This window comes from Mus caroli, unplaced genomic scaffold (assembly GCF_978045245.1).
Source record: "Mus caroli unplaced genomic scaffold, Mus_caroli_1 scaffold_18, whole genome shotgun sequence".
NCBI classification, from domain to species: Eukaryota; Metazoa; Chordata; class Mammalia; order Rodentia; family Muridae; genus Mus; species Mus caroli.
Genome location: NW_028227273.1, coordinates 86,594,172 through 86,737,299, shown reverse-complemented (window position 1 = coordinate 86,737,299; position 143,128 = coordinate 86,594,172). Strand labels below are relative to the sequence as shown.

At 47.0% G+C, this 143,128-nt stretch overlaps 1 protein-coding gene across 1 annotated transcript; it reads left to right on the top strand.

Moving 5' to 3' along the window:
* Positions 1-43,598: 43,598 nt before the first annotated feature.
* Igf2r (insulin like growth factor 2 receptor) lies at positions 43,599-133,107 on the top strand. Its single transcript, XM_085833096.1, has 48 exons — positions 43,599-43,897; positions 66,174-66,313; positions 74,100-74,224; positions 75,111-75,209; positions 78,488-78,620; positions 80,669-80,798; positions 83,356-83,461; positions 88,646-88,808; positions 89,129-89,294; positions 90,084-90,187; positions 93,248-93,412; positions 95,662-95,799; positions 96,848-96,991; positions 98,202-98,339; positions 98,863-99,010; positions 99,516-99,690; positions 100,069-100,184; positions 100,518-100,686; positions 101,426-101,605; positions 103,474-103,575; positions 104,849-104,953; positions 106,249-106,444; positions 109,929-110,093; positions 110,692-110,835; positions 110,928-111,103; positions 111,381-111,468; positions 112,166-112,381; positions 113,401-113,531; positions 113,698-113,795; positions 114,352-114,488; positions 115,273-115,463; positions 116,489-116,615; positions 117,156-117,275; positions 117,458-117,714; positions 118,078-118,296; positions 120,071-120,220; positions 121,122-121,283; positions 122,128-122,335; positions 122,627-122,773; positions 123,300-123,534; positions 124,126-124,262; positions 125,154-125,268; positions 126,218-126,364; positions 126,836-127,023; positions 128,319-128,505; positions 129,364-129,507; positions 130,296-130,365; positions 131,418-133,107. Exons 1-48 carry the CDS (start codon positions 43,764-43,766, stop codon positions 131,832-131,834), a joined length of 7,452 nt encoding a protein of 2,483 aa, XP_085689222.1. The 5' UTR covers positions 43,599-43,763; the 3' UTR covers positions 131,835-133,107.
* Positions 133,108-143,128: the final 10,021 nt, after the last annotated feature.

Sequence of the window (143,128 nt, the reverse complement as noted above, 5' to 3'; positions counted from 1 at the left end):
GCATAGGCAGAACTTAATAAGCCAATAAATTATTCTTCAGCTCTCTGCTGCAAGCTGTAAATAGCCTTCGACAGGTTCTGCCTGTCATCTTATGAAGAACATTAACCATCTCTCTAACATCTTTTTCTGAAGAAAAAGCATTTCCAAATATACATATTAATTATAAAATAATAAGACAAATGAAAGATTACAAAGGCAGTTGCATTTTTTCTTTTTCCGGAATCAAAAAGAATTGTTTAAAATATTTTTAAAGTACATTTTTTTAAACTTTTTATTAATTTACATTATGTTTTGGCAACAGGCAAGTTCGGCTTCTTACCAAATAGTGACTGGAGGGGGAATGTCACTGTTTAAATTTAGAGATCTTAATCATTTAGTTGGGAAGCAACTTTGCCTCTCTCTCTCTCTCTCTCTCTCTCTCTCTCTCTCTCTCTCTGAAAGCGTTGCTGAAACCAGAGCTTTATAGTCTTGCTTAAAAGGAAACAATAATAAATATAATCGAGGGCTTTCCATAACACGTAATTGCAATCACGGGGCCTGCTGGAGAAAAAAGTATATCCTCCACATGATGTGGTCAGTCTAATATTATTTACCATACCTATTTAAATTAGCTCAAACCTTCATCAAGCATGTTCTATATGCCATGCACTGTGCTAAACATGAACACTGCAATATTGGCTAAGAGTCTAATTTTTATAGCAGGCTTATATACTTTGTGCTAAGCACGCCAACAAGCCAGGGCCCTGAGGCCCAACAAAACAAAACACAACTTGAACATATTTATTTCCAAGTTTAAAAATCCTATGTGTTTGTGCATGTGTGGGCGTGTGTGTGTGTGTGTGTGTGTATGGGTGCTTGAGGTATGGGTGTCAGGTCACCTGGAACTGGGATTATAGGCAGCTCTGATCTGCCCTGCTTCAATGCTGAGACCAGAGGGTGGCCCTCTGACAGCAGTACAAGCTCTTAACTGCTGAGTCGCCTTTCTAGCTCCCTAGTCCAAATCTTTTTAAAGATGTGGTTATTGTCAAAGAGAGTGCAGTGGATTTTGCATTCAGAAGAATGCAGACATTGTTTTTACCTCCTCTCTTCCCCCTTCCACCCATAGTTGACCCACAATACCTTGGACATGGATAGAAATCCAAGGGGCTTGGGAACGGACTTGGTGCAGAAGAGAGGGTGATATGAGGGTGATCGGCTTCTTCCCAAGCACGTGGCTGGAACAAGAAGGGTGAAAAGCAATCTTCTGGCTTTGGACTATCCTGGGTCGTGGTTCAAGATTTGGTGGCTGAAGAAGTGCTTGGTGACAGGAGCCTGGTATAGCTGTCCCCTGAGAGGCTCTGCTCGTGCCTGACCAATACAGATGGGGATGCTCGAAGCCAACCATCAGACTGAGCATGGGTTGTGGGGGCAATGGAGGAGTTAGGGGAAGTGACTTTAAGGAGCTGAAGGAGAATGCAAACTCATAGAAAGAACAACAATATCAACAAACCAGACACCCCCCCCCCAAGATCTCTCAGGGACTAAACCACCAACCAAAGAGTACACTCCAGCTTCATATGTAGTGGAGGCATCAATGGGAGGGGAGGCCCTTGGTCCTGTGGAGGTTTGGCGACCCAGTGTAGGGGGATGCTTAGGCGGTGAGGCAGGAGTGGGTGGTTGAGTTGGAAAGGGGGATGGAATGGGGGGTTGTGGAGGGGAAACTGGGAAGAGGAACAACATTTGAAATGTAAATAACCAATAAAAAAAATTTTTTTTCGTGGCTGATGCAGGGAGAGGTTATACCACAAGGGGGCACTATTGCTGCATACGTTTCAAGGCGGTGCTGTGGCAGGGCTGGCTATAGATCTGCTCCTAACAAAGGACATCCAGAGACTGTAGTCAGGAAGGCTACCCCGAGAGGACAAGCCAACTCCTCCGCAGAAGAAGAATAGGAGACTAAGTTTGTCGTGGGAAGGCTCTAGACTAGAGCATTTCAAAGGATCAGGGCACGTGGGAACCTGTGGAGACTGACTTGACAAATCCACTGGACTGACTTAGGCAGCTCAAGCATTTAGCTAAAAATTAATCTGTACCATTTGAGGAGATTGCTGGGTGAAATCACGAGTCTGCAGGCTGAGCCAGGCAATATGTTATCTCTGAGGTAGTCAGGCCCCATTCAGTCTGCTGCGGGCCCCAATAAGAAAGACTTAAAGAGAGAACTCGCGGTCTGCCTGACTCTTTGAGCTGGGACAGTGGCCTTCTGCTGCAGGGCTTTGCTGGTCTCCAGCTTCCTGTGCACCAAGTGCACATCTTGGGAATTCTCAGCCTCCATAACTATGCCATGCAGTTAATATGTATGCATGCATGCATGTATATATGATTGTATCTATTGTATACACATGCTATATGCTTTATTAGTGTATATACACTATATTAGTACACACAAATGTCTGTACGTCTATAATATGTACACATGTTTATATATTCTTTTGGATTTATTTCTCTGGAGAAGCCAGACTATACAGTATCTTTTACAGAACAGTGTTTGTCTTATATACATAGGGTTAGGAGATGTTAGGCATAGTTTGTGAGCTTTGTAAAGTAGGCCGGCTCTAAATGGCTAAAAACATATTTGGCCTGGCAGACAGGCATAAACAACAGGGGAGATGTGGAGGACCATCACACAGGGCTCATTACAAAACAACCATACAAGGGAAAGAGGAGGACCCTAAATTAGGAAAAGTCTCAACACTAACGGTTACCAATGCAATGAGCCGAGGGCCTTACATTCCAGATGGACTCCCTGTCACCCTTGCTGTCCAGGTACAACAAGGGCTCAGCTAGCAATAGCAATAGGAACGAATAGAGTCACTGTGAAAAGCATCCTGGAAGGTCCCCCCAAAATTAAATCTAGGGTACCATGGGATCCAGTCATTTTTCTAGTCCCATTCCCTAACAGACCACCAGACTCAAAGAGACCCTCATGTGTCCACGTTGTGAGCTAGCATCCTCATTTCAAGAACAGGTGCCTGTCAGAGAGGGACAGATGAGCAAGACATGGTCCATATGTGTATCAGGGAATGCAAGCCGCAACTTCTAATATCCATACAGAGTCAGCCTTTGAGGAGACGAGAGTCCTGACCCATGCTTGACCAGCAGTGACCTCTGAAGCAATCCTGGATGGAATGAGGGGGTTGTAAAAGGACAAACATCATATGATTCTATTTACCTGAATTCCCCTAGTAGCTAGACTCAGGAGTCAGAGGGTGGAATGGTGGCGGCAAACCTGGAATCCCAGCACCGGGAAGGCTCTGAGCATTTCTGCTCTATGAATTTTAAGTCTTGCTATTGTGGGATGCTATGAGATGTTTGGGAGGACAATCCTGCCTGCTGCCTCTGGATTTCACATGGGCTGCTGAGCCTATGATCCTGACTGTGACCATCTCCCCCACCCCTCCCCAGGCCAGGCATCTTCATGCTGGTGGCTGCATTCCCTCTACAGTAGCAGCCAGTGCCAGTTGCCAGTGGCACCTTATGGATTCATGTTTCTGCTCTGTTTCCTTAGCCTACACTGCAAACACAGACAAGCAGAGACTACCCAAGTCAGGTGTGGTGGCAATCCTAGCCACTTGGAAGGTAGAGGTAAGATGATCAGGAATTTGAGACTAGCCTTGACTTGAGAGAGAGAGAGAGAGAGAGAGAGAGAGAGAGAGAGAGTACATGCTCACGAGAAGGCTTTAGGTAGGCCCTACTATTGGGAATGGGGGTGGTGTTGGTGATGCATTAAGGGTTTATCCTAGACAGCTTACCAAGAGCCTTATGTAGCTGGAGGTGTGTGTGTGTGTACACCAGTCACATCACATTTACACTAAATGAAGGGTCAATTCCAGCCTTGTCCCTTTGGCACCAATTACAGTAATTCCTCAACTCATCCACCAGGGGGGAGGGCTTCCCTTTTGACCTTTGTGATGAGAGTTGAGCAAGGTTTGTGATAGCTAAAATCCAGCACAAGCTGTTTCAAATAGCCCTAGGGGATGCTGCATCTTTTTTTTTTTTTTTGATTTTTAATATTTTTATTACATATTTTCCTCAATTACATTTCCAATGCTATCCCAAAAGTCCCCCATAGCGCCCCCCACTTCCCTACCCACCCATTCCCATTCTTTTGGCCCTGGCATTCCCCTATATTGGGGCATATAAAGTTTGCAAGTCCAATGGGCCTCTCTTTCCATTGATGGCCGACTAGGCCATCTTTCGATACATATGCAGCTAGAGACAAGAGCTCCGGGGTTCTGGTTAGTACATCATGTTGTTCCAACAATAGGGTTGCAGAGGGGATGCTGCATCTTTAAGGTAGCCAGGAAGGCAAGGGAAAGCCCAACGTGAGTCAAATTGCCCATCTCCAGCATAGGAGGGTGTGGGGGCTCCCCATCCCCAGCATAGGAGGGTGTGGGGGCTCATACCTATAAATGTAACACTTGGGAGGCAGAGACAAGAAGATTGGCAAAGTTTATGAAGCTAGCCTGGGCTACAAAGTAATTTCTAGGCCAGCCTGGGCTATGGTGTGATACTTTGTCTCAAAACAAAACAAAGTACCTTTAATTGTAGCACTTGAGAGACAGGAACAGGCAGATATCTGAGTTTGAGGCCAGCTTAGTCTACTTAGTGAGTTCCAGGAGAGTCTGGAAGTATGTAGGGAGGCGTCTCAAAAACAAAGAAACAAGCAACAAATATTGGGGTTGGAGAGATGGTTCAGCACTTAAGAGCACTGGACTGCTCTTGCATAGGACTTAGGTTGGGTCCCACATGGCAGCCCAGAACTATTTGTAACTCCAGAGCCTGACCAATGCCCTCAGGCTCTCTGTGAACACCAAGCATCAGTGTGGCACACATACATATAGACAAATATTCATACACATTCTAAAAAGCAACAAACAAACAAACAAATAAAAACAACAACACAGGGCTGGAGAGATGGCTCAGCAGCTAAGAGCACTAACTGCTCTTCCGAAGGTCCTGAGTTCAATTCCCAGCAACCACATGATGGATCACAATCATCCGTAATGAGATCTGATGCCCTCTTCTGGTGCTGTCTGAAGAGAGCTACAGTGTACTTATGTATAATAATAAATAAATCTTTGGGCATGAGCAAGCAGAGTTGACTGGAGCGAGCAGAGGTCCTAAAAATTCAATTCCCAACAACCACATGAAGACTCACAACCATCTTGTACAGCTACAGTGTACTCACATACATAAAATAAATATAATAGATCTTTAAAACAACAACAACAACAACAACAAAAATAGGCCATGTGTGGTATCGCATGACTTTAATCCCAGCATTTGGGAGGCAGGGGCAGGTAGATCTCTGTGAGTTCGAGGCTAGGCCTGGTGTACAAATTGAGTTCCTAAACAGAGAAACCTACAGAAAAATCCTGTCTCAAAAACAAAAACAAAACAAACAAACAAACAAACAAAACAAAACAAAACAAAACAAACAAACAAACAAAAAATCCTTAAAGCTGGGTGTGGTGGCACACGCCTTTAATCCCAGCACTCGGGTGGCAGAGGCAGGCGGATTTCTGAGTTCCAGGCCAGCCTGGTCTACAAAATGAGTTCCAGGACAGCCAGGACTACACAGAGAAACCCTGTCTTGAAAAAACAAAACAAAAACAAAAAACAAAAAACAAAAAAACAAAACAAAAACAAAAAACCCTTAAAAAAATTCCAAACATCAGCAGGGAGAACAAAGCCATCTTACTAACATTGTTAGCAGTTTTGACAGATTTTTAACAGTGCTTCAGTGATGCTTAGTGCCTTCCAAGAGCCCAGAAAGATGTGGGTCCCCTGTTTTAACTTCATGGGCACTAGGGTCCACAGGTAACGGTGTCCTGACCTCAGGACACTGTTTTCTTGGCTGCTGCTGTCCCCAGAAGCATCCACTGTCCCTAAGGTGCAGGTCACATGAAGAAGGAAGGAAGCCTGACCAGAGATGCTTCAGCTGTCCAGAGCATGGCCCAGCATGAAGCTGGTGCCTGTGATTGCTCAATTATTTCGTTATACAGTCTCCAAGTGTTCTTCCCACGACCACCCCCCTTTATGAAGACCATTGATGGTGTAAACATATAGGGAAGTATGTTATATATAGTGGTGTTGTTTGCTGAGCCATTGCTCCCACACCATTTTCTTCTTTAACATGTCCCTCTTCCCTCTTCCTTATTCTGTTATTCTTGTTTGTGGGTATATGATGGAATTCAGCCTCAACTCTACAAAAGCCAGTTGAAAACATTTGAAAAGGACAGTCGAGGAGCTGCTTCTCTTTCTGGTAGCTTGCTCATGTGAGGAAGATGGAGGCGGCCTCTCAGCCCTGCCGTGGCTGTGCAACTCTTGAAAGGCATCACCCTCTCAGAGCCAATTGTTCTGTCAAAGTTAAATGGGTTGGCTCGCAGGCAGGATCTTCAGCGGAAAGTCATTATTTGGTTATTGTTTGGAAGGTTTTACTTTATTTATTTATTAAAGATTTATTTATCATTAAATTCACTGTAGCTGACTTCAGATATACCAGAAGAGGGTGTCAGATCTCATTATGGGTGGTTGTGAGCCACCATGTGGTTGCTGGGAATTGAACTCAGGACCTTCGGAAGAGCAGTCAGTGCCCTTACCCGCTGAGCCATCTCTCCAGCCTCACTTTATTTTTAATTATGGTTTGAAGACCACACACTTTCTTTGAGGAACTGCTCGGTCTTTGTACTTATTTATAACTGATTCCCTGAGGACCTTCAGATTTCTTTCTCTCCCTTCCCTTCCCTTCCCTTCCCTTCCCTTCCCTTCCCTTCCCTTCCCTTCCCTTCCCTTCCCTTCCCTTCCCTTCCCTTCCCTTCCCTTCCCTTCCCTTCCCTTCCCTTCCCTTCCCTTCCCTTCCCTTCCCTTCCCTTCCCTTCCCTTCCCTTCCCTTCCCTTCCCTTCCCTTCCCTTCCCTTCCCTTCCCTTCCTTTCTGTCTCTCTTTCTTTCTGTCTCTCTTTCTTTCTGTCTCTCTTTCTTTCTGTCTCTCTTTCTTTCTGTCTCTCTTTCTTTCTGTCTCTCTTTCTTTCTTTCTTTCTTTCTTTCTTTCTTTCTTTCTTTCTTTCTTTCTTTCTTTCTTTCTTTCTTTCTTTCTTTCTTCCTTCCTTCCTTCCTTCCTTCCTTCCTTCCTTCCTTCCTTCCTTTCTTTCTTTCTTTCTTTCTTTCTTTCTTTCTTTCTTTCTTTCTGTGTGGGGGCAGTAAGGTTGAGACCAGATTTCTGTCTAGTCTTGGCTGTCCTGGAACTCACTTTGTAGATCAGGCTTGCCTCAAACTCAGAGACCCACCTGTGTCTGTCTTTTGGGCCACCACCTTCCCGTGGGATCTTCTGATTCCTGATTCTGCTCTGTAACTATAGGGGCAGGAAAGGATGCTCCTTCGAGTGTGTAAGAATTAATGGGAGAAAAACAGTAGCAGGAAGTGACTGCACACACTTGCAGTCTTAGCACTCGGAAGGCAGAGGCAGGAGGATCACAGTGCTTGAGGCCATTCTGGTCTACATAAGAAGGTGGAATGGCTGGGTGACATAGGAGAATCTTCTGTAAGCCTGTGTCTGACTCAGCTGGGTTCTAGGCTCTGGCCTTGACACAGGCTGCTATTCATCTGAGGCTCAATGGTGGAGATCTGTTCCTGGGATCCAGCAGGTCATGGGATCCAGCAGGTCGTGGGCAGAACACACTCATTTTTAGCATCAAGCCACAGCTTTGGTTGCTGATGGGAAGCTGCTCAAAGTTACTGGAATTTGCCCGTGGCTCCTTGCCGTGGTCAGTAGGTAGGCCTTCTCTGTTGTGGCCACTTCAGAGCAGCTTCCTCAAGTCCTGCCTGTCTGTTCACAAGATGAAGTCTTATTTATGTGGACATTTAATCATGGAAAGATACTTTGTCACTTCTAGAATAATCTGTTGTTACAGTATGAGTCACAGATCCAATTTCAGCAAAGGCACAAACTCCTGAGGTGGGTGTCCTGGGGGGGACTCTCAGCAACCCCCCCCCCAGCACATTCTCCCCTGGACCTCTGTCATAGATGAGTGAATCTGGCACATGACTGAATATTTGGTTTCTTCTAGGAATCACCTCCAAGGCTTGGGATGGCTCTGTGCTTGTCTGACACACTCTGAATGGATCTTGTGGTTTTGCTGTGGTCACAAGCCCAGAGCTGAGGTTCAGGGCAGACTAAACCATCATGGGTTCCACTCAGCTAGAAGAAGCCTCACTGGGCTCATGGTTGTCTGCCCTGTCATTTTAACACTGTGTATCTTTTTTTTCCCCATTTATTTATTTATTTATTTATTTATTTATTTATTTATTTATTTTTATTAGATATTTTCTTTATATACATTTCAAATGCTATCCCGAAAGTTCCCTATACCTTCCCCGCACCCTGCTCCCCTAACCACCCACTCCTGCTTCTTGGCCCTGGCATTCCCCTGTACTGGGGCATATAAAGTTTGCAATACCAAGGGGCCTCTCTTCCCAGTGATGGCGACTAGGCCATCTTCTGCTACATATGCAGCTAGAGACACGAGCTCTGGGGGTACTGGTTAGTTCATATTGTTGTTCCACCTATAGGGTTGTTCAGCTCCTTGGGTGCTTTCTCTAGCTTCTCCATTGGGGGCCCTGTGTTCCATTTTATAGATGACTGTGAGCATCCACTTCTGTATTTGCCAGGCACTGGCATAGCTTCATACGAGACAGCTATAACAGGGTCCCTTCAGCAAAATCTTGCTGGCATATGCAATAGTGTCTGGGTTTGGTGGCTGATTATGGGATGGATCCCTGGGTGGGGTAGTCTCTGGATAGTCCATCCTTTCATCTTAGCTCCAAACTTTGACTCTGTGACTCCTTTCATGGGTATTTTGTTCCCTATTCTAAGGAGGAACGAGGTATCCACTCATTGGTCTTCCCTCTTTTTGATTTTCTTGTGTTTTGCAAATTGTATCTTGGGTGTTCTATGTTTCTGGGCTAATATCCACTTATCAGTGAGTGCATATCTAATGACTTCTTTTGTGATTGGGTTACCTCACTAAGGATGATATCCTCCAGATACATCCATTTGTCCAAGAATTTCATAAATCCATTGTTTTAATAGCTGAGTAGTACTCCATTGTGTAAATGTACCACATTTTCTGTATCCATTCTTCTGTTGAGGGACATCTGGGTTCTTTCCAGCTTCTGGCTATTATAAATAAGGCTGCTATGAACATAGTGGAGCATATGTTCTTATTACCAGTTGGAACTTCTTCTGGGTATATACCCAGGAGAGGTATTGCTGGATCTTCCAGTAGTATTATGTCCAATTTTCTGAAGAACCTCCAGACTGACTTCCAGAGTGGTTGTACAAGCTTGCAATCCCACCACCAATGGAGGAGTGTTCCTCTTTCTCCACATCCTCGCCAGCATCTGCTGTCACCTGAATTTTTGATCTTAGCCATTCTGACTGGTGTGAGGTAGAATCTCAAGGTTGTTTGATTTGCATTTCCCTGATGATTAAGGATGTTGAACATTTTTTCAGGTGCTTCTCAGCCATTCGGTATACCTCAGTTGAGAATTCTTTGTTTAGCTCTGAACCCCATTTTTAATGGGGTTATTTGAATTTCTGGAGTCCAGCTTCTTGAGCTCTTTGTATATATTGGATATTAGTCCCCTATCAGATTTAGGATTGGTAAAAATCCCTTCCCAATCTGTTGGTGGCCTTTTTGTCTTATTGACAGTGTCTTTTGCCTTAAAGAAGCTTTGCAATTTTATGTGGTCCCATTTGTCAATTCTTGATCTTACAGCACAAGCCATTGCTGTTCTGTTTAGGAGTTTTTCCCCTATGTCCATATCTTCGAGGGTTTTCCCTGCTTTCTCCTCTATTAATTTCAGTGTTTCTGGTCTTATGTGAAGTTCCTTGATCCACTTAGACTTGACCTTAGTACAAGGAGATAAGAATGGATTAATTTGCGTTCTTCTACATGTTAACAACCAGTTGTGCCAGCACCATTTGTTGAAAATGCTGTCTTTTTTCCACTGGATGGTTTTAGCTCCCTTGTCAAAGATCAAGTGACCATAGGTGTGTGGATTCATTTCTGGGTCTTCAATTCTATTCCATTGATTAACTGTCTGTCATTGTACCAGTACCATGCAGTTTTTATTACAATCGCTCTGTAGTACAGCTTAGTGTCAGGCATAGTGATTCTGCCAGAGGTTCTTTTATTGTTGAAACACTGTGTATCTTGTGAGACCTTCTTCCTGGGCAAAGCTATACCAGGAATCTAGAAACTCAACTGGTATCCACATGGGGCAAAGTCCTGTGCTCTTTTGAGTTCTTGCTTTGGAGGCTCATCCCTGGTATGTGATAGGCGTTTTCAGAATGCCTTTGTCAGCAGGGTTCCAATTCTCAGTTTCTGGGTGAATGGGCACACATGTTCCACTTGTACACAAAGCACAGTGATTCCTGGTAGTGACCTTAGAGTATAATCTCTTTCTCTGTGCTTTACAACGTGCCACAAACATTAAGCGTTTCTGGCCTTCTCGGAAGGGACGTTCTGTATCTCTGACACACGAGTGAGAGTAATGCGGTCAAAGTCAGTTGGGAAGAGAAACATCTGGGAGAGTGAGGGCGCCGAGAGGGGCTGGGGGCGGGGGTGATTAAAACCCTTCTGCTTTGTGGAGCCCCCTGAGAACCATTTTACAGCTTGAAGAAATAAACACACATTTACAGCCAGACAGGAGCATCTGGAAGGTTGGAAGCCAATGGCCGTGTTGCAGTTGGGAAGATATAGGGATGACTATTTTTTAGAACCCAGTGTTTCACAGCAATTGTAATAAACTTTCCCTGGCTGTTCTTCTAAATGACTACTTTGATATATTCTTTTTTAAAAAAAGATTCTCATTTCAGACTAGTTTTATGCTTATTGGCAGATTGCAAAGATCATTCAGGAGGCCCTAGAAACCCCACTTCCTTACATTTTGTCTAATGATTTCCAGTTGCATCTGAACCTGGGTCCTCTGCAAGATCAGCAAATGCTCTTGACTGCTGAACAATTTTCTCTAGCCCTGAGAAGCGTTTTTTTTTTTTTTTTAAATCTATCCAATTTTATAATGGGCAGAGATTTGAGCAAATACTTTAGCATAGAAAGTAAACAGACGGCAGATAGCTAGGCTTCGTAGTCTCTGCCTGTTACCCTAGCACTTGAGAAGCCTAGGGAGGAAGATTAGCATAAATTAGGCTAGTCTACATAGTAAAACACCACCTTGGCTGGGCGTGGTGGCGCACACCTTTAATCCCAGCACTCAGGAGGCAGAGGCAGGCCTGGTCTACAGAGTGAGTTCCAGGACAGCCAAGGCTACACAGAGAAACCCTGTCTTGAAAAACCAAAAAAAAACCCCAAACACCTCAAATTACTGTCCCCAAAAGATATATAGACTACAAATAAGACAAAGCAGAATATCCAAGATTAGATGTAATTAATTCAAATACCGACTAAAACCAATGAGATACCACTTACCCTCATTAAGATAGATTAAATACTAACAATGAAGCGATGGAAGAACTCTGTTCCGTGGGAATGAAAGAATCATGCAAACATTTTTAAAAAGGTCTAATTGTTTAGCAGAGACTTAAGCATGGCCACCATATGCTCAATCTACCCAATGCCAGGTAGTTGTTCCAAAGAAAAGACAGTACTGATCCAAAGACAGGCAGAGGGATCAACCCTGGAACATCCCCACATGGAAAATTACTTAGTAACACAGACGAATGAGCTAGCGGGCCCCATGCAACAATGTATAACTATGCTGAGTGGGAGGATTCGGACAAAGGACTACATAGTGTTGTAGGATTCCATTTCTGCTCTAGAAAATGTTGGAAACACCAATGTCTGCTTGGTGGACACTGGAATGGACTACACTGGAGAGACAGAGGGACATTCTGGGGGATAGACACATAAGCTATCTCGATTGTGCTGATGGTCTCAGGGGCCTTTGTATGCTTCAAAAAATGGCAAATTTTCTGCTATAGGCAATCTGTGTCAACAAGTTATGGCTTACTAATGATACTTTAATAATCTTCTGTTTGCGTGTTTGTTTTGTTTGCAGAGACAAGATGTCATGTACCCAGACCTCAAGATGTCTGCATAGCAGAGGATGGCCCTAAACTTCTGATTCCTCCCCCCCCCCGCCTATGTCTTTCTTAGTGCTGGGATTACAGGTATGCACTGCCATACTCGGTTTATGTGTGGTTGGGAATCAATATAGTACCGTGTGTGTGTGCTAAGCAAGCAATCTACTGAGTTATATGCCCAGCTGTGAAGTATGTGTGTGTGCGTGTGCACGCTTGTGCATGTGAGCACACCTTCGCTGTCTCTTTTATCATAATCCTTAGTTTTTTGAGGCATGGTCTCTTTTAGAGCTCTGATAATGTGATTGACAATCTTGTGCTACTTATATGACATGGTCTCTCACTGAACCTGGACCTCACTTTTCTACTAGGCTAGTGATTAGCAAGCTCCAAGTATCTTCCTGTCTCTGCCTCTCCAGCATCCATGTGGACCATGCCTGGCTCTTTTTAATGTGGGTGCTGGAGATGCATCCTTATCTGTCCCCAGCAAGCCCATATCCATCCACCGAGCCGTTTCCATAGCCCTCCAAAGCTCTTTTTTTTTTTTTTTTTTTACTTTTAATGATTGAATTTGTTTTTGTCTATGTATATGTAGCTATATGTATGAATGCACATATGAGTATAGATGACCATAGAGGCCAGAAGAGGATTTCATGGAGCTGAAATTACAGCTGGAATTCTGTGAGTCACCCAGTGTGGTTGTGGGAATCAAATGCCTGCCCTCTGGAAGATTACCACTTAGCTATCTCTCCGGGTCCACCCCTCAAAGCTTTTAAAATGATAATATGAAAATTCTTCACTGAACCACTGCCAAGAAATTTTATTGCAAAATTCCTTTTTATCAAAGTAAGATAAGACGGTGCCAAAAGCTGCAAACCAAAGGGAGCCAGCTGCTCCAGGGAGGAGGGCTTTCTGTCTATGAGCCTTCTGCAGAGGGATGGGCTCAGCTGGATGGAGAGTGTGCAGCACTCGGCAGAGCACACAGGTACCATCCATCTCTTAGCTGTGCTGCCCTGTTCTCCCAGGGCTTCCTAGGAGCCTGATGTCCTATTTTACAGTGTGCTCTGAGTTCTGCAGTATCACCACTAGGGATAGCGTGTGCTTAGCAGTCGAAAGCCCTCGGCCTCTATGTGCTTGGGCTTGATATGTGGAACTTAGCAACCCTGAAATCTGCATCTGCAGGGCAGGTCCACATAACATTAACCTCTCTCTGCATGTGTGTATCTCTGTGTATGTGTGTGTGTTTTGTATTGTATTGTATTGTTTTGTTTTGTGATGAGGGTCTTGAAATCAATCCTGGCTTGTCTAGAAGTCACTATGTAGCCCAGACTGGCCTTGAATCTGTCAGTCTTCTTCTACTCCTCAGCTTCCCAAATGTTAGAATTCATTCTCTAGGTACTTTTAGTCCACCAAGTCAGATATACAATATACAAGCAAATGCTTTTTTCTTTCCGTGTGTGTGTGTGTGTGTGTGTGTGTGTGTGTGTGTGTGTGTGTACTTGTGGAGGTCAGAGGACAGCCTTAAGGGCCATTCTTCCTCAAGTGCTGTCTAGCTTGTTTTTTACAACAGTCTCTGCTTGGCCTGGGGTATGCCAAGAAGACTGGGCTGAAAGGCTGGGGAATCTCAGCCAGCTTCCTGCCTCACCTTCCCAGTGCTGGAATTACAAGCACAGGATCCTACGCCGTGCTTTGCTTTATATGTGGGTCTTGGGGAACTGAACTCAAGTCCTTGTGTCTGGACAACCTATTGGAGAGTAGAAGTCCACCACTCTTCTTGGCACCTTCTTCAGGGTAACTTCTAAGCTGAGGAGGCTTTATGCAGAACCTTGTGTGTGTGTGTGTGTGTGTGTGTGTGTGCAAATAATGGGAATTAAAAAATTCTCTTAGCCAGGGCTACATGAAGATCTTGGGGCTAGCCTGGTCTACAAAGACGGGCCCTGTCTCAAACAAATAATAAGTTGCTTAACTCAAAGCATTGTTGTAAAGATTAAATGTGTAGGTTCTTAGAGTAAGAGCCCAGTGAGTCTCTACTGAGTGATATTATCGTGTGGAGTTGGGACAGTGCTTGTCCACTGTCCCAAGGAAAGAGGCCACTTGCCTCTCTGATCATTTCTCTTCAAGGGAAGAGCTGGAGAGGACTGGCCTGAAGGTCCATCAGGGAATCTCCTTCTTGCAGGCTCTATCAGTGATAGGAGCACATGTAAAGGCATCAAGTTTAGCCCCTCGCAGGACATATTCTTCTAAAAAGCACCCCCTCTAGCAATGGTGGCAGATGTCATTAACCCCATGGCTGAAGTTCAAGGCCACACTGGGCTATGCAGTGAGACTACACCCCAAATCACAACAAAGTACTTTGACCAGGCACTCAAAACCTAAAGCCAACCTTTGTGGTTTCCGGGGATGCTATCTGCTTGTTAAGTCCCAGACATGGGCACCCCAAGAAACACTGTGGGACCTGCAGGTTGCAGAGAAACATGGGCTCATCCATGTAATGATCCCCAAAGCTAACTTCCTCTGGTTCACCAGGAGCCATGTAAGGCACTGGGTGCCCACAGTGCTGACCCTGAGACAGGACTGTGTTCTTTTATGCTTCTGTTTTCAGATAGCTTCGCTCTGTGTTCTCTAGACTGGTCTTGCTCCAGCACGTGATTCTCCCAGGACAGCTGTATTCTGCTGCTCTGCAAGAGATCCAGCCTGCTGAGTCTGAGTCCCCCATCACATGCTCAGGAGGTAGGTGTTCCCTGTTGTCCAACACCTTTTACAAAGAACAGCAAGACATAGAGCAGATAATCTGTAGGTCACACCAGCTCCTGTCAAAATTTCTTTGTGGGCACTTTCTATTCTTAGAGGGATGTCTAGTGATACCTATGATGTCTGGGAAAGGGTTGCAAGAATGTTGGACTGCAATGTTATTCTGCCATCTTGTGGTAATCACATTGTCAGGATCTATCTATCTATCTATCTATCTATCTATCTATCTATCTATCTATCATCTATCTATCTATCATCTCTCATCTATCGATCTACCTATTCTGCCTGCCTATCTATCATTTTTCTATCTATTTATTTATTGTGGACTGGAACCTGGAAGTTATCCAGGATATTTCCTTTTCTTTTTTCTTTTTTTCTTTTTTTTTTTGGTTTTTCGAGACAGGGTTTCTCTGTGTAGCCCTGGCTGTCTTGGAACTCACTCTGTAGACCAGGCTGGCCTCGAACTCAGAAATCCGCCTGCCTCTGCCTCCCAAGTGCTGGGATTAAAGGCATGTGCAACCACCACCCGGCGATATTTCCTTTTCTGAAAAGAAAAAATGTTCAGCCTTCCAGGATTCTTTATTAATAACCATTACACTCTATGAAGAATATGTTATCCAAACAGCAAATTATAGCAGAACGTGGTAGCACACACCCATAATCCCATCTCAGGAGGCAGAGGCATGTTTGAGGTCAGCTAGTCTCTATAAGTGAGATCCTGTCTCAAAAAAAAAAAAAAATCAAGTTATATTAAGATCAATTTTTAAAACATACTTCTTAAATTTTATTCGTATGGGTGTTTTGCCTACATTTTATGCCTGTGCACCATGTGTATGCCTGGTGTGAGTGGGAGTCAGAAGAGAGTGTCAGATGCCCTGGAACTGGAGTTACAGACAGGTATGAGCTGCCATGTGGATGCTGGGTATTGAACTCAGGTCCTCTAGAAAAGCAGCCAGTGCTCTCAGCTACCAAGCCATCTCTCCAGCCCCTTAGAGTAATTTTAAAGTTGAGAATGGGGGTGCACATCCATTATAACCCCAGCATGTAGGAGGTGGAGGCAAGAGGACCATGGGTCAAGGCTGTCCTGGTCTCAAAAACAAACACAACTATCGGTCTCGGTTCTTGTGTGCGATAACCTCAAATGTTCGTTCAGTGGATGTCTGTTTGCTGTGTGGAGCAATGTTAGGCTTCCAGAGATAATGAGATATGATCTCTGCTTTCAGGGAGCTCCAAAAATGCTGAAAACGGGCAACTTATATACACGTCTAAACCAGGAATGGTGGCATGGCACTCTCCTGCAACCCAAGTCACAGGAAGACAGAAGCAGGAGGCTCACTAGTTTGAGGCCAGCCTTGACTAGACAGAGCCACTTGTCTTTAAAAAAACAAAAAAGTTCAAATCGAAATTACAAGGCCCAAAGCATGCATTTGTTATAGTAAGAGATACAAAGGAATGGGGTTGAGACACTCTGGAAATCAGGTAAAATCTACTGAGGAAGGTGGCACTAGAGTCCCTCCAGGGAGTCACTATATCTTCTTGGGAAGACAGGGCATGGTGGGCCTGCCTGAAACTTCAGCACATGAGGGATAGACACAGGCGAATCAGGAGTTGGAGGCCTGTCTAGCGCACATGAGACCCTGTCATAAAGACAAACCAAAGGAGACATATAGGAGGGTTCTAGGTAGAAACCTGTGGGTTAGTACAAAATTTTTGGATCAGGTACCACTATCCCAGTCATAGTACATAATTTTTTTTCAGCTCTTTGAGGCAGAGTTTCTCTGTGTAGCTCTGACTGTCCTAGAAACTTGCTTTGTAGACCAGGCTGGCTTAGAACTTACAGATCTGCCTGCCTCTGCCTTCCAAGTGCTGGGATTAGAGACATGAACTAGTCCCATTGCCCAGCCTAGTCAAAGTATTGTATTTGTAAAATAGTTGTGCATAATTTAATGCACAAGTGGAAAGGAAGCTATTATGATTGGCTCTTGTGTTTTTTTCCTGCATCCCACAGAATTGTCAGGTCTGTTTACACACACACACACACATACACACAGATAACCATACCCACCCACACACTAACACTCACTCACCCACCCACACCCACGGCTTTAATAAGAACGGTTATTTAAGATTATTCTAATGTGTTTTGTTTTAATATTCAGTGTTCAGCAGGTAAAGGCCCTCACCACCAAACCCGACGACGTGGGAGGAGAGAACCACTTCCTGTGAGCTAACCTCTGGCCTCCACTTGAAAGCTCCAGGTGGGCACATTCCCCTCCCCCAGCAAGATAAATAAATGTATGAGTGGTAAAACATTGATTGACTGAAAGTGAATAAGGGAGACAGGAGGGCGTCTGGGAAAGAGAGTGGGTCTGTTCTGCCTAAACCAGGCGCTAATCCACAGCAGGGTATTGTTTATCTGTCTTCAGGAATCTGGAAATTTAACTAGAAACTTCAGAAAAACCTCTCAGTAGAGCAGAGTCGACTGAGAGGTTGACATCAAACTGGGGATCTGTGATGGTGTTCAGGAGGCACAAGGGAAAGAGAAACACAGAGGCAAGGACAGACCTCAAAGGGTGCAGATGCCCCTGGAACACTGTAGCTTGAGGTGAACCTGAGATGAGGGTTTTCATCTGGAAGTGTCCTGACAGGGACAGACTATTTGAGGACACCTTAGCAGTTTTACCCAGTTATGGTGGCACACACACAGGATCTCAGGAGATAGAGGAAGGGAGATCAGGATTTCAACACTGTTCCCAGCTCCATAGGGAGTTTCCAGGCAGTCTATGTACCTCATGGCCAGGGCTGAGGCTCGAACCCTGGTCTCTATGAGCACTAGGAAGTCTACCACCTACCTTTTTTTTTTCTTTATTTTTAAAGACTTATTTACTTATTATATGTAGGTACACTGTAGCTGTTTTCAGACACACCAGAAGAGTGTCAGATCTCGTTATGGATGGCTGTGAGCCACCATGTGGTTACTGGGATTTGAACTCAGGACCTTATGAAGAGCAGTCAGTGCTCTTAACTTCTGAGCTATCTCTCCAGCCCTACACCTCCAGCTCTAAGTGGGTCAGACCTCCCGAGGCATCTCCAGTGGCTGGGGGAGGCCTGGTCTGGAGGCAAAGCCCATCGAGCAGCTATCCTGAGGGTGGGCTCGGAGATGGAAAAGAATAGACCGCTGATATTTTTCCTTGCCCGTGTGAACCCCGCAATGCCACATCATATATCCCTACATCCATTGCTTCTGGGCCCCATTGAGACCAGTTCCGCCCGTTTGTACAAGCGATTATTAACTCCACGCCAGCCTCAGGAGTCTTTTCAATATTTTGTGGTCTTGCTTCTGTTTTTCTTCTGCCAAGGACTGCTCACTCCATGGAAATCTTGGTTAACCATAAGATCTTGCCAGAGAAAGTGAATGCCTTCGGGCGAACACACCCAGGAAAGCTGGTCTCCTACGTGGCGAGGAGCGTCCAGGAAGAGGGTTCCCTTGTTGTGATTGAATAGCATCGAAGCTGTTTTGTGTCTAGCTGTTAACATGTGTCTGCTTGCTTTCACCTAACATTGCAGTGCTGAGAGAGGCCCAAGTCCCATCAGTCTTGGCAGAATCTGTTCAAGATGCTTTTCTCATTTAGTAGTGAGAAAGGGTTGGGTGGAGGCCAAGGTCACTGGGACACTCTCCCCTGGTGCTTGAGAGAGCTTCCTGCCAAGATTTCCTATCCCCTTTGGTGGCAGATTTGCTGTGGGAACAACCTCACCATCTGCACGGAGCCTGCAGATAGAAAACACACAGGACATGTGGGCCTCCCTGCCCCAGGCCTGCACGAGCTGTAATCGACACCCCTGTTGCCTGCTCTTGGGAAACAGGAAGTCTGAAGGAGTGCTTGTGGTTCCACTGGGCATTTCAGCAGCCCCGGGACAGAACTGCTTAACAGTCAAATGCAGCTCCCAGGTGCAGAGCAAAGTTGGCAATAGCTGCTTGCAGGAATCATTTTGTACATAGCTATTTCAAAAAAAAAAAAAAAAAAATCTTGGGGATGGAGAGATGGCTCAGCAGCTGCGAACACTTGCTGCCTTTGTAGAGGGTGCACATTAGCTTCCCAGGACCTATGCAGTGCCTCTCAGTGGCTTGCAACTCCATTTCCAGGAGCTCTGAAACCCCCTTCTGGCTTCTATGGTCACTGTGCAAATGTGGTTGGTGCTCATAACCCCCCCAGAGGCTCACACACATAAGTGTACATAGTCAATGAATAGTTATTAAAAAAAAAAACAATAGAACATTGTCTTTTTTTTCCCCCCCATGAAAGTGTCTATAGGTCTGTCGTGGTGGAACTATTCCACCCTTGCTTGTTTAGGAAATCATTTTTAAGAGGAACAAAGACAGGCCGAACTCATGTAGAGCCAACCAGAAGAATGTGCTATAAGGATTATGGGTGGATAACCATTGGAAGAGTGCGACCGGGCTTGCGTGTACCACATAAACCAGGAATGGCGGTACATGCCTATAATGTCAGCACTTGGGAAGTGGAAACAGGAGGTTAGAGGTTCGAGGTACCTCTTACTACATAGCAAGTTTGAGGCCAGTTCAGGTTACTTGAGACTCTATCAAAAAAAAAAAAAAAAAAAAAAATCCCAAAGGCAAGATGGTGAACAATATGGAAAAGAAGAGAATTTTCTGTCTGCAGCGATGAACAAAGTCCACGGACTCTCAGAATAGCAAGTTATGCCATTCAGGGTTTGTTGTTGTTGTTGTTTGTTTTTTACTTCAGAAAAATACCAGGATTAAATCAATCCAATGGGGGAAAAGTTTATTTTTGCATCCTGCTTAGGCCTGTTCTTCCAAGCTCTTGCTGGGTATCAGGATGACTTATCTGAGCTTCTACACTGTTGTGTAGCAAGCCTGAGACACAGATGATGGAGATAAGAACTATAAACGTGTCAAAATGGAGGAAGGGATGAGTGAGCTGGTGGGAAGGAAGAAAAGTGGGTCAGAAAGAGGATTCCTCTGAGCCACCCCCTCCCCCATTCTGTTGTTAATCAGACATGGGTGAACCTAGGCTAGCATCGCCCCCTCTGTGGGGGACCAAGGCTAGTGACACAGGTCCTATGCTCTGATCCTGGCTCTCATCCTGCAGTCTCACAGGCTGGATGCCTTGTCACTTTGCCTGTTCAAGGTTTAGCACGTGCCTCTCTAGATTGCCACACCCTGCCCAACCCTTGAACTGTGTTCCAGAGCCAACAGAACTGTGTAAACAAGAGCAGCTGGCAGGCTCCTGCTTCTCATGGTTTCTGCTCTGAGATGAGTTTTCTAAAACGCCTCTGGAGTCCCATAGTCCTGGATCTGACTCCAGACTCCTCTGCTTCCTTATTCTACGTTTTAGGCAAGTGGCTCAAACTTCTTGGAATTGTCGGTGCTAATTGTTGGTCCCTGAAAGGTTTCATCTACTGTCAACCCACCCCCAGGCTACAGGTTGCTGATACCATGTAGATTTGGACAAACTGAATTGGAGTTGTGATTTGTAATTCATCCCTGGTTATAGGATGGTTACAAGCGATACAAGTTATGAAATATTATACTGATTTACTTCCTTTTCAAAATTTCCATCACTGTGTATCTAGGTCATCATGGGAAGAGTAAAACAAAAAAAAAAAAGAAAAGAAAAGAAATAGAAAAAAAATACTGCTTATTTTTTCTGCTAAACCTCTTTGGTGGGGCTATGTATTTTGACTTTATACTTAGCATGTATTATTATTATTACTATTATGAGTTATAGCTTCAGCTAGCCTGGTTCTTGCTATATAGTTCTGGCTTTAGACTTGTAGCCATTCTCCTGTCTCAGCCTTGCGAGGGCTCTGGTGATAGTGACCTGGCATACTGGCCTATCTAACTGTTTTAGCTTAATAAACCACCTCAGTCTCTTAGAGTTTGGATTCCATTTGTTCCTTAAGCATTCACATGTTGAGGGTTTAGTCCTTAACATGGTGACTTTAAGATGTGATGGTATCTACAGGAGGTAGAACCTGGCCTCGGGGGTTGGGGGATGTAGCACTCAGGAAGGAAGGAATGGATGTGGGGCCCGTGATACCCTGGTTGGGCTCTTGAGAGAATGTTTTTATAAAGGTACATGCCTGGGCCTGTCTCTCAGGCTTCCTGTCTGGTTAGCTCCTACACACTCTTTCCATGATGTCATCCACAATGGGATAGAGGGAAAAGAATCTTTGAAAGAGCCAACATTATGCTGGAAGAAATTTGATAGTCAAACTTGGACGTAGTGGCTCAGGCCTGTAATCCCAGCACCCAGGAGGCTGAGGTAAGAGACCAGTGAGCTAGAGGCCAGTGTGTGTGAGAGGAAATGAAAGAGGGAGGGGAAAAAGAAAAGAAGAGGCCGGAGAGAGAGACTTGTGGTTTTCTCACAGTTTTCTTCCTTTTCTTTCCACTAAGTTATTTCTTATGTAGCTTGGGAATTTCAAGCAAACTGAACCAAGAATTTACAGCTGAAAAAAAAATACTATGGAAGAGAGATGAAAGGCTTGCATTTCCCTGGAATACATGTGCCAGGGGCATGTGCCTGCTGATTATTTCAGTGGCAAGCCTTTTAATTAGCAGGCGACGGTCACATGCTTTCCTAGCGGATCTCATAACAGCTCTTCCAACGAGGTTTCCACCAGGGATCCCGTTAGCTGAAGTAACAGATGACCCAATTCCAAGTTAATAAAGAGGAGATGGAAGATTTCCTAGCTCACGTTAAAAAAAAAAAAAAAAAAAGTCCAGTGAGATTCTTCTCTCCCAGCCTTGTGATCAAAGTGCCCCAAGGCTGATAGCAGTGTCAGCCCCTACTAATCCTGTCAGCTTCCTGCCCATGCCTGTTGTTAGAGAGAGGTCAACTTCCCATGGCAGCATGAATGCTATCTTCCCAGGAGTTCTGGTAATCATCTCCTTACATCTTTCACACACAGGCTTAAGTGTACCCGGGGGATGGACATGTTTGTTTGGCTTACACTATCAGCTGGAGTGTGACAGACACTGAACAGTCAACCGTAAAGTCCTCCACATTCTTCCATTTGCAGGGGGCTGGGGAGGGGGGCGTCATCTGATCAGGGGCTGGCAAGCTATAGACATGGAACCATATCTGGCTATTTTCAAAAGTGAAGCTTTCTTGGCTCACTGCCACGTACATAGGCTCACACGTTGCCTGAGGCCGTTCTCATGCCACAGGGGCAGAGCTGAGTAGCTGTGCCGGAAAGCCATAGGATCCATACAGCTTAAACAGTTTACGGCCTGACCCTTTGATGAGTTTGCTGACCTCTGCTCTGGATGAAGAAAGTGGAACGGAGATTAAACAACCAGTCCAAAGTCAAAGGGTGGACAGGAAGCAGGGATGGGAGCCCATATACTCACTGTCCCCAGGTCTGCCAGGGGAGTTTCTGTGCCTGAGCTGGCATTTCTGCCATGCCAAAATAGAATGAGGCTGACCTAAGCTTGCATGAGTCAACCTCTGTGACAACTGGTCCATTCTTAGAAACAAGTGTTTCAGGGGCTAGAGCTTGCTCAGTGGTCAAGAGTGCTTGGGTGCTGCTCCTTGGGAGGGCCTGAGTTTGATTCCCAGTACCCACATGGCAGCTCACAACTGTCTGTAGCTCCAATTCCGGGGGCATCTTCTGGCCTCTTCCAGTCCCGGGCACACTTACATGCAGGCAAAACATCCATACCACCCAAAGGGGAAAAAAAAATCATGTGAATATGAGAAGGGGCTCAGTGACTGCCTGCGAGTAGCTGTTGCTTTTGCAGAGGATGTAGGTTTAGTTCCTACAACCCACAAGGTGGTTCACAACATCCAGTTTCAGGGCATCTGATGCCTTCGCCTGACTTTCTCAGACACCAGGCATGTGCATGCTACGCGGGTAAAGCATGCAAACCCATAAAGTAAATAAGTCTGGAAAGGGGGGAGGCTGAAAGCAGGGCTGGAGAAAATGAAAACCATGTCTATGATGACCCAGAAACCTCTAGTAACGTTCTATCTCATTTTACACACAGGCTTACATGAGCCTGGTTCTAAAGAGTATGGCTAGAGGAAGGCCATCACTGCTCAGAATAATTGTTTGGGGCGTGGTAGATTCAGATACCCAGTTTCTGAAAGACACCAGCACCAATGGGCATATTAGAATATTTCAATAACCAGTGGGATAAAATGAAAGACGTAACAAATAACTTTGCCTTGGTATGGTGGCACATACCTGTATCCTGGTCCTTGGAAGACACAAGTAGGAGGGCAACTCCAAGTTTGAGGCCAGCTTGGTCTACAGACAGTTCTAGACAAGTTTATGGCTACTACATAGTAAGACTCTGACTTGCATATATAACATGTTCATGAAGACAAAATGTCTATTCATATTTAATTTGATGATATTAAAACAATATATATTTGGTATTGACCACATTTCAAAATAATTCTTTTAAGATGAGCTCTCAGCAGCGCAGGCTGGGTTTGAACTCACTGAATCCCACCTGCTTCTGCTTCCTAAGTGTTGAGATTAGGTGTGACTTCTATTTTGGTTGTAGGCAGATGTGGTTGTGTTGGGCTTTTACACGAGTGCTGGGGATTTGAACTGGGTTCTATATTGTCCACAACTGTAAATGTTAACGTTTATTTACCAGAGGTAATTGTCTCACAGGCTTATTGCTGAGTAAGCTTACTCTTTCTAGCTCTTTCTGAACTCTGGCTTGCTGGTCTAACTCAGCAGTTCTGCTTCAAACTCCTCTTCAAGCTGACTGATTCAATCTGGTTTCTCTTGGGTTCTCCCTGAATTGTTCTGCTTGACCTCAAACTAACTCTAGTAATTTGTTGTACTCTTTGACTTCTTATTTTCTGGCTTCAGCTGCCTCTGCTGACCTGCACTGAAATGCATGATCTCACAAATGAACTCAACTCCACTGCACATGGACTCCCAACTGACTCTCTCCCTACTGCACATGGACTCCCAGCTGACTCTCTCCCTACACTGTTCTTAAAAGGCTTCTTTCCTGTACTGTTCTCATGAGAACTGGACATATCCTTTCTCTGACTCACTGTCAAATCTTTTCTGATTCGTCACTTTGTCTGCCAATTAGATGTCATTTTCAAACATGGCTGCTTCCCTCTACAAACTAAGTTTAGTTCATTGTTAGGGATTAAAGGTGTGTAATGAGGGTGTGTCTGTATATTCCAGCTGGATCACACAGACCTAGAAGGTCTTTGATAGTGATCCTTTGCCAGAGCAGGCATGTTGCTGGATTAAAATTCCTCTACACATGTCAAGCACTCTTACGCACTGAGCCGTCTCCCCAGCCTCTGTGTGGTAGTTTGAATATGTTTGGCTCACAGGAAGTGGCACTATTAGGATATGTGGGCTTGTTGGAGTAGGTGTGGCCTTATAAGAGGTGTGTCATTGTTGGGGTGGGCTTGGAGGTCTCATCCTATGCCAAGGCTCTGCCCAGTATGGAAGAGACCCTCCTCCTATCTGACTGAGGAAGACAGTCTCCTGCTGTTGCCTTTGGATCAGGATGTAGAACTCTTGGCTCTTCCAGCACCATGCCTGCCTGGATGCTGCCATGCTTCCACCTTGATGATAGTGGACTGAACCTCTGAAACTGTGAGCCAGCTCCAGTTAAATATTTTCTCTTACAAGAGTTACCTTGTTCATGTTGTCCCTTCACAGCAATGAAAACCCTAACTAAGACCGAAGTTGATACCAGGAATTGGATATTGCTGGGATAGGCCTGATCATGTTTTTGTTTGGAGGAATGTGGATTTTGGGACTTTGGATTTGGAAAGCAATGGAATGCTTTAGTTGAGACCGTCTTAGTAGGAATATAGAAGACATTGGTTCTGGGGGTGATTTGAACTCTTGGGGCCTGACTCAAAAGGTTTCAGAGGAGAAGAATGTTAATATGTGGCCTACAGACTGTTTTTGTGATGTTTTAGTGAAGAATATGTCTGCTTTTTGCCTTTGTCCTGAGGCTAAAGTGAAAAGATTTAGATTAATTGTGTTAGCAAAGGAAATCACAAAACAGTCTAGTATAAATTTTGTTGTGTGGTTACTAAAGTTCACTCTTATGAAAAGCATTTTGGTGAAAAGGAAGAAGCTGAGAAAGGAAAAATACAAAATATATGGTTAAACTATTAAAGGAGTGCCATGAAGTGGAATGAAGCTGAATCCTCCTTTTAAGTTGATAAGCAGATTAAGGGGCTGGCCATATCAGGGCAAGATCCTGTCCAGCTGAGCTTATTGTTTGTGTTTGCAGTTGAACAAATGATATTTATAACTAGGCATCATTATGACCTGGTTATTGTCTTCATTTGGACATAAGGAGATATGATTGTCTGTCCAATTGACAAGGAATGGATTGTGATGACTATTCTTGATTGTCAATTTGACTATATCTGGAATGAACTACAATCCAGAAACCTGTGATCTAGATCTTGAGGCATAATGGCATGCTTATAAAGATCTTGTGCAAAGGTATAGAAAGGCTTAGGTCCAGGCATGGTGGTACATGCCTTTAACCCCAGCATTTGAGACAGAGGCAAGCAGATCTCTGAGTTCAAGTCTGGTCTACAGAGCAAGTTCCAGGACAGCCAAACTTAGGCAGTAAAGGAGTTGGAAAACAGAAAGCTGATAATGATGTAATAGAACAAAGGGATCATGTTCCAGCCCCAGCAAGTAGCAGAAATCAGCAGCTTTGGCCACATAGCTCTGGCTATAGAGTTAAAAATAGAAGATATTACTGGGACAATTGATGCTAGCTAGTTGGAGCTAAGAAATTAGTGGTGATTAAGAAGAGACCAGCATCCCTGAGGTGACATCTTCTGGGAAGTGTTTTCTGAGAGCACAAAGAAGTTATGTTCTAGATACAGTCAAGGTTGTATCTTGTGTTGCAACTGGACTTGGTAATGTGTAAGAGTCACCCAGGTGGTACTGGTTTTTGAAGGCATGAAGGGGTCATGGAAAGCAACTGAAGTTTGGCACTGTGAGAGGCCGGAAACAGTCATTGAATGTGAAGGTGCAGCCTCAGTTGTAGTTGATGGCCCAGGACTGAAGGGGTCATGCAAAGAAATTGAGGCTTGGCACCAAGAAGGGAGCCTATGAGAGGGTATTTATTGGTGAAGCCTACCATATTGCATATTGCATACTGTAGCGGAAGACCTAGCATATTGGAGATGTCAATACCATGGGATGACTACCACTAACAGCAGTAGCAGTGGAATGGAGTCAACCAGAGCCTAGAGTGCTACAGAGGGCACAGCTAGAGAAGTGACCCATGCCCTTTGGAGGAGCCCAGAAGATCATGTGTGGATCCCAGACACTGAAATAAGAAGCTGTGAAGTGGGGGCTGGAGAGATGGCTCAGCCGTTAAGAGCACTGACTGCTCTTCCGAAGGTCCTGAGTTCAAATTCCAGCAACCACATGGTGGCTCACAACCATCTATAATGAGATCTGACGCCCTCTTCTGGTGTGTCTGAATAGCAGTGTACTACTGGTAGTATACTGTAGTAGTCTAAGTATACTGTAGTAGTCTAAGTATACTGTAGCAGTCTGAGTATACTGTAGCAGTCTGAGTATACTGTAGCAGTCTGAGTATACTGTAGCAGTCTGAGTATATTGTAGCAGTCTGAGTATACTGTAGCAGTCTAAGTATACTGTAGTAGTCTGAGTATACTGTAGTATACGGTGCTAGAAGTGTACTTAGATATAATAATAAATAAATCTTTAGGCCGGAGCAAGCAGAGGTCCTGAATTCAAATTCCCAGCAACCACATGATGGCTCACAGTACAGCTACAGTGTACTCATATACATTAAATAAATAAATAATAAATAAACAAATCTTAAAAAAAAAAAAGAGCCTGTGAGGTTGAAGTTGTCTTGGAGGGCTGGAGAGATGGCTCAGCAGATAAGAGCACCCGACTGCTCTTCAGAAGGTCCTGAGTTCAAATCCCAGCAACCACATGGTGGCTCACAACCATCCGTAACGAGATCTGACTCCCTCTTCTGGTGTGTCTGAAGATAGCAATAATGTACTTACATATAATAAATAAATAAATCTTAAAAAAAAAAAAGAAGTTGTCTTGGAGACCCTAAGATATTAACAATGCCAGAGCCTTGGGATACTTGCTGAGGAAAGCCGCTAACAGGGAGTAGAACCAGTTCAGGAGAAAGCAGTTTGTTGCAGTTAGAGAAGGAGTTGGAGACCCGAGGAGTGCTTTGACGTCTGATGTGGAGATGCAGAGCTTGGAGTTTGCCCCACTGGTTTTATCTTGCTTTGGCCCAGTGTTTCTTCACTATGCTATTCTGGAAGGATAATGTATATCTTTTTTGTTTGTTTGTTTGTTTGTTTTTGAGACAGAGTTTCTCTGTATATCCCTGGCTGTCCTGGAACTCACTCTGTAGACCAGGCTGGCCTCGAACTCAGAAATCTGCCTGCCTCTGCCTCCCGAGTGCTGGGATTAAAAGCGTGCACCACCACTGCCCGGCTGATAATGTGTATCTCATGATGTAAGAAATATGTGGTCTTTTTTACTTTATAGGGGATTACAGTTAAGAGATTGCATGGATCTTAGAAGAGGCTTTGAACTTTTAAACATTTTCAAGATGTGATAGACTATGGGGACTTTTGAAGTTGGACTAAATGTATTTCGCGTTATGCTATGGTTGTGTTTGAACCAGCCTATGGGAGAACAGGGAATGGAATGTGGTGGTTTGAATATACATGGCCCATGGGAAGTGGCATGATTTGCAGTGTGGCCTTGTTGGAGGAAGCATGTTACTGTGGGGGTGGCCTTGGACGTCTCCTCCTATGCTCTGGCTCTGCCCAATGCAGAAGAGGCCCTCCTCCTGGATGCCTGCGGAGACAGTTTCTTGCTGGTGGCTTTGGATCAGGATACAGAACTCAGGATATAGAACTCTCAGCTCCTCCAGCGCTATCTGCCTGCACACTGCCATGCTTCCCACCATGATGATAATGGACTGAACCTCTGAAATTGTAAGCCAGCCCAATTAAATGTTTTTTATAAGAGTTACCTTGGTGATACTTCCCTTCAAGCAATGGAAACCCTAACTAAGATACCCTGTGTTTTTAAAGACAGGATCTACATAGCACAGGCTGGTCCCAAATTTAAGATCTTCCTGCCCCAGCCTCCTGAGTGCTGGATTTACCAATATGGGCTGCTAAGCTAAGCCCAGCCAGACTTTGAACTGAGTTTGGATGTTTTCTTATGCCAGTAAATGTTTCCAAATAAAGTCACTGTGCTGGTTAATTAAAAAAAAATATTATTATTATTATTATCATTATTATTAATTATTATTATTGTATTCAACTTAACATAAGCTAAAATCATCTGGTAAGATGGAGCCTCAGTTAAGATGTCTCCATCAGACTGTCCTGTAACCAAGTCTGTGAGGCATTTTCTTTATTATTGATTAAAGTGTGAGGGCCCAGTCCATTGTAGGTGGTATTATCCCTGGGCAAGTAGTCCTGAGGTTTTGTTTTTGTTTTTGTTTTTGAAAAATCAAACAAACAAACAAAAGACAAAAACCAATGAAACAAAGGAAGGAGCTAGAGAGATGGCTCAGTGGTTAAGAGCACTGTCTGCTCTTCCAGAGGTCCTGAGTTCAATTCCCAGCAACCACATGGTAGCTCACAACCATCTGTAATGGGATCTGAAGTCCTCTTCTGGCATGCAGGGATACATGCAGACAGAGCACTCAAACATTAACAAAATCCCCACACATAAAGACAAAAATAAAACCCTAATGAGCGTGGGGAGCAAGCCAATAAGAAGTGTTTCTTCATGACCTTTTCTTCAGTTCCTGCTTGCAGGTTCCTGCCCTGTTGGAGTTCCTGCCACCTTCCCTCAGTGATGGAATGCATTCTGAAAGTGTGAGCTTTATTTCAATAAGCCCCTCTCCTACTGAGTTGCTTTTGGTCAGGATACGTTACACAGCTACAGAAAGCAAATAGAATCACATTCTGATATGAGGCTTGGGACCTCAGTATCACTTGAGGGTCAGCTGAACTTATATGACATTTGAGTTAGGGTGCAGTACTCTAGGGGGAAAAAAAGCACCTGAGAATGGAAGGGAGCTGGAAGGCTGGGGAAAGAGCCCACAAAGCCACCGTGATCTACTTATGCTGATAATTGTGTGATGTGGTGACTGCACTCAAAGCCATCTGGGTTTCACTTCCTTTATCGAAACTCCGAGTTTCTAAATACTTCACCCTGCCCCCGCTCTTGTCTGTGTTTAGCCACAGCAGATCTAGTGTACTTCCTAGGTCTGTCACAGGCCAGTCTAAGGCAGGCTGTTCCCCACCTTGGTGAATCTATACCCGTGAGTGTATGTTGTTCACACCACAGCATGCATGTGGAAGGCAGGCAACAGTCCCTCACGTCGGTCTTTGCTTCCCGCCTCATTTGAGACAGTCTCTCGTTAGCCACATACGTAAGGCTAGTTGGCCCATAGGCTTCTAGGGATATGCCTGTCTCCACCCCCATATCCAAGTAGGAGCACTGGGATCGCAGATGTGTGCTACTCTGGCCAACTTTATGTCGTTTACAGAGACTCTCGCTCAGTTCGTCATCCCAGGGGTGGGGGTGGGAGGAGTGTTCTATCGACTGAGTCATCAGTGCAGCTCCGTGAACTTTAGAAAATTTATTACACTTATTTGTATGTCATGCATATGTGCATAAACGCAGGTGCTCTCTCCCACGCATGTGACACCTCCATGGGTCAGGCTTGGTGGCATGTGTGTTTACCTACTAAGCCATCTCCGTATCCCCCATTTACAAAAATTTAAAAATTAAGTTTCCTGCCGTCCTCCTCCAGATCAAAACACCTCTTTTGGGAATCTCTCTGCTTCTTGCAAACAGTTAGAATTCTAGGTGGCTGACTGCTGGCTTCCTAGCAGGTATTAAAGCTATCTGCCCGGTGTACTGTCAATCTTGTTTCAAACCTGTGGGTTTCTCAGTGGGGTGTGCCTTTGCTTTGCCGGTAACAACACAGACTTAGGTCTTCAGCTTGTCCTTGCTCAGTGAATGTCACTATCTTTCTCTAAACAGTTCTCTGGTGCCGTGTCAATGCAGGAGAAAGGGACTTGTTAAGCATGGAGGTCTAATACGCTACCTAACTTTTGCTAAGTTGGGGAGGGAAGAGTCTTAGCAGGTGATTCTCATACACATCTGCCCTTGGGAGTTTCTGGATCCCACTAATAGGGAGTTTTACAAAATGAGGAATCACAAAAACACAAAACAAACAAAGACATGCCCAGTACCTATGCAGATATAAACCACTGGATCTATCGAGGATATAAACCACTGGATCTATCATACACAGTTCCTCAGGATAAGTGTCAGAATGGCTACTCTGAAAAATGGGTTTTTCTAGAAACTTTAGCAGTCAGCTTTGGAAAAAGATCTCCCAACTTATCATGTTCATTTGGTATTGTACTGTAATTTTATTGGCCAGAGGTTAATTTATTTTCCCACTTGTATGGGGATAACACAGTGTATTAGATATGTAAGTTCTTAATTTATGTGCATTTGATTATAGAAATTAATAATGTATTGCCTAAATAGTAAAAACCCTCAGAGTTGCAAATTAATTTTCTTTTGTTTTTCAAGACAGGGTACATAGTCCTGGTTGTCCTAGCACTTATGAGCTGGCCTCCTGTCCTGGAATTCAGAGATCTACCTGCCTCTGCCTCCCAATTGCTTGGATTAAAGGCACACACCACCATAACCTGTAGATTTGCAATTTCTTTTGTGGGGAGTGGTTTGAGACTGGAACTCAGGTACCTCAGGCTAGCCTTAAACAGGTTATATAACCGAGGAGGGCCTTAAACTTCTGACCTTTCTGCCTCTACCTCTGGAGTGCTAGGGTTTTGGTTTGAGCCACAATAAATGGTCTAAGTTAAAAACAAAAACAAAAATACAACATTAATTTCAGAAGTGGGGATACAAGCCTGTAATCCTAGCCTGAGGCCAGACCAGGGGGATAATGGGCTTGAGGCTTGGTTGAGCTACATCTAAGTTCCAGCATAGCTTTAGCTGCACAAAGGTGCTCTTTCAAAAATAAGTAAATAGGAATGTATGTACATGACTCTTAGCTTTCCCCAGTCAATGAACTCTTATGTGCCTACAAAAGCTTGCACATGTACGTTCGTGGAGCTTCATTTGTGAGGGCAAGGCAGAAGTCAGGAAACAAACCACAGAATGGCCATGTCACCAAATACCCACCCAGCAGTAAGAGTTAAGCATTCTGAGCTGCTTGGGGAGGGGATTTGCTCCTTCCCATTCTGGCTCTGTGAGGCATGCTTTGCGGGCAGTAGTCCCCATACAGAACTCACAGGGCCCCTCAACTGCAGGCCCGCCCTCCTTGGGAGCTGCCAGAGGTCTGGGCTCTGCTTTCTTCCTAAAGATTTAACCCTTTCGCCTACATCTTCTGACTCCTTTTTTGCAGAGCACAGCGAGTCGGCTGCAGACCTTGACTGTAAATCAGCTACATCTAGAAACCCAATGGATAGAGGGTTTGCTGGTAGGCTGGACATCTGAGTATCTAAATGTTGCATCAGTAAAGCTAAACTACCACCTTAAAATTCTTCTGAGTGGGCAAAGCAAGTCTGAAAAGGTATATTGAAAAGGCTATGATTCTATTGGTATGTATATATTTCTACAGAATCTCACTATACTGCTCAGGCTAGTCTCAAATTTGTGGGAGTGAGTGATCCTCTTGTGTGCCACTCCTGAGTACCTGGGACTCCATGTATACACTATTTGCCCTGCGTAGTGGTTTAATAAACAAACCCAGCCTTAGCTATGGAAAGCAGATTAGTGGGTAGCAGAGGTTACAGATGTGGCAGGACACTGAGAAGGAAGTGGTTATAAAAGGAATCCCTCAAAGGCTTGAACTGTTTTGCTTCGTTTGGGACGGGGTCTCAGGGATCCCAGGCTGGCCTCAAATTCACTATATAGTTGTTGAGGATGGCCTTGAACTCTTGATTCTCTTGCCTAAGTCTCCCAAGTGCTGGAGTCCAAGAGTCTATCAGAAACACACACACACACACACACACACACACACACACACACACACACGCATAAACAAAACTGGGAGGGGGCTTGGAGAAGATTTGTGGGTGTTATTACTACCCATACTTCATATTGTGGTTATGATATAGTTTCATTTTTGTGAGTTGGTACTGTTGGGGGAAGCTAGGTAAAGGGTGTATGAGAATTTCCTGAGGAAAGTTTAATAAGGAATTATGAACTCTTTACATACTACATTCTCAGCTATGACAAAAGATACAAACTGTGTCCTTAAACTCAGAGCTCAAGTGAGCACTCTCTACCATACAACCTAACTGAAACCAGAGTAGAACACTGAATTAAAGTCAGTGTTTTATGGGGCCAGGGAGCCGTGGGACCAGAGGAGCTGGTCTGGAGGAAATCTCCTCCTGAGAGGCCAGGGGTAGGATCACTTCCCCGCCTCCCTGGAGCCTGTATATCCCGGCCCCCGCAGCCCTGCACCCTCGTCCTTGCCCCTCGGAAGAGGTCACGTAGCCTGGCAGCCAGGGTGGGCTTCCTCTCCTTATAAGGCTATGTCCAGGAATATCTGACATTCCTCTCTATGTATGTGAAGCATCCTTGGCTCCCTGGCCCCAGCCAATGATATATACTCTCCCTGAAGACCCCTACCCACTCCCTAATGATTAAAAATAGCTTTTGTTCTCCCAATTAGATGAGCTGTCTCACTGAAGCCTGGGTTTCATTTCAAATTTTAAATCCCCAAAGATAGCATTATTAACTAACAGGAAAGGGGCTGGAAAGATGGCTCAGCAGTTAAGAGGAGCACTGCTTGCTCTTCCAAAAGAGCAAGGGTTCAATTCCCAGAACTCACATGGCAGCTTACAACTGTCTGTAACTCCAGTTTGAAGGGAATCCAACACTCTCACACAGACATACATGTAGGCAAAACACCAATGCATATAAAACAAAAATAAATCATTAAAATATGAACTAACAGGAGAGTTATGCATGAAGATACAAAGAAACTTTATGTGGGTCTCTGATTCTGCTCAGAGAGGTGGCTCGGGAACAGACAGCTTGGAAGGGACTCAGATCTCACAGGAAATGTGGTTCAGCCCAACATGGAACAGAAGCGCCTTGCATGAGCTCTGCTGGCGCTGGTCTGTGGTTGCAGTAAATATGGTTGTTAGCTATTTCCTTCTATTGACACACTCCCTCCTGGAGGAAGGATGGGGCCTCATAAGATCCAGGAAGCTCAGGTCCTTGCAAGGTTCATCATAAGGTTCCACCCCAAGATCCTCTGAGCAGTAAACAGACTCAGGGAGAGGCTTGCCAGAGGGGTTACCTGTATGTTGCACAGTGAGATCCAAGGATGCAGCTTTCATGGTGGAGTGGCTTGATGATAACAGCTGTCCTGAGTCACCCATGGTCCTGTAGGTCACCCTTCTATAAAGTCACTGGCTCCAAGCTGTACTTAGGTGGGATGACTTATTTGGTTTGTCCTCGGGACACTATCCGGATGAGCAAGTCTTTGTTCACATCTCTTCAAGAAATGTCCTACAATAGCCACTTTGTAGCATCAAGTTTGGAACAGATGACCAGCACACACTGGTATGGACGAATGTGCCCAGTCCTCCAGGAAACCCTCTTCTGCAGAGCCCTTAGGAAGCTAGAAAGCTATAGCATTATGCTCATTTAACAGGCAAACTAAAGGCAAGTGTGCTGTCTGTCACAAAGCATACTACAGCACAGGATGAAGGGCATCCTTAAAGCTGATTACTGGCACATGGGGTCTTGGCAATCGTACTGATTCTCCTGCAAGGTGACAATCACACACTGGTCTGTATTTCCGAGGTTTGAGGGGAGTGGCCAGTAGTGGGGTCCCGGACCTTGGCCTTTTCCATTTTGTTCCCACAGTGTTGGCTGCTGTTCTAGCTCTGGTTTTGTTGCTATGATAAGCACTACAGCCAAGGAGAAAAAGTTTGTCTTACACTTCCAGGTCACAGGCAACCATTGAGGGAAATCAGGGCAGGAACTGAAGGCCAGGACTTGAAGCCAAGACCACAGAGGAACATTGCTTCCTGGCTTGCCCTTCGGTCTTGTATAGCAGGCCAATCATCTTAGGGATCTTACTACCTACAGTGGGCTGGGCCTTCCTATATCAACCAGCAACCAAGAAAGTGCCTTCATGGACACAGGCCAATCTGATCAAGTTTTATCTTATTGGAGAGAAGAGCATTTGACAGCAGGCCCCAGGTTATTGCCTACCAAGTTCTACTGTCAGGATGGGGTTGAAAGGTATTGACTCTGGTTGTAAGCATAGTAAAGCCAAGGACCTCACGCTCTCAGTCTAGAGATATCCTTTGCTGGCCAGAAGGGAATCAGGAGCCTACAGGAAGACAGCAAGCTCCACCTGCCCATTCCCCTCTCTGCTCCATGCTATAGGCCAGGATTCTAGTCCTAAGCAGATTTTTACCAACTAGAAAATATGCTGTTGAGGAGAAAAGGCTGTTGGCTTTCTCTTTTCCCGCATTTCCCCCTTTGAGAAAGGCTCTCACTTTGTGTTCTTCGTTGGCCTAGAACTATGAAGTTCAGGTTAGCTTGGGAACATGATGCAACCATCTCAGCTTCCCAAAAGTTGGGGTTACAAGTGTGGGACACCACAGCTGGTGACTTAGTTACAATTTCCATTGCTCCAGTGAAACAACACCATGACCAAAAGGCAAGCCAGGAGGAAAGGGTTAACTTGGATTACACCTTCACATCACTGTTCATCACCAAAGGCAATCAGGACAGGAACTCAGACAGGGCAGGAACCTGGAAACAGGAGCTGATGCAGAGGCCATGGAAGGGTGCTGCTTACTGGCTTGCTCCACATGAATTGTTCAGCCTGCTTTCTTATAGAACCACCCCAAATGAGCTGGGCCCTTACCCATCAATCACTCATTAAGACAATGCCTTTTTTTTTCCTTCAGTTGAGGTTCCTTCTTTCAGATATTCTAGCTTGTGTCAAGTTGTCAGAAAACTATCCAGTGTACACGCCCTCATATTAATTCTTGTTGACTTGCTTCTTGGGCTACTTTATTGGGTTCTAGTATCTACCATCCTTCCAACCCTTATTCTATCCCAATCCCGTCCAACTCCCCAACACTAGGTAGGGGAGAAAGAAGACCAGAGGAGAAAGTGTAGACTCTCCTGGTGTAGGCCTCTTTAGACTACTTCCTGCTGACTAGCAGCCTTGGGTTTCTTGGGGCAAGACCAATCTCCATCACCAGGATATCTCCAACCAGCAATCTAGCAAAATAGCTAACATAGCAGGGGAGCAGCAACTACCATAGGCCCTCTTGGGGCTCAGACATTTATGCCTTCTCAAGAGTCATCAGAATTCCAAACACACTATCTCCAGCTGGCAAAATCACACCCTCCTAGGGTACTCCAGCATCTGTGGACAGCCTGAGTCAGCCCCAAGACCTAGCACACCTGGGATTAAAACAAAAACATTCACATAACTGGGTTTTTAATGAAATCAAAATTCTTACTACAGATTCTGGGGGTTTGGGGCTGACAGAATGCATAAGCCAATAAAAGCTTTATAACTTGATGTGAGGAATCCACAGTGGATGGAGAGAACTGACTGCTGAAACTGTTCTCTGGCCTCCATTAAGTATACCATGCATCCATGGCACGCACACCCAAAGAATCACACTTTGAGACAGTTCCTCACTGTGATCCCACTCTCTGTGTAGTCCAGGTTAGATGCAAACTCAAGAGATCTGTCTGCCTCTGGCTCCTATGTGCTGGGATTAAAGGTGTGTGCCACCATGTCCAGTTTCTCTCTTGCTGTTCAAAGCTGGAGGTCTCACATAGTCCAGGCTGGCTTCTGATTCACTGTGTATCAAAGGATAACCTTGAACTTCTGAGCCTCCTGCTTCCATCTTCATTCTGGGATTAGAGGCATAGGTCACCACACTTATTTATTGTTTTGAGACAGGGTTTCACACCTTAGCCTAGTCGGGTCTGGAACTCACTGTAAGCAAAAAATGACCTTGAACTCAGGGCAGTTCTCCTGCCTTCACCTTGGGAGTTCAGGGACTCAGATTATAGGAGTGCCTACAACACCCGGCTGCCTCGGGACCTTTGAATGAGGCAGCTTTCATAAATCCTGCAACAAGATGGGTCTGTATCCCAGTGACCATTTCTCTCTTGCTCTGAGTCTCTCTCAACTTTCTTTAGGCACAAATGTTTGGCAACCTACTTTTAATAAGGGCTCAACCTCTCCTCTAGCCCACCACCCAGCAGAGGCAGTGGGAGAGAAAAGTTATTTAGATATGGGGGGAGGTGAACATGTTCCACAAGAGTTCTCTGGGGGCGAGCTCAATCTTCTCGGGCAGCAGTTTAGTCTCTTAGTAAACACCAAATACGACTCAGCAGCTGCAGACCAGTCCTCTAGGCAGGCAGACACCACACACGAACCAGCAGCTACAGTGCAGTCCTTTCAGCAAGCAGACACCCGGCAGCTGTAATTTAATCCTGAAGAAACCGCCAGGCTCTCCAACCAGCCTGAGGAGAGGCCGCTGAAGGGCAAGCTGCTGCAGGAACCTCATGAGCAGTTCTTAGTCCAGCTTCTCACAATGCTGGTGTTATCACAAATTGAGATCAACAACGCTATGTAAAGTGAACAAATACATGTGTGTCTTTAGCGAAGAATAGCGAGGGGGAGCAAACCAAACCAAACTGAGTGCTCGTCTCCCACTGTCTGTGGGGTCATATTTCTACTCCATCATCATGCGTTCTTTCATCCTGTTTGCTATATCAAACATACTTTCATCTGTGTCTGCCTCAGGAAAACATTCTTTCACGTGTTTGCTTTAGCAAGGCATCCTTTCACCTGTGAGCCCTAGCAAAACATCATTTGACACAACTTTCCAAAGAACCTAGAAGTTTTTACTTCAACTTCCTCCTCCTCCTCCTTCTTCTTCTTCTTTTTCTGCCAGGGTATGACTTCGTTGCCCTGGTAAGCCTGAATCTTGATACGTAGACCAGGCTAGCCTTGAACTCTCAAGAGATCTGAATGCCTCTGCCTTTGGAGTTCTAGGATTAAAGGTGTGTGTGTGTGTGTGTGTGTGTGTGTGTGTAGATCCAGCTAAAGAACTTCAGGGTCTCTCTGAGAAGGGGCAACAGGTGAACTGCAGAGAACTGTTTTCTGATTGTGCTTCTTCAAGTCTGAGTTGCTCATGCTTCATAAATGACGAGAACAAAATGACCCAGGCCAAGGGGCTAGAGCAGGGATGGTATCAATGTGGCTTTGACTCAGAGTGAGCCTCAGTGTGAACTGCTGTCATCTGCCAGCATTTCTACTTTATGGCTAATTAAATGCACTTTTCTTAAAGAACTAGAGCCTCTAAGAATGGCTAGAAGACACCCCCCACACCCACATTTATACTAAATGAACTATCATCTGAACCTGATCGGCTTGACGAAAGGATTATGCTTTATAAGCTTGGGATTTAGCACCATTTTCAGCCAAAAATAGTTTCTATTCCCACGTGACTTCTCTCAAGCTAAAGGCCTTGCATAAAAGACAGGTCTTTCATGACTTGTTTTGCCTGTGACTTTCAATCGCCTTCAATGTCCTTTTTCTGTATTTTCAACCTGCTCTCCTGGGCTATCTGAAATTTTTATTTCATTCTTGTTCTCAACTTCTCTTTTTGAAAAAAATAAAGTCAAAGCTTCAGGTAAGGTCACCCCACAGTCCAAGGTCACCGTAACAGTTTCACCTACGATGAGCTCTTAAGCATTTTTCAGATCTGCTTTCTGTCTGTTTCCCAAAGCATTTGAAAGTTGCTAACAAGTTGGGCGGTGGCGGCGCACGCCTTTAATCCCAGCACTTGGGAGGCAGAGACAGGCAGATTTCTGTGTTCGAGGCCAGCCTGGTCTACAAAGTGAGCTCCAAGACAGCCAGGGCTACACAGAGAAACCCTGTCTCGAAAAACCAAAACCAAAACCAAAACAAAAAAAGTTGCTAACATTGAGAACTCTCATACTCCTAAGAACACAGTCATTTTTCTGCATAGCTAAATACCAATATCTTACCTCAGACACTAACATTAATGAAATATTATCTACTACATAATTTTTTTTCAAAGCTGGGCATTGAACCCAGAGTCTTACACACGCTAGGCAAGTATTGAACCATGAGCGACGCCATCACACCTCCAGTTGAGTTTTGAAAAAACAGTTCATCTATCACTGAAGGCAAGGGACAATTAAAGGAATGGAAAAATACTTCCAGAATCTCCATACAATCAGGTTCTTCCTGTGTGTTCTGGGAAGTGTCTGGAATTTTCTTTAAGCCTCTATCTGAGATTCACAAGGTACTCTGGACACTGTCAGTTTGACAGCTTGGGGCTTTAGTGTTCCACAAAGGCAAGGGTTAGCTTTGCCTGCCCTACTACTGCACCCCACAGGAAACAGGGGTGATCTACCACTTGAGCTGTGGTTCTAGCATCAGGACAAGACAGCAGGGACAAAAAAAAAAAAAAAAAAAAAAGAAAAAGAAAAAAAAGAGCCAGCATAATGATACAGTGGTTGAACCAGCTGGATTCTGAGCCTATTTTGCCCTACAGCAGTGATAGAGCAAAGTGGCGCTGAGGGAAGGGAGGTCACTAAGTATTTCCTCTGGGCGTTGGAGGCCAGAAGTCCAAAATGAAGGTGATGGCAGGCTCTGGCTCTCACTTAGCTTAGGGAGATGTTAACCCTAGGCCCATTCTCTGAGTTTCTTGTGTTACCAGTGATCTGAGGCAGTCCTTTGGCTTGTAGAGGCATCACCGCTCCCCTTGAGTGACATCCTCGGTTGTTCTCATCGTGTCTGTCTCTTTCCTACTTCCGACAAAACACTGGCATATTGACTGAGGAGCCTGTTCTGGTAAATCTTCTTGGCTAATCCAACCCCAACCCTGCTTTCAAACACACACACATTCTGCAGAAGGCTTAGGGCTCTTACAGAGCTACAAGGGGACATAGTTTAAGCCCTCAAAGAGAGTCTTGTGTACATCTTCTACACTTCTGAGAGATAGCGTTTCTTTTATTTCTTTTTCTTTGGTTTTCAGATAGGGTTTCTCTTTGTAGTCCAGTCTGTCCTGTCCTGGAATTCATTCTGTCTGTCAGCCCAGCCTCAAGCTCAGATCTGCCAGCCTGCGCCTCCCAAGTGTCGTGATTAGAGTGATGGACCATGTGTGATGTTTCTGATATATATATTTTTAAACATTTTAACTTTAAATATCAGGTCTCATATAGTGCAGGCTGGCCTGGAAAGTACTCGTAGCTAAAGATGACTTTGAATGTCTGATCGTCCTACTTGTTCCAGAGCTGGAATTACTATGCCCAACAAATTAAACTGTTATAGCTTGTATTAAAACTGAGAGTTCTAATAGGCTGGTGGATGAGACCCAAACTGCTGGTTTAAAGACAACACTCTTGGGAACTGGTTCTAGGCTCCAAGTGAGGACCCTGCACTGTCTTTTATTGTCTCATCTCTTTAATATCCTTTAATTTCCAATAGTCATTTTAAAATTTTCCTGTATGCAAGTTTCCTGGAGCCAGGTATGATTGTCACCTGTATTCCTAGCACTTGGAATATGAACTGAGGATACAGTACTCAGGGCCAAAGCCATGCTTACTACCCAGTGAGTTCATGGTGAATCTGGCAACAAGAGTCAATGGGAGTTTGCTTACTCAGTATATACTAGGCCTTGGGTTCAGTCTCTAGCCCTGAATAATTTCTGGACTCATCTCCAGAGTTTAGACAGGGTCTGGCTACGAATCCCATACTGGCTTTGACCTTTTGATCCTGCTGCCCAGAGAGTGCTGGAATTACAAGTACATGCTTAAATTCGTGCTTTCTTTTTAAAGGAAATATGTAAGTTTTGGGCTAGGTGTGGTGGTATACACTTTTAAACCCAGCATGTGGGAAGCTGAGTTCAAAATCAGCCTGCACTACATAGTGGGTTACAGGCCAGTTAGAGCTTAATGGTGTAAGTCTGTTTCCAAAAAATAAATAAAAAGAAAAATTATGTGAGTGTTTATGTGTCTGTGCATATGTGAGCGAAGCTGTCAGCAGTCTGAAAGTGGGCGCCATCCCATGGAGCTGGAGTTATAGGAGGTTGCAAGCCACTCAACCAGAGTGCTGGGAACCCAACTCAGGTCCTCTGTAAAAGGACAACATGAAGCACAACTTTGATATCTCTCTAGTCCTCTTGAACTGAGAGCTCTAATAGGTTGGCAGATGATACCCAAACTGCTGGTTTAAAGACAGCACTCCTGGGAACTGGTAACCTAAAAGAGGTGTTGGGTGAGTTTTCTTGGTGAGGGTCATGGTTAAATGTAGATACTTTAGGCTCTTCAGGCCATGGTTTCTATTATCTCTGCGCTTGTGGGTAAAATCAGCCAGTCCAACACATAAGCAATGGGGATGGCTGTATCCCAGTAAAAGTATTTACAAAATAGCTGTGTGACCTGATTGGACCCATGGGCTATAGCATGATCCAGTGCTCTAGGGCAGTGTCTCACGGTAAGGGAGAGTGCTGGAGGTCTGCAGATCGTTTGGAATCCTTCTGTGCAGTTTTTGTCAATCATGCTTTACTCTGCGGATTTGTTCAAGAAGTTAAGATGAACTTCTTGGTAAGGATGCCAATATAAGTCATAGCATGCCTTGTCTAGAACATTGTGAAAGACAGATATAGATCAAAATATTTCTGGCTAGGGCCGGGGATAAAGTTAGTTTTTAGTACAGCTCTTACCTTAAGAGCCAAGGCCCTGGGTTCCATCTTTAGCACCACACACACAAATGTGTCTGTGTGTGTGTGTCTGTGTGTGTATAAGCTTCAATGAAAAGCTAGGTATTGCTTAATAAATCCTTTTAGATTTTCAAGTCTCCCTTATTTCCAGGGTCTATATTCCCAAACCCTAGAGCTAGCCTGAAACAACTCTGTGTGTGTGTGTGTGCTGTGCAGGTGTTTATATGTGTGTTTTCTACCAACACATACTTATGAAAGTTTATAAAGACTTTTAAAAAAATTTACTTTTATGTGTATGAGTGTTTATGTATACCATGTGTGCCTGGTGCCCACAGAGGCCAGAAGAGGGCATTAGATACCCTGAACCTGGAGTTACAGGTGATCGTGAGCCACCTGCTGTGGGTACTGGGAACCGAACCTGGGTCCTCTGCAAGCGTAGGTGCTTTTCAACCACTGGCTCTCTCTCCAGCCCCCAAGTTTATTTTATAAAGCAGGGACAATAAAAGCACAACACACCCATACAGTAGAACAATGATAATAATATGCTAATGGGTTATTGAGACCTCATGACTTATTAAATCTGGAACCTTACGTTTAATATGTTGAATATGCCCTGGTCTATGGTGAGAAAAGGGGACCAACGTTTAATCTATGGCATCCGTGCTTTTCATTGTCATGAGGTACTTTACAACTCTGTAAGTTGTAGAATACTGTTAGTAAAATATTCAATTGTTTGACTTGAGAAATTAAAGCTGTGTCTGAGTCAGATAAGTATTTGATTTTTAACCAACCCTTTATCTATTGGCTAATTTCTCTTCTGCATTCCCAACTTTCCGTTGTCTGTATTAGGGTTTGTTTGTTTGTATTTTTAAATTCCCTTTGAGTCTGTTTTAACATGTTCTCAGTTCTTACTTGAATAATGTAAGGGATATTTTTTGACACATCAATTCTGTACCTGTGAGGTGGCTCTGTGCTTTAGAACTCCGCTTCACTGAAATTTTTATGGCATCACTTCAAGAAGAGATAATGAAGTTTTTTCCCCCCTCCCCAAATTTGTGATACCAGCTGCCATGGAACAATCTGAGCAGCAGCAGCTTGGGGAGGAAAGGGTTACAATGGCTTACATGACACGTCACAGTCCATCACTGAGAAAACTCAGGACAGAACTCAGGGCAGGACTGAGACAGGAACTGAAACAGAGACCACTGAAGAATGCTGCTTACCAGCTTGCTCTTCCTAGCTTTTGCCCAGCTTGCTTGCTTACACAGTCCAAGATTCCCTGTTTAGGGGATGGTACTGCTCACAGTGGGCTGTACCCTTGTCCCTCAATTTTTGATCAAGAAAATGCTCCACAGACACGCCCATGGGACCATCAACATGGAGACAACCTCAGACAGCTCTGGGCTGTGTCACATTGAGAGCTGAGGCTAACTAGGAGATGCCATCAGATCATGAATCAATGAATGGATTACTTCATTGATTAGGTCAGTCTTCGTGATACAACTACCTCTTAATAATGCCATCACCTGGGGACACAAGACTTCACCAAAGGCTTGGTTTATGGGGTGCTCCATTTCCAAAGCCATCCAAAGAAAATGTATTTTGAGGATGATACTTTGAGTGGAAGTTTACATTTTGGTCCACAGCTAACTCTTCATTTAGTTTTCTCAATCACAACTCTTGCTTGCATTAGTTCTAACACTAGAGAAGGCAAACATGAACTCCAGCTTCTATCAAGGGACTACTCCTGTACCCCTGACCCTCAATTGGTCCTTCTTCATCAGGAACAGGCCATCCTCTTCCATCCAGCAGGCAGCTCCTGGAAGGATGCACGTGGAGTGAAGGAATGGAATATCTGCCTAGCTAGTAAGATCAGTTGACCAATCCTGGTGTCACAGCCAGATTGTCTTCCTGCCCAGTGACCTCTTCTTGATTTCTTGGTAATAATAGCGGACCTGGCCACATTCAGCCAGCCTGGCTGGCTAGCAAACATCGGAGATGACCCCGTCTCTGCCTCCCCACGAAGGTTCCAGGGGTTGGGTGCTGGGGCTTGAGCTCAGGCCCGCAGGCACATTGCAGTCTGAGCCATTTCCTAAGGCTCGTATTTACTGTACTTTCACTAGGTTACCGCCTTATGTAATATGGATGCTGCATATTATCTTTACAGAATAATAAAAGTTTGTTAACAGAGGTGGTGGTACATGCTTCTAAACCCAGAACTCGGTAGGCTTAAGTAGAGGGATCTGAACTCCAGTACAGCCTGAGCTACATAGTAAGCAATCTCACGCTAAAAGTTTTTTTTTTTTTTTGTTTGTCATTTGCTTGTTACATTTTGGTTTCTCTGCACACTGCATATTAGTCCACCAGTCACCTAACTTGCTGTAGAAAGCCCTGCTTGGGAAATCACATTTCCACAGAGCTGCTGTGAGGCCCTCCGGGGAATGAGTCGGAAACTCCCACGCGGGATTCTAGAAAGACTGACCTCTTAACCCTGCATCCACTTGCAACACTAAGCATCAACCTGGACTTTTCCACCTAACTCCATCTCGGCCACCGTACTGGTCTTGGTTGAAGAAGAGAGAGTTAGGAAGAGCTCAAGCGCAGACGCAACCAGGGTGCTGGGACGGGGAAACTGAGGTCTGGCTCTAAGGCGTCACCCCTCGCCGCGCGTGAGCAAACCCTGGGGTTGTCAGGCCTCGAGTAGGTACCTGGCGCTCGTGCCCGGCCCGCAACACTTCCTGTCCCGCGCGCGTGCGATGCTCATGTGACCCGGGACTGGGCGGAGAGCACCTGAACGAGGACGTCACGTGAGCAGGAGGCGGGGCGGGGGCGGGCCGACTCCGGTCACGTGATGCTCCGGGGACGGCCACGGAGCGCCTCCTCGTCGCACTCCCCCCTGGCTCCAGCTCTCTCTCCTCTTTCTCCCTCCAGCTCCCGTTGCAGCTTCGACTCCGCTGTGGCGGCGCGACCGTGTCCCAGGCGCGGCTCCAAACGGCCAGCCGCCGTGAGCCCCACGCCACACGCGATGCGGGCCGTTCTGCCGGGACCCGTGCCCTCCGGGCCGCGCGTCGCGCTCCTGCCGCCGCTCCTGCTGCTGCTGCTCCTGGCGGCCGCGGGCTCCGCGCAGGCCCAGGCCGTCGACTTGGACGCCCTGTGCAGGTGGGTGTCCTGCGTGGCGGGCGCGGAGCCCCGAGGACACGCAGACCTCCGCCCCGCCCCGCCCCCGCGGGAAAGTTGCCCGCGTGGTGGCCGCGGCGGCGCAGGAGGACGCGCCGCCGTGGCACTGGCCCCCGGAGCCCCCCGTGCCCGGCCACTTGTGGCTGTCATAAGTCGGGCGGCTTTGTGCGACTCCCGGGGCCCGGTGTGACCGTCGGAAGTTGCAGGGGGCAGAGCTAAGGCTGGGCTTTTGTCCCGCTGCACGTTTTCATTGAAGTTCCAGCCGTGGAGCTTCGGAGGCGTCCCCTCTAGTGTGCAGAGTCTCCAGGGAGTGCGAACCCAAGCGATGCTCTTGGAGTTGGGTAGTGGTGGTTTCAACTGCAGATTGACTCCTTCTGTGGCAACTCTCAGTTTTCCTTATTTAAAGTAGCCATTTGTCAGTGGTTGAAGCTTTTTTCTTCTTTTGACAAGGGTTGAGAGGTGGTCATCTTTGTAGGCTTTCAAGACTTTACCTTTCACGTCTCCCAGTTAGCTTCCTGTGTGGTTGCTCACATGATGTCATTGTCTCCAGAGTAGATTATTCTAGTGGAGTCTTCTGCTCTGGGATCCAAGCTTGTATAATTTCCAGTCCTGTCGAAGCTTGTTGGTGTTGGACACAGACTCGTGGGCCTAGGGAACTTCCAATACCATTAGTTTGGAGACAGGCCTCCTCTGGGCTCTTTAGGGTGAAGGGAAATCAAATCTTTTCTGTTTTAAAAACTTTGATAAGAAGGAAGCGGGAAGAGAATCTTGAAGCCAGCTTTACCCTTGACTTTCATAAGTGACTCAGAATGAGACGGGGCTGAGCCTACCTTCTGAGCCAAACTTGATGTTTCTAATGGTAGTTCCAGACTCTTTAGTCCTTTGTATCAGAGAGTTTTTCTCTCACCTGGAGTTAATCATTTGTAGGACTTGTTAGTGTAAGAATGAGCTGACCAGAATTCTATTTCCCATTTTGGAGAGTATTTGGAGGGAGACACTGCTGCACTGCGGCTTATAGACCAATTAGCTGCCCAAAGATAGATTGCTGCCCCAGTAACTTCATGATATGGAGGGAAGGGTGCCCCTTAAACAATAGTAGGCCCAGGGGGGAACATTTAGAACAGAAAATTTTGTATTTAGGGCTGCTGTGACCAAGAATTAACACAGCTGGTCTAGTACTGTGGAAGACACGGTCTTGCTAGATAACTGGAATTTGTTTCTTTTGAAGGCCTTGGTACAGGGGATCCAACCTAGGGCCCAGGCATGCTAGGCAAGTACTCTACTACAGACCTGCGGCCTTTGCCTTAGGATTCACTTTTTTTACACCATTATTTTTAAAGTGGTGTGTGTGCACATGCGTGCCCATTGTGTCTGCCATGCAGAGGCCAGAAAAGGGTCTCAGATTCCTTGGAGCTGGAGTTACAGGTTGTGAGCAGCCAGCGTGGCTTCTAAGAATTGAACCCCTCCCCCCTCCAAAGGCCATCTCTCTAGCTATAGTAGAGTTAATTTCTTTGAAAAAATTAAGAGAATATTTTTTATTCTATGTTTGCATTTATGGCTGTTTACCACATACCTTACGGTGTCCTTGAAGAAGGCACCAGATTCCCTGAAAGTGAAGTTACAGACGGCTGTGAGGCTCCACGGGGATGCTGGGCATTGAACAAGGGTCCTGTGCAAAAGCAGCAAGCACTCCTACTGCTGAGCTGTTAACTGTCTAGTCTCCTAGAGTTAAGTGTTTTTTTTTTTTTTTTTTTTTGTGAGGGGAAGGAGGGGAGATAGGGTTGCTCTGTGTCACCCTGGCTATTCTTGAACTCACTCTGTAGACCAGACTAGCCTTGAACCTAGAAATCTGTCTGCCCGTGTGCTCCCAAGTGCCAGGATTAAAGGTGGCACTTTAATCCCACTCAGTTTAGAGCTTATATTTTAGTAGAGGAAAATTTGTCAAGGAGAACTGAGAGACAAGGAGTCTCAGAGCTGCTCACTTGTGCATGGCCATCTCATTGTCTTGAACTTGTGGTCTTTCACCTCATCTCCAGTGGAGATACTGGTCCTTACTTTGTGGAATGAATGGCCTTTGTACTAGTCTACTGGGGTCACTGTCTCACATGGTGTGACTTTGCCAGTGCTAGAGAGGGTCTAAGGTTGTGTTAGGGTTTCCTTCACAGCTTCTGACGTCTCTAAGGTTCTTGTTCCCAGTCCTTCTCACCTATCCCCTGCCTGTAGTTATGCTCTTTCTTAGAAACAGTTTGAGTGTCTTAGTGCCTGCAGAGTGTAGTTTGTCTTGTATGGTCCTGTTTAGTTTTTTTGTTCTGGGAGCTTAAACCCAGGAGCTCAAAGTCAGGGGCAAGCTAGGCAGCTGTTTTCTTTCAGAGCTCGACTCACAGCCCTTTAAGAGTCTCTGCCACAGGCTTTTAGCCTCTTCTTTGGGAATGTGGGCAGTTACTGCTAGATAACGTCACCTTCAAGTTCCTTAGGGTTAGCGCACACACAAGGAGGTTAGCGATTCTTTCTAAATCCAGTATAATGCCCATAACGCGTATCAAGGGAGTATGGCGTGTTTGGCTGCCTTGACGCCTACAGACTCCATGGCTGAGATGTAAATAGCCCCCTGGGGTCTCCTGAGTGAACAGTAGACTCCTGTAGTTGGTGCCCTTGTGTTTGTTTTTGGCACATGGTCACATGGAGGCAGCTCCTTATGTGGCCAGGACTGTATTCCAGGGGTTGGTAAACCAACTGAAACAGGCGCTACATTTTCCCTGTTGAAAAAAACCCAGATGGATGTGGTGTGGTTTGGTGCCCAGAGCACTACCGGAAATTATTTCTGTAAAGGTATTGGCCTGCCCAGGCATCATGGGACGCTCCTGAGCCTGGGCAGTTGGTTCTTGGACTTGTGGGAGAACAGCCTCTTTCAAGAGAGGATACTTTTCAGAGAGCAGGAGGGGAGTCCTGACCCATTTCTGGGGTGTCTGGTTGGTGTGGAGCTTTGAGATGAGCTAGGGCTCTGACCACTGGGATGGGGTGCAGTTTCTACGGAATCTGGCTTTGGGGAGGGGTCAAGGAACCCAAGTGGAGGGACCATTTCAGCAGCAGGTCTCAGGATGTTTGCACAGTGGACAGCCTGCCCTGTGAAATGTGTGTACAGTAGACACAGCAGAGGGTGGTCTAGGTCACTGGAACAGCACGGTGCATAACTTGCTTACTCTTGGAAGAGCCTGGAGAGATGTACATGCACACAGATGCAGTCACACAGACAGATACTGGGCACCAACTGACCCTGGGTCCTCATGCATGGGAGGGAAGTGCCATCCCTTCTTTTATCTTTTGTTCTGAGACAAAGGCTTGCCAAGCCCAGACTGGTCTTGAACTTGCCATTGACCTGCCTCAGTCTCTGTTGTAGCCAGATTTCAGGAACTGCTAGACCTGGCTCTGATCATAAATATTTGTCAAATGTCTGGAGGGAAGTGTGCTGTAGAAGAAGTTACTTGGGTCTCTCAAGATGTGGGGTGCTGGTGTAAAGAAAAGGTCACTAGGCTGATGAGCCTGCTGGTGGTGGCACTGGCCTGGATAAGGTCTGGGGGTAGGGAACATGTGAAGGTCAGTGGGGCAGGATAAGTCAGAACACCACGGGGAGGGGCAGAGGCCAGGTAACGCAGGACCCTCAGAGTGCACTAATGCTCTTGGCTGGTTGTTCAGTGGTTCAGCTTACTACTTTAAACTTTGCAGGATGCCGTGTTAAGTATGTAAAAGGCTTCCCACCCTTGATTTAGGTGTTCACAGTGTTTTTTGGGGAGGCTTAACAGTTGGAACTGATTATAAAGTGCTTGGTCTGGTGGTTAACTACTTTGAAATTTATACCGGACAAGTTTTCTCCAAATTGTTTGGGTATGAATACTGGGGAGTTTTTATTATATTGAGGACAAGAGAATAATGAAGCCAGCTGGGAGTTGCAGTAGGTTTAGTTGCTATCTCTAGAGATTTTTTTTCCCCTTCTCTTGTAACTCTTCCCAAAGAATAATGCTTATGTGCCTAATTTGGGCCACATGTTAGCCTGATCACCTCCGTTTGTGTGCATGCATTTCCCTTAACCATAAAAGTGTGTGTTAGCCTAGTATTGTTAATTATGGTTCCAATATGGTTTTTGTTTTCTTTTTTGACAGGATCTCACAATGCCCTCACTACGACCTTGAACTCCTGGTCCTCTCGCCTTTACCTTCTCTCAGTTCTTAAAACAGCATCTTAGCCAGGCGGTGGTAGTACATGCCCTTAATCCCAGCAGAGGCAGTTTGAGGCCAGCCTGGTCTACAGAGTGAGTCAAAACCAAAACCAAACCAAAGCAACCAACCAAACCTAGCATTTTAATAAACTCCCAGGAAATGAATAGCTCCTTAGGCTTCTTTTATCAGTGTTTCACGTATAGAAAGAGTTTTAGAAGCTGGAGTGGTAACTCACGCCTTTAATCCCAGCACCTGGGAGGCAGAGGCAGGTGGATTTCTGAGTTCAAGGCCAGCCTGGTCTACAAAGTGAGTTCCAGGACAGCCAAGGCTACACAGAGAAACCCTGTCTTGAAAAAAAAGAGTTTTAGAAAATGGAATTCCAAAAATAATCAGGATGTCTATTCTTTTAAAAGTTTTGGGGTTGCTGGGTGTGTGATGTGGTCTTGCGTGAGTGCTAGGCAAGCAGTCTGCCACAGAGTCTATCCCCAGACCCATCTCCTCTTCTCTGAGCTTGGCACACAGCATATTGTGCTGTGCAGAGATTTCAGCAATGTCCAGAGCAATGTGCAGGGGCCCCCAGTGGCCCACCACTTAGTGGATTACTGACATTACTTTGTTATTGACATCATTCTCTGGGCTTGTTCCAGTGAATGGGACCTTTCTGTAATGCTGCACCTGGTGGTTTTGGATGGCAGAAGAGGAGCCGCCTCACTGTATGTGAACTGCCAATCTGGAGCCCAAGTTGGCTGGACCTTTCTGCACCCCCACCCACTGCATGCAAGAATTCTAGCTGTTCCACATTCTTGTCAACATTTGGTCTTAGCAGTTTTGAGTCAGTGGGTTTGAAAGGCATCTATCTCACCATGTTTTTGAGTCTCTTTTCTTCACTCTCCACTCCCCCTTTTTCGGTCTCCTCTCTCCGCCCTTTAAAGGTCTTGCTAGAGTAGGCTTGGCTAGCCGAGTCCTCTTCCTGCTTCAGCCTCCTAAGTGCTGGTGTTACAGGTGTGAGCCCTCACAGGCTCATGGTGTAAGCAGAACTGCCCCTGTCTTTATTGCTCTACTTAATGACAGACTTGTTTATTAGAAGGACTAGGTAGGGCTTTTTTTTTTTTTTTTGTAAATAATAATTTGACTTTTGACCCCTTGGCAGTTTGTTTTTATCATGTATTTATGGAAACTCAGGAGTTTCTCAGGTGTTGAGGGTCAAGATCTTAGATATGTTTCCTTCCCTGTCTCCCTTCCCTCTCTGTTGCTGTGCTGAAACACCATGGCCAAGACCATCGATAGTGTTTTGGCTGGGTCATTGTGGCAGCAAGTGGCAGCTTTACCTGAAGCAAAGTCTGCCATACATCCTCTACCAAAGCCACATCCTCTAAGCCTCCCCAGATGTCACAATCAACTGGGGACCAAGTGTTTAAATATGGGAGCCTCTGGGTGCTATCCTCATTCAAGCCACAGACCCTAAGAAATCATAGCTGTGGCAGAATTCCATCCCTGGAGGAGCCTTCCTGTGCATTGTTGGGTGTTAGGCAATGTTCCTGGCCCATACCCAGCAGGTGCAGGGCTCTTCACCACATGCCCTTACCTTGGTGACACAAAGGAAAATGTCCCCAGACATTTCAGATGAAACTCCAACCAGACAAAATCTCTCCTCTTTGGGAATCACTGGGCACCCCAAGGACACAGATTTCCTTATTGTTTACCTCTCGGATCTGTGAGGGGACAGAGAAGCTTCATCTCCCCCCAGCTCTCATCTTATTCACCATCCTGGATGCTGAGGTGGCTTTTTGTTTTTTGTTTTTTTTAAATTTATTTTTATCTTCTGTGTTTTGCCTGCATATATATCTGAGGGTGGAGTTACGGACAGTTGTGAGCTGCCATGTGCATGCTAGGAATTTAGCTGGGGTCCTGTAGAAGAGTGGCCAGTGCTCTTAACTGCTGAGCCATTTCTCCAGCCCTGCCAGCTGAGTTTTAAAGTGGTATCATGCTGTAATTTTTTTTTTCTGACTGTGTTACCATGAATATGACAGTTTTGTGGAATCAGCCAACCTTTTTTTTTTAATGCATTGGGATCAATTTTTGTATGAACTAGACGTTTTCTGGTCCATACACTTTTGTAGAACTTAGCAGTAATGTTCTAGTAATCTGGTACTTTGGGAGAGGAGGGGTAAATCGGGGGGGGGGGGGAGGCCCTGTGCAGAGTAGCAAGGCTTTACCTTGGGGTCCCTGTCTTAGTATCTGGAGTCACAAGCACTTGACGCCTTACTCAGGCTGGCTGGCCTTTGAGCTTCCAGGGACCTCCCTGCCTTCTCACTCCCAGGCTTTCCCATTTGTGAGATTGTAAGTGTGTGCTGTGCCTTTTTAACATGGGCTTCAGGGGCTGGTGAGATGGCTCAGTGGGTAAGGGCACCCAACTGCTCTTCCGAAGGTCCGGAGTTCAAATCCCAGCAACCACATGGTGGCTCACAACCATCCGTAATGAGATCCGACTCCCTCTTCTGGAGTGTCTGAAGACAGCTACAGTGTATTTACATATAATAAATAAATAAATCTTAAAAACAAAACAAAACAAAAAACATGGGCTCTGGAGGTCCAACTTATGTTCCAAGTGCTTTGACTGGCAAAGGCATCTTCCCATCCATCCTCAAAATGTCTTTAAAACTTACATTAATTAGAGATAGAGACTGCTGTCTAGCCCGGGCTGGCCAACTTGAGATCTGCCATCTTCAACGGTTTTTGCCATCACGCCTGGCTTTCTTTTTCTTTTGTTTGTTTGTTTGTTTTCCTTATGTTAATATTTTTAATGTGTATAGGTATCTTGCCTGTATTTGTGTCTATGCGCCATGTCTTTGTAGGCCTCAGAAGAGGGTGTTGGATCCCCTGGGATTGGAGTTACAAGCAGTTGTGAGCCACCATGTGTGCTGGTGATAGAGCCAGGGGTCCTTTAGACCCTTGGTGGTGTGAATGAAAATGGCTCATGGGCGTGGCCTTGTTGGAGTGGGTGTGGTTGGTGTCACTGAGGAACTGTGTCGCTGGGCTTGGGCTTTGAGGTCTTAGAAGCTCAAGCCAGGCCTAGTGTGTCTCTTTTCTATCTGTTGCTTTCTGATCAAATGTCAGACTCTGAGCTACCTCTCCAGCACCACATCTGCCTGCCTGCCTGCCTGCCTGCTACTGTGTTTCCCATTGTGACAATCCTGGACTAATCCTCTGAACTGTAAGTAAGCCAGCCTCAATTAAACGTTTTCCTCTAAGAGTTGCTATTCACGGTGTCTCTTCACAGCAATAAAACAATAGTAAGACAATGTTCTTAACTGCTGAGCCATCTTTCAGCCCCTAAAAATTTCTTGATATTAACTTGTGGGCATCTTTATCAAAGGCTTGTTTACATTTTAGCCAATTCAGAAGCACTAGCATTCTGATTCATATATTGTTGACACCTTTATTCTAGTTTATTAATACTCACTTGCTGACTTCTAAGTTTCCTGTGTTTAGTTTAATTGAAAGCTTAAATCTTTAAAATTAATTTACATTATATCAAGGCATGTCTTTGGATTCTGGAAAAAGAGCTACTTAAGAGTGCCTGCTACTGGTGCAGAGGATGTGGGCTTGGTGCCCAGTATTCACAACAGGCAAAGTCAACCCATGGATATATAATTCCAGGCCCAGAGGATTCTGGGTGGTACCTGTACATACATAGACACTCAGGCATGAACACATCCACATGAAAAATAGTAAAATGTAAAAACCAGTTAAAGCCATATGTCTTCCCCTGAGCGCCATAGCAGTCTGACAGTCTTTAAACTCTCCGTTTCCATTTTCTAGTTTTAACCTTCCTGGACCTACTGAGATGTATAGTCCTCCAGGAGCTGTGCTTTAGATATAGGCTGGGGTCCCCAAAGCTTCATTGTTGACATTTAAATCTCTGTCATGAGGAATTAACAGGTAGACATTTAATCCCACATTGGTGTGGAGAGGTGAGGCCTCTTGGGAGGGGATTTGGGTTATGTGGTACTTTAGGGTGGGGCCTGTGACCGAGTCCCAGAGACTTTATAGGAGGAGGGGGACCACACGCCACACGGGCACATGCATATTCCCATACCTTGACGAGTGACACTACATGCACTGAAAACTACAATCGCCTGTGTCACCCTGACCTCAGACCTTCCAAGAACTGGGAGCCACAATATGGCCTGCTTCAGTCATTTCTTTATGGCAAAATGTGCTGATAAAGCAATAAATGACTTTTAGGGGGTTTATTTATCTTTTCCACTGTGGCCAGTAAATGGAATTTCCCTTGTGGCCTGCCACCTAGTCAGTTGGAAGAGCCATGTATGTTTGGAAGAAATGGTCTCTATTTGGGTCAGAGTTATTAATTGTGCTGCCCAGCTGCCTCTGCCCTGAGTTATTCCTGTCCCACTTGAGTTTTGTCTTGTTTACTTTTTATTCATGGCTCTGGGTTGGGATGGGGTGTGCCTATGGGCTTTTCAGCTTCCCTTGATAGAGACCCACAGCTTTGTGGTTGTTTTGTTTTGTTTGTTTGTTTTTGTTTTGTTTTGTTTTTCTTTGTAGGAAAAAAAGGGTTTCTCTGTGTTTCCCTAGCTGTCCTGGAACTTTGATCACCAGGCTGGCTTCAGACTCACAGAAATCTGCCTGCTTCTCCCCCCAACCCCCACCATCCCCAGGACCGCTCAGCTATTTGTTTTTTGGTTTTTGGTTTTTTTTTTTTTGAGATATGGTTTCACTACATAGCCAATGCTGTGCTTGAACTCACGATTGTTCTACTTCAGCCCCCGGATGCTGGGATTACAATCAAGCAGTACCATGCCTGGCTTGCCCAACTCTTATTTTTTATCTTGGGCCCATTTCTGTTGGTTGTTGTCTTGTGTTCATGTTGCCCTCAACTGGCGGCTCTTGATTGTGCTCATTTTGGACATCTGTCGTCCTTGCAGCTGCTCAGGGCAGGGCTGGGAACATTTGTTGGAACTTGGCTATAAATTGTCTTGGGGGAGATGAGGAATGGGTGGAACATGCCAGAGACTGGTCTTTTCTTATTCTCCTGTGGGTCACCCACCTAGTAGTGCTGCTCCTGCCAGGAGGCAGCTGTTGGCTCCTCTTGATAGTTGGCAGAGCATTGTGTGCTGCCTGTTGGCAGGCCGTGTAAGTCCTATCTGAGACAGCTGGATGACGAAGCTGGTGTCAGATCACCTTTGGGTCTTTGTCCCTCCCCCCCACAGCTGCCTTACTTACTTTTTGAGACTGGCTTTCTGTGGCCCCAGACTTGTGATCCTCCTGTCTTAGTGTCCTGAGTGCTGAGAATGTGGGGAGTACAGGAGTACCACCATGCTCCACTGGATGCCACTGTTGGAAGTCACTGTCTTTTTATCACCCCTTAGCACCTCAAGAGTTTCTGCCTCAGTGATTGAGTGCTTGCTCATATGAGGTTTAAGAAAGGGTTCTACTTTCTGAAAGTATTTGAAGCTGTGGGCTTGTGGGTCACTAGTCCCCCCTCACACTCAGTTCTGAGATACTGAGCTAGCAGATTGCAAGACTTTTTCCTAGCACCAGAACTTGTGGGTACAATAGGTGTGGGGTGTGGGCAGGTGCCAGTGCCGGTGCCCCCTGTTGGGCTGGGTCCCGCCCATTTTTGCTTTATTTTATTTCCTGGATATAGAAAGAGGCAGTGGTGTGTGTGTGTGTGTGTGTTGGTGTGTGTGTGTGTGTGTGTGTGTGTGTGTGCATGCATATGTGTCTAGAGATCAGGGTAACCTGCCTCTGTCTCCCAAGGGCTGGAACTAAAGGCATGAGCCACCAAGCCCTGTGTTGTTTGTGTATAGTGGAGGCAGCAAGGCCTGGCTGACCTCAGTACCCACCAGTGGCTCCTGCTCTCTGGCTCCCTAGAGGTTGGGAGTGTCTGCTGTAGATATAGCCCCAAGAGGTTAGTGGGAAAATGTTTGGTCACTTCACCTTGCTCTAAAACTGGAAGTTGGCTATTGCTGACAAGATTTTGAGGTGCCAAAGATTGTGTCATGTCCTATTTTGGACTCTGACAGACCCACTGCTACACACACAGTCGTCATAGTGGAGGAAAATCCCGTTGTCCTGTTCCCTCGGGTGTGAAACATCAGATCAGCCACTGACCTTTAGCAGGAGTTTTCCCTTGCTCTGTTAGTGCTGGAGGGCAAGTTCCCTGGGGCCTTACTGATTCCTGCAGGCATTTGTGACTACTGATTGATTGTAGCTGTGTCTTAAGTGTCGGAGACACCAAGCAATGTGCTAACAGGCCTGGCTAGCAGCTGTACATTTTAAAAACAGATGTGACCAGTGAAGAGTGGCCTGTGAGGTAAGTTTCAAAGGTGGTCTTTTAGGTTGAGCCTTTAGGTTTGTGCTGCCACAGAGCTGCCACATGGCCACTGAGCTTTGACCAAATGTAAGATTGTTCTAATTCCAGCTCTTCCCTTCTCCTTTTGGGCAATACCAGGGGTTGAAGTTAGGGCCTTGGTATATAGGTAGCAAGCACTCTGCCTATGAGCTGTATCTCCAATCTTTACATATGTATGTATGTATGTATTTATTGAAAACTTTGAGATAGGGTCTCCCTGAGTTACCTAAGACAACTCTTGAGCTTGTGATCTTCCTGACTTAGCCTCCATTGCAATTGGTTTTACCAGTCTATGCTAACAGGCCTGGCTGTCAGCTACACATTTTAAAGCAGATGTTTAGTGTGGAAAAACTCCCTACTCCTCCGCCTGGCCTGCAAATAGAACAGCCAGCAAACCAGAAATGACCCAGAAGAGGGCTTCTTAGAAGTGACAAGGGCAGTGCCCACTGAGTCATCACTGCTCCTCCGGCTCCCTCCTGTCACCTGGCCAGCTCACACGCGCTACTCTCTACTCCCAAGTGAAAGCCACCATCTGTTCCTGTATCTGGTCTTTTAGAGGAAGCGTTGTGAGCCAGTGGTGTCATGAGGCTTGGCATCCCTTAATAATGAGAGAGAGGATTGAGGAGCTTTTGGGAATAAACAAGGGTGTGGGTCCAAAAGGGCTCACCATGCCTAGGCTCTTCTGTAAGGTGCTAATCTAAAGGGGGCCTGGAAGGAAATGAGGGGTATGTGTGTTACTGTATGTAATGGGGAAGGGTCTTTGCAGGATCTAAGTGTGCCTCTTTGAGACCAAAGGGTCAATGTGGTTGGAGGGGGCGTGGACAGGGACGGGGCGGGGCAGGACGGGGCGGGGCAGGGCAGGACGGGATGGGATGGGACTGGACGGGACAGGAGAGATGTCAAGAGTTAGCTGGGGCTGGATCCCAGATGTGACCATATTGACTTTAGAGCTATTGGAAATCAGCTCCAAATTGGAATGAGGCACAATGGCTCATACCGATAATCATTTGGCAGCTGAGGCAAGTGGATGAGCCTGAACTTAAAGGAGACTGAGAAAGGACAAAATAAAAAATGCCTGAAAGTTCTGATTTCTTTGCTTTTGTGCAGAGGGCTTCTTATCATTCAGGTACTGAAGTTGGTGACAGTTCTGCTGCCAGAATGCAGTGGGAAGTGGTCCATGCTGGGAGCAGAGGGCATGGCAAGGCTCTTCCTGCTGTGGTTGGTCACTTGGTGATCTGGGACTGCCTGCCAAGTTACACCCACGCTCTAGTTTCAAGTCTCCCAAACGGGGAGGTTGGTGTGCTCCTTGACAGACAGTGAGGACTAAGTGACTATGTTCAGAAGCCATGCACGGCGTGCCCCAGGTGTGTCATTGTTTCTAAGGGAGGCGCAGCTGTGCTCCATGGACTGGGCTTTGGGAGGTTCTCTTTGCCCAGTGGAGTTTCTTGCTGAGCCCCTGGCACGATCCCAGTATTTGCTAGCAGGACTCTTTAGACATGTCATATGGTGGTCCAGGTTGGCCTTGAACTCAAGTAGTCCTTCTGCCACAGGCTACCAACCTGGGATTGCAAGTACAAGTCCTGGTCTACCTACTTGGTTTTTGTGAAGAAATAGCATGTGTAGCCTCTGATAACCTTATTAACATCACAGACCAACAAGCTGAGCTGACTGTTCAGCAGTTAAAATGCCAGCCCTCCCTGTGTTCAGGGCCATAAAGGCAGGACTTTGGGTCCCCAAAGAATTGGGTCCTTGCTAGCAAGGAGAGATTTTGAGTGGGTCCTGTGCTAGCATTGCCTTCCTGCGTCCGCACAGCAGAGCCTGTGCCACACACTGGCTTCTCCCTGTCCTTCTTTGGGACAGTCTTCTGTTGCTCAGGTCGGCATTGAACCTAGTGGTCAAGGGTGACCCTTAACATTTGGCTCTTTTGTCCCCACCTGGTTCTGGCTTCATATCACTGCTCCTGGTTTATACTGTGCTGGGCATTATTGAACCCAGGGCCTCTGGCATGGCGCTCATGCACTCTCATAGCTCTTCTGTGGAGCTAGGATTCTGTGCACTGTGTTCCAGCACACAGCTTTGTTTTTTTTTTTTTTGTTTTTTTTTGGTACTAAAAATGAACTTAGGCCGACATACATTGAGGGAAATGGCCAACCGTTGAACTTTAATGCAGCCCTCTTTCTTTCTTGAAGTTAAGAATAAAGCAAGAGAGCATCCAGACCATTACTGTTTAGGATGAGAAATTAACCTTAGTTTTAGATAAATGCACCAATTTACGCAGACACAGGGAAACTCACGCGGAGTAGGTCTGCAGTCTGAGCAGTGGACAGCAAAGCCACATTCTGGGAGATTCCTGGTAGCTGTTTGTTTATGAGAGTTCTGGCTCCTGAGTAACCGCAGTGCAGCTTTACCTGGCCACTGTTTGTGGTGGCAGCTGTTAGTGGTTACATTTGGATAGTTTAGTGTTGGGGAGGCTCAGCTGCTGGCCTGTCCAGAGGAGACAACCAGGAAGAAGCTGTCTGTCTTTGTGGTCTGCTGTTGTGTAGTCCTTGGTTGTGTTGTGTGTCATCTCCCCCCTCCCACTTCAGATGGGGTGTGTGTGTGTGTGTGTGTGTGGGAGGATGGGGTGGGGTTGGGGGCAGGGGTGGGGACATGGGTGGGGGTGGTTTAGGTATGAAGTGTGTCCCCTCTCTCTCCCCTGCAAAGCTTTATGTTTTTGGTCTCTAGTGACAGATGAAGTCACTGTGAGGTAGCTGGGTTATCAAGGACCTTGATGTGATAAGGGAATTATTCACAGAAACATTAATAGTTTTACAGCACGTCTGGGAGACGACGGCAGTGCTGAGGTGGTGCCTAGATGGAGGAAGGGGATCATCAGGGCGCTGTCTTGTTCAGGCCTGCCCATGCCTTCCACTTTCCCTTATTCCCTGTGTTTTGTGGCTCAGTGAGGTTAGTAGCCTCACCCATCGCATACCTGTTGCAATGATGTTTGGCCTCAACTTAGGCTATAGCAATGGGGCCAGCTGACCATGTACTGAAACCTAGGGAACCAAGAGCCAAAGCAGCTCCTTTCTCTTTTAAATTGTCTCTCACATGTTATCACAGCCATGCAGAAGCTAGCACTGTGTGTGCATGGATGTGCCATGTTTCAGTGCCTCTGGAGTTGTAGCTGGAGCCCAGATGCATCAGCATCCTGATGGGTGTGGCCCAGGACAAGGGTCTGCCCTTCCCTCTCCTTCACCCCCTTCAGTGTCATGTGGCATTTTTCTTGGAGGCCTTAAGCCGGCTTGTCTTTTTTGTGAATTCAGATCTTAAGCAATCTAAATCCTTGTGCTAGATCACAGTGCTGTGTTCCTCATCTAGGTTCCTCCTTATTCGTGGCCTTTTGGTTTGCTCGGTTTGTGGACAAGGAAGTATATGGATTCCACTCTGCCAATAGGCCCAGGTCTGTGTGTTCTAATACTGTGACCATGGTGCCTTTCCAGAGGCACCTGGGCTCCCTCTTCCTCACCCTGCCTCTGCTATACCTCCCTCATGATGTGGCTCAAAGACATTATTGGGCCCTGGTTGCCTGCCAGCCCTGTCTCTCTCAGCCTCTAAAAATGGACTTAGGTGTCACAGTTGATTTAGGGGTTCAGGCTAGACCCCTTTTTACCCAATTGATTCCTGCATTCAGAGCCTGTGTAGCTTTCTGGGAAGGCAGACTAATAATGCCCTGCACTCCCATATGCACCTTCTCTCTGTGATCAGGCTTCAGATCTTTATCCACAGTCTTGTGGGTTGGTTAGAATAGGAAGTGAAGTACTTCCTATATAATCCTGGGCCCTGCTGTGTCAAACTCATGTGCTCTCCACTGTCATCGTCTGGTCAGGGTGAGTCACCCTGCCAGACCAGATTTTGTTCTTATAGTACACAGCCCACAAGATACACTTTTCCGTCCCTGCCTTGCTGTAGGCCCACTAGGGACCCTATCTTGTCTCTTCCTGATCTCTCAGTAGAGACCCCTGTGCTGAATATGAGCTGAAACACTGGTGCTGAGGAAGAGTAGGCAGGTTACAGCTTGTATGCACTGCTGGAGCATTCTGGTGTGTGAGCCCGAAGCACAATCACATTTGGAAGTTCAGGTTGAGTCAGATTTGTGCTCACTATGGAGTCAGAAAAGCACCCCCAGCTAGTGACTGTACTGTGTGTGTGTTTTGCTGTGTGGACCACTAACTTGTTTTTTTTTTTTTTTTTTTAAAGGAAGACAGATTACAGATTCATACATGCAAATGGAAAGGTCAGGAGAGAACCTCTGCTGTCAGTCTTTGCCTTAACTATAGCTGTGATACCAGGTCCTTGTGTTTCTCTCTGTGCACACCAGGCCTCAATCTCTTAAAGGGGTGCTGAGCTGACAGACTTTTGGCTTTAGGTGGGTTCTGGGGATTTTTTTTTTTTTTTAAGAAGTATGTGTGTGTAGTTTTGTAATTTTAAAATATACTTAAAACATGGTGCATACCTTTAACCCCAGCACTTGGGATGCAGAGGCAGGAGGATTTCTGAGTTCGAGGCCAGCCTGGTCTACAGAGTGAGTTCTAGGACAGCCAGGGCTGTACAGAGAAACCCTGTCTCGAAAAACCAAACCAAACAAAAAAAATTCCTTAAAACAATTTATTATGTGTTGTGTATGTGATATCTGTTTCCCATGGCACATGTGTGGAGGTCAGACAATGCTGAGGAAATTGTTTCTTTCCACTTTGTGGGTCCCAGGGATGGGCCTCAGGTTGTCGGGCCTGGCAGCGAGAGCATTACCCACTGAGCTGTCTTGCCTTAGCTGCCCAGTTGTTAGGACACTCCACCACATGCAGTTTATTGTTTGTTTTGTTTTTTTTGGATATAGATTCTTGGCTACATGGCCAGGTAGTGCTGGGATGATAAGACACACTCACTGTAACTGGCCTCATAAATCTCACAAAAAAATTTAAAATTTTTTTAAAAACAAAATTCCTTAAGGTTATGTCTGTGTCTTAGGGTTTCCTTGCTGTGAAGAGACACATGGCAATTCTTACAAAGGTAGGAGCTGAGAGCTTCATCTGAGTCTGAGGGTAGCAGGAAGAGCGAGAGAGCCCGCTGGGTCTGGCTTGAGCGTCTGAAATCCCAAAGCCCACCTCCTGCGACACACTTCCTCCAGCAAGGACATACCTCCCAGTAGTGCCATTCCTTATGAGTGTATGGGGGCCATTTTCATTCACAGCACTCTTGTTCAGTAGGGCATTGCCATTTAGAGGCATTTGTTCAAAGCATCCAGTGGTGTCCTGCCACAATCCCACCATCAGAGTTTTAGAACGTACCCAAAGCTGCTCTTATAATCCTTCCTGATCCTGGGCAGGCCCATGTGGGTTTGCTGCCCTTGGCTGTCTGGCCGCCAAGTGGGGTTTGTGGGTGGTGCTTGCTAGAGTAGCAGGAATGCCTTCCTGTCTTTGCCTTGCTTAACAGTCTGTAAGTTGGCAGCATCTTTGAGGATATTCTGAAATTTAAACCTAATAAGGCTAAGGTGGGCCCTCAGAGCCACTGTTGAGGCCCAGGTAGCTTGGACTGTGTAGGCAAGGTCAGAAGAGGGGTGTTGACTTCAGACTGAACTGTGCTGCTTTCTAGTGAGGGGTGGGCTCAGCTCTTAACCACCACACCCATTTTATTTGGTTTTTTTTTTTTTTGGTTTTTCGAGACAGGGTTTCTCTGTGTAGCCCTGGCTGTCCTCGAACTCAGAAATCCGCCTGCCTCTGCCTCCCGAGTGCTTGGATTAAAGGTGTGCGCCACCATGCCTGGCTTACCACACTTCTTTTAAAATCAGGGATAGCTCATCAAATACTTAGCCATGTGGGACTTCTGCCTCTTCCCATTTCCTGCTGGACCTGTTGGTTTGTGTCTGGTGTTCCCAAACTGATGACTGTGCTGAACTATAGAATCACTTCAAAGGAGGGGGCCTGAGTGGGCTTGAGAGCAGCAAAGAGGATGCATTCTCTGCTCAGAGTTCTACCAGCTTAGACCCCAGTGGCCAGGCCAGAGGGAGGAGTCTGAAAGCTGTGTGTACTTTTGTAGTTTAGCATCTAGGCCAGGACAGAAGGAGCCTGCTCTTGAGCACCAGGTGATATGGGCCAGCATTGTTCTAGGGTTTTCCTTGAAGGGCTCAGCCACTCTGACAAGTTGTCTTCTCCCAAGATCCTCATGAAGTTTGACATCTTACACCGGAAAGCGAGTTTCTATGATTCAGATTTCCCTATAAAGGGAACGTGTTACTGAATAAACCCGTACTGTGCACCAATGGCTATGAGGTAAAGCAGGAACTTGAAGTATCTATGTTACATTTGCCATCTTGATGGTTTTGGGTGTTGTGTGAGTGTAACAAGGTTAAACTGTAAAGTTTTAGAGAGCATTTCAGTGCTGTCATTGAAACTAAATATTTTCTGGAAAATTTAAACTATGTTAAAAAACGTAGACCAAATGAGACGGTTGGGCCGGCAGTGCAGCTCAGCTACCTTGGATTTGTTCTGGCTTAGCCACTTCATAGCTGGGTGACACTGGGTGAGGGCATATTTTTCTGAGCTTTGGGGCTTTGCCTCCTAAGTTGAGGAATTCAAAGAGTTGAAGATGGAACAGTCAGTCGCTGGGGTAGGTGTCACTTATGGGTTAGTGCAGAGAGAAGCCTGGTGTTGAGACACACATAGCCCAGTGAGGACCTCCTATCTGTTAGTATGAAACCAGCCCTCTGTTGTGTAGCTCTAGCCTTAGCCTGGCTTCCTTTCGATGTCTGGTAGGTAGTAGTTCCCTGGAACTGAAGTGCAGGTGATTTTCAGAGTCGCTGTGGCCAGAAAGCTCTCAGTAGTTAGACTGAAGAACTTAATTGAAGAAAGCAGTTTCTGTGTCACAGAGCCGTCCTGTTTTGTAGTATTTCTGAGACAGTCTCATATAGCCGAGGATGATCTACCTCCACATGCTAGGATTACAGACATGTACCACTGTGCCGAGTATGATCTCCAGCTTGCAATGCTGCTATGATCTACCTCCACATGCTAGGATTACAGACATGTACCACTGTGCCTAGTTGATATGTGGTCCTTGGGATGGAACCTGGGGCTTCCGGATTAGTTACTTTGATAAAATGTCAAGACCAAAGCTGGGTGTGGCTGGGAATTCTCAAAGTCTGCCCCCAGTAACAAGCTTCTTTCAGCAAGGCTCCACCTCCTATTGTTTCATAATCTGACCAAGAGCACCACTAATACATTGCCTATGAGGGACTTTTTTCATTCAGACCAGCATAGCCTCATGTATGGTAGGTAAGCCTTAATACCGGCTGAGCGATGTCCTTAGCTGAGAATGGGCTGTGTGTTTCCCTGCTGGCTAGGGTTCTAGAGGCAGGAGTTAGATTCCAGAGGGACATTATATCAGGTCACAGACACCGTATACCTGTGCTAAGGATCCCTCCCACGTCTACTGTGTGGCTCAGTGGAGCCACTGAGGCACATGGTATCAAGAATTGGGCTTTTCAAGGGTGCACAATGAGTTGGGAATTGGGGATTTAGTTTCCTTTTACTTCCGTTCCTTTTTTCTTTTTGAAATGATGTCTTCAGCCCTGACTGGTCTCTCAGTGATGCCCTTGCCTGTGTGTCCTGCGTCCTGAGATTAGAGGTGTGCACTCTGCCACTTCTGAGACTGCTCATGTTCAGTGCCAAGGCTTCTCCATAGAGCTTAGTGCTCAGAAGGGCAGTTCTAGCTACAACTGGGTGTTCTCATTTGAGGAGAGTGACTGAATTTCGCAATGGCGGGACAACGGGATCCCTGGGCCTTGCAGGTTCTCCCTACTCCACCTCCTCAATGCCCAAGGCAGTTCCTCAAATGAGATGGAACTCAGGGAGGAGCCAGTGACAGAGTAAGCAGTACTGTGAGCAGCAGGTGAGGGACTTAACTCCTGTGCTGTAGCTCTGCTGTAGCAGGTCTGCCTGCTACTTGGGTGTGAGTGGAGCCCGCCCACCCTCCCGCCCGCCCGCCCGCCCGCCGTCACAGCAGGGTTTCTGGCTCTTTTCTCAGAGCCTTGTGTGTTATAAGGTTAAAACTTCACTTGTGTAAACTTGGGTAAGGGTGGGTTGGGGCCTTTCAGCCAAGGGGCCTTTCTTGCTCAGCACTGAACTGTTGTCACAGGATGGGATTTTAATTTTGGCTATCCATATTTGCTGTAAATAGAGATTTTTTTTCTAAAAGACAAAATTTATTGCCCCTTAAAGATGCAACCGCACACTTTAATGCCCTCACTCTGGGGTTCTTTAATATGGTCATACTGATTTTTCAGCCTTTTACAAACATCATTTTAAGAATGATTGCAGCCCAGGCCATTTTGGCTGCTTGGCCTTTGTATGCCAGGAAATTTACAGTCATCTAGTTTGTAATTTCAAATGTGACAACTTCTACTGTTTATTTTTGCTTTCTTTTTCTTTTCTTTCTTGAGACAAGGTCTTACTGTATAATCTGGTTGTCCAAGAACTCTGAATGTAGACCAGGTCGGCTTTGAACTCAACAGACTATCAGCTTCCAGAGCATCGGGATTAAAAACATGGACCACTCTGCCTAGCCTGAAATGGTTTCCTGCCTAGTCCGGGCTGGCCTAGGCCTCACTGTGTAGCCAGGGCTGTCTGAACTATTGACCCTCCATCCTTCACTGCCTGTATCACCGCACAGTTACACTTGGCTGCAAACATGCAGCCCTCTCCTTAATAAACATGGCATTTCTTTAAAAGAATTGTCATGTATTTCTACCACTCTTGGGCTTATTATAAACTAGTTTTAAAGTAATAGCGCCAGAGCACATGCATCTACATGTTGACTCACTTTCACTATTCTGCAGAACTAATTAACTATTTTCCCATGAGGTTCCTGACGCATTATTTCAGTTGCCTGATTGTGCTCAGGAGCCAAGCATGTTGGATTGTTTTAAAGCAGCTGCAATGTTTGCTGGAATTAGGCCTTCTCAAGTGTTAATAGCCTGCAGGTCATCAGGTTTCAGTTTAGAAAACATTGCAACTGTTTCTTTGCTCTTGAGTGATGTGACTAAGCCAAGCTAGTGCCCTACCCCCCACCCACCGGGAACTGTGGGCGAATTTGATGGGGGCTGAGTGCATGCGCCTATGGAGGGCTGGCGCCTATGGAGGGCTGCCAGTGAGCCAGTAAGTCAGTTCCAGAGAAAGTCTATTCAAGAACTAAAGTAGGTAATAGGCTCTGTCTTCCCTATGTATATCATGACTTCCATTTTGCTTTTGTATGAGACACAAATAGAAGAAAAATTCGCTTCAGAAAGCAGCTTTTCCTCCTGCACAGAAGTGCAGCTCATTTCACCCTTTTCCTTTTTCTTCTCTCTGCATTTCTTTAGACCTGGTTCTCATTGCTAACTTCTTTTCTGTGGTACAGGCAGGCACTTCAGTCATCAGACTGGGAGGAGCTGTAATGATGACAAGCTAAGGTTTTCAGTGAACTGCCTGCCAGCTTGGAAAAACTTAATCACAGGCCCCCAATGAGAGTTTAGCATTTTTAGTACTGATAGCCTACAAATCACTAGCTAACCATTTAAAGAAGGTGCCGAGGCCTGCATTTGTTTCAAATATATTTAAAGACTGCAGGACATGCGTGGCTTCTGTGGCCTCCACACCTGCGCTGACTCAGTCCTGCAGCCTAGGTCAAGTAGCTCTCCTTTCACCCCCCCCCCTCACCCCCCCCCCCCCCTGCCCCTAAAGCTCTGCTGCTTGTTTGTCAGGGCTCAGAGTAAGTTTCCCAGCCTGACATAGTTACACGGTCTGTCTGTTACCTTCGGTGATGTGCCTGCTCAGTTCCTAGCAGAGCTTGTCCAGTGCCGAGTTCACTTACTTTCCTTCCCTTACTGGAACAGGCTAGCAGGGAGCTGGGGAACTGTTACCATCGTATACACTTTATACACTGTTGCGTTTCTCAAGGAGTACCATAGACGCTTGGTAGTGGGGAGACAGGCGGAAGGACATTTACAATTCCAGCCTCCCCCCAAATAAAAGCAATACCACCGTGAAACAAATTAAGTTTCCTGCTGCATCCCCTCTCCGCGCCCCCCCCCCCCCCCCCAAGGAAGAAGAAACAAGGCTTTATTGATGGTTTTCTCTGGGTCAGCTAGATTGCTTGAGATTTCTTTCCTCTGGCATAATTGTCCTGGCTCTGGAGGTAATCAGTCTGTCAGAGTTGAGTAGTTCCTGCTTTAAAGCCTGACATCACCCCAGGCCCAGCACTTAAGTAACCAGTTTTTCAGGTTTGTAGTATCTTAGTGGCCACAAATTCCCTGGTCCTGCCAGATGCTTGGATAGGGATGCTTTGGGGTGGGATGGGGGAGGGGTGGAGGTCTGATTGGACTCCAGACCTAAGGTTAAGTGAGTTGTCTAACAGCTGTTGGGGCGGGGCGGGGCGGGGGTGGGGGTGGTGGGGAGGGTGGGGGACAGACACGGCAGTGCCTGGTAGCTTTGGGAACTTCTGTGAGGCCATACTTAAAAGAGCCAAATGTGGTCCACTGGGAATGGGTGGGAGCTGGCTCACTTCCCTACTTCTGGGTAAGCTTATCCCAGCAAACCTGATTTAGCCTTTCAAGAAACTTTGTACCTACTCTCGTCCTTTTCTCCTTTCACTCTTGCTGAGGAAACAAATCCCAGGAAGAGTAGAGGACTGAGAATAATTTACTTGGGGCAGAAGGAACACACCTCACTGATTGATATTGATAGCTCTTAGAGTGCCTTTGGCTGAGCTCTGTAGTGAGGCAGCCTGCAGTAGATCTTACCTCATCGTGAGGCAGATGGCAGTTCTTAGCATGGCTGTCATGTCAGGACTGTAGTCTATACCAGAAGCAGGCCTGATTACACATTACAGCTAGTTTTCAAAAACAAAGGAACCCCAGGCTGGGGAGGAAGCCCAGTTGGTAGAGTGTTCCTCTAATGTTCAACTAAGCCTGTGAGTGGTCCTCAGACCTCTTAAGTCTAGATGTGGTGCTGTAAGTCTGTAATCGCAGCATTCAGGAGGTGGGGGCAGGGGCATCAGACCTTTCACCTGTCTCAAAGAGGTTAAAAAGCTTGAGAGTTAAGAACAGTCTCGTGGAGGGACTGGAGAGGTGGCTCAGCAGTTTCCCTGGCTGTTGTTTTAGGAGACTTAGGTTTGATTCCTAGCACTCCTTGGAACCTCACAAACGCCTGTAGCTCCAGTTCCAGAGGGACTGACACCTTCTGGACTCCTTGGGTATTATACATAGGTGGCGCACAATAGACATGTTGGCAAAACGTCCATACACATAAAATAATGATAATTCAAAGCAAACTAAAATAATAGTCATTTGGGTCTTCAGCACTCTGGGGTGACTGGACCAGTCCCACTTCACACACAGTGTATCCTAGTATCTGCTTAATGGAGTTGATGTTCTTAGAACAAACGTGGGGCTGTGTGGTCTGAGGGCTTCCTAGCCAGCTTGGACTGCTCTCCAAAAGGTTTTGCCGCATTTGACTTGGTATCTGTGGTTAATGGGAGTAACTTCTTATTTGTAGTAGTCAAAGCAAATATGGCTAGAATGCCAGACTAGAGAGAAGGTAATTATTGTCAGATCAATAACAATGACAAGTTTGCCTACTTTGTTTCTTTCTAGTTACACATGGGAAGCTGTTGACTCCAAAAACAGTGCAGTTTATAAGATCAACCTCTGTGGAAATGTGGGTATTTCCAGCTGTGGGCCGACAAGTGCTATCTGTATGTGTGACCTAAAGACAGAGAACTGTCGCTCAGTGGGTAAGTAAAGCTGTCCTGTGAGCATGCCCTGCGGTACAGCTGTGTACACAGCTGCATGGTTATGATATAGTAATCAATGCAGTGTCTAGTAGACATTTCCTAAAAGAGCATTCTGGCTATTTGCCTTGTGAGTTCAGGAGTCTGCTGGGGTCAGATGGAGCTGGGGCTGCCAGGTGGTTGTGAATCCCCAGGCCTGGGTGCTGGAAAGAGGATCAAGTGCTGTGCCACCTCTCCAGCTCCTAGGCATTAGAATACCTTAAAAAAAAAAAAAAAAGCAGGCTATGCTTTCGCTGAAAGCGTCCTACCTCTCCCATACCCAGGTGACTTTTATAATAGTTAAAAATGGTAAGAGACTGTTTAGGGCAGGCTTGATGCTCAGTGGTTAAGAACGTTATTGTTCCAGAGGACCTGAGGTTTTTATCCAGCACCCATGTTGGATGGCTCACTTTGGCCTGTTTTCTACTGGCTACCACATGCAGGTGACACACAAACTGGAAAAAAATTTATAACTTTAACTTGATTTTTCACTTTGACTATCCAGTATGAGATAACAAGGCTATTTCCATGCAGTGCGTGGCATGCAGACAATACTTAGGAAGGATTATAGGGTGTATATTGAATATGGAAAGATGTTTTCTACCCGTATGGCTCTTCCTTCTCACCTTTTTCCTTAAATTTCTTATTTTATATGTATGAGTGTTTGCTTTCATGTATGCCTGTGTACCACGTGTGTACCTAGTGCCCTTGGAATTCAGAAGAAGGCATTGACTCCTTGGGACTGGCTTGTGGGTTCTGACAACTGAACTCCAGTCCTCTCCGAGAACAAGTGATCTTAGTCACTGAGCCATCCATTTTTCCAGCCCTAAATTGCCTTAAATTGTCCTCCCCCTTCACCTCCATTTCCTTGTACCTCTTGGTGGATGGAAGCGATGGTGTTGTGGCCTCACAGTAAAGGACAGTTGTTGGACTCAAGCCCTTCCTTTCTTGTTTCCTTGGTTCAGTCATTAGAGTAGACTTTTTGAGGGTCAGGACCTCTTGGTGTGGAACAGGTTCCACTGAGATGGGTCAAAGCAGATGTGCTCAGGAAGAGAGGACACTGGGTCTTGGCTATCTGTGGTCAGTTTTGCCCAGGGAGTGGGAATAGTGAGATTTGAGCATAATTAACAGATTAATCTGGGAAAGAGCTGAAGGCAGCCATAGTAGGTTATGAGTTAGGGTGATGGTCCAGTAGTCCAGGCTCATTTTATTCTTGGCCTACACCATCAAAACTTCCTGAGAGATAGTTGTCAGCTCTTTCTCCTGTTGATAACTGCATTCTCTGCCATTTTTAAAAATGTTTCTTTTAAAGGGGGATGGTCCAAGTTATTACTACTTTAAATTTGATTGTAATCATCTTTTTGTCATTAAAAATAGGAGCATTTAAAATATCAATAGTGGCCATTTATCAATATCTAAAAATTAAGTTTGCTAAAAATGGACTAGTTTTTCAGTAATTATATTAAAAGGCAGATCAAAAATAGGCAGAGAAAAATAGACAAACCCATGTTTACAGTAATTGTGCTGTGACTTTAGTCTTCAGTAGTACATTAGTAAATGGTTCACATTTAAATCACATTTGTGATTTCACAGTTTGGATAGAAAAAAACACCTCTTACCTCAGAGGGATTAAGAGACAGTTTATTATGGAGCCAAATGTGAGTTGACAGTGCCTATGCTAACCTCGGGCAGCATGTTCCCATGTGGAAACAGTAAATCAAGGCAATCGAGACAAAAAGCATGGTGAGCGCAGAGAGAGGCAGGGTGCAGCAGCAGGCCTGCTTCAGATGTCACCTGATTGACTTCCAAAGGTTAGGGCTGCTGCAGAGCTGGGCAAGGAATTTTTTTTTTTTTTTTTTTTTTTTTTTTTTTTGGTGGTGGTGGTGGTGGTGGTGGTGTGTGTGTGTGTGTGTGTGTGTGTGTGTGTGTGTGGTGCTGAGGCTAAAGATAGCCCCCAAAAGAAATTATAATTTGGCTGTTGGATAGGCATCCTTGCATACTGTCCATAGTCATACACGTTTTTTATTAGTATTTTTATTAGTAGATCAGTTTATGGGGAGAGATTCTTTCCAGGAATTCATGACTGCAGTTGTCCCTGTTGGCAAAGCACCACAGTTCATGCTGGGGTGGAGTTGGGTAGGGCATGCCATATTATTTATTGAGCTTTAGGAGCCTAGGAAGGCCCATTTTAGGATCTGAGAGAGATGAGGCTGAGCTGTGGGCAGCACACGAGTCTTTAAGAGGCGCACACATCTGATCAGAGCTGTTATGGATACTATCAGAACGTGTGTAACTGTATCTACCTGACAGAATGAAGAAGGGACAATGGATGTCCAGAACCCAGATTTACTTACTGACTGCATGGCTCCCTCTGTGTAGTTTGTGCTCCATAAACCATCTGACCTAAACTTTAAGTGATTAGAAGTGAAAATGGGTCCTGTAGTGACTCTGGAGTCTCTATAGGATTCATTGTTTTAATTAGCAAAATACAAATATTGTTTTTTAGTTTAAGGTAAGTATGCTCTAGGACATCTTGGTGGGCATTGTAAGAATTGAGGGAAGAATACTCAGACTCCATCTTGAGAGACCGAGACTGCTCATTGAAACAGAATGAAGCTTAGCTGCCTTTTGAGGGGCTGAGGGAAATATGCACACCACATACACACACCGCTCGAACACAGAGCTATCAGGAAGTTACAGCTGTTTTTGTGGTTTAACTGGGAGTAGGGTGAGTTGTGTTTTCTATACCCAGCATATTGGTTGTTTTTTGTTTTTTGCAGGTGGAGGGATAGGTGAGGCTGGGTTCTCTCCCAGTACAGCCTGACTCAATTCCTCATGCCCTGATGGTGTTTATTACCCAGCACCCTGGCTCAGGAGCAAAGGGAAAAAGTCTCTGGGAGACTACTGTCTCCTAGGCCTTAGAATCTAGAGGTTGGCTGTGATGGTCTCAGAGGTGGTGGAGGCACATTGACCTTTTGGTTGTATAAGGACCGGTACCCTTTGGCCATGAAGAGTCTGTGACTGTCTTGGCAATAAAAACTTGGAGCTTGTTGGAGGAACTTGGTTAGACAGCTGAAAAGGAGGACCAAACAGTAAAGCTGTAAAAGTGAACATTTGGCCTGCCACATGGTCCCCAAATAGTCCAGGTATCTCAAGTGTTTTCTACTCTCTTTCTCTTAGTAATTGTTTAGCCTTTCCCCTGCTGGGCTGGATGGTCCTGTGGAGCAGCAGTCTTCCCTAGGAAGGCACAGATGCTGCTCTTCCAGCAGCTGTTACATCTAGTGCCCACTCTTCTGGAGGACCGCTGTAACCAGGGCGTGTATTGGATTTTGTGAGGTGACCACACTGCTATAGTGGGGTCAGGTCTTCCTAGTCTAACTGGTCAGTTGTCTGTCTTATACCTGTTGGAGCCCTGTCACTGGTGTGCTCGTAGCTGATGCCCCTGCTAGGACTTTCCCAGATGGACAGGGAATAGCTTGAAGTTTCTCTTTCTCTGACTGTTATGGACAGACAAGATATCTGTAGATATCTGTAGATATTTGAAGTTGTAGGTACCCCACGTGGAGGATTTTTCCTGGGCAACTCCCAAATTATGTCATCCTTATGTTACCCCCTTCCTGTATGGAACTCAACTGCTTGCCCCTTTGTAGGTGCCTCTGCCTGTACTCCTGGGCTAGCAAAATCAACACAACAGTATTTGAGGAAGGACTAGTAGGTGTCTCCCCATCCACCCTTATGTTTTCAAGGGACTGTTGGTTGTCATATTGTGGCCCAGGAGAGGTGTTGGCCCCAGTTCCAATACCACTGGAATGAAAAATTGCAGGGCTCTTGTTGAGGGAATAATTGGTTGGGATCCAGGAAGTGGGTGGCCCATAGGAGAATAAGGCTGTCCAAATTAATTTGGTAATTATTCAGTCACAGGAGGGTAGAAGTGGAAGAAGGCTCCAGACAGGAATGTCAACAGGGGGGTTTCAGGCGTTGGGGAGGGACCTGGGCCTGAGAGCCAGATAAACTTAGGCTGTACAGTGTTGCCGATGATATGCTCATCTGACCAGAGTGAAGGGGATGTCAAGGGGTTTTGGAAAAGCTGGGATGGTTTGTACTGGGCCCAGGGCCAGTTATAGGTCTTTCTGTACTGTATCCAGGAAAAGCAGAACTTGGAATGTACTCAGGAAAGGGAGCAAAGAAAGAAGTTGGTGATTATTCCTCAGCGATTGATAGGAACTGGGAAGTCTGTATATTATGAGCTTAAAGGTAGGGCTTAGAGGTATGGAGTGAAACTGGGGGAACCTTCTTGAGCCTGGAAAGGTAGACAGGGTTTTTACATTTCATTTTGTGGTGGTAGGGGCCTGCCATTTATGTTTTAGAGAGGAGTGGGATGGATCCGAGACACACTCTATTTGGATCTCAGGGAGAGGTGAGTAGGGTAGGATGGTGTCTTACTCCAGGTTTCTCTTGCTGTGATGAATCACTGTGACCAAAAAGCAAGTTGGGGAGAAAAGGGCTTATTTGGCTTATTTCCACATCATAGTTCAAGCAGGCTAGGAACCTGGAGGCAGGAGCTGATGCAGAGGCCTTGGTGGTGGTAGGGATGCTGCTTACTGGCTTGCTACCCATGTCTTGCTCAGCTTCCTATCTTATAGAACCCAGGACCACCAACCAACCCAGAGATGGCACCACCCACAAGGGCTGGGCCCTTCCTTATTGGTTACTAATTGAGAAAATGCGGCCTTACAGCTGGATTTCATGGAGGTGTTTCCTCAATTGAGTCTCCTCCTTCTCTAGTAACTCTAGCTTGTGTCAAGGTGATACCAAGGTGTACCAGCCGGTACAACAGGGGAGGTGGGAACAATGGCCTGATTAATTTTTCCAGGGTTTTGGACCGAGTGATAAGAACTACTAGGCTTTTTAGTAACTGAGAATAGGAGTGTTGTGATGAGAACTGGTGGGTTGTTAAAAGAGCTGTTTGGCCATAGTGAGTGGGGTACCACATGGGTGGTAGGCATGAGGATAATAATTGGTCCTGGTGACAAAGTCAGAAGGGTCTCCCCAGGTTCTGAAAATGGGACCAGACTAGAGGGAATAGGTGGGCCCAGGTATAGAATGTCACTGAGAGGTCGAGGGTACGGATATGACCGGACAGATGGCCCATCTTCCATTAGCCCCATTGTCTGCAGCTCAGACAAGCCTTGGGTTAAAGGCACTCCTTAGCACAATGGCCAACTTGATTGCATCGAATACAACGTACAGTCCCTTGCCCAGATTTGTGCTGAACCCTAGCACAACTAGGCAACATATCATGAAACCTGATGCCCTCTGAGGGTCCAACCCTTTGAACTCTCTCCTTGTACAGAATGTGGCACCTTCATGTGCCCCTAAGCACAGCGTGGATAGTCTTGTCTTCTAGTGGGGCACCTTGATTTGCATGGCCAATGAGGAACCCTAATCTTGCGCAGGATTTTGGCACCCTCATGCATAGCCAGGATAGCGCCAAACCTTGCCCTTCCCTCCTCTCCTGCAAAGCGGCACTTTTGAGCTTGCCTTTCTTGCAACGTGGCACTTTTGAGTGCATCCCTCCTGCAACATGGCACTTTTGAGTGTTGGCCCTGATCACAGAACCCTTCGAATTCTCCCCTTGTGCAGTTTGCACCCTCAGGATACCTCGGAATCCTCCGAGCTGTCTCTTCCCCACCCCTCGCGCAACTTGGCACAACCAGAATCACGGCCCTACGGGAATCGCACTAAAATCCTCCGAACCCTTGGGCAGCGCGGCACCTGGGCTCGCGCAATGCCGCGGAACCCTCGGAACCCTGCCCTTGTGCAGCTTCGCACCCTCAGGATAACTCGGAACCCTCTGAGCTTTCCCTTCCCTTCCCCTCACCGCAACTCAGCACAACCAGGATCACGGCACAACCGGAATTGCGCTAAAATCCTCCGAACCCTCGGGCAGTGCTGCGGTGCAGTGCCGCGGAACCCACTAAACCCTCCGAATCCTCCCCTTGTGCAGCTTTGCACCCTTAGCCTCTCGCGCAACTCGGCACAACCAGAATCGCAGCACAACTGGAGTCGCGCTAAAATCCTCTGAACCGGTGGGCAGCGCACACGCGGCACCCTGGCTCGCACAGTGCCGCGGAACCCACCGAACCTTCCCCCTGCCCTGCAAACCGCTGATCGGAACGTGTAGAAATCCTCCGATCTCCCCTCCCCCCAACTCTCCAGCAGCGTGGTGCCCTAGCACGAACCCCCGCTCCCCTTGCGCAGCGTGGTGCCCTCGTGCTCTGGATCGCCCGTTAACCCCCCCCCCCCCGCCCCCCCAGTGCAGCAGTCGGCCCGCGCTGGACACCCCCCTCCCTTCTCCTCTTGCTGACGCGGCATGGCGGCAGCGCGGCTTTCGGCTTTCTACCGGCCCTATCGGCCCTCGTGTAGTTCAGATCCCTGGTGAGCAGTGGGGCACCCTAGTGCTGAGTTTTCTTGTAGCCCAGAAATCTTCACCCTAGCGCTGAATCTCGCGTAGGGGAACCTTTGAGCGGCCTGGAACTCTTGGCCGGAGCCCTCGAGCTGCCGGATCAGAGGAACCCTCACCTCGCGTAGAGCCTTCCCCTCCTGTGGAGCCCTTCCTTTGCGGAATCCTCCTATAATGCGTGGAATCCTCCCCTGGCAACGGAATCCTACCCTCATATGCAGAATCCTCCCCTCGCATTGCCGCGCTTCACGCGGGGAACCCTAGCTTACCTCAGTTCTCCAGGATGTCTGCGTGGTAACTGGCGGTGCTGTGCTTCTTGCTGCCCGCTAGAGCAAGGAGGGATAGATATAATGTTGAAGCCTCGGCAGGGGGTGGAGATTATTAAGTTCCGCCCCCCCTCTGCTCAGCCCAACCTCACCAGGCTCCTCCTCTTGCTCCAGCCTGGAGCCTTTTTTTTTTTTTTTTTTGATGGCCTTACAGTCCTGGAAGTGTTTCTATAAATTGCCTGCTGAGCAGGTTGGAAAGATTTAGAGGAACACCAGAGAGACCAGATATTTCAAGCAGACTTGAATAACAGTTATTATGGTTATGTTTCTTCTTCTTCTTCTTTTTTAAAAGCTGTTGTCTAATTGAGTAGCCCTTGCTTGTCTTGAACCCAGAGAGAGAGAGAGAGAGAGAGAGATACACTTCTCTTAGTCTTTCCATTGCTTGGATGCAGAGTATGCAATGCCACTCCTGTGAAGGTTTTCCTGACCACCAAGCCACCAAAAGCATAGTTTTACAGGACATACACAGGCATTTCTCTTCCACACAACTCAGTTGCCAGTATTGGTTCAAAATTTGAGACTTACAGTTTATTTTAGGCACATTTAAGCAAAGCACAATTTGAAAAAAAGTTCTCTGGTTTTAATTAACTCCCTCCCATGTGTTCAATAAGTCATGACTACATTGATTCTTTTGTGAGGTTCAAGTGAGTCTTCTGTATAGATAGATTCTATAGATTAAGGAAGTAGGCTCATGGGAGGAGTCTGGGGGAAGCAGGCTCATGGGAGGGGTCTGGGGCAGCTGCTGTGGCCTGGCCTTACAGAGATAGCACAGAGGTCACCAGGCTATTAACCACCCCTGCCCCCAGCCTCCTGGGCTGGAAACAGGTTATCTACTCTCCCTTTGAAGAGACAACCCTGCGTGTTTAACATTCCTGGCTTGCCTAGTGCTTATCTGTGAGAAAAGAGCCTACGTGCCTTTATGTTTGTTCATTGTGTGTTCATCCTTATCCTCTCCAAACAGGTGACTCACTTTTGAGAAGTTCAGCCAGATCACTCCTGGAATTCAACACCACTACAGGCTGCCAGCCTTCAGATTCACAGCACAGAATCCAGACTAGCATTACATTTCTGTGTGGGAAGACCCTGGTGAGTGGGGCCCTCTTCAAGCTCCTTGTTAAGAACATTTTCCCCTTCTGGTGTTCTTGTTAGAGGAATTCTGATCCTGGAGGAATAAATGGTCAAATCCTCCCGCGCCCCCCCCACCCCCACCCCATTTATATTCACCACCCAGAACTACCAACTAAATGTGTCTTAAAGATGGTGAGAATTGGAGTGAAACTTGAGTTAGGATGAATGTTAATTTTAGACCAACCTATAACCACACTATTGTGCAAATTGAGATCTTAAAGTCTGTTTGTGGCATCATGAACCACGGAGGTCATGTTGCAGAGCAAGCTAGCTGCTGATTTACTTCTGTTGATTGTTCTTAAGAACTTGGTGTTTACTGTAGGAGAAACAGGACTTGGAGGTGAACACCTTGGTCTTTCTCATGGGTTGGGGAAGGTAGAAGTTAACTGTCCTGTGCAGGGGTTAACTAGAGTTAACTGGTTTGGTTGCCAGAAGGGGCTGTCTGGGGGTGGGATCTGGTGCCTCTGCCCAGGCTCAGCTGCTCATGGGCTCCTCGGGGACCTCCTTACAGGATGGATGAAGTCATACTTTCTGGCTCTGATTTTGCTGTTTTTTTGGTTCAGAGACCATTTGGCTCTTGAGAAGAAGGCGAAGGATAATTTCCCATGAGTTTACTCTGCTTGTGGAACTGGGGCAGCTGGGCAGTCAGTTAGACAGGATGTCTGGAGGCTCTCATCTCCCAACTTAGTTTTCTGTTTGGGGGACATTCTTGGTGAACTTGTTGAAGTAAGGCAGTTATGTTTCCTCTTGTTGCACCCTTATTTGCAGTATATTTTACAATGTTTCAAGTTTAAAAACAAACTTGTATTATTGAGTAGTATGTTAACATTTTTTTTTTAAATAGGGAACTCCTGAATTTGTAACTGCCACAGACTGTGTGCATTACTTTGAATGGAGGACTACTGCAGCCTGCAAGAAAGACATATTTAAAGCTGATAAGGAGGTAATGGGGTTTGAGACTATTTGGTCATGAAATCTACTCTGGAGAGCTTGAAAGCCAGGGTGTGGATTCTGCTGGGGAGGAGGTGAGAGAGGGAAACCATAATCAGAATGTGTCCTGAAAAAAAAAATCGATTTTCAATAAAAGAAAAATATAGAAAATTAAAATAACCTCTTACAAAGAAGGTTGTGACTTTGCGATGGAAAGATTTAAATGACTTATTATAGTCTCTTGAGGTGAGAGTTTCTTTCTGTGGATGTGAGGTTCCATTTGCACAGAGATACCATGAGATTTAATTGTTAAAAACGACTAGGCCAGCTTCTGGTGCACACAGCACAGCACAGTACAGCACAGTCTGTTTTGGCTTTAGGGTTTTGCCCTGCACCCCTTGGGCCCTCAGGGACTTGACTGCTTCATCTTCCTCTGTACCTGCTCCCTACCCATGAAACATCTCATTTGGATGATTCTTTTACTGCCTCTTTTCTTTTCTTTTCTTTTCTTTTCTTTTCTTTTCTTTTCTTTTCTTTTCTTTCCTTTCCTTTCCTTTCCTTTCCTTTCCTTTCCTTTCCTTTCCTTTCCTTTCCTTTTCTTTCTTTCTTTTTCTTTTTTTTTTTTTTATAAAATTTATTTATTATATGTAAGTACACTGTAGCTGTCTTCAGACACTCCAGAAGAGGGCGTCAGATCTTGTTACAGATGGTTGTGAGTCATTATATGGTTGCTGGGATTTGAACTCAGGACCTTAGGAAGAGCAGTCAGTGCTCTTAACCACTGAGCCATCTCTCCAGCCCCTTTCTTCCAGTTTTCATTGTCAGAATCTCATGTAGCCTAGGTAGTCCCAGACTTGGTATGTGGCTGAGAATGACCTTAGACTTGTAATCTTTCTGCCTTCATGGTGTGATTAAATCATGATGGTCTACTTGATAGATCTAGAATTACCATGGAAATAAACCTTATGGGTATGTGTCAGGGTTTCTAGATTAGATTAATTGATGTAGGGAAACAAATCGTGAATGTGGATGGCAGCACGCTATGGGCTGGGGTCCTGGAGTGTGTGGAAAACAAAAGTGAGCTGAGACTAGCATCCTTCTGCCTTGCACTTCCTTGTGGATTAAATGTGACAGTGACTTCCCACTCCTGTTTTCTACCATGAGGAGCTGTGCTCTGAAATCCAGAACCAAAATAAATCCCTCCTTTCTTAAGTTGCTTCAAAACTGAGGAAAGTAACTAAGATACTCTGCCTCCTGAATGCTGGGATTGCATGTATGAGTCACTGTACCTGGCTGCTCTGAAGTTTACAGCTCGCCTCTCTTCTCAGCCAGGGGCCTGGAATGCCTGTTGAATTGAACTCTGTCACAGTTCCTGGGGACAGTTTTCCCTGTCTTCCATTTTCTACACTGCCACCTTGTTGCTTCTGCTACTGGCTTCCTTCTGCTGGCTGGAGGGCAGCTGCTTGTTTTCCATCCTCAGAGCAGATTGCTTGTCGCCTTCTCAGTGAATGTTTCTCTGTGTGCTGACACTCATTTGTGGGATTTGAAGTACTGGGGTTTGCTGTTCTTTCTGGTGTTTTTGAAATGGTCTGGGAGTCACTACATAGCATAGGCTGTCCTCAAGTTTGCAGGATTCTGTCTCTGTCTTCTGAGTTCAGGAATTATCCGTGCCTTGGTTGCTCTTGACTGCAGTCCAAATAGAAAACCTTTTTGCCACCATTTTTCAAGGAATTTGGTATTTAACTGGAGTTCTGCCTGCTCCTGGCTGTCACAGGTTACTCCACCTCTAGTGTGTGTCAGGGAGGCTGTTTGGCTGTGTGGAGGAGGCTGGCAGCCCTGTAGAGTTTGGATTTTTACTTCCTGCATAGTAAGGACCTTTTAAAGCAAGGAATGTATGCTCTGGTTTTTGAAAGATTCATCATGTAGTTGTGATGAAGTAATGGGCGAGGAAGGGGATCAAAGCTGGAATTGGGGGACCAATGGCGACTGTTGGATTCTGGTAGTTTGGACAAAGGTGGTGACTTAGGTGGAGGTGACAAGAAGCGAAGACATGAACGACTGACAGAACTAGCCACCATTTGGATGGGGGCTGTAGTTAGATGTCATGGTTTTGACCCCAGGTCACTTGGCGACCCTCCCCCCATCATTGACTGAGATGGAGGAGAGCATGCTGTTGGGAGAAACTGTAAACACACTTCAGTATTTTGAAATGATTTCTGTGTCCAGGCAGCAATGTTGGTGGTGTGGTAAGAGCAGTAGATCCTTCAGATCTGGGTCATCTGGCAGGTATTTGAGCCAGTCAAAGGACAGCCAGGGATGACTCCTGGAACAGGACAGTAGGATCAGGTGTAAATTTGGGAGCACTTCTGTATTATTATTATTATTATTTTGAATTTTGTTTATTGCATGTACACGATATGTGTGGACGCATGTGTCGTGGTACGCATGTAGAGATCAGAGGACACTGGAGTTGGTTCTCACCTTCTACCTTTAAATTCAGGCCTCCAGGCTTGTATGGCAGGGGCCTTCCTACTGGAGCCACCTCTACATTTAGAATCAGAAGGGTGGCGGGGGTGTTTCCAAGATGCATTTGAGGCAGCAGGAAACCAGGTGTCTCTGGCCAGGAATCCAAAGTAAAGGGGGATGAAGGGCTTTATTGAGGCTGTGGTTCTGAGATCAGGGAAGCCTAGGAAATGAGCTTCTGATCTGGTAACAGGCAGAGTCAGCTGTCAGGTATGGTTTTGGTGTGGTGAAGGGCAGGCACCCAGATATAACAGTGTTAGCAAGAGGAGACAAAGGACAGGGGTGGTTCAGGAATTTTTCTCTAAGCTACAGAGATGGGAAGGTAGCTGAGGGAGATTCAGGAACTAGAAAAGATCCTTGTAAGTCAGTGGATGTTGGTAGCTGCAGGAAGTGGGAAAGGACTGGGAAAGAAGAGTGATGTAGATGGGAGGAGGTACTTGCAGACGTAAGCCTTAAGAAGGGGAAAGAGACCTTGGGAATGGTACAGAGGGCTGAACTGATTTTTGAGACAGTGTCTCATTCACTATGTAGCCCTGGCTGGCCTGGGAACTTGCTGTGTAAACTAGGTTGGCCTTGAATTTACAGAGCTCCTCCTATCTTTGACTCTTGAGTGCTGGGATTAAAGGCTTGCACTACCATGCCTGACAGAACCGTGTTTATTCTATACATAAGGGACAGAAATCACTGTTCTGTATGTTCATCACAAGTTTGAGATCTATCAGCCCCATGGGATGAAGGAAGTGGCTCACTTCTTCTCTGCTTCCTCAGGTACCATGCTATGCATTTGATGACAAGTTACAGAAGCATGATTTAAACCCACTGATCAGGCTAAATGGTGGCTACCTGGTGGATGATTCTGATCCTGACACGTCTCTGTTCATCAACGTGTGTAGAGACATAGGTAAGAGTTGGTTTAAGAAGAAGGGTGAGGTGTGGTCAGTGCCTGCCCTGACCCCTTTGACATGCACATCCTCATTAGATCTCTGAGAAAGCTATTGTCCTGAAAGGTGTTCTCTGGAGAGCTGCGTTTGTCTCCCTCAGCAAATCTGATCCTTTCCTTCCACCAACTACAAATTCTACTCAAGCTATTGTTGGAGGTTTTCTTTCTCTGCCAGATTATTGGAAAACCTTCTGTTTGACATTTCCTCTACCAGACACTCTGGGATTTGGGGCTCCATGGTGAGCTTTATTTCAATTTGCTGTGTTTACCCAAACCTTCTGGCTTTGAGTTGGAGGCTGGGTAAAAGGGCTGAGGGATGACAAAGACTCTAAGAATGTGATTGTGGTGTGTGCTTGGGGTGGGATAACCTCTCTGGTGTTCTCCGTAGAACTATGTGAGAGGCCAGCATATCTCTCCTTGATAGACAGAGGCTGTAAATGAAGGTCTCTATCTTAGAAGAGGGGTACAGTTTTACTATGTATTTATTTATTATCTGCTAACCTCACTAGTTTTTGTGCTTCCCTCATGGGCTCAACACTGGGAGCCCTGTAGATCAGGACTGGTCTTTCTGCTGTGTTAGCTGTGATCATGCCATAAAGAAATTGTACTGCCAAGTAAGGAAATTTTAAAAAGAAAGAAGTAAAGAGGGCATATTTTTCTTATGTTTCAATCTTACTTTCTCTCTCTGTATATATGAGATGTTGGTCTTAGAAAAAATTTGCAGGAGTAAAAGCCAGTTCAGTATATGATACTTAGTGGGTGGTAGGAATAGGGCCAATTTATAGTTCTTTATATTGTATACATATATTCCATCTTACTTGTATATTCTAATTAATAGCTAAAAAAATAAGAATTACACTCCACCCAGAACTGCCAGTGATAAGGGGTAACTTCAGGTTTCTCATGCGGGTTACAGTAACTTAAGTTTGGTTATAAATTTCTGCAACAGTGCGCTGTTTCAATTTGGAAAACACTGAGATTTCTAGTCCTTAAATTTGATTTGGAAAATACGTTTTTGTTCCTTAAAAGCAAATCCTTCGGAGGCTTATTTTAATTCTTAAATATTTTAGAGCCCTCCTCCCCAATTTTCTGGCAGTTTGGGAGAAATCAGCCTTTATGGTCTTTAAAGAGGGTTGTGTGTCCCCACTGCTCATTCTTCAGCCCCAGGAAATTGCTCAGAGGCCCAAGCTAACTTTGAAGGTACTCCTGCAGCCGTGTATTCACTTCCGACCAGTGACTGGTATTTCCTGTCTTGAGGGGGTGGTACTTGCCTCTCCTCCTCTTCCGGGATCCAGGCAGTCTCTCTGCTATTAAGGTCCGTGGGTGCTGTAGCCTTGAGTGACCATTGCTGTGTGTGGAAGCAGGCAGCTAGATCTGAGTTTCCGGAGGCTGGCAGGAGACACGGTGCCATCCCCACTGTGGCTGAGGTGGATTTTGAGTCCTGGGGATGTGCAGTGGTGTTTAAGACTCTGGCCTGATGCCGCTTCAGTGGTTCAGTCGCACAGCCTTAATTGTTCTGAAGTTTCCTGGAGCTTTGGGCTGGGGAGGAGGAAGCATCTGGAGGGGGAGTGAAGTGTCTGGTGGGAGAGGCAGAGATGGGGAAGGGAGGGAGGGAGGAAGTCATCCTGTAGGATGTCAGCCCAGACCTATCTGTGGTTTCTTTCCATTGACATAGGAGTGTTTTAACTCGTCCCTAGAATGCCTCATTTTCTAGTGTCTCAAACTTAAAGGGATAGTGCTAAAGTTAGACTTAAGGGCCGACGGGGACATTTCTTAAACACAGGTGACAAAGGAATGTCTGTCAACTAGGCCTCTTATATGCCAGGGCAGAGAGGAGGTACCTGGCAACCTACGTGCTACATGGAAAGGTGATGGTCTCATCCAGAGTGAGCCTCAGAACGTGAAGGTGGGGATTGTGAACGTCTGTCTATGGAAGAGACTGGACCCGAGGAGTCATGGGATGCTGCTTCTGTTACTCGTGCTTTAAAATCATTTGTGACGTTTTGCAGACTCCCTTCGGGACCCCAGCACACAGCTGAGAGTCTGTCCTGCTGGCACTGCTGCCTGTCTGCTGAAGGGGAACCAGGCATTTGACGTTGGCCGACCCAAGGAGGGGCTGAAGCTGTTGAGCAAGGACAGGTTAGTCTGTGGCCACCATGGTGGCTCATTTTAGGTCCTCAGCAAGAGAACCTCCTGCCTTATAGCCAGACTAATAGAGAAGAGAAGGGAGTGTGAGCTTTGGTAATGGGTGACTGGCATGATCAAAGAAGGCAGTGTGTGTGTGTGTGTGTGTGTGTGTGTGTGTGTGTGTGTATGTGTGTGCGTGCGTGAAAATGTCCTTGTGAGACGCATTGTTTTGTACAGTTAATAACTGGTAAATTAATACTGGTAAATACAACTAATAGTGAGAAAAGATACAAGAAAGAAAGACTTTGACTTCTTGGAGCTTGGGAGGAAAGCATATTCCATTTCCAGCGGGCTTATTGGTCATTGTCTGGTCTTAGGCTGGTGCCCTGCTGCTCACTTACTTCACTTATTAGGTAACATTGATTGGGTTTTTTTTTTTTTTTTTGGTTTTTTTCGAGACAGGGTTTCTCTGTATAGCCCTGGCTGTCCTGGCACTCACTTTGTAGACCAGGCTGGCCTCGAACTCAGAAATCCGCCTGCCTCTGCCTCCCGAGTGCTGGGATTAAAGGCGTGCGCCACCACGCCCGGCTGATTGGGTTTTGTGAGACAGTTTTGTTTAACTCAGAGTGGGTTGGAGTTTTTTCCCTGCTCATGGTTTTCATTGCGTATCACTTGCCGGGTTATCTGTAACCTTTCTTTTAGAGTGATAGGTGGGACAGTGTGCTGGTGGCCTTCCAGCAATGTGGTTTCTTTCTAGTTGGGGCATATGGGCACCATCTCCTACCACTTTTTAATATATGTAAGTTCCTGTGTCACCCATGGGCCTCAATGTCAAGAGCCTGTGCCCCTCTCCCGTCCCCAAATCCCGACCTATTGTTCCTGTATAGACTAAAACTTTTTTTTAAACTAAATTTATTCAATCCAATATCAGCTCTTCATCTTCTCCCAGTACCCACACATGTCTTCCCCCATTTCCCCTTTTCCCTTTCTTTTGAGAAGGGGAAGTCTTCTTCTGGGTGTTACCCCCAGCCCTACCCCCCAGTCCTGCATCTCAAGTTGCTGAGGGGCTAGGTTCATCCTCTCCCATTGAGGCCAGGCAAGGCTGTCCCTTTAGGGGCATGGTATTCACAGTCAGGCAAGCAACAGGCTTAGGGACAGCTTCTGCAACAGTTGTTTGGAGAACCTGCACTAAGACCAAGCTGCTCATCTGCTACATATGTGCAGGGGGCCTAGGTCCAGCCTGTGCTCGCTCTTTTGTTGGCGATTCAGTCTCTGGGAGCCCCTAAGGGTCCAGGTTAGTTGACTCTGTTGTTCTTCCTGTGGAGTCTCTGTCCCCTTTGGGTCCCTCAAACCTTCCCCCAACTCTTCTGTAACCCCGTGACCTCCATCTAAGGTTTGGGTATGAGTTTCTGTATCTCTTCCCATTGGCTGCTAGTTGGAGCCTATCAGAGGACAGTTAAGCTAGGTTCCTGTCTTTGCAGGCTGTCCCAGGTGCCTCTGATTGCCCTGTGATGGTTGTAGGAAATGATGCAGTACTAGATTGCAGACTTGTACGGACTGTTGAAGCAGGGCCTGAATTGGAAAATGCTGGGAGTTTTCTGTATCTGTATTAATGTTCTCACAATGCCATAAGCAAATACTCCAGGGTTGGGCCTTTGAACAACAGTAGTTGATTTCCTCAGCCACAATTTCAGAGACTAAGACCCGGTTCCAGACAGGCTGGTTTCTTCTTGTGTGACCTATCCTCTTGTCTTGTTAGTGGCCATCTTCTCCCTATGTCTACACAGTCTTCTCTAGTCTGTGTTCTCATCTTCTCAAGAACAATAGAACTGGCTCGTGAGGGTCCCATTTGTTAACCTCTTTAATGTGCCTGTGGTCCAGTAGTTTCTGTTGAAGCATGTTTGTCAAGGCTGCACCATTGAGAGGGATTGACGAGAGTGACAAGTTGGTAATGGAGGGCCCCAGGTGATGGCCGAGGGTTCAGGGAAATGTAGGATGCCAGGCTTAGCATGACTTGTCTCGTCAGCACACATGTGGTGGTATATGGGAGATAGGTGCACATCCCATGGGTGAAGCAGAAGCTAGTGACTAGTATTCGTGCTTCCTGGCAGGGACATGAGTTGGGCTTTGGGGGCAGCAATTCTAGCCTGTAGCTGTTGTATTTGCCATCTTGACCAGTCAGCCACAGGTTGCTCTTTTGTTTGTACGTAGATGTTGAAGGGAGATCATGGGGCCTCGTGGGCACAGTTGTATTATGTCTACTCAGCTATGTCGGTCTTGTTTTATTAGGTCCCTTACAAAACTGTTCTTTTATGAAGACAGCTCCCTTTAGTATTTTTAGTTTGCATACTGATCATGTTCATTTGATTTTCTACAGGAAGATACACTGAAGTTTATACTTTTATGTTCTTGTTAAAACATGGAAATATAGTTGGAGTTGTTGTATTGTTTCTTCTGCTACCCCACCCACCCTATCTACCCCTCAGGTGCACTGACTGTAGGGCAGTGCATCAATTGGAATGTAACCTACAAGTATGTAATATAACTTCTCCACATGGATTTTCTGCAGGCTTGTTCTGACTTATGTGAAGGAAGAGGGAGAAAAACCAGACTTCTGTAATGGTCACAGCCCTGCAGTGACAGTAACATTTGTGTGCCCATCTGAGCGGAGAGAGGTAAGTGGCTTGTCCCTAAGTGACTTTAAAGATAGTGATGCTCAGTCCAAGTGATGTGCCCCTGTGTATGAGTTTAGTTTGTGTGTGTAGGTTATTACATGAAGATCAGAGAGAACCTAGGATGTCACTCCTCAGGTTCCCATAACCAGTTAATGCCAGCTGATCTGCTCAGTGAGCCTCAGGGATCTGCCTGCCTGTGCCTTCCCCGTGCTGGGACTCCAGCTGCATCCCACAGTGTCTATGCTTCCCCTGTGTCTGGCTTTTTAAAAAGTACAGGTTCTGGAGATCAAAATTGAATGGCAGTAACATTGCATACTGAGCTATCTTCCCAGCTTGGGATTTCTGTAGGGAGAAATTAAGTCCGGTCTCCCATTTCCTTTCCTGCCTGCCATTCCTCTCACTCACAGCTATAGGCAGATTGACCACTTAGCTGCTTTAATTTTCAGTTCACTTATTTATGTGCTTGCAGTTGAGGTTGCGAGCCATGCCTTGGGCGTGCCAGCAGCTTCTTTTCTGGGGAGTTGTTTTTAAGTCTTGGAGAGAGGCAGTCAGTCAGGTGTCTCTTTTGAATGCATAGTTGATTGTCCATACATAATAAAGGGGGTGGGGATAACTCTTGTGGAATAAATCTAACAACCCTACCTCTAAGTCATGCCACCAATATCCAGAGGCAGGTTCATTTAGGGACAGTTGCTAGAGGTAGTGGCATCAAGCAGGTTATAAGTCTGATGTCCCAATGCACAGTCAACCCCCATGTTCACACCCAATGATGGGGAGGTCATTGACATTGAGGGGATGCTGGCTCCACTGCAGATGTCCCTTGAGAGTGATGAGGCTAACTGGTAACAGCCTCAGTTGTGCTTAGCCAGGTCAGCCCGCGTGCTGGACACTCAACACCCACAAGGGTCAGAGCCAGGCCATTGGCAGGACATCTGCTGGGAGACATGGTCACCGAAAGGGTCTCTTGTTAGAGTCAATGCGTGGTTCCTGGAGCCTGGATTTTTCTTGCAGACCCTCTGGTCCATGCTCATGAGTGTTATGGGTCACCTGATCCCAGGGCACTGCTGGTTACACTTGAGGCATGCACATCAGCACATCTTGATGTCAGGACAGAGCAGAAGGGCCTCCATTCTGTGTCTTTCTTTTGACCTCAGTGTTCACTTCACCTTGGAATGTCATGAGTCATTTCAGTTGTCTTCACAGGTGCCTGCCAGGCTCGTTTGCTAATCAAGTGAGAAAAGGGAGGGCCTTTTTGTTTGTTTTGGTGTGTGTGTGCCCTTTTGTAGTAGAAATAAAGAGGTCTGAATTCTTTTGTCACTGACCTGTTTGGTACATGTGTGGAGGTCATTGAGCACCCCTGTCTGGTTTTCCTATCTCTGTCAGCTTGATGGATACTGTCTGATGGTCGAGGTCTATGTGACATGAGGGGACTCATGTGCACTCTGCAGTGGTGTCTGTAGACATGGACTCTCATCCTGGTGAGCTGCTCTGGTTTCTACAAGGATGATTAAATACCAGCAGTCTGCTTGTCTCCTACGTCCTCAAAGAGCTCCAAAGCATTTCTTGGTGCTGTTTGTGGGCCTTGAGGTTCTTCTTAGCAGCTACTGGACAGAATGTGTGCTTGTGTTGACTCTGCTTGCCTACCATAGCCCTTGGGAAGTTTGTACATTTTTTTTTGTTGTTGACTTGTTGAATGCTTTAGCAGCTGATATTTTTTTTTTATTAGATATTTTCTTCATTTACATTTCAAATGCTAACCGAAAGTCCCCTATCCAGCACCCCACCCCTGCCCACCCAACCTACCCACTCTTGCTTCCTGGCCCTGGAATTCCCCTGTACTGGGGCATATAATCTTTGCAAGACCAAGGGCCTCTCCTCCGATTGATGGCCTACTAGGCCATCCTCTGCTACATATGCAACTAGATACACAAGCTCTGAGGGTACTGGTTAGCTCATATTGTTGCTCCTCCTATAGGGTTGCAGACCCCTTCAGTTCCTTGGGTGCTTTCTCTAGCTCCTTCATTGAGGGCCCTGTGTTCCATCCTATAGATGACTGTGAGCATCCACTTCTGTATTTGCCAGGCACTATCATAGCCTCACAAGAGACAGCTATATCAGGGTCCTGTCTGCAAAATCTTGCTGGCATATGCAATACTGTCTGGGTTTGGTGGTTGTTTATGGGATGGATCCCCAGGTGGTGCAGTCTCTGGATGGTCCTTCCTTCTGTCTCAGCTCTGAACTTTGTAACTCCTTCCATGGGTATTTTGTTCCCCATTTTAAGAAGGAATGAAGTATCCACACAGCAGCTGGTATTTAATAAATATTTTTCTTGTTATATTCTTTTTACAACAGATAATTGAATTTTTACATATTGTAAAATTCACCTGTTCTGGGTCCTAGCATTTTTTTTTTTCTTAATTTGTATCCTTTACCACTATTTAATTTTAGAAAATTTCCATCTCTCCCCTCCCTTAGGAATGCTCTTACCTGTTAGCAATCAATTATTCTCTCCTTTTCTTCTCACAACATACACACTTGAGTCTGCTTTCTGGCTGTGAATGAAGCTGTGTTGTATGTAGGTCTCTGGTGTTGACCTCACCACTGGACTCTGCAGTTCCTTGGCAGCTCCACGGAGACTCAGCTGGGAAGAAGCATAAAGCTTTAGTTAAGCGGGGGAGGTTGGGCCTGCACGTCTGCAGCTAATTGTGTGATCTGCTGTGAACCATGGCTGGCCTCTAGCAGGTGCTTAGGAAATACTGAGGGAATTTAGGTGCCTAGAAGCAGTACTGCTTCCTGGTCCTCAGCCCATGGCTTAGTTTCTCCAAGGGTTAAAAAGGAGACACTGACTTGTGTGGGAAACCTGCTGGCTTCCTCTGTAGTTCCCACCAAAGATTAAAGAACAAGATGGCATATGCTGAACTGGAGAAATCTTAGCTTCATCCAGAGCAGCTTCTTAAAAGAATCGTTAATGTTACCGTTGTTTGTGTGCACGTGCATGTGTAACGGTGTACATGTGGTGCCTGGACAGGACAGCTTGGTTCTCTCCTACTATGGGTGTCCTGGAGATGGAACTCAGATCATCTGCCAAGATTAGCAGCAGGAACCATCTCACCTGCTACAGAAGAACTCTTGTGTGTGTGTATGTTGTGTGTGTGTTGTGTGCACAGTGCATGTGTATACAGTAGCCAGAGGACCCTGAGTGTTGTTCTTCCGTCGCTTTCTACTCTGCCATTTCAAGAAAGGGTCTCTCACTGGGACCTGAGGCTTGTCAGATTCATCCAGGTTAGCCAGTCATTGAGCCTCAGTACTGTGTGTCCAGGGTGTGTACTATCACACATGGTTTGTTACATGGGTTTGGGTATTCAACTCAGGTTTTCTTGTTTTTGTTTTGTTTTCTGTTTCTCTTTCTTTGGTCTCCATATCTCAAGTGGTTAGAATGCTCATCTAAGCTTGTAAATAGATTCTTCCCCGCCACCCCCGAATTGGGTTTTCATACAAGCAAACACTTTACTGTCTGAGCTATCTCCCTAGCCCGAATTTTGTTCTTTTTTTTTTTTTTTTTTTTTTTTTTGGTGTAGCCCTGGCTGTCCTGGAACTTACTCTGTAGACCGGGCTGGCCTCGAACTCAGAAATCCACCTGCATCTGCTGGGATTAAAGTGTAGCAGAAACAGCATTCTCCAGGCTCAGTGTGATATTCTGCCTGCAAAAAAATCTACACACACACACACACACACACACACAAAACCAACCAACCAAAAAAAAAAACAAGGTGAGAAATGCGAGAGGAAGACATCTGAGGTTGACCCGTAGCTCATTCACATGGGTGAGTGCACCCACACACATACATGATCCCCATACACATGGGTGAATGCACCCACACACATACACACTCCCCATTCACATGGGTGAGTGCACCCACACACATACACACTCCCCATACACATGGGTGAATGCACCCACACAGATACACGCTCCCATTCACATGGGTGAGTGCACCCACACACATACACACTCCCCATACACATGGGTGAGTGCACCCACACAGATACACGCTCCCATTCACATGGGTGAGTGCACCCACACACATACACACTCCCCATACACATGGGTGAGTGCAACCACACACATACACACTCCCCATACACATGGGTGAGTGCAACCACACACATACACACTCCCATTCACATGGGTGAGTGCAACCACACACATACACACTCCCCATACACATGGGTGAATGCACCCACACACATACACGCTCCCATTCACATGGGTGAGTGCAACCACACACATACACACTCCCCATACACATGGGTGAGTGCAACCACACACATACACACTCCCCATACACATGGGTGAGTGCACCCACACACATACATGATCCCCATTCACATGGGTGAGTGCACCCACACACATACATGATCCCCATACACATGGGTGAGTGCAACCACACATATACACGCTCCCATTCACATGGGTGAGTGCAACCACACACATACACACTCCCCATACACATGGGTGAGTGCAACCACACACATACACACTCCCCATACACATGGGTGAATGCACCCACACAGATACACGCTCCCATTCACATGGGTGAGTGCAACCACACACATACACACTCCCCATACACATGGGTGAGTGCAACCACACACATACACACTCCCCATACACATGGGTGAGTGCAACCACACACATACACACTCCCCATACACATGGGTGAGTGCAACCACACACATACACACTCCCATTCACATGGGTGAGTGCAACCACACACATACACACTCCCCATACACATGGGTGAATGCAACCACACACATACACACTCCCCATACACATGGGTGAGTGCAACCACACACATACATGATCCCCATACACATGGGTGAGTGCAACCACACACATACACACTCCCCATACACATGGGTGAGTGCAACCACACATATACACACTCCCCATACACATGGGTGAATGCACCCACACACATACACGCTCCCATACACATGGGTGAATGCACCCACACACATACACGCTCCCCCACCTCCTGCTCTCAAACAGCACACATATGCACACCCATGCAGTTACATACAGAGTTCTAGCAGCCTGTCTTTGGGCTTTCCAGGAATATGGGAAGTATGGATGAATTGTATCTAAATCTCTGCATCCTTTCACATCGCTCCCTATAGGGTACCATTCCTAAACTCACTGCCAAGTCCAACTGCCGTTACGAAGTTGAGTGGATCACCGAGTATGCCTGCCACAGAGATTACCTGCAGAGTGAGAGCTGCTCCCTCAGCAGTGAGCAGCATGACGTTACTATTGACCTTAGTCCCTTGGCCCAATATGGAGGTAGGTGTGTGGGCCCCTCTGTTCTCTCCCATGCTTTATAGAGGAGCCTAGCTGGGAGAGGGGAGAGATGGGCTTCGGTTTGCCTAAAACACCACACTTTCTGTTTTTGTTTTTGTTTTTTTTTTCTCTCGAGACAGGGTTTCTCTGTATAGCCCTGGCTGTCCTGGAACTCACTTTGTAGACCAGGCTGGTCTTGAACTCAGAAATCCGCCTGCCTCTGCCTCCCAAGTGCTGGGATTAAAGGCGTGTGCCACCACACCCGGCTAGAACACCACACTTTCTGACGGTGAACAAACACTGCTGCTTTGTGCTTTTTCTAGGGTCCCCCTATGTTTCTGATGGAAGAGAATATACGTTTTTTATCAATGTCTGTGGGGACACAAAGGTCTCACTCTGTAATAACAAAGAGGCTGCTGTTTGTCAAGAGAAAAAGGCGGATTCCACTCAAGTCAAAATAGCAGGAAGACACCAGAACCAGACACTCCGGTGGGTGAGAGTCAAGTGGTTGTGTGGACTTGTGAGCCATGGCTCTGCCCTCCTCTTCCTCTTCCCATTTGCCCTGAGCACAAGAAAGTCAGAGCCTAACACGGCTTCCTGTGCACGTTGGCAAGTTGCCATTTGTCCCTGAGCAGTTGGGCGGTTTCCTGACTTTGATAAGTGCACATCTGTTAGGACTATGGATTGTAAATGCATTGTTTCTAGGAACATATTGTAGGGAATTTAGGTAGTTTACAGTTTATGTGGCTATTGTTTTTGTTCCCTCCCCCTCTCTCTCTCTCTGCCTCCCCCCCCCCCCCCTTTGGCAGTTTGGGAATCTGAAATACTATTAGCATTATACACAAGTTTAAAAAGCTAAAACCTACTGTAATTCTTAGAACCTTAAGCTGGTAGTTGGCTTCACAAAAGCAGGAACAAGAGACAGTTTTCTGAAATTGAGTCTTAGACTAAATCTTATAGATGGTGGTTTTGGACGTTGCTAGCCAGGCTGTCTGACTGGTATTATTTATGTTGTATAAAGTCCCAGAGTGACAGCAAGAGCAGCTCTCTGCTTGCCAGCAGAGTGGCTGCCCTCCCTCCAGGCCGTTACTTTACAGCAAGGCCAACAGCCTGAGCATTTGGAACTCATTTCCGCAGGGCGCTGCCCAGCTGGCTACGGAGCCTGCTGTTTTATGTCAGTAGTGATTTGTGGGTGGTATGCAAAAGGCTTAACAAAGCAGTTTTTTAAACTTCAAGTTTTTTCTTGGTTCTATAAAACACTGTATGTTCACAACCTAGGTACTCAGATGGAGACCTCACCCTCATCTATTCTGGAGGTGATGAGTGTAGCTCTGGCTTCCAGAGGATGAGTGTCATAAACTTTGAGTGCAACAAAACTGCAGGTGAGTATGTGTGTGAGTGTGTGCTGCCCACCCTTGCTTTGTGTGTGTGAGTGTGTGCTGCCCACCCCTGCTTTGTGTTAGTGGCTTGTGTGTGCACCCAGGTGTCTTCGTGGAAGTGGAGTGCTGAGAAGGGAGTGAGTTGGCTGCCTTTAGGCCTGGCCACCTTCAGTCCTCAGGGTTTTCTGTTGCAGTAATCCCCTCCCTTCTCTCCCCCTCCAGGATGCATACATACATCCTGTTTCCATCTTTCTCTGCTCTCCATGTTTGTTTTGGGAATCTGCCCAGCCCTGGGTTTGTTGGGAGAGTCTGTGTCTTGGACTCTGCTGCAGGCACACTCAGCAGAGGAGGGAGGCCCGGTGGAGGCGGCTTTGGCTTCATTCAGCAGCTTCAAGTGTGTCCACTTTCTCATTTAACAATCTTTTCAGAGTGATGGAGTGGTAGAGTTTGAATTTGGAAATCTTGGGATGTCACTGGAGGAGTCCAAGCTGAGGTCATGCCTTCCTTTGGGTGACTAGAGGCACCCCTGAGTCACTGGCTTGTCTACTTTTCATGTCCTGATATTAGGTATTCCTGGCACCTGTAGAGGGAGGGATGATAAAGTTAGAGGTGTGTCTTGTTTAAGCTCCTCTGGCTCTGTCTCAGGCACCCCTGGCTGACTTGCTTCTGCACTAGGCTCTCCTCCTGTGGCTGGGCCTGGTTTCCATTCTCATTTGTGTGCAGTTGGCCCAAGCTCTCATGCCTGTTGCCCCTGAGTGTGTTTGTTTTGTATGTTTCTATGGACAGCCTTGGACGATTTGATCATGGTCCAGTTCCTGTGTGATTCATTGTAGGATCTGGAAGCAACCACTGTGCCTAGAGTTAAGTTCTCAGAAACTTGCTAGTTTTTAAGCAGAGGATAGGTTAGGAGCTGGACTAGGGGACTCTGAGCCACAAGACTGAGAGGACCCTGAGGGCTGTGGCTTACTGGGGCCTTCTTTTTCCACTGGAGTCTTTCATTGGCTCTTTCTTATCACTTACAGAGCTTGCATGCTTTCATGCCTGTTTGCTAAGGCACTCTCCACAGGGTCCTGATGATGACAGATGGCTCCCTGGGAGTTCATAGGCTAGAAACAGAGATAAGGGTTTTTATGGCTAAGCACAGGGTAAAGTGCTAAGGCAGAACCACTGACTGCAGAGTTTTGTTATCTGGAGTTCTAGGTCATTCAGGTCAGTGTGGCTGTGGGACTGGGAGAGCTGGTTCTGGGGTAGCCAAGGGACAGACGCCCAGAGGAGAGGTTGCTTTAGCTGCCCGATCAACTCTAAGCTGGTGAAGCTCCTGTACTGTAGGGAAGCTCACTCCCATCGTCTGTAGGGTGAAGCCACCTCTGTATGGCTGTGATGTGCCTCTGCTGTGCCTCTGGCTGAGTGAGAAAATAGACTGGTTGTTGGGGGCCTCTCCACACCCACATCCAGTTTCCTTCTGCTCACTTCTTTGGAATGGGCCTTAGGCGACTTGCTTGGAATTCTGGATCCTGTTCTGTCCCTGGGCCACAAAGCCTGCTGTTGCTTCTGTGTCCTCAGCCAGCAGACACCAGGCTGGGTGCTAGCTTCTCTGATCTGGTCTCTCTTGCTGCTTGAGTCACTGTCAGGTGCTGTGACTCCCCAGGTCTTTTCTGCCTCAACTTTGCTTCCTGTAGTCTTGTTCAGGGCTTTTACTAAAGCTTGAGCTGAGGGCTCGTTTTGGGATGCTGGGAAGGCGGATTGATAAACCAGGAGAGGACAGATAAGAGGATAGAAGATTGATAGACTTATTTATTGTTGAGACCATGACAACTTGGAACTAAAGTCCACTGAATTAAGATTGGAATTTAATGCAAAAGCCTTTTGTTTTTCATCTTAACTTTTTATTACAAACGTTTTCAGGTATGCAAGTGGGAAGAACATTATAATGAAATTTTATTCAGCTGTCTTTATAACCGTGGTTCTCAACCTGTGTGTCATGATCCTTTCACAGGCGTCACACATCAATAACCTGCAGAGCAGATATTTACATTACAGTCATAACAGCAGCAAAATTACAGTTACAAAGTAGCAACGGAATAATTTTATGGTTGGGGTCAGAACATGAGGAACTGTATTAAGGAATAACAGCATTAGGAAGGTTGAGAACCATGGCTCTAAAACAATCATTAATGTTTTTCCACATTTGTTTTGCTTTAACTGTTACTGTCTGGCTCATATTCCACTTGGGATGAGTTTGCTTTTGGTCTTCCAATCCTAGTGATTTAGTTCAAGACTTTATAGAAATTACACTTGAGAACTCATTTGCTTTTGGCTATAAAACCTAATTTCCCCTTTCCTTAGAACATGAAACTGCTCAGACACACCTCAAGGATACAGGCAGACACATGGGAGGTGCGGCCGGCCAGGATTATGAAACCACCAACGGTGGAAAAAAGGGCAGCTTTGTGCCAGTGGCCGCCGCTGGGAAAGGCCGAGGGATAGGGTTTCCAGAGGGAGGGCAGTTCTCTGCCCAATCCTAGGCCAGGGAGAAGTGGCCTGCGAGGAGCAGAGCCACCGTGCTGTTCTGGGTAGTGCATGGGGCCTCTGTGGGTGGAGGAGGATGTGGTGTTGACTCTAGTAGGGCCTTACAGACACATATACTGAAAGGTGTTGGTGCAGCCAGCATCGGGAATGTGCCCCTACCCTTGTGGAGGAATGTGAGGTCCTGCCTTCCTCCAGCTGAACAAGGAACTGCTCTGTGCTTTTGCCTCTGTTTGCCTTTCTGGTATAGGTGTTGGAGAGACCTCAGGTCTTGCTCACTCACTAGTCTGTGCTCTTGGAACTTGGGTTCTGGGGCCTATACTCTTCTCTTTGTACTCTGGTGAGTTCTTTGCCATGTGACTGCAGCCTGGAGCAGCAAGACATTGACTGGTCCACGGCCCTCATTAATTCTCTCTCCACCTCCTCCCTGAGATACAGAGCACCACTGCACTAAGATGGTCTCTGGACAGCTAGCTGATTCCTGGGTTTGGGCCATGTCACCAAATTGTGTGCTTTCCTGTGGCTTTGCATGCATAGGTAAAGATGGGAGAGGAGAGCCTGTGTTCACAGGTGAGGTGGACTGCACCTACTTCTTCACATGGGACACTAAATACGCCTGTGTCAAAGAGAAGGAAGATCTCCTCTGCGGGGCCATCGATGGCAAGAAACGTTATGACCTGTCTGTGTTGGCTCGTCACTCAGGTATTGCTTACCTTTCCAAGAACAACAGTCACTGTGTTCACAGGAGATGATCCCAATGGTTTGGGGAAACATTTTTAATTGCCAGTTGAGTCATGACCCCCATTCCCTTCTAGCCACAGTACAGAATATAAGGAACACTAGTTAGGAGGTGAACTACTTGCATCTGAACCTCACTTTTTCTAGTTGAGTTGTCTTGGCTCACTTTACTGGTTCAGTTAGAACTTCCAGGACCTGCTATGACAGGTCTTGTGCACTGTGCTTAGAGACAGTTTCTCCAGCCACTTTTTTGGGTAGTGAATGAGGAGGTTGGTGGAGCTGGGTCTCTGTTATGTCTCCACCCTGAGCTTCTGTCCTTTCATATGGCTGCCTCTTTACTGCCACTAAAAGTGGGTCAGTATGCCTCTGATCTATAGTCCTGGGAGGGTTGTCCAGCATGGATGGCATGGTGAATCAGTATGTGAGTGACAGGGTTCATTGCAGAAACTGGCAGAGCGTGTGTTATGTTGAAGGTGCTGGGTAACTGACCACCACTGAGAGCCCACATGCTACACCTCGGAAATGAGTGGCATCTTGCCGACAATCAGTGAGGTAGATGAGGGTAGGCTTACAGGAGCCGTCCATCCCCTGAGACAGAGCGACCTGAATCAGTATCAGTTGTAACTGTCTATCGTCTCTGGAGGCCTATCTGAAAAGCACTGTTGGAGGAATATCTCCTGTATGTCTGGTTTAAGATCAGGACCCACAGTAAATGATTTGTATTAGCTAATTGCTTTAACAGTAAGGCATCTTTATGGTTTACTAGTTAAGCATCCTGGAAGCTGTAGAAACACAGGAAATTTCTGTAGGAGTTAAAATAGCTTCAGGAAGCTGGGACTGAATCTTGTGTATGTGTGCTAATGAAAGGTTGGGTTTCTACAATGTGGAAGACGTTCTAATCTCTGAACTAGAACTGTGCCAAGACGTGTGCAGCTCTAGTCAATGTGGACTTTAGAAAGCTCTCTAGGCCCTGGAAAAGAGCAGGGCCATGGTGGGAGGACTCTAGTGAGCACCGCTCCTCCCTTCAGCTCATGTGTGTAGCTGAGTTGTACACAGCAACACAGCATTTTCTGGTTTTTGATTTTGTTGTGTTTTGTTTTTAATGGGTGCATTACTTCCCATTTAAGAAGGGATACAGTCACACAGCGAGGAAGGCCTGGCAGTAAGGAGTGTGAACGGCTGATCACATTGCAACCCCCAACCCCCATTAGGAAAGCAGAGAGAGAAAAACACTTTTTTTTTTTTTTAAAGTTTTAAGTGTCAGTGTGTTACAAGACATAAACTGGGATCTTGAGAGATGGTACAGAGGTACATTAGTGCCCTTAGCAGACTGTGCTATAGTCTGGCTTTTGAGGAATCTGGAGTGTTTCTGTAGCATTTGCATCCAGATAGCCCAGAGGATGCTGTGAGCTGAATGTTCAGAAAGTCCCACCCTGGAGATTGCAGCCCACACCCCCTCCAGCCAATGCCCAGTGCTTTGGGGGAAACTTGGGCACACATTGCTGTCTCTCAGAGTGTGTCTGCAGGCTGTGTGTGGACTTGAGAACCTAGCTCTCCAAAAACATTGGCAAGCTGTGGGGTTTTACTTCTGGTTACCAACTTCCCAAAGGATCATTTCAGACAAGAATGTGTGCCTCTGTATGTCCTCTGGGCAGTGTCTGAAGTGATAGGCGCATTTTCATGACTACTCTTTTCTTTGCCTGATAGATACCCAGTGGTGGTTCCCTTACACACACACACACACACACACACACACACACACACACACTCACTCTCATACCCTTCATACCCAGTGGTGGTTCCCTTACACACACACACACACACACACACACACACACACACACACACACTCACTCTCTACCCATCAGGATCTGTCCTTACTTCTGTGAGCCAGACTTCCACCCTGTTCCCAGTCAACCTGTGTAGAAGAGGTAGACACTTTCTTAGCTGTACAGGCCCTTGTGGGACCTGAAGCTTAGCATGTGACCTGTGCCCCTTCACTAGGCTTAGGACAGCAACAGACTTTCTCATGTAGTTCAGAAAACATTTTGGGGAATGGTTTGTTCCTGACACAGTCAGTGAGAAAGTGGAGACGCCATGACTTTCTGTGGAGTACTAGAGATTGCCTGACCTTGGCTTAGTTGCTGTTTTAAGATATGACCACAAGAAAATGTTACTGCCTTTGGCTTAAAGGACTTTGGGTTTGATTGCAGAATCAGAACAGAATTGGGAAGCAGTGGATGGCAGCCAGGCAGAATCAGAAAAATATTTCTTCATCAACGTCTGTCACCGGGTGCTGCAGGAGGGGAAGGCCAGGAACTGTCCTGAAGATGCTGCTGTGTGCGCTGTGGGTGAGTGACGTCAGTAGGGAGCCTCTCTCTGAGGTGTGTGGATTCCCACTGCTTCCTTGGGGGAGACATGAAATGTGACTTGCTTATGCCTCCTGCCTTGCATAAATACTAAGGACGATAAAGCGTTTTAAAGTTTCAGTGTCAAAGCCACTGAAGTCCTGATACTGGCAGAGGTGTTACTAGGCAGAAAGAACCATGTTGGAAAATGCTCCACGATCTATCTTCATTTGGTAGACATTGGACGAATAACACTGTCAGTACTTGTAAAACTAACTTTGAGTTTTCCACAGCCCTGGGCAGACACTTAGGGGAAGCAGAATACCTGCTGGCGCCTTCAGTGGAGCAGCATGTCTGAGTGCTGTTCTTGTTGTCATTGTCGGTCTTGTATGTCACATAGAGGTGTTCGTCTTAGAGACACTGAGGTTCTTCAGTGTGTGGTGTGATGCCAGGAGGAGGGTAAGGAGAATCTCTTACAAACATGGACAAGAAATCAGTGAGGCTTGGTTGGATTTTGGGGATTACCCTGGCATTCAGAACTAGAGATGTATCTCAGAGTAACTGAAGTCTGTTCTTGTCTTACTGAGGGCTCAGGCATAGACATCTTCAAAAGTAGCTGAGCCAGGAATTCAGTGTGGGGTGCCACAGGGGAGTGAGTGCCACACAGGTGTGAGTTTCTGCTTGGTCATGAGTAAAGCTTGTGGCTTGGGCCGTGCTCCTCAGCTGCCCATGTTTAAGGGCAGCTGAGGCTCTAGATGTGTAATAGTGTCTTTTGCAGATAATGATGATGCCCACACAACCCTGTCCTTCAGATGCCTTTGGGGGAAGCCCATGTATCATTGTCAGCATGTCCCTCCTATGGCAGGAGGTGGCCTCGATGTGATTGATTAATTTTTTTTTTTTTTTTAAGAAAACTGTTTTCCATCACAGTCAGGTTAGGTGGGCTGAAAGAAGGTTCTGGTGACCCGCTGGCATTTGGCTGAGTCTTGGTATACTTTCAAATGTTTACATGATGAGAATTTTCCACTCTACCTTCTTTTTTTTCCCCCAGATAAGAATGGAAGTAAAAACCTTGGAAAATTTGTCTCTTCTCCTACAAAAGAGAAAGGACACATACAGCTCTCTTACTCTGATGGTGATGACTGTGGCAGTGATAAGAAAATATCAACTAACATCACACTTGTGTGCAAACCAGGTAATGTCACAGAAGAAGAGGCAGACCCACATTTTCCATCATTTCTGCAGTAGAGCTGGGGTGCAGCAAGGGCGGTGCTGAGCACTGCTAGTACTAGTCTCTGGTGATGGGAATCAAGTTGTTTGGATTTCAGCCTAGAAATGGAGAAACCATATGCTCTCCACAGAGAGTTGTGTTGACACACTCCAAAGGAGTCGTGAGTCTCTGCATGACATCCTGTTCATAAGGATTGTCAGAAGATCAGGGGTGTGGAGTGCTGAGTCTCCTCCACGGGGGGATCATAAACGGCTTAGAAATAGTTTCTTGATTGCAGCATCTCACCCGTGGCTGTCCCTCCCCTCTTGAGTTTCTGCATTTGTGCATGTATTTCAGTGTTCTCAGGATGCTGTGTTCCACACTCCACAGTTCTGTTTATGATTTCTAGGGATTTCCTTGTTGACATGGCATAGTCTTACTATTTTAAAGCATTTTACTGCTGGGAATTTAGATGTTCCATATCCTCTCTACACCCACCCCGTAAAGTTTCCTTTGTATAAATTCACAGCTGTGGGAGAAGGACACAAGCTAGGAATGTTTTGTTTCTTGTTTTATTGTGGTAGACTATATATAGTACAAAACTTATAGATGTTACTGTCTTAACTGGTTTCAGATAGGTAGCTGAGTGCCGTTGGGCGTTTGTGGCTGTTACTGCTGTACATCCAGAGAGCTTTCTCATCTCTCCACACTTAAACCTGCCATCTTGGAAATAATAGTACTCCCAGAGTTCTGTCCCCTGCATCTGACACCTACCTATTTGCCTGTCTGTGGAGTTGCCCACTCTAGGCAACTCCTATCCACAAAGCCACACGGTATTGTGGGAGACTCCTTTCCCTGTGGCCCCCTTTCTTGAGACAAGATTCCACAGAGCTGAGGCTGGCCTTGAATTTCCTGTGCAACTAGATGGGCTTGAATTTCTGTGTCCCCATTTCCACCTTCTGAAGCACTGGCATTGTAGATAGGCAGGCCCTGCATGTCTGTGTTAGATGGTGCTGGGAATGGAGTACGCGGCCGTGCTAGCCAAGCACTCTGCTGTATGAGCTACATCTCCAGCTCTGTACGGCCATTTTTTAACCACCTCTTTCCCAGGACTTTTAACAAAGAAAAGGTTTTTAGAATCGGCAGATAAGTGTTTGATTGTTTTCTTTCCCTGTCCTCCTTTCCCTGTTGACAGGTGATCTAGAAAGTGCTCCAGTGCTAAGAGCTGTGAGATCCGATGGCTGCTTCTATGAGTTTGAGTGGCATACGGCTGCTGCCTGTGTACTGTCGAAGACAGAAGGAGAGAACTGCACAGTCCTTGATGCCCAGGCAGGTCTGTGCCTAAGCAGTGCCTCTGTTGTCTGGTGTGCGTGACTCAGCATGGCTGTTAGGAGTAACCTGATGTAGAACTTTGCTCATACCACTGGACAGAGCCCCAAGCGTCTTCTTGCTGTGTGCTGGAGCTGCGGTGGCAGTGCCCATCTTGAATTTGTGGCTCTGCTGGATTTACTGGTTCCAGCACAGGAGGATTCTCCCACACAGTCATTCAAACGCCAGATCCCCTCCATGGTAGAGTTTACAAGAAGGCTATCATAGTGTGGTTATCCTGCTTGGCTATGCCACATTTGTGAGCCCTGGAGCTGCAGGTTTGAACAGGGTTGTAGGGCTCACACAGTGGAAAAGGGCAACGGCGAGGACCTGTGTCCAGGCAGGAGATAGTCACTGCAGGAATGGTAGCTTAAAGGCAAAGTGACCTTTCTTCTTCAGCGCTGTTTTGCTCTGGCAGTAGTTTCTGTGTGAGAAGCTTGCATGGTCCCCTGTGCCTGACATACCTGTGTTGTGTTTATGTTACTCAGGGTTTTCCTTTGATTTGTCACTCCTCACAAAGAAGAATGGTGCATATAAAGTTGAGACAGAGAAGTATGACTTCTACATAAATGTTTGTGGCCCTGTATCCGTGGACCCTTGTCAGTCAAACTCGGGGGCCTGCCAGGTAGCGAAAAGGCAAGTAACCTCTGATTCTGGGTTTGCTCTTTGGTATTGTGGCTAGCAAATGTTTCGTACAGAGGTGGTTAGGTTTCTCTTGAACACCATTGCTTGACAGGCATCTAACTACTGAGAAGACCTGGTCAGAAGAATCGCAGGACCCCAGAGAAGGGGCTAAGCCTTATCCTTAGGCTGAGAGAGGCCTGGGCTTATTGATGCTCACCTGGGAACTTGAGCTTTACGGCTGTTGCATACTTATGTATGTAGTTCTCCTTACTGTATAGTATAGGGCTAGTTGTAATGAACTGAGCTGCACTACAGGCCAGGAGTACTGAGAGAAAGTCGTGTGTGTGTGTGTGTGTGTGTGACTTTTCTCCTTCCACAGCCAAAAGAGCCACATAGGAGATTCCCAGGGACTGCAGTGTCTTGGTCTGGCCTTGCTTTTGCCCTTATTTGTGTAGCCTTAGAGAGCTCCTGCCCCATGGCACTCACTCGCAGAGTGACATTTCTGTGTTCATTTTAGTGGTAAGTCTTGGAACTTGGGGCTGAGCAGTAGTAAGCTCACCTACTACGATGGGATGATCCAGCTGAGCTACAGGAACGGCACCGCCTATAACAATGAAAAGCACACACCGAGAGCCACACTGATTACCTTCCTCTGTGACCGTGACGCTGGAGTAGGCTTCCCAGAATATCAGGTGGGAATTATCTTGGGAAATTTTCCTGGCCACACCTGAGCCAGTTGCCCACCCTTTCTGTAGGAACAGAGCTATTATTAGTCTGGTTGTCTTGCCAAACTATCACATAACCGTTCCTTTTTGCAGTTTTCAGGGTACCTAGGCAGTATGTAGTTACTGGTTAAGCTGTTTATTCGGAGGCCCATTTATCTTAATGCTAGTCCACAGCTCTGTTGGTTGTATTAGAAAACATGCAGAAGCTGTTTCCCTTACCCCAGGCCAGGCTCCATCCTAGCTCTGATGCTAAGCTAAGGCCAGTTTTGCTGTGGTCTTTGGGGATGTTGCAGATGTAGGTTGTTTGTGCTATCCTTTCCTGTCTCTCTCTTGTCTTGGGATTAGGAAGAGGACAACTCTACCTACAACTTTCGGTGGTACACCAGTTATGCCTGCCCAGAAGAACCTCTGGAGTGCATGGTGACAGACCCCTCCATGATGGAACAGTATGACCTCTCCAGGTGAGCACTTGGCTTAGCTGATGGCAGTAGGTTTGTGGTGGCCCCAGGGTGCAGGGTGTGGTCTGATCTCACTAGTCTGTGGTATCAATTGATCTTTGTCACAGCACACACTCATTGTTTAAAATAATAACTCAGTGTAAGGTGAATGTGTTGGCAGGGCCCTCTCGTGTGGAGCTTCAGACTGTCCAAATGTTATGACATGTCCTATGAGTCATTCACCGTATGTTGATTCATTATCCACTGAAAGTGTCTTCATTTCTCTAGTGACTAAACATGAACTGCTGAGTTTAGCTAGTTCACCTTTGTAACAGCATACTTTTGTGTGAAAACTAGTCTAGTGAAGTCTGAAGGTGGCTCTGGAGGAAACTGGTACGCCATGGAAAACTCCCGGGAACATGTTACACGGAGGAAATACTACCTCAATGTGTGTCGGCCTCTGAATCCCGTGCCAGGCTGCGATCGATATGCATCTGCTTGCCAGATGAAATATGAAAATCATGAGGTATGTGTATTTCTCTCATGTTTCCTCTCGACTCTGAAGCCTGGTGTGTGAAGATAGTGCTCTGGAATTCTGGATCAGAACAGTCTTGCTGCCTGCCCAGGTGCAGTCTTGGAGGACGTGCCTCCTTCACAGAAACACATCACATTGAATCTGTTCAGACTTCAAACAGGCACTGGCATGGTTGATCCAGTACTTTGTAGGGAAAGCTCTTAGTGGTTATGCTGGCCTGAATTCAGGTGCCTGCGGGATTCTGCAGACATCCATAGCTCAGAGCCTCTGGTGCCCTTGGAGTCAGTCGCATGTGAGAATGTTGCTCCAAGTGACCCAGATGCACGTGGTAATGCCACTCTGGGCGCTGAGTGCTTTATCATCTACTGGCAGAACGTTCGCACCTTTCCTGTGGTCCTTATATGTGGTGGGCTTTGGAAGTTGCACACAGACCCCAGAAGTTGACTTCTGCAAAAACAACGTGAGCAATTGCTTTTGTTGCATATGCTAGTGGTGCGCTCTGGTGCCTCAGAGGCATTTGAGGCTGTGTGTGTATGAGTGTGTGTTCTCTATCACAACAGCAGCTTCGGGGTTCAGCCAGCCCCCACTCAGGGCTTCCCCCTCCACTCAAGGCTTCTGCATTTTGTTTGCCTGCTTACACAGTTCTTAGCTGTGGCTTCATTGGCAATAACTACTGTAAGTAGCAAGTTGACTTCCTGAGGAAGGAAGCCAAATCCATACTCTGTTGCAGGGTTCCTTGGCAGAGACTGTATCCATCAGTAACTTGGGAGTTGCAAAGATAGGCCCTGTGGTGGAGGAGAGTGGCAGCCTCCTCTTAGAGTATGTGAACGGCTCTGCTTGCACCACCAGTGATGGCCAGCTCACCACCTACAGCACCAGGATCCATCTTGTCTGTGGTCGAGGATTTATGGTAAGTGCTGCACAGGAGAGTGGCAAGGTCTGCGGAAAAGCACCAGGGCCAGTGTGTACAATTCTATACTTTGTTTTAAGTTGCAGCAAAGTCTCTAGGGCCCAAAATTGGTCGTTTTAGGCATTACCGAGCTACCAAGAACATTGCCTTTGTCATGAGTGGTGTCCCACCAAAACCCATGCTGAGAACTTTTTGGGGGTCATTTTTTGTTTGAGATTTGAGTCTCACTGTGTGGCCCTGTCTAGCCTGGAACTTGCTATGTAGACCACACTGGCCTTGAACTTGTGTAGCTCTGCCTCTTGAGTGCTATGGCACTTACCTCATATCTAGAACTGCTATTTCCCCAACCCAACTTAGTTCTTGCTGCCACCTTTTTCCTCTTCCTCGTGTGTGTGTGTGTGTGTGTGTGTGTGTTTTGGGGGACAAGATTTCAGGCTGGTCTGAAACTCACTATGTAAACCTCAGACTCAGAGCAGGGATTAAGCGTTTGTGCCACTGTTCTTTGTAGACTCCTGGATTCTCCTGAGCTCAGTGCAGTGGATGTGAGACCTGGTGTCCAGGCACCCTGCAGACATGAAATTCGTTTTGTCCTTCTCTGAGGTTATGAAATGACTGAGGACAGTGCCTATCCATGGGTGGCAGACATGCTCCCTTACCTATACGATCCTGGGCTGCTGGGTGTTTGTTTGTTAGTTCATTTTGTTTTGTCTTTTCCTGCTTTGGGAAAGAGTGCTGCCCGCTTAGGTTGGTCTCATTTCATAGTCTGGCAGCTGCATCCTAGGTGTGAGGAGCCCTGTCATAGACCATTCTTTGCTTTTCCTTTTTTGCTGTCATTTAGAAAATGCATTTAGTTCCAGAAAATTCTTTTAGATACTTCTTAGTTTTCTAAGTATTTTCTGACAGTGGCTGAGCTGGTTTTGCCTATGGGCTTGGTGTACAGTGTGGGTCCTGATATGACTCTTGATGGAGAGGAGAGGAGGTCAGGTTCACAGAGTGTACCACAGGCTAGAGCCTGGGTCTTTCTTAGGGAGCCAGGTCCTTGGGTTGATGAGCAGAGTGGGTGGGATATACAGGTAGAAACTCTGGGCTGTGGGCTGAGACCAGTTGAATAATGCCAGTAAAGTCTTGGTGTGCTGTCCAGTTAGCTAACTGTGAGCCACTGCTGTCTATGATGGAGACAGCACTCGTGGAATGGAATGAGGCTTTTGTGGGGAGACTTTTTGTTGAACCCCCATGTATCATAAGACAGCAATACTCACAAATTAGCACATCTGTGTAAGTGAAACCTGAGTCACAAAACAAGGTATTTGCCCCACATAGAAGCTCTCCTTCCTGTTGCCTCCATCCTTTTGCTGACACACAAGCCATTTTTAAGAAGATTTATTTATTTTTATGTGCATTGGTGTTCTGCCTACATGTCTGTGGAAGGTTCAGATTCTAGTTACAGACAGTTGTGAGCTGCCATGTGGTTGCTGGGAATTGAGCTCAGGATCTCTGGAAGGGCAGCCAGTGCTCTTAGCTGCTGAGCCAGCTCTCCAGTCCCACACAAGTCAGTTTTGCCTTATTCCAGCTGCTGTCTATAACTATGTATAGTGACTTTCTGGCTGCTTTTGTCAGACTCTGGGTGTACAGGTTTGGATTCAAGCTGAGCTTTTCCATGTACTGCAGGCTTGAACCAGATGTGCTAACTAATGCCCGTGCATATGATGCCCTGTAGGGGTAATGAGAACAGTGTAGTATTGGAAGGAGGTGCACATCAGGTGCTGACCCATTGCAGACTGCCAGTGGATTCTAGCCTGCCTGACATACTGATGCTCAACTGTTATGCTGATGTCCTGCTGATTTCTCTATGCCCTGTGACCTTTCAGAACTCCCATCCCATATTCACTTTCAACTGGGAATGTGTGGTCAGTTTCTTGTGGAACACAGAGGCTGCCTGCCCTATCCAGACAATCACAGAAACAGACCAGGTATGTGTGTTGTCATATTGCCCATGCGCACGCCGGTTTTGAGTTGCTTCCTAGCCTCCTTTCTGACACATGTGTCACCATGCTCTGCCTCCTCCCTACCATGGGTACCCAGATCTTCAGGACCACCCATTTCACTTCTTGCTTACCACAGCCCTCTTCAACTGTCCCTTTCCAATGCCCATGCATCCTAGTGAGCTGCCAGGATCTGATGGATTCACATTGCTCCATTCCAGAACATTCCAGTATCTGATACAGTGATACTCCTGAAGTCCTTATCCACAAGATGGAGCCCAGTACTTCATGTGATGTCACTGACAGAGTAAAGCCATGGGTCTGTTGTGACCACCCTCCTGGTAGAACCTAGTGCCTCATGGGATGTTACAGTTAGCACCCAGGGTAGGGGTTAGTGATTCATGGGACCTGACCCCAGGAATAAAGCTCATGGGTCTGCTCTGCCCTTCCTTAGCTCCATTGTGTAGCCAGGCACCTCATGCTGATGAGGTCTGGATGGTAGACTCCTTATCCTCTGCTGAAGGCCATGCACTTTGTTCCTAGCATCTCTCCACTGCTGGCTGCTCTTGTCTGGGCGCTTCTCCTGGCTGCATTCTCTGTGGCATAGCAGCATAGCAGCGCACTGCTCTTGGGGTTCTTTGCTACGCTCCTGGGCCAGGAAGTTGTTAATGGTACTATGTGTGCCTTTCTTTATGGTGGAACATGTTTCCTTCCCCATCCTCTTAATTTCTTACCAGACTACAGAGTCTGGAAGAGAAACCTGGCCTGATACATATGATGATAACCTCGGATCTGGGCCAGTAGTATCTTAGGCACCCTGTCCTTGGTCAGGGCCATGACTGCTCTCCTGACCTTGGTGGACATTGGAGGCTGACGGCAAACTTAGAGGAAGGGAGGGACTGTCTGTGAGTTAACCTGGCTATACTCCCATAGGTGCACTCATAGCAATGAGAGGTAATTCTTCAGTTTTATTTTTTAATGTAAAAATCATTGCTGGGTTACTCTAGCTCCACCTACCCTCCCCTTTCTCCTTAGGAATTAGTGGTAGCCTTACTCTGCTTTGTAGTAGCTCAGCACCCATGGGGTGTGTTCCATTCCTCTGCACATACATCCCACATTGATGCAGGCAAGGGACTGCGTGAGCACACTGCTGTTCCCATAGAGATTTAAAATGAGCAGCAATGGGTTTCTGCAGGGCCTTCATGTCTGTTTTGCTCTTGTAGAATTGGTTTGAATGCATTTCCTTTCTTGTTCCTGATAGGCTTGCTCAATAAGGGACCCCAGCAGTGGGTTTGTGTTTAATCTTAGCCCACTCAACGATTCTGCTCAAGGACATGTGGTCTTAGGCATCGGAAAGACTTTTGTGGTAAGTGAAGCAGTAAATTTCTAGTTTGCTTTAAACAAGGCTAGCTGCATTCAAGTCACATGGGCTGTGGGTTTGGGAATCAGGCTGTCTGTGAGTTAACCTGGTTATACTCCCATAGGTGCACTCATAGCAATGAGAGGTAATTCTTCAGTTTTATTTTTTAATGTAAAAATCATTGCTGGGTTACTCTAGCTCCACCTACCCTCCCCTTTCTCCTTAGGAATTAGTGGTAGCCTTACTCTGCTTTGTAGTAGCTCAGCACCCATGGGGTGTGTTCCATTCCTCTTAGTGCTGAGAGAAGGACGGCTGCTTCACCATAAGAAAGGAAATCCAGGTTGGGGGGCAGGGTAATGAGCTAAAATCATCACCACAGTCCTCATGAGTTAGATGGGCAGTTTCCCCTCCTTAGCTGCTGCTGTGCGTCTGCAGGTTTCCAAGAGGCAGCAGCATGGTGACAGTTAGGACCCGAGCTACATAAAGAGTCCACCAGAAGCAACCCAGAGAAGCCCTGCTTCGTGCACTAACCATGTTGTCAGGAGCCAGCGTGCCGCCGAGGCTCTTGGTTGTGGGTGACAGACCAATGTAATAATAGCAGAAATGGAGCTGCCTGGAAGGCCGCCCGAGCTCATGGCTTGTCTGCTGGGCCACACCGCCCACCAGCCCCTCTCTTCGCATCAGAGCGAGGGCTAGACTTCTGCTCCTTACTCCCCCTATCCCCAACCCTGCTGGGTTCAGCTGCCCTGTACATTTGGTGGCTTTGTTTTCAGTCAGACTCCTGCACACCCTTCTCTGCACGATTAAAGACACAATAAAGTGATTTGTTTTGCTTTCTAGTATATGCTTTATAATCACGGGCAGTAATTATATCTACAGTAATTATATCTACAGATAGAAGGCTGTAAAATAAGAGTATAAAACACTGTGCATTACCCTTGAAATTTGTGTAGTTGTTATTTGGATTTGTGTTTTTGCCTTTCTGACTTTAGGACCTAGATGCCCTGAAGTTGATAAACTGCTAGTGAGAACCAGATACTTAGCCCATTGTTGCTTTGGGTTCTAGGAATTTTTTTTTTTTTTTTAAGACAGGGTTTCTCTGTGTAGCCTTGGCTGTCCTGGAACTCACTTTGTAGACCAGGCTGGCCTCGAACTCAGAAATCCACCTGCCTCTGCCTCCCAAGTGCTGGGATTAAAGGCATGCGCTGCCACGCCCGGTGGTTCTAGGAATCTTGTCTGTGGTAAATCTTGGAATCTAAATGGGCCTGTATAATTTTTTTTTTCTTCTTTTTGGCTTCCAGTTCAATATCTGTGGTGCAATGCCTGCCTGTGGAACGGTTGCGGGGAAGCCAGCCTATGGCTGCGAAGCTGAAACTCAGATAGAAGATATTAAGGACCTAAGGCCACAGAGGCCGGTCGGGATGGAGAGGAGCCTCCAGTTGTCTGCCGAGGGATTCCTCACTCTGACATACAAGGGCTCTTCTCCCTCTGACAGAGGTGAGCTGAGGGTCCCTTGGACATATGCCTATCTCCCGCCCCTTCTTTTTACTTGCGCCTGTAGCTCTTCAGAGGTGGGTGAGATTGTCCTTCTCTAGGTGCTACGGAGGGGATGAGCGGGGAGCATAAGTTACTCTTTTTTCTTCTAAGTTGATTCTTTTCCTCCTGTTTTTTTCTTTTTTCTTTTTTTTCTTTTTTTTTTTTAATTGGTGATATGGTTTTTTATGTAACAGTTTGGGTATGTTAAGCTTGTTAATACTTATTTTGTTAGTAAGTGAAAGGTCAATTCTGAGCCCTTCATCGTGGCAGCAGCTGTGACAGTGGGTACCCCTGCAGGTGACATGTACCATGGGTGCTATGTGTGTGTTGTCTGGTGAATTCCCACACCAGCTCTGTGAGTCTTCTCTTTTTCTTTTGTCCCTTTGAGACAGGCTCTTACTGTGTGGTCCTGGCTTTCTAGACTGGCTATGTAGATCAGGCTGTCATCAAACTCAGAGGTCTTCCTGCCTCTGCCTTGCTGGGACCAAAGGCTTGGGCAACCACACCTGGCTTATCCTTCTTTTGTGCTCAATGCTGCACTGTACAGATGCAGTACTGGAAGGCAGCAAGGTCTCATGCCTAGGATAGAGCCTGGGCTTCATGAGGGGTAGCTTCAGAGTGAGATCCAGGGGGTTTAGATTCGGTTCTAGGTTCTGCCACCCGTTGACTCTGTTTTACAGATAAGGAAATGGACCCCAGGGTGAGGTTACTTCACAGCCCACACTGTTGATAGGCAGCAAAGTCAGTCCCATTGAACACTGGGGTGTTGGTGCTTTGTGCGATGGGTTGCACACCATGCTCAAGCTGTCTGAGCGGGCACAGGAGGGGGTGGAGACTTCCACGCTACATGGTTTGCACCGACACTGCAGTCTTACTTTTTCTACTTCACTTCTCCAGTTAGCAGATACTGGAAATATAACACTATAGTAACAGTGTATTCCATAGAATACAAATGGTCATTAAGGACTGAAGTAAACAACTATATGGCAACAACCAGACAGAATCATACCTTCATATCATATCTTCATAATAAACCCCCCCAAAATAGAAATACAGGCAGATCATGACCACACCATATGAAACAGGGAAAACTGAAATAATTTGCTCTAAATTAAAAAATAAGACAGAATGTCAAGAGTTAATCCTACTTAGTTACAGATGTCAGATGTGAATTTAGAGGAAAACCTAAAATATAGGCAACAAAGGAAAATTCTTTGAATTTATTACATCAGACTTATGCAAATTTTATGCAACAAAGACACAGTCAACCGAGGAGAACCAATGGGATGGTAGGGAGCACTTACTTACAGTTACTTCTGAATATAGAAGTGGCTCAGCACAAAACACCAGTCAGAGTGGAAATGGGCAAGGGTTAGAATAATAGTACATTAAATGCTAAAATGTGTGTGTGTGTGTGTGTGTTTATTACATATGGGGGTAATGTAAGTTCAAAAATAAGGGATGGATTCTCTCATCAGCCAGGACTGCTGCTCCTGATAGAAAAGCAGGTGATGCAGGGAGAAGGCCAGGTAGGGCAGCTGTCAGGGAAGCAGCTACAAATGAAGCATGGTTGCAATGCCCAGTGCTTGTGAGGTGGAGAGGCAGAGTTCAAGTCTGAGGCCAGCCTGGAATACATGCAGGGCCTTGTTTTAATAAGTACCTTGAGCCAATGAGATGGTTGGCTCAGTAAAGGCAGTTAACTGCCAGATGCCAGCCATCAAGTTGTCCTCTGCCCTCCGCATGTGCACCATGGCAGGCACACACACAGATACACACAAATAATAAAAAAGAAGAACTCAAGTCCAAAATCAAGAAAACCATTTATGTAGAAACATTGTTTAAGTTATATAGCAGCCCCAGTGTGGTATATATACCCAGAGGTATTGAACTCAACACATCAGATATTGTACGTGTATTAATTGCAGCCTTGTTCACAGCAGCCCATGTATAAAATCGACTAAGTTTTCCTTGAATGATGGGTGGATACATAGAGAAAATGGGCACACAGTGGTCAGTTACTAAAAATGAGTGAAAACCTCTCATTAGAAGCAATTTGCATGTCTAGAAGCCATGTTTAGTGAAGTAAGTCAGACACAGATCCTCCTGTTGTTGGCAGTTGAAAGCTTTGGTAAGTACTTGATCTCGGAGCAGACAGTAGAGTAGAGCTGTTAGAGTCTGGGGTGGGGAGGGGTGGGTTTGAATAGCAGGCTTAGCAGTGTGCGGGGTAGGAAGAGTAATGCTCTAACCAGGCCAGGACAGTTAAGTTGACCACACTGATTGTGGTTCTGAGTAGCTAGTAGAGAGGAGTGCTGAGCTCAGCTTGAGGCTGCGATGAGGGTTTCCAGTTCCTCTGCGGTGCCCGCCTGCTGGATGCTTTGGTACGTGATCACATGTCCCATGAATATCTAGTTACAGTGTGTGGCAGTTAGACCTTAAAGATAAAAGTGAATTGAAAATGTTTTGAGTAAGGTTCTGCAAATGTAAGCCTAGGAAGGGGTTCCAGCACAGAAGGAAGTGAGGCTCCTTGGTGACAAGTATCCTCAACACGCCATTTCCGGGCGCGAGTGAGCCGGTGACTACAGTCTCGAGGGACCGTGATGGTTGGCTAAAGATTAGTCAGAGTGCAGTCCGTGAAGATGTTTGCTGCCTTGAGGGTGGCCAGGCCAGCCTTCAGTGTCCTCCACGTGGGTGTTTTGAAGGGCTGTGTGAGCACATGATTTCCCAGTGAGCACTGCTTCAGGGCCTTCTGAGTGGCACTTTTGGAACTCTTTCCTTGGGTAGAAGGGGTTCAGTGCTCAGCCTAGGATGGTTCTCTGGGAGGGAAGCTCAGTTAGCACGCGTGGAAGGACCACAGTGGGCAGTCTCGGCAAGCTGCTCCTGTGTATGAAACCTCTCCGTCTCCGTATACAAAGCAGGGTGCTTCCGTTTGTCGTTACTTTGCTCTGCACTTGCTGACCACTCTTTAAACTAGGAATGCTTAATCATTTTTCTATCATGTTCTTTTGAGGCTTGAGTTTTGAAAGCATTTCCCACCCAGCTCTATTAACATTGGGGAACATTTAATGACTGGTGAGGCTCCAGGCTTGGGCTAGCACCGAGGGTCCAGTCCACTCACATGCCTCCTCAATTTGTTCTTACCTCATTAACCCTGTAAAGTGGTTGTGGGGGAGGAGTAGGTGTGTAGAGTTTGTGGAAACAAACAAAAAAATCAGAAAACAAATTTGCTTTATCTGATGGAATGATAAACTGATGTGAGATGTGAATTCATTCTGATAGGAAGAGAGGTAAGATCTGACCCCTGGCCTAAGCCTGTCATGCCACACCAGTCAATGGTGCTGGGACTGTCCCCCCTTTGTGATTACCCCAGGATGGCTATGAGGCCTCTTGCTGCCCTTGCTGTCCTAAGTCTGAGACACTCCTGACTGGTGGCTTTCTTGTTCCACAGGCACAGCATTCATCATCCGTTTTATTTGCAATGACGACATTTACCCAGGAACCCCCAAATTCTTGCACCAGGACATTGACTCTACACGAGGGATCCGGAACACTTACTTTGAGTTTGAAACTGCATTGGCTTGTTCTCCTTCTCTAGTGGACTGTCAAGTGACTGGTGAGGCCTAGGAGTTGGTAGGCTGGGTTTCAGTGAGGGGGGAGAGTGTGTGTGTGTGTGTGTGTGGTCTGTCTGTCTATATTTCTTTGCCTATGAGTCTCTACATGCTTGAATGTGAGATAACCGTTTGTAAACGTGGCACAGACGCTTTGCTCCATAGGATATATAGCGATTGTTGCCTGATTTTAAATGATGCTTAGTGATACAAATGCTTCTCTTGAAGAGACCCCTCCCCACTTACAGTCAAGGGTTTAAATTGTGCTTTGTGGGTCAGATGCTGCATAGCAATCTTGAAGAAAACTCAAGTTAAAAAAAATCAAATACAGATATATGTCCAAAGTTCATATGAGGAAGAAAATGACATAAGACCTAAGAGCTGCTCAGTTGTGCCCTGAGGTGGCTGTGTGCTCTGACTGCTTAGCGTCTGTGCTGTGCTGCTATGGTTTTTCAGAGGGACAGTTTGAACAGCAGGGCAGGGGTATGGTTCTGCAGTCCAGGCTTCCTGTGGGTTTCCTTGTGTCTTCACACGGCAGGGAAAGTGGTCCCAAAACAAACAGGAAAGCGAGCGCACTTTCTGTTGTGTTTCCTTCCACCCCAGACCCAGCTGGGAACGAGTATGACTTGAGCGCCCTGAGCATGGTCAGGAAGCCATGGACTGCCGTGGACACGTCTGCGTACGGGAAGAAGAGGCACTTCTACTTGAGTGTCTGCAACCCTCTGCCTTATATCCCTGGCTGCCACGGTGCGCTGAAGCCCTGTTCCTCTACTTCCCTGGGGTCTGACTGGAACCCGAGGCAGCCTTTCCTCATTCGCCATTCTTGTCTGTCTGTTCAGGCATTGCATTGGGGTCCTGCATGGTGTCAGAAGACAACAGTTTTAACTTGGGTGTGGTGCAGATCAGTCCTCAAGCTACTGGAAATGGGTCTCTCAGCATCCTGTATGTGAATGGGGACAGGTGTGGGGACCAGCGCTTCTCCACCAGGATAGTGTTCGAGTGTGCCCAGACATCGGTGAGTGTGCACCTCAGCAGGAAACACTTGCTTGGTAGTTACTTCTATTCCCATTTCCCCTTAATCTTGGAGTCTTCTGTGTTGTTCAAAGTCTGTGTTTTTATAGAAATTGGGGGGCATTGCTAGTGTCTGACTAGAGTATACTGTTTTCCTCAGGCTTACAATCGTCCATCAGTACTGAACCCTTGGCTTAAGCGAGCGAGAGACTGGAGACTTCCTGAGGCTCTTGCTTGTTTTTACAAAGTAGCAAACAGTGAATTGTTGGCTTGTGTTGCAGGGCTCACCTATGTTCCAGTTCGTGAACAACTGTGAGTATGTGTTTGTGTGGCGAACAGTGGAGGCCTGTCCAGTGGTCAGAGAGGAAGGTAAGCCACAGGTTGCTGCCCCTGAGTTGCTGTATATATATCTAGTGGAATAGATGTGCTAAACCCAGGATGTCTCACATAGGAAGCCCTGTGGTGGTGGCTGCCTGTGGGGTCAGGAGGTGCCAGTGTCTGGGTCACCCCTTAGCCTTGAGGTCTTTATTAAGCCACTTGTTAATTTTTACCACTGGCCTTTCTCTAATATACTTGGATTGGATTTTGTTTTTTCTTGAAACCAGTAAAGCAGTCAGGATGGGCTTGGCTTATCAATCTGTGGGTGTCCCTGGGCTCGCTCCAAAACTGTCTGTCTTATATATAAACAAGACAACACGGAGGCAGACCACTTTCTGATAGCCATTGCCTGACTAAAATTTGTAAAACTTGCCTGGTCTGGTGGTGCAAGCCTATAACCTCAGCTTTGCAGGAGGCTGAAGCAGGAGGAGCCTCCATTCAAGGCCTGCCTCCCTAGGCTGTGAGTGAGTTTGAGGCCAGTCTCAGTAACTTAATGAGCCCCAGCCTCAAATCCGTAAATAGAGCTAAGAATGTAGCTCAGTGGCAGGGTATTTGCATAGGGTGTGCTGTCTCAGGTGCTCAGTATTGCAAAGCAAATAAGAAGTTTTATTTTAAAAATTTGTTCTCATTTGGAACTACAAATGCCTGTGTGATAGCATTTGCTCTTGGCTCCTGTATGTTCTTGAAGGAGACAACTGCCAGGTGAAAGACCCCAGGCATGGCAATTTGTATGACCTGAAGCCCCTGGCCCTCAATGACACCATCATCACTGTTGGCGAGTACACCTACTACTTGCGGGTCTGCGGGAAGCTGTCATCAGATGTCTGCTCTGCCCATGACGGATCCAAGGCAGTCTCATCATGCCAGGAAAAGAAAGGACCACAGGGATTCCAGAAAGTGGCAGGTACTGTTGTTTTCTGTCTTCAGCTGTAACACGTCAAGATGTGACGCCAAGGATCACATTTCTCTAACTCGGGAGGAGCATATGCCGAGTGACAGACACAAGGAAGCAAGCTTCCATCTGCCTGTCCATCTGCCCGTGTGTCTTTTCACTGAGCACAAGTGCAGGTCGGAGAACAGTTTGCAGGAGTTGGTTCTCCTCTTTCACCGTGAGGCTCCTGGGAATGGAACTTAGGTCATCAGACTTGGCAGCAAGTGCCCTTGCCCACTGAGCCATTGTGCCAGGTTACTGAGGACAATTTGGTTAGAGTTTGGAAAAAACAGCAGGGCAAGGCAGTTGGAAATCATGGCACTTGCCAGGAGAAGGGGGTTGGAAAAGAGGAGAGAAAGCTATGCTTTTTGCATTATGTTGCCATTTTCATGGAGGCTTAAGAAGCAGCCATAAGGCAGATAGGCAGCTCTGCCTAGCAACTAGGAGTGGGGCTTCAGAGAAGGAGTGAGGAAACCCAGAGTACCAGGGAAAGCAGAGAAAGAAGGCAAAGTAAAAGTTAGGACCCAGCTTAGTAGGCCATGAGCTGCAGGGCCGCAGAGTGTCTGACCCTAAGCCCATAGGTTTTTCTTGCAGCCAGCTATGTATGGGACACACCACATAAGGTGATGATGAGTGTCTCCAAGCAGTCTACCCCAGGGCTGCAGCAAAGAAGGCTAGATAGAAAACTGACAAGGCTGTACTTGGCTCAGTAGTTAAGAGTATGGCCTGCTTTTGCCGAGAACTGGGATTCCATTCCCAGCACCCACATGGTGGCTGACAACCATCTGTAACTATAGTCCCAGGGGATCTGACACCCTTTTCTGACTTTCGAGGCATAAACATACATGCAGGCAAGCACACTAACACACATGACATAATAAACCTAAAACTGACAGAGTTGACATGGTGGTGCCTGTTTGCATGTACACTGTGACAGGTCTTGCATTAGCACCGCAGCCCAGGAGCCTTACAGATGTGCTTTTCTTGAGCAGGACTCCTTAGCCAGAAGCTGACTTTCGAAAACGGACTGTTGAAAATGAACTACACTGGGGGGGATACCTGCCATAAGGTGTATCAGCGCTCCACAACCATCTATTTCTACTGTGACCGGACTACTCAGAAGGTGAGCCCGTGTGGCACTCCCACCGCCGTCCCACTCCAGCTGCTGTTCTTTCAGGGATAGTCTACTCTCAACTTCTCTAAGATGCATTATTTACTGAGCACCTGTTTGCATGGCCGTCCTTCACCTGGGCTCCCATGTTTACATATTTTCTCCTTAACCTTTCCAGCCAGTGTTTCTGAAGGAGACTTCGGACTGCTCCTATATGTTTGAGTGGCGAACACAGTATGCCTGCCCACCTTTCAATGTGACAGAGTGTTCTGTCCAGTAAGTTCACAGATCTATTGGCTTTTTGTGTCCTTCTTGGCAAAATTTTGCTTCACAGGTAGTGTCTGTGTCAGTTCACCCACTTCTTTTCACACTGGGTAGATGGCTCCAGATAGCCACATGTGGGGCTGGTACATCAGACGCACATGGAGAGGAGTCAGGGATAGAAACAGAGGTTCGGAGCCTTCCTGGTTTGTAAGGATGGAGTGGCCTCAGGTCTAGAGAGCAGGAGGCTTGGTGAGGCAGCGTCTGGAAATGGCTGTGGGTGCATACACTCTGAGTGCCAGGGGGTGGCTTCTGCTGGCCACTGAGTTATAATTGTCAGTGGCCTGTGTGTGGACAGACTTTTTCAAACTTGGCTTTTCAGATAGTTCATTGTGTTGAAGTGAACATGGACTCATGCCTTGCTCACTCTGCATTTGGAAAGTTATGTTCTGCAGGAAAGCTTGATTCACAGGACATCAGGGACACACTGATGCTTGAGCCCTCTGAGGAGAGTGCCAGACATGTCATTGGAGCTAACTGGACCCTGATTGTGGTGTTCTGTTCCCTGCAGGGATGGGGCTGGCAACTCCATTGACCTCTCCTCACTGACAAGGTACAGTGACAACTGGGAGGCTGTGACCAGGACAGGAGCCACTGAGCATTACCTCATCAATGTATGCAAGTCTCTGTCTCCACACGCTGGTACAGGTGAGAAGTGACCCTCTCCTTGTAGGGTGGTGGTCAGGTCCTTGTAGGGAGCCTTCTGGGACAGACAGAGCAGGAGAGGCCTCAGTGGAAGGAGTTTGGCCTAGGAGCAGCAGGGGAAGAGCCTGAGGGTCTTGGTGATTGATTCCCATGTGGCCCAGGTTCTGTTGATACTGAAGACTCTGCAGGGAACACATTAGCCTCATGAGAACATGACTGTGGATAGAAAGAAAGCAGGATGGGACACAGGAAGGGGTTAGAGATCCTTAGGTGGCCCACTGTTCATCCTATCAAGGACTTGTACCATTTCGAGGGAGTTCTCCCTGAGCCTGCAATGAGAGTGGAGACTAGAAGACACATGGTGGTCAGCAGTTTTTCAGGGAATTCCTTGGAATACTGAAGGGGAAAGTCACCTATTGGGGGTGGGGTAGGTACAGTCCCACCTCAGGGTGATGCTTTTTTAACTTCATCCTCAGCATGTGTCGGGGCCTGGCTGTTGTTCAGGCAGCCTGTTACTCTGGTCCTATCCTGGTGCAGGGCTGGCTCTCTCTCAGGGTATAGGGCACGGGTGCCTGGAGGACAGGAATCAGCAGAGTTCCTAGTACTGTATTGACTAAAGAGTGAGAATGTAGGCCCTGAGAGTGCTCCCTTGTGTTGAGGACTCTGGCCTTACCATGCACGGTGTTTAGAAATGATGGCGCGGGGTGGGTGTGTAGGGGTTGGATAATACCATACCTTAAGCTGCACTTTGCACTGTAGGAGACTCTGATTGTATCTTGTGTTGCAGAGCCATGCCCTTCAGAGGCAGCTGTTTGTCTGCTGGATGGCTCTAAGCCTGTGAACCTTGGCAAGGTGAGGGATGGCCCTCAGTGGACAGATGGTGTCACTGTCCTGCAGTATGTGGATGGTGACTTGTGCCCAGACAAAATTCGGAGAAGGTCAACCATTATTCGCTTCACCTGCAGTGAGAACCAAGTGGTGAGTTAATGGCACCTGGTAGAGTGTGGGACCCTGAGCCAGCGACAATGCCAGGCCGCCTTTGGGTGCAAGTTAAAAATGTCAGGGTGGCATGGTCGTGGTGCATGCTGGTGGTGAAGGTCTGTGATTTAGGGTACATGGGTCCCCTTGCTGTCCGCTTGGGCACACAGTTGGACACTTGCAAGTGCAGGGTTAACTGATTCGTTTAGTCTACTCTGGATCTTCAAAGAACAGAAGGGCAGCTAACACTTGGCTGCTTGTCCCCTGTTTGTCAGCAAGATGGAGACTGGAAGTTCCCGCATGGCTTGTGCAGGTGTTATGAATGGCGATCTGGGCTGCTCTCCTTCTGCACTGCCTTCTTCCTTGGTTGTTGGTGTTGGCATGTAGCAGGTGTGGGTAGCATGGGTAGCTTCTCTTTGACACAGAGGAACTTCTGGGCTTCTATTGTGATGGCACGCATCTGTATTGGAGAAGCAGGGTCATCTCTGAAGGAGCAGATGCCTTATGGGCCAGGATACAGGCCGTCTGATGTACTGGAGGGTGGTGGGCCTGCCTCCGTGCCTCAGTGCTAAGAACTATGCAGGAAGGAGGTAGAGTTGGGCAAGTGGTCTCAGCTCCATAATGATGGGAAAAGGCCAGGAGTGATCTGTAGCCAGTGACCAGAAGAGTTAGTCTTAGTGACCCCCTCTTTGGTGGGTCCTTGTGTTTTGGCTGTAACAGGTGTTTGCTATGCCTTGGCCGGTGATTTGCTCATGGAGTTATTTGCCTGGGCTCCTTGGGGCTATCATTAGAAAATGTCTGGCTCCCTTAGCTAGCTTGTGGTGCTCCCTGGGGTATTTTGCTGACTTACTTGTGTGAGGTCCACAAGCACCTTACTCACCTTTGATTTTCTTGACCTGTGCTTACCTCGCAGAGACACTCTAAGACTTGCTGTGCTTGTCTTTGCCAAGCAGTGTTGTGGGGCATGAGTGGGTACCCCCTATGCATATCAGTTATTCTGAAGTGGTTCTCTCTGCTTGCCCTAGAACTCCAGGCCCCTTTTCATCAGTGCTGTGCAGGACTGTGAGTACACCTTCTCCTGGCCCACCCCTTCTGCCTGTCCTGTGAAGAGCAACATACATGATGACTGCCAAGTCACCAACCCCAGCACAGGTGAGGGACAGACAAGCACAGCCGCGTACAGGAAGGGACCTAGGAGATACATCCATTGGTGTTTGGCATCTTTGGCCTTTTCTCTGAGTAAAGAGAAAAGGATCTTATGCTCATCCTATGGAGGCAGCACCTTGTGCCTCGGGAAGCCAGTCTCCATCTTGTTTTGTACTATGCTCCTGGCTCACTTGGCCGATGCTACATGAGTGCTAAGGTCTACAGAGCTGGCCACCTTTGAGAGCCAACAGGGCAGCCACCAGAAGACTGCTGCCCTTCCACTTTGCTGAGTATCAAGAGGAATGTGGGTGGCAGGCTGCCGACCATTGGAGAGATGCATCAGGCCTCAGGAGTGACAGTGGCTGCTGGGGTACACAGAGGACGGAGACCGTGGTCCAGTGACAGGCGCTGCTATGCTAGTTGGAGTATTTTAGGGCTCTTGATGAGTGTGTGAAGGAAGAGTCAGAGTCCCCCACTGGTTGGCTGATGTGAACTGGCTAGTCACAGCCCTCCTGTCTGAAGCGCCCTCTTCTTCTCACCTGGCAGGCCACCTGTTTGACCTGAGCTCCTTAAGTGGCAGAGCTGGTATCAATGCCTCCTACAGCGAGAAGGGGCTGGTCTTCATGAGCATCTGTGAGGAGAATGAGAACTGTGGCCCTGGAGTAGGTGAGTGCCTAGTTCCTGTGCCCAACTGCTGTCCCTAGGGCTGGCCTCACCCCCATTCCCACTTCTAAGACCCACACTCCTGGCCCTTGCAGTAGTTAGGAGACACTACGTTCTTCTGAGAAATGAATTAGTTAGTCACCGACCCCTTACCAGTTCTTTCTTTGTCCTTCCATGTGCTGCAGGGGCCTGCTTTGGGCAGACCAGGATCAGTGTGGGCAAGGCCAGCAAGAGGCTGAGCTACAAGGATCAAGTCCTGCAGCTGGTGTATGAGAATGGGTCCCCATGCCCTTCCCTGTCAGACCTGAGGTACAAGAGTGTCATCAGCTTTGTGTGCCGGCCTGAGGCTGGACCTACCAACAGGCCGATGCTCATCTCCTTGGACAAGCAGACGTGCACACTCTTCTTCTCCTGGCACACACCCCTGGCCTGTGAGCAAGCGGTGAGTGACTGGGATGCAGCTGCACCCACTCCAGTTTGCTGGTTCCTAGCAGTCCAAGGCTGGGCGGTCTTGGTCAGGATTCCTTAGGTCTTTATTTCTTTTATTTTAGTTTTTATTTAATACCACTTCTTTTTTCCTTCTTTTGGGGTAAGGTTCTTACACTTTATCCAAAGTTGGCCTTCAGCTCACTCTGTAGTCCAGGCTAGCTTGAACTGTGGCAAGTCTCCTGCCTCAGTCCATTGAGTGCTGCTGGAACTGTAGACATGTTCTATCATACCTAGGTTTAGCTTTTAAGCTAACTGTCATTCATGGTCACTAGAAAAAAAGTTACTTGTAGACTCAAATGTAGTCTTTTTTGAACAGACGGAGTGTACTGTGCGGAATGGAAGCTCGATTATTGACCTGTCCCCTCTCATCCACCGCACTGGTGGCTATGAAGCATATGATGAAAGTGAGGATGACACATCTGACACCACCCCTGACTTCTATATCAACATCTGCCAGCCACTGAATCCCATGCACGGAGTGCCCTGCCCTGCAGGTGCCTCAGTATGCAAAGTTCCTGTGGACGGGCCCCCTATAGTAAGTGTGTAAGGTTGGGGTTGGCAAGTTTCTAGTCATATCCTGCGTGCTGGGCTCAGACAGCTAAGTGTGAGAATGAAAGTATGAGAGAGTGCATGGAGCTGCCAGCCAACAGTGCTGGCCAGGGAGTCTGAGCTGCTTGAAAATTGAACAGTTGCTTCCATTTGCATTTTAAAAATACATGTGTATGTGTGAGTGTGAGCTGTACATGTGTTTAGCTGTGGAGGCTAGAGCAGGGCTTTTGATCTTGTGGGGTTGGAGTTATAGGCACATGTGAGCTGCTTGATGCAGTGCTAGGATGGGGACCTGAGCATCCTCTGGAGCCCTCTCATACATTTGGTATTGGTGGTCACATGACCGGCATTAACTGCTTCAGGGTACTTTTGATTAGTGTGGCCATCTCTCCAGACAGCCCAGGTGTACTTTATTTTTTAAGACTTTATTTTGTTTCGGTTACATGTATATGTTTGTGCATGGGTGTGTGCAAGTAGGTACAGGTGTGCAGCAGATATTGGATCCCTTAAGCTGTGCTTACAGGTGATCGTGAGCTGCCTGATGTGGGTGCTGGGAACTGAACCCAGGTCCTGTGCTAAAGCAGTGAGCACTTTAGCCATTGGGCTATCTCTCCTGCTTCCCAGTTATGCATTCTATGTTAAACCTGACCAAGAGAGGTGTTAACAAGAGCGGGCGTCAATAGCACTGGCATAGCACATGCTTCTCTTTCAAGTACTTGTATAATTGAAAGGCTTAAGTGACACAAGTTCTTTCTAGTAACGAGTGACAATTAGGGCAAAAACAATTATGAATAATAATAAAATACTCTGCCCTGAAAACTTACGGTGTAGATTTGGATGTGTGGAGTTGTATTTGTGGTTTGCCAAGCTCTCGTGAGGTTTTAAACTATAAGTTCCCCTCTGTTGTGAGTTCCGTTGCAGGACATTAGGTGTCCTTTTAAATGTTCTGTGAAGTGGAGTATCTCGCAGAGGACCACCAAGGCATGAGCTACATTTTAATAGGAAGTTCTTTAGTAGCATCCTGACATGGCACTCTGCCTGGCCATCATTTCCCAGATTCCCGATTGGCTGAGTTTTCCCACTTGGCCATCTTTTGTCAGGTTAAACTTTTGCTTGAGTTCTTTGATTGGTGAAGGTATGACTTCATCTGCTCCACAGCAATGATCCACACAGTAGACATGCTCATGCATGCACTCTTGCTCATACTGGTATGAACATACTGCCACATGGCACTTCATACACATGCACACATGCAGGCATGTTTCCTGTCCACCTGCCTTTTATTCATTCATTTATTCAGAAGAACTGACTGAAGAGGTATTGTATATGTCTGCCGCTGTCCTACGCAACGACATGGAGTAAGTGAGAGTTGTCCCCTCTGTGGACATTCCCATCAGACACTGCTGAGCTGAGCAAGAGGCAGTCTCAAGGTAGTGTGAATATCGCAACACTAGGAAGAGCCTTGCCCAGGCTCCTGCCTTCCTCCTTCTGGGCCCAGGACTGTGGAATTCTTGCTGTGAGTGAGGACAGAAGTCCTTAGTGCTCAGAATCTGAGAGCTGACCATGAGTAGGAACACCCTTGGCCTTTGTCCATGTGTCTCTGGTATCTCTGCATTCTGGTGACCTTTTTGCATGCCAATCACAAAGCAGTACAGGTATTTCTCTAAGGCTGACAGTGAGAACTGCTGCAGTTCCACGTGAATTCCTAATCTGCCAACCTTGGCATGGTTGTAAAACACCGTTTACTTCTTCTGTTCTAGGATATTGGTAGAGTCTCAGGCCCTCCAATATTCAATCCTGTGGCGAATGAAGTCTACCTGAACTTTGAGAGCAGCACTCATTGCTTAGCAGACAAATATATGAACTACACCTCACTGATCACATTTCACTGCAAGAGAGGAGTCAGCATGGTGAGTGCCTGCCCTATCAGCTTCACTGGAAACCCTCCATTGGGCAGTGTGCTGAAACCACCCGAGAACATGCCTTGGGGTGTGAGTAAGTCTGAGTTAACACGGATGCTTTCTGTTGTTCAAAGTCATGGAAGCTTTGAGAGTAGAAATCATTTATTGAGCACTGATTCTGAACACATTAAAAGGTTGAAATATCTTTATTTTTTTAAACTATAAGGTGATCGGTTTTCTGATTAGACTTTTTTTGGCATGTGCCATCATCATTCATTACATAGCTTTATTATCTCTCAGGACCAGATGAGCAGGCGGGACTGTTGTCTGCTCTGACCTGCTGACATCTGGGATGCACTGAGGGCTTGTCATTCACAGGGCAGCAGTGCCCTGTGCAGCTGACGCTCTGTCCTTCACAGTGCTTTCCGTCTTTAGTAGAAGCTCTTTCCCCACATGGCTCCGTATGGAGCTCAGCAGCAAGTGTATGCAGCTCCCGCCCACCTGGTGGCGGCGGCTGCTGCTGCTGCTGCTGCTGCTGCTGCTGCTGCTGCTGCTGCTGCTGCGTGATGGAGAGCCATGCTCTCTCTCATTCAGGGTTCATGGCCTGTGGCGCATGTGGCTCAAGTACTTTTGCCCTCATGGCATTCCTGGTGTCTAAATATGCAGGATGCAGACCTGCTCTTGGGTTCCACTATGCTTGCATTTGTCGTGTGTGGCAGGGGTGTATGTCTTCGCTGTTCCCAGGAAAGAGTATGGTGGCTGTGGTTTTTAAGACTCACGTTTTTTCACCAGTTGTGGTGGCTCACACTGGTAGAATGTGCTGAAGGAGGCAGAGGCAGGAGGATCACGAGATTGAGGCAAACCTGGGCTACACATTTTAAAAAAAGACTCATGTTTTTCTTGGCCACAGGGAACTCCTAAGCTGATAAGGACCAATGACTGCGACTTTGTGTTTGAGTGGGAGACTCCGATTGTCTGTCCTGACGAAGTGAAGACACAGGGCTGTGCTGTAACAGACGAGCAGCTGCTCTATAGCTTCAACCTGAGCAGCCTTTCCACAAGCACTTTCAAGGTAAGCCTGCCTTCCCATAGCCTTGCCGGCCTCCAGAGGGCCAAGACGCTTTGACCCAGGGCTGGACAAGAATCAGTAACCTATGAGGCAGGCCCTGGAGCTCTGTGACCCAAGTGGATAATAGGCAGAGTGACTTGAGGACATGCATTGGAACACACACCTGGGCCAGGGCAAGATTTGTAAAGTTACTGGGAGCCTGCATGCACTGGAACACACACCTGGGCCAGGGCAAGATTTGTATAGTTACTGGGAGCCTGCATGCACTGGAACACACACCTGGGCCAGGGCAAGATTTGTATAGTTACTGGGAGCCTATACAGAGGGTCACTGAGTTGTCAGACTTAGCTCAAGGTAAAGAGATGCAGTCTGCCAACCACAGAGACAAGGGGGAGAGGCAGCATTGTGCAGAGCCTTTCATGCATGAATCTGTGGCCTGGGAGGCTTTCAGTGAGCCTGGTAAGTTCTGAACCTTTCTCAGGGGTTGGTGCCTGCAGTTCAGGGATAGTTTTCTTCATGAGCGCAGTGAGTGAGGAAAGCGAGGCCCATGCTCACATGTGGGCTGTCTGCTCTGCGTATCCCAAAGGAAGGGGGAACCTGGGACTCAGAGCAGCAGCCTCAGGCTGGAGAAAACAGATGGGCAGTACTATTGGCTGCCTGGGCCACCAGGGAGAAGGCAAGATAGAAAAGAGACTGGCCCAGGATGACTTCTGGTGTTCTCTGGACGTGGTCTTGGCCAGGAAAACAGCAGGGGTCATGGTCCGATTCAGTACAGGGACGTGAACTGTGGGAGCCTGTGCTCTGGTCACAGCTGTCAGTAGCCACACATTGCCATTTGTCCTTGCAGGTTACTCGGGATGCTCGCACATATAGTATAGGGGTGTGCACAGCAGCAGCTGGCTTAGACCAGGAAGGCTGCAAGGATGGCGGTGTCTGTCTGCTCTCTGGGAACAAAGGAGCTTCTTTTGGGCGCCTTGCATCGATGCAGCTGGATTACAGGCACCAAGATGAAGCAGTCATTCTGAGCTATGTGAATGGTGATCCTTGCCCTCCAGGTAACTCTTCACAGTATGGTCAAGTTCACAGTTCTTGTAGACGGATTGACTTAGCAGAGAAATACTTGAGGGATGAAGCTTCAGACCTGTGAGCACTGTACCCCGCCACATCTCTTTCCCTGGTATGAATGGCTGTGTCTGGAACATGATGCTGTCTGTTGCTTGTCTGTTTGGGTGAATCCTGCCTAGCAGGGCAGGTACACAGCTTCTTAGGGAGTCTTTGGGTGGCATCTAGTAAGGCACGGCTGATTCATTGATGCTTGTGTATAATCCATGCCTCTTTCCTTCCAGAAACGGATGATGGCGAGCCCTGTGTCTTCCCCTTCATTTACAAAGGGAAGAGCTATGATGAATGTGTATTAGAGGGACGAGCGAAACTGTGGTGTAGCAAAACTGCAAATTATGATCGTGACCACGAGTGGGGCTTCTGCAGACAGAGTGAGTGGGTAGCTGAGTTTGGGGGAGGGGAGCAGGTGTTCTATGGGCGGCCAAGCTAATTAGTGATTCTTATGTAAGTTTTGTTCTTGTTAGCTAAGGATGATGTTCATGGAGAGCCAAACTTGAGCACCATGGCTCCTTTGCGACTTAGGGGTGGAAAGAGAGTGGCGTGAAGGCCGACGCTCTGTAGTTCTCTATGTGATCGAGGACAGGCATTTGACTCATGACAGATGACTAGCTCCAAGTCTTCTATCGGTGGCCCTGAAGTTTTTAGGTTGTTACAGATGGTTGGCTGATTCTTTAAATTCTTGTCATTATTAGTGTGTAGGCAAGTGTTGAATGCTTTCCCAGGAGGGATCTTGGTGTGGTCTGAGGAACTGAGTTTGTAAGTGGATAGATCTTCGGAGTGAGACAGACTGTGGCCGGAGCTGCACTCGGGGAAACAGCCAGGAGTAATAAAGAGGTGGGAGAAGTCAAGGTTTGTGCCCCGCCCTAGGTCTGACCTTTGCACACTATTGCTCCCCAGCCAACAGCTACCGGATGTCTGCGATCATATTTACGTGTGATGAAAGTGAAGATATTGGGAGGCCACAAGTGTTCAGTGAAGATCGTGGGTGTGAGGTGACATTTGAGTGGAAGACAAAAGTTGTCTGCCCTCCAAAGAAGATGGAGTGCAAGTTTGTTCAGAAGCATAAGACCTATGACTTGCGACTGCTCTCATCCCTCACGGGGTCCTGGGACTTTGTGCATGAAGGAAACTCGTGAGTATGCCACTGCCTGTGGTCCCTCAGGTTTGCAAAGTCAGGAATATCACATACCTGTGGGGTTTGAGGCTTTCATTGAGACACAGCCTAGATTGTCAGTGAGTGACTCTGAAATCACAGTATATGGGGAGTTCTGGTGAGCACCCACAGAGACCGGAGCCCTGACAGTTGCTCAGGTTTTGAGGGCAGGATAGGTTTTCTAAGACTTTTGCCCGCTCTTTTAGCACTGCCTTTGCCTTCTGAACTAATTACCCTGACTGTTCCCTGTGGGGAGTGCCTGCTGTGCCAGGGACCCTGAGCCTCACGGGGTCTGCTGTAAATCAGGGCTATGAATTGGGGGACTTAGGTGAGTGCCTGCTATCCCTCCACAGCCTTTTCTCCTGTCTGCACTATGTCAGGGCTGCATGGGGACATGCCACTACATGTGAGCCTGTTGAGTCAGCTTCTCTGTATGGCTGCTCCACTCTCCATTTCTTCTGCACACCCAAGGCTATCGAGAGTCAGTTTGTGGAGTCCACGGGTCTGTCCAGTGTACTCGGAGTAGAACTTTCATTTGCCCTTTTCACACCCCTTTGTGTCATTCTGTAGGTACTTTATCAATCTGTGCCAAAGAGTATACAAAGGTCCCCTGGACTGCTCTGAAAGAGCCAGCATTTGCAAGAAGAGTGCCACTGGTCAAGTCCAGGTTTTGGGGCTTGTCCATACACAAAAATTGGAAGTCATAGGTAAGGCTCTGGGGTGTTTGTACTTGACTCAGTTGCTGCATCAAGATTGGCAAGGTGAGGCTGTCTCTGGTGTGATGGAGAAAGTGCCTGAGCTTTGGTGGAAACCCCGTGACTAGTTGAAGCATTTCTACCCACTTCCTGGAACATGAAGTCCATGCTGTTTTTACACTCTGAGGCACAGGTAGCCTGTTCAAAGCACCTTCGCTGATCATGTTCCGGGTGCACATTGGCTTCTCAGTGTACATCTACACACATCTAAAAAAGCTATGGTCACACAGGGCGCTGTACAGATGGCCACGTGTTCCCTCAAGCACTTGGATGGGAATCATGACACGATCACCAAGGGGAAGGAAGGGATCTGCTGTTAGAGGACAGGCATATTTTCCCAGCTAAGGGAGCACATAGTGACCAGGCTGTGTTGGCTCTGCCTCTAAGGCTAGAGTAGGATCCCCATTGTGCTGTTTGAACTACAAGGTGACATGAATATTGGAGAAGGGATTCTGAGGGAATTCCCATGGCCTTTAATAACAAACTCAATCAAGAAAGTGGCCTCCCTTTGAGAATTTCAATCTCACCACATGAACCACCTGGGCAAACTCACATCTTCGGAATCCTCTATCCCCGAAGTTCCTGACGACTGTAGAGCTGGATGCTGGTCATCTAGGTGTGGCCGTGGAGGCTTAGCATTCATTCCTGAGGACCCAGGAAGCTCACAGTCTTGCTGTTTCCTTGGTTATGGTAGTATGGGTTGAGTGTATGGGCCAGAAACTGCCATTGAGTATGGAGGACACTTTTAGACAGCCGACACTTGCCTTTGCAGTAGATTTTTAAGCCCTGACATTGTTCTGCAGTGCACTAGAAATAATGCCAACTCACTGTCTCATGTTTCAGATGAAACGGTCATTGTTACTTACTCGAAAGGCTACCCTTGTGGTGGGAATAAGACTGCGTCGTCTGTAATTGAATTGACCTGTGCGAAGACTGTGGGCAGGCCTGCATTCAAGAGGTGAGCCACGGGCGAGCGCACTGTGCTCCCAACATGGGAGTGGGGAATGTGCACACAGAGGAGACGGTGTCTGGGACTGGCACTGTGTGTGGCAGAAATGCCCACTGACACTGAGGCCTTAGAGGACAGGTTGTGTCCCACAGGAGGTGCCCCTACTCCATCTGAGGGCTAAGGCCACCTCAGCTTTTTAGCCTGGTTTGCCTTAAGAAACCTACTCCTGAGTCAGCTTTGGAGGTGCTGACGCTAGCCTGAGCAGTGCAGATCTGGCTGCTGCCCCTCATCATGGGAGAATTAAGGGGGTGCTCATTGCACCACCAACTAGCAGGTTCTGGGTGATTCCAGGCAGTTGGTGGTGGTGTTAGAGGGATTGTGGCCAACAGGGGGAGCATGTGAACTGCTGTTTTGGAAATTGCTTTGAAAGGGTCTTTAACTTCTGAGGCTAAGATACTATTTGTACAAGTCTAGGTTCAGAGTTTCCAGCTTCATATGCTAAGACATTGTTATTGAGTTTGGTTTTTCTCTGTGAGGGTGGGGTCGAACCTAGAGCTTTGTGCAAACCAGGCTGCTGCTGTGCTCTTGAGCAGTAAGTAGCTCCAGCTGTCTTGTTGTTTGACACAGGATGACACTAACGTGTCCAGGTTGGCCTTGGATTTGTTCTGTAACTGTGACAGGAACTTGCCACCTTTTACCTCTGTCTCAGTGGCTGGAGTCACAGGTTTGTGTCCCTAGGGTCAGCAGGCACTGCATCCCAGTCTGCTTCCCACATTGCTAATGTCATCCTCGTACTGTGCTGAAGCATAGTGACCAGGACAGTCGTCCTGGCCCAGAGCTGTCACTCACACAGTCCCCGTGGGGACCAAGAGCGGTGGCTCCCAAGGACCTCTCCAGCTATGTATGTGGCAGCCTTGCTGTGTGTGGCCCCGAGGTAACGGGGTCTGCTCCCTCTCAGGTTTGATGATGTCAGCTGCACCTACTACTTTTACTGGTACTCACGGGCTGCCTGTGCGGTGAGGCCTCAGGAGGTGACCATGGTGAACGGAACGCTCACCAACCCTGTGACCGGCAAGAGCTTCAGCCTCGGCGAGATTTATTTTAAGTAAGTGGAAGCCTGCCTGTTTGGCTGACGCACACTCCGAGGGAACAAGACTGTAAGTCTTGCCCTGCAGGCGTGCTGCCAGGTAGGCAGTCTAGGCTTCAGTGACAGTTGGGAAGTGACCAAGTATGGCTTACACCAAGCAAAAGGACTGCTTCTTTGTCATTTGACACTCAGTGGTGAATTCCTTATAAAAAGCAGTTTCCCTCTCCCCTTACTGCTGGAGTTAAGGGTCTCGGAACACAGAGAGAATAAGGAACTCTGGGCTGACCAGCATGTTAGCTAGAAGTAAGGTCCATCTCTTAGCGGTGTCATGGGCTCTCTTGGGGCAAGTGCACTGCGTGTGCTGTCCGCAGTGTGTGAGATAGTGCAGTCATCCCAGGAGGCGGGACTGGGCAGGCCGATGACTGAAGCCTTGCCTGGCTGGAACATGCAGAGGAAAGAGTATGACCACTGTACTCTCCTCTGCCTCAGGCTATTCAGCGCCTCTGGAGACATGAGGACCAATGGGGACAACTACCTATATGAAATCCAGCTCTCCTCCATCACCAGCTCTTCTTACCCTGCATGCTCTGGTGCCAACATCTGCCAGGTGAAGCCCAATGACCAGCATTTCAGCAGGAAAGTAGGCACCTCTGACATGACCAAGTACTACGTCCAAGGTAACTCGCAGTTTCCTGTTAGTGGTTCCGGGTACAGCTTTTCACAGGGAGAGCTTCCCGTGCTCATCCACACACCCACGGCATGGCAGTCTCACACACCCACGGCATGGCGGTTTCATACACCCACGGCATGGCGAGCTCAGACCTATTCCAGCTCCCTTCACGAGCTGATGCTACTCTGGTGGGCCAGGCAGGAGACGTCACAGGGCACACTCACTGCGGCCTGGTGTTAACATGCTACTTCCTCCTTCAGAAATGGCAAGGAGCATTAGAGAAGGTCAAGAGGGAGCTGGTCAGTGGGGAAGGGCCCTCCCGGCTGCCAAGCCTGAAGACCTGAGCTTCACTCCTGAGACCCACACGATAGAGGGACACACACACATGCATAAGCATGCACACACATGCACAGTGGAGGAATCCTGGCAAGCTCAGTGAGATTGGTGTGGGAAGGTTGTAGATGGCACCAGGCGTTCTTATGCTCTTGTGACTATATTCCTGGCAGGTCACATGTGTATCTGTATTTTAAATAACTTACCATTCACCATATAATTCTTGTAATTTGTTTTTTTGAACTGTGTGGCCCTATGAACTTTTAAAATAGCATTTTGAGATGATTAAGAGAACATGGACTGATAAGCGTGAGGTTAGATCAGGGTCCCTTTATTTCTGACACCAAGGACTAGCTCGGTGGCTTTCCACTTCAGTCCCATTTGGAAATGTGATTGAGCACTCTAGGAATTAACTGGAAACTGCTGTCCTGATGCATGCAGTTGATCCCAGTAGATGTTTAGTAGATGGTAGTCACCCATGACAAGATGCTCATGGAAGGGGTGGGGTCATGTACAGCTCTTCCTCTGGCCTCTCGCTGTGCTGCAGCCACTGTGGGGACACAGTGAGGTGTGAACCTCTCCTGTGGACCGAGGCTGTGCTGCTGCCATCCCCATAGTGAGGTCCTGCATGTATTGCTGGCCAGCTGAGTTTGTTCGCTGAGCCTTACAACTTAGGATCTTGCTGGATTCAAGTGTCTAGGCACAATTAGTTGGTGTCCTGGTGGTCAGTCTTGTTCTCCAGGTAGAATGAGACCTCCTGGCCAGCCACCATAAATTGTCCTAGCAGCCAGTGAGGTTAAAGTCGTCCCTTGCTTAGGGCGCTATGTAAGCTGTGAAGGCAGAGTACACACATGGGCCTTTGCGGGTTTGCACCTTTAACATTAAGCCTGTGCCAACTTTGACAGACCGTGAAAGCATCCTCTTGGTGGGTGCTAATAGTGCTGTGCTGTCTCCTTTCCTGTGTGACAGATGGAGATCTGGATGTGGTGTTTACCTCTTCCTCCAAGTGTGGGAAAGATAAGACCAAGTCTGTTTCTTCCACCATTTTCTTCCACTGTGACCCTCTGGTGAAGGATGGCATCCCAGAGTTCAGCCACGAGACTGCTGACTGCCAGTACCTGTTCTCCTGGTACACTTCAGCTGTGTGTCCTCTGGGGTGAGTGTGATGCTCATGTCCCTCTCACATGACTGTTCAAGAGTAAGCATGTGTGTGTCTCCTAGGTGTAACACTGGGGAGGATGTGGGTGTGCCCAAAAGATTGGCTTGCTGCTATCTGGTCTGTGGCATGGCTACCATTGCTCTTTGTCCCAGGTAGTGTTGACTGTGCTTCCCCCAGCTGTTGGGGAGCAGGGCTGACTGTACCTCCTTCAGCATTCTCTGTATGCTCTAGTGTGCACTTGACATGGCGAAGCCAATGAGAAGCTCCCTCTGAATGCCCGTCGAGTGTACTCCAGAGGCTGGGTTTGGTGGGCAGCAAGGGGAGTGCACTTCTGTTCTGAGGCCTCCAGGCCAGAGAGGAGGAAACTGGTGGTCTTGTGTCCAGGGCCATATTACATGTGAAAACTAAAACCCATTTATTTATAAGTAATCCTTAGTTTCAATGAGAAATCAAAGGTAGAATCTAAAGAAATTTTAAAGTCAACCTGTCATAGATATCCCCTCTACCCAGAAGCCCTGGGGTTAGGTCCTAAGGTGACCCAGTATAGGAGAAGCTCTGCTTTTGCCTGGCCCAGAGGGTTTTGCAGGGCTGGGCAGACCCAAAAGAAATGATGTCCTTGGCTGGTCCACGTCTTCAGCTCCTGGTATTTATTTCCTGATCCCTAAAGCAGTACCATCTGCAGTTGGCCTGCTGCTGACTGCTTTAAGTGAAGTCTCCAGGCATTCCACATGTTGTTTTCTATATCTGGTGGATCATGTGTCCTGGGGGGACTGGCTCAGTAAGCAGGTTCCTGGGAGTGCTTTTAGACACAGTTCCTGACACCGCTCCCTCTCCTCCCATGTGGTTTCTCTCTAGTGAGGACTTTGAGGATGAGGACGTGGGGCCGGAGTATAAAGGACTCTCAGAGCGGAGTCAGGCCGTTGGGGCAGTCCTCAGTCTTCTCCTGGTGGCGCTGACTGGCTGTTTGCTGGCCTTACTGCTGCATAAGAAGGAGAGAAGGTAAGGTGGGCAGCACAGTAGGAGAGCTGGGTGTGGCAAGTAGTGCCCTGATGCTTGGGCACAGGCTTGGGTTTTGAGCCTGACACAGCAAGCATCTAGATTGAGGATTCCAAAACACAGTCACTGTTGCCTTTTAATGTCTTCATCTCCATGACATGGCATGAGATTGTCTAGAACTTTGGCATTGTCCATAGGTGCCGCTGTGGTTCTGGTTCACACTGGGTGTGCACACCACAGGCTTCTTTCTCATTGGCACGCAGCCTCGTGTGAAGCCCAAAAAGTAATAAGAAATTAAGAATCTTACTGGAGCAGACTTTTATCCTGATCAGCTAACCCTCCTTCTCTATGTCACAGAAAGTGAACATTAATTAAATGCCTTCTGTATGTCAGTCGTGCTCTCCTCAGATTTTTATGTCACAAGTTAGGCCCTTGGGAAGTGCTCGAGGGTACTGACCAGAGCCAACCACACTCAGAAATGAATTCAGAGGCAGGAGTGGGGCTCAAGCAGAGCGGTGGGTATGTTTCTATGGGAGGGCCCAGTGTCAGGGCAGGCTAGGCACATGCAAAGTGTGTTCCCACTGCCAACCTTGGGAAGCTTGAGGTGCAGCAAGACTCATTCATCTGCCTCGTGCTGGGCCCTGGGGTTCTGGTTGTGCCTCACCCTGGGAGGGCTGTGTTTGTGGGACACAGCCCTTAGGAGTTGCACAGACTCGACTCAGGGCCAGCCAGCTGGGTCCCTTGTCCCTGCTCCTTCTGCTGTGGACTTACTGTGCTCTCCATTTTGACAGGGAGACTGTGATAAACAAGCTGACCAGCTGCTGCAGAAGAAGCTCGGGAGTGTCCTACAAGTACTCAAAGGTACTGTCCACTGAGTCGGGCAGCTGCTGGCTGAGGGCTGCCCCCTGCTGCCTCAGCCTGTTCTGCATGCTGGGAAGAGTGTGTTGGTGGCTTGGCATTGGAAAGAAACCTCTCACCCTGACACCACTTCTGTGGACTTTCTGCCTTCAAGTTTCTCACAGTACAGTTCCTTTAGATGACCTGATATCTAGTCTGTTCCCAGGCTTTGGGGAATAATAATAATAATAATAATTCTTGTTCTTCTTCTTCTTCTTCTTTTTTTTTTTAATTTAAGGAAAAAAAAAAAAGCCATAGTGCTGGAATTTCTGTACTCGCAGCATTTGGGTAGTTTCAGATAAACTTTGGTAAACATTGAAAAGAGGCCAGTCAGAGGATACAGATGTGCTGCTAGTTTTCATACACACCAACAAATCACTTCTTAAACTAAATTGAGGCTGGGAAGATGGCATGGTTAGTAAGTGCTTGAAAAGGACCAGAGTCTAATCCTCTAGGACTCAAACAACAACAAAAACCACATGCTAGAACCCCAGCAGGTAGGGAATTCAAAACTGGTGGAGCTCTGGGCTTGTGTGGCAGCCAGCCAGCCTCACCTGCTTGGTGAGCTCTAGGACAGTGTGAGACCTTATCTCAAAACCAAAGCAAAGCAGAAGGACCAAGGTGGATAGACACTCAAGCCTCTCCTATGTGTGCACACTCATGTGAACCTGTACACATTTGGAATACACATAGATAAATACAATTTAAAAGTTAAATGCCCTGATATAAGCCCTTCCTATGTCTTCTACACACTGGATGCCCAGTCCCTAGTATACAGTGGCCCAGGAGAGTCCCTCTCTGCCAGCACTGACTGCTGAACAGTCATGAGCCCTGTCAGGTCCTGTCTGCCTGGCCTGCTCATTTGGCTATGAGGCTCTTGCCGAAGGTTCTACTTTGCAGGTTCTCATCTCATACACCAGAGAGAGGCCCTGGGGTGGCCTGTATCAGGAGAGCTCTCCTGCAGCAGACAGGTCTCTTTGCTGAGTCTCATGGTCTCTGCTTCTGTTCCCTGTTAGGTCAGCAAGGAGGAGGAGACAGATGAGAATGAGACAGAATGGCTGATGGAAGAGATCCAGGTGCCAGCCCCGAGACTAGGCAAGGACGGGCAGGAAAACGGCCACATCACCACCAAGGCGGTGAAAGCAGAAGCTCTCACTTCCCTGCACGGGGACGACCAAGACAGTGAGGATGAGGTCCTGACCATCCCAGAGGTGAAAGTTCACTCAGGCAGAGGAGCGGAGGTGGAAAGCTCACAGCCTCTGAGAAACCCACAGCGCAAGGTCCTGAAGGAAAGGGAGGGTGAGAGGCTGGGGCTGGTCCGAGGTGACAAGGCCAGAAAAGGGAAGTTCAGACCCGGACAGCGCAAGCCAACAGCCCCTGCCAAGCTGGTGTCCTTCCATGATGACAGCGACGAGGACCTCTTACACATCTAACTCCGTGGTGCCTACAGAAGAAGGTGGAGCCATGGACAGCCAAGCACCTCCAACCAAATAAGACTTCAGCTCGATGATGCGTCTGTCATTTTGCCTTTAACAAAACTGCTTCAAAGGGAAGAGTTTCTGTAATGGGGGAGAGGATGGGGGAGGTGGGCACCACTCCTTCATGATCGTTTACAGTCAATGGAACAAGGTGTTGCTTGAATCGGCCAAAGGGCGGTACTTCGTGCCCAGGGGTTTGCCCCAAGTCCTCACTTACGATCATAGCTGCTGTGTGCTTCCAACAGGTGCCCAGGCCACATGCATCTCACAACAGAGGGCTGTGTTTGAAAAAAACCCTTGCTGCTTTAGACCCTACGGGGTGACCATTTATATTTTTAGCATTGTAATTCTCTCCCCTATTTATTGACTTTGACAATTACTACTCAGGTTTGCGAAAAAGGAAAAACAACAAAAACAAAACCAGTTTCTTTTGCCAGCAAGGGCATAAGGTGAAGCTGGCAGTCTGCCGGAGCCATTGTACACGGCTCCTGAACTGGTCCTTGATGCACACTTTAGTGAGCTGCAGTATTCTATTCTTCGCTTTGCATTTTGTAAGGGCACACACACATGCATAGGTCCCCGAGTGCCTAGGTTTGGGAAGGCCCACCTGCTCCGTGCCCTACCTCATCTCTGTAGTTGCAGTTCTTTGCACGAATCCCTCTGGGTGTTGCTTTTGCCAGCTGGTGAGTCCCAGCAGCTCACCCAGAGGTGGGTGTCTGTGCACACGGTGGAGTAGAGGTTCTTGGGGAGGAGCTGCGCTTCAGGTCTGAGCTGTAGGTCTCATCTCTTCAGGTTCTCATAATGCCACCTTTACTGTGCTTTTTGCTTTTTTTGTTTTTTTAAAGGGGGAAAATGTTTATCACCCATTCGACCTATAAGAAGCCTTAATTTGCACAGGGTGATTTATTACAGACACCGTGAAAGGCGGTGGGCCAGTGTTGGTGTGGGGGCTGTGCTAGGGCAGTGTCCCAGGATGGGAGGGCAGGCCCAGTCCACTGGCTGTGGATTCTTTTCTTGATGTGTTCTTTTTCACATTATAGAGTTGTAGATAGGTGGTACTTACATACCCAAAAGCAAAGTACCCCGCGGATTTCTTGGTTTATGCCTGATTTTGCTAGCTTATTTGATTTCACATTGAGTGTATTTTTAAAAATTGATTTTTCTCTTCATTTTTAATCAACTTGACTGTAATATGAAGTATTCAATTTCAATAAAGATAAATTATTAACTATGTGTAAGTGACTCACCCCACCCCCAGCCCCTGATTATGATAACCTCTAAGCTAGTGGCCACTCTGAATGCCTGGCTTTTCCTTCTGTTTACCCTTCAGAAGGCATTCACATTTGGTTTTTACCACAGTGTCCTGTAAAGCTACGCCTCCCCCTTTCCTGGAGTTGGCTACGTCTGTCTTCAGCTGTCCCTGGATCTCAGGGCTACACTCTCCCAATATGAGCCTCTGCTTCTCTGCTCTTCCCGTCTGCCAAAGCAAAACTGCCATTCATTTCTAGTGACCAGAAAAGCCCAAGTGAATGCATGGCTTGCTTGCCACCTTAGCTCGCTGAGCGTTGACTCGGAAGCAGAAAGCTCCCACAAGTCACTGTTTGCTGCCTGTGGCTTCTGTTGACCAGTTAAAGATAACAGACAGGATTCATGTGTGCCACTCCACATGCCTAGGGTGTGAATTGTCTGTGCCCAGTATGTGTGTGCTCTGTACACAGCCAACCCACCTTGTAGTCAGTAGTCAGTGAGCTCTGCTGTGGTGCTTACATACAAACTGCCCCCGCAGGTCCCCGATGCACACACTCTGAGACAATAACCTGCCTAGTGGAGCCTAGAACTTGCTCTTGTTCTATAGCCACAGATGACCTGCTGCTGCCTTTGGAAGTCCTTCTGAGCGCTGGGATTATACACATATGTTACCATGCCCATGTCTTGTGGTATTTTGGTATGAGGCAAGCTCTGGCATTCTCTCCAGGGGCTATTCTTCCAGCCATATTCCCTGTCCATACAGAGCCGGCATTTGTAGAGGTCCGTTGCCACTTAGTAAGCCCAGTGGCAGAGTAAGGTTCTGGCTCCTGCCCTGAGGGCTTAGCTCTGGCCCTCAGTAGGAAAGAGGGGATGCTAAGAGGTATGGATGCTTTGGTCCTGGCTCCTCCAGCCTCTTGAGAATATAGTCCAGTGACCCTTGGCCTCTGATGGTACAGGATCTTTTAGCCAAACCTGCCTGACAGCAAATAGGAAAAACCAGAATCTTTTGCTGTTTTGTTTTTTTTGTTTTGCTTTTTCTTTTCTGTGCTTCCCCTTTTGAGTGTTGAATGCTGAGATGGAATGGGTGGAGGGCAAAGGAAATCACGGGACATTGTAAAGCACCTGAAAGTCCCAGTTTCTCCCACTAAACAGCACTACCCAGCCAAGCCCTTACTTAGGAAGGGCTACACCCAGCCTGTTAGAATATCTGCAGATAATGGACAAGAACCCATAGCTTATTGTTCCCTTCTGCCCCCAGAGCCTGTCGGGAAGGTGGCATAGAGGACACAGACTTCTAGAAATCCTATTTCAGCCTCTGAGGGGCACTGGATCTTAGGCTGACCGTGCCCTGTGTTGTGTGGATCTTGTCTGGGCTCCATGCTGACCCTACTCTGGCCGAGCTTCTTGTAGGTTCCAGATACAATTCTGTCAGAGCAAGAAGACATAGACATAGTTGGTTCCAGGGAGCAGGCAAGGCAAAGGGTCACAGTGCTCACACTGATGTGAAGAGAATAGAGCAGCCTTTGCACATAGCCCGCAGAGGGCCGAGCAGCTGCTGGACCAGTCTTGGCAGAAGTTTCAGCAGCTGCCTAGTGTGGAAGGGCGAAGTGGATGACAGAGCCAGTGATACTTAATGTAGGAGGAAAGAGAAGCTGGGCCCTCGCCTCTGTGGTCATACAGGCAATGTGATCACACAGGATAAAGGATGCCTTCTCAGTTTCATCCCTGACTCCCATCCCTGGGCACCTGAGCCTGTCATTCCTACAGATCAGGACCCTCTCTGTGACTACAGTGCCACACCCAATGTGAGCGTGGGCACATCACACTGCAAGCACTAAAGCCAGGGTCCTGCTGGGGGTGGAAGCTAGTGAGGAGTTTTGGCCCTTGGCACAGTAAAGGAGCTGAGTGAATCAGTGCTCACTGCTGCATCCAGATGCCTTCTCTCTCTTGAGTTGCCCCAGTGTGGAAAGTTCTTAAACTCTTAGGTTCTTGTCCCATGAGATCCCCTCTATACCCTGCTCAGACTCCATCCACCCAACACACACCGTAAAGCCAGACATCCACCTGCAGGCCCATTGCCAGAAGGCACCGCAAAGGATCCTTGGGGCTTGCTGCTGAGCCAGTCTGAGGTCACTGAGACACCCACCTTCCCTGTCTGGCTAAGAGTGACAGAAGACACGCACCATTGACCTCTGGTCTCCACGTGTGCATGTGTGGAAAAACACTTGCACACACGGGTCCAACAAACTGTAGAAACAATGTGTGGTGATGCATATTTATCATGGAGCACTTGGCTGAACAAGGTTCAGAAGTTCTAAGTCAACCTCAGTTGCATTTATAGCAAGTCTGTCTTGGTTAGGGTTTTATTGCTGTGAAGAGACACATGACCAAGGCAACTCGTATAAGGAAAACGACTAATCGGGGCTGGCTTACAGTTTCAGAGGTTTAGTCCATTATCATGGTGGGAAAGCATGGCAGTGTGCAGGCAGACATGGTGCTGGAGAAGGAGCTGAGAGTTCTGTATCTTGATTCAAAGGCAACCAGGAGAGACTGAATCTCTCCTGCAGGCAGCCAGGAGGAGGTTCTCTTAAAGCCCACTCCTACAGTGACACACTTCCTCCAACAAGACCGCACCTATCCAACAGGGCCACACCTCCTAATAGTGCCATTTCCCATGGGCCAAGCGTATTCAAATCACCACAGTCTGGATTACATTAGGTTATCTCAAAACAGCATCAGCAACAACAAAGCCATACGAGGAAATGACAGGACAAAAGGAAACTGCTCCAATGGTAGCTCCTCACACTGGGAACCACTGGGTTCACCAGAAAGCCCGGTTCAGCTTTCCTGTTGAGTCATGGCTGATTTTTTTCCCTTTAGTGTGTATGTTCCCCAAACCCTACCTCAGTTCTGCAGGACTGGGTCAGCCCCATTTTACGGATGGCCTATGGGAAGGTCACCAGGATTTTTGGGTCACCCATAGAGCACCCTGGGAATCCAGTACTTTATAAGACCCAGGCTTACCCTCAAACCTGGCTTCTCCCTTTTAAGATGAGCCCAGCTTCTATTCTTGTTCCTGTAGTTACTTCAACCCCTGACCCTAACACCCCTACCCAACCCACATTCCCATTCCTCCCTTGGCTCCAGGAGGTACCAGCACCCCGGGGCCACTTTCCAACAGTGGGGAAGGTACCCACATGGAATTTGTGTCTAGTTGGACATTAGATGAGTTGAGCTGATGCATAGGAAGTTTTGGAAAATGGGTCACTGGTAAATGGGTAGTGTGTGAATTACTGAGACATGACTCAGGGCAGGTGACTTGTGATCTTTGTATATATATAGCGAAACACTGCAGACTAGTCATGTCTAAAGGAAGCAGGTTACTTTGGGCTCACAGTAGAGGCTGAAAAGTCCAAGAATATGGAGCTAGTATGGTCCCATGATGATCACTCATGCCAGAAATAAGGGCCAATGGGCACACATGAAAGAGAGGGGCAAAGGGTACCGGATGCTACTTAGTAGCTTGTTCTTGTAACTAAGCTTGTGTCTTGGGAATAACCTTAATCTAAGGGTCCCAAATGACCCTCTCACAGAGGCACCTAACACAATGGGAAACATTTACATTATGATTCATAACAGTAGCAAGGTTGCGGTTATGAAGTAGTAATAACAATAGTTTTATGGTTGGGGGGTCAGCACAACATGAGGGACTGTAAAGAGGCACAGCATTAGGAAGGTATGAATCACTGCCTTAATCCCTTCATGAGGGTGGAACAGCATTACCCAGTATCTCTTAAAGGTCTTGCCATGCCTCAATACCATCCCATTAACAGTTAAATTTCAACCTGAGATTTGGCAGAAAAACACATCCAGACTGTATCATCAGCCCTTCTGGCTTTGGGTTCTCACCTATACTGTGGAGTTAACCTGGGAATTCATCAGAGCATGGCTCCCTCTCAGGAAGGAGTCTTGCAATTTAAATTGCCTGGGATATCTGGCCATTTGCATATGGACTGGAACCATAGACCTGGGTAAAGATAAAGGGAACCACATAGGCTAAGAAAGACTCTCCCTCAGGCCCGAGCATAGTTCCTCTCTAGACCAGGGCAGCTATATTCTGCATGGATAAGTCAGAGGTGGGCTTAGGGCCCTGTGTGGTGGGAGGGGATGTGAGGACAGTGAGGGGGTGCTGATTTCTATTCTTGTCTTCTAGTGTGTGTTCAAAGTGGGACCTTTGCACCTCGGCTAGTCTGCAGACATACACAGGACACATCTCAGGGAAGTGTATATTTTGGGGGCTCAAAAAAGACAAGTATCCTGCTCAGTGTTAATCCATTGACTGCTCTTTGGGGTGGGGCTTTGCATATTTCCTCCTTCTGTCCTCCTCACCCGATCCCTCATTGCCTACCTTCCTACTTACCTGCCTTTCTCCATTCTTCCAGGATGTGTTCAGCCCTTCCAGCAGAGCTCCGTAGGCTGAGCGCTTATGAAGAAGAAGAAAGCTGGCCGAGAGAGCAGAGCTCTGGCACTGCCTTATGAGAAGTATGTTTTGAGTAGGCCAGCTTGTAGACACACCTGGGCAGGAGGGGACCAACTCTGAGTTCCTTGGAGCAAGGAATCTTAGAAACACAGGGACTCATAAGTCTGCGGGGCTGTGCGCATGTTAGGCTGTGTGACTTTTCTCTTAGTGTGATGAAATACCATGACTGAAACCAGACTAAGGAAGGTTATTTTGGCTTATGGATGCAAAGGGATGGAGTTCTTCATGACACAGAAACCATAGGGGCAGGAACATGAAGCTGGCTGATCACACACACACACACACACACACACACACACACACACAGAGAGAGAGAGAGAGAGAGAGAGAGAGAGAGAACAAAGCAAGCATGTGCAAACACACAGGAAGTGGGGTGAGATTATAGACTCCTCAAAATCTGCTCCCAGTAATGTGTTCTCTCTCAACCCCCTCTCCCTCCCCCTCCTCCACCCCTCCCCCTCTCAGCTCCACCTCCTAAAGTTTTCATAACTTCCCCAAACAGAATCAACAACAAGGAGCCAAGTGATTAAATACATGCCCTATGGAAGATATTTCTCCTTTCAGCCACATTTAGCCTCTGTCACCCAGGGATTTGTGGTTATGTCACAATGCAAAATACTTCCAATCCAACTTCAAAAGTCCACATTGTCATTAATAATCTCAACACCTTAAAAGTCCAAAGTCTTTGGTGGCACGTAGGCAATGTTTTAATATTGATCCCCTATAAAAGAAACAAAACAACAACAAATCATATACTTCCAATATACAGTGGCATGAATATACATGGATATACAGTGGCATGAATATGCATGGATATACAGTGGCATGGATATACATGGATATACAGTGGCATGGATATACATGGATATACAGTGGCATGGATATACATGGATATACAGTGGCATGAATATACATGGATATACAGTGGCATGGATATACATGGATATACAGTGGCATGGATATACATGGATATACAGTGGCATGGATATACATGGATATACAGTGGCATGGATATACATGGATATACAGTGGCATGGATATACATGGATATACAGTGGCATGGATATACATGAATATACAGTGGCATGAATATACATGGATATACACTGGAATAGGGAGGAGCAATGGGACATAGTAAGGAAAGATTAGACCAAAGCTAAAAACAAACAACAAAACAGAAATCAGAGCAAACCTCAAATCCTGTGTGTCCACACTCTGGAGCTTCAATTTTAAAGGGTTCCCATGGCTCCTTTCCAAAGCTGCCTGTAACATACATGTCTCTCAGACTGGTTCCACTTCCTGTACCAAGCTATCATTGACAGATGTCTCATGGCTCTGGCATCTCCATCTTCTTGGGGAACCCAGGCTTCACCCTTACAGCTTCAGACAATGGCCTCTCAGTGAGTGCCTTCTTGAAGAGATTCAGACCCAGCCATGAGCTTGATTGCCTGCCTGAAACCACGGGAGAAGAGGCAACAGATTAAACTTAACTTGCCTGCCTGCCTCTCTCTCTCTGTGTGTCTCTCTTTCTTCCTTCTCTCCTTCCTTCCCTTCCCTTCCCTTCCCTTCCCTTCCCTTCCCTTCCCTTCCCTTCCCTTCCCTTCCCTTCCCTTCCCTTCCCTTCCCTTCCCTTCCCTTCCCTTCCCTTCCCTTCCCTTCCCTTCCCTTCCTCCCTTCTTTCCTTCCTTCCTTTCTTTTTCTTACAAAGCTGGACACCACTGTCAGATTCTTGTCCTAGCTTCCTTCAGTAATGGACGATGGATGTAGAAGCATAAGGTCAATAAACCCTTTCTGTTCCAACTTTCTTCTGGTCATGCCTGGTGTTTCTTAACCAGCAACAGAAACCGGGACAGTTGAGTATTGCTGTGACAGACCTGAACATGGTTTTGGGAGAATTGTGGAAGGGATTTGGAACTTTGGTCTAGAAAACTCTGTGAGGTTTGAGTGCTGAGTGGGTTGTTGTGTGGGAGCTTGGAAGCTCTCAGTGCAGAGGATACAGGCCTGGCTTGTGAAGTTTCAGAGCGAAGCAAAGATTCTACCTGTCTATTTGAGTTAATAATCTGTGGTTCTGCTCAGCTGGGGCTGATACATTTGCTGCGATTCGCAAGAGACCAGAACCACTAAAGTGAAACCTTTACTTGGCTGGAATAGTTGATTTTGGTCAGCTGGAACTTGGGAATTAGTGGTGACGAGCATCGATGAGGTGAAACCTTCTGGGATGTGTTTCCTCAGAATCAGCACCCAGAAGCTGGGTCCCAGAGGTGGCCAAGGCTGTACCTTGTGCTAGCAGCTAAACTTGGTAATGTAAGACACAATATTCAATATTCAATATTCAAGTACAAGAGTCATAACAGGCATCACCCAGAGAGTACTGGTTCTGAAGGCATGAAGGGGTCACGGAGAACAGTTGAGGCTCAGCACCGTGAGAGGCCAGGATAGGCTGTTGGCGAAGGTGCAGCCTTTGTGGCAGTTGACACCCCAGGATTGAAGGGGTCATGCAGAGAAGTTGAGGCTTGGCACCATGAAGAGAGCCCAGGAAAAGCCCAACTACAGCAGAAGAAGTGCTTTGGAAATGCCAGGACCATAGGATGACCAAGAACAGCCACAGTGGTGGAGGGGAGCCAGCTGGAGCTGTGTGTGCGGCAGAGGGTAGGGCCACAGAATTGACCCAAGTCCTTTGGAAGAGTCCAGAAGACCGTGAGTGGATTCCAGACATTTGACACTGGGTTATTTACAGGTGGAGTTTGGTTTTGATTTGTTGAGATTGTTTCTGTGCCCTGGCTCTTCCCTCTTGAAATAAGAAAGTATTTAGCTGATTTATTTTTTTTTATTGTATTGGAGCCTACAGTTGAGAGACATTTGATTTTTAAAAGAGACTGGATATTTTAAAAGAGGATGAATTTCTTTTTTTTTTTTTTTTTTTTTTTTTTTTTTTGGTTTTTCGAGACAGGGTTTCTCTGTGTAGTCCTGGCTGTCCTGGAACTCACTCTGTAGACCAGGCTGGCCTCGAACTCAGAAATCCGCCTGCCTCTGCCTCCCGAGTGCTGGGATTAAAAGCGTGCGCCACCATGCCCGGCGAGGATGAATTTCTAAGTGCTTGAACCTTTAAAGACTATGGGATGAGCCTAATGGCAAGGCTTGTTAAAGGGAGATGAGGTGCTGAGCTGACCCGAAGGCTGGCAGGACTTAGTCCCTGTGGTTGAGGGCTGAGGGTCTCAGTTGCTCACTGGTCTGTGTTCCCTCAACCCTTACCTCTTTGCTGTGTGGGCTTCTCAGCTAGGTCACTAGGCTTCATTGGGCCCACAAAGGAAAGAGAGTCCTAGAAGGTGTGTCTTAGTCAGGGCTTCTATTCCTGCACAAACATCATGACCAAGAAGCAAGTTGGGGAGGAAAGGGTTTATTCGGCTTACACTTCCATACTGCTGTTCATCACCAAAGGAAGTCAGGACTGGAACTCAAACAGGTCAGAAAGCAGGAGCTGATGCAGAAGCCATGGAGGGATTTTCTTTACTGGCTTGCCTCCCCTGGCTTGCTCAGCCTACTCTCTTATAGAACCCAAGACTACCAGCCCAGGGATGGTCCCACCCACAGGGGCCTTTCCCCCTTGATCACTAATTGAGAAAATGCCTTACAGTTGGATCTCATGGAGGCATTTCCTCAACTGAAGCTCCTTTCTCTGTGATAACTCAGCTGTGTCAAGTTGACACAAAAATAGCCAGTACAATTGACCCCTTGTCAACTTGACACACAAACATATCACTAGTAAGCCTCAACCCTTACATTCTTATTCATCCCCAAGATCTAAATAACTTTAAATGTCCCCCAGTCTTTACATATTCTTAAATTTTCAATCTCTTTAAAATATCCATCTCTTTTAAAATCCAAAGTCTTTTTACAATTAAAAGTCTCTTAACTGTGGGCTCCACTAAAACAGTTTCTTCCTTCAAGAGGGAAAATATCAGGGTACAGTCACAATCAAAGCAAAAATCAGTCTCCAACTGTCCAACGTCTGGGATCCAACTCACGATCTTTTGGGCTCCTCCAAGGGCTAGGGTCACTTCTCCAGCCATGCCCTTTGTAGCACACACGTCGTCCTCTGGGCTCCAGATGCCTGTACTCCACTGCTGCTGCTGCTCTTGGTGGTCATCTCATGGTACTGGCATCTCCAAAACACTGCATGACCCCTTCAGTCCTGGGCCTTCAATTACAACTGAGGCTGCACCTTCACCAATGGCCTTCCATGGCCTCTCACAGTGCTTAGCCTCAGCTGCTCTGCATGACCCCTTCATGTCTTCAAAACCAGTACCACCTGGGTGACCCTTACACATTACCAAGTCCCGCTGCAGAAGGAGTACAACCTTGCCTATCTCTGGAACACAGCCTCTTTGTGCTTTCAGAAAACACTTCCCAGAAGATGTCACCTCAATGATGCTGGTCTCTTCTTAATCACTGCTAATTTCTTAGCTCCAGCTAACCAGCATCAATAGTCCCAGTAATGCAAAGTTTTTGCTTTAGTAGTTCTGGTATCTTGTTAATCACAGCTGATTCTTCAGCCCCAGCTAACCAGAACTACAAAATCTTCACAATCAAAACAGCAACGGCCCTGAAAAGAGTCTTTAATTTTCCCTCTGAAATTTCACAAACCAGACCTCCATCTTCTGCACTGTTCTCAACATTATCTTCCAAGCTCCTATACAACATCTGACAGAGCTCTTAACAACGAATGGATCTTCAAGTCCAAAGTTCCAAAGTCCTTCCACAGTCCTCCCCAAAACATGGTCAGGTTGTCACAGGAATACCCCACTCTGCTGGTACCAATTTGTCTTAGTCAGGGTTTCTATTCCTGCACAAACATCATGACCAAGAAGCAAGTTGGGGAGGAAAGGGTTTATTCGGCTTACACTTCCATACTGCTGTTCATCACCAAAGGAAGTCAGGACTGGAACTCAAACAGGTCAGAAAGCAGGAGCTGATGCAGAGGCCATGGAGGGATTTTCTTTACTGGCTTGCCTCCCCTGGCTTGCTCAGCCTACTCTCTTATAGAACCCAAGACTACCAGCCCAGGGATGGTCCCACCCACAGGGGCCTTTCCCCCTTGATCACTAATTGAGAAAATGCCTTACAGTTGGATCTCATGGAGGCATTTCCTCAACTGAAGCTCCTTTCTCTGTGATAACTCAGCTGTGTCAAGTTGACACAAAAATAGCCAGTACAAGGTGGAACAGCCAATCCGTGTGGGGGTGACCACAGAGGTACCATCCTTGGGATTTGCCATTTGGTCCTGCTCAAGGCTACCGAACGGTAGCCTGCCATCCCTGAAAAATGATGGTCATGAGTATCCTAGTTAGCTTTTGAGACAAGATCTCACGTGGCCCAGTCTGATCCCAAGCGTGCCTGCTGGGATTACAGGTATGAGCTACCATGTCTGGTCTGTGTGCTGTTGAGGATTGAACCCAGAGCT

What these genes read in the sequence shown, in the direction of transcription:
- Igf2r (XM_085833096.1), top strand. Translation starts at nt 43,764, where the DNA reads ATGCGGGCCGTTCTGCCGGGACCCGTGCCCTCCGGGCCGCGCGTCGCG. An exon ending in AAGCTGTTGAGCAAGGACAG is followed by an intron (nt 80,799 to 83,355) that starts GTTAGTCTGTGG and finishes GATTTTCTGCAG; the next exon opens with GCTTGTTCTGACTTATGTGA. An exon ending in CTGCATAAGAAGGAGAGAAG is followed by an intron (nt 129,508 to 130,295) that starts GTAAGGTGGGCA and finishes CCATTTTGACAG; the next exon opens with GGAGACTGTGATAAACAAGC.